The 144,179-nt window shown below is 34.9% G+C and overlaps 3 protein-coding genes across 4 annotated transcripts in view; 2 read left to right on the plus strand and 1 right to left on the minus strand.

Moving 5' to 3' along the window:
• The first annotated feature begins 32,597 nt into the window (after positions 1-32,597).
• Positions 32,598-78,149, plus strand: LOC148284819 (uncharacterized). The gene is made up of 4 exons (XM_088234374.1): positions 32,598-32,968; positions 33,785-33,842; positions 60,990-61,079; positions 77,870-78,149. Exons 1-4 carry the CDS (start codon positions 32,698-32,700, stop codon positions 78,147-78,149), a joined length of 699 nt encoding a protein of 232 aa, XP_088090500.1. The 5' UTR covers positions 32,598-32,697.
• A 6,443-nt stretch (positions 78,150-84,592) lies between these two features.
• Positions 84,593-107,466, plus strand: Imp (IGF-II mRNA-binding protein). 2 transcript variants are annotated; one of them, XM_088234752.1, is made up of 7 exons: positions 84,593-84,959; positions 95,312-95,482; positions 95,575-95,934; positions 96,019-96,262; positions 96,340-96,687; positions 96,831-97,076; positions 104,613-107,466. In XM_088234752.1, exons 1-7 carry the CDS (start codon positions 84,868-84,870, stop codon positions 104,712-104,714), a joined length of 1,563 nt encoding a protein of 520 aa, XP_088090878.1. In that variant the 5' UTR covers positions 84,593-84,867; the 3' UTR covers positions 104,715-107,466. The 2 variants fall into 2 exon arrangements, with proteins under 2 accessions (XP_088090878.1, XP_088090887.1); XM_088234761.1 differs by lacking the exon at positions 95,312-95,482.
• Positions 107,467-123,699: 16,233 nt separating this feature from the next.
• LOC148284821 (protein AF-10-like) overlaps positions 123,700-144,179 on the minus strand; it is a 20,757-nt gene continuing 277 nt past the window's right edge. The window contains exons 2-5 of the mRNA XM_088234771.1: positions 143,582-143,716; positions 141,258-141,315; positions 139,268-139,325; positions 123,700-124,993 (exon numbers count right to left, since the gene is read on the minus strand). Of these exons, the coding sequence (XP_088090897.1) occupies positions 124,958-124,993; positions 139,268-139,325; positions 141,258-141,315; positions 143,582-143,716 (287 nt within the window). The 3' untranslated portion in view covers positions 123,700-124,957. The remainder of the gene's footprint in view (positions 124,994-139,267; positions 139,326-141,257; positions 141,316-143,581; positions 143,717-144,179) is intronic.

The following is a 144,179-nucleotide window of genomic DNA, read 5'->3' on the forward strand; positions in this document are numbered from 1 at the left end:
ACCTAAGGAGAATTAACCTGGATCACTGTGTTGTCCAGATGTTGTCTGTACATGGCGAGTTTAGGGCTAAACTATATGACCTCGCACTAGCGAGAGACCCTAGATGTACTTGCGGGAAGCCCCGTCAGACGGCTGAACATATCCTATGGCATTGCCAGAATTTAGAAACTGAGGGGAAAACATGCTGAACGGCTTGACGGAGGTGTTGAGGCCGATATGGGATCCAAGCTTATCGGCTAATCCAACAAAAACGTTAAAGCGTTTTTCCATTTTGTGGGTGAATGGGTGGAAAAGTTGAAGGAACTGGGTAAAGGCCTACCGTAATAACTAAATCTGTTTTAGATAAATAAATACATACTCGGGCACTTGCATCGGTTGTTTGAACTGAACTCTTGTCCGTCTGTGTAGTTTTTGTCCCATAGAAGGGAAGTGGTCATTTACAAATCTTAGTGGTAGACTAACTCAAGAGAACCGCGCGCTGAACATTCTCTAGGATCCGTTTCGTCTGCTTCAAGATCTGAGAGGTTGTTAGGACGTTCAGGATCTTCGCACGGGATTGTTCCTACTGTTAGTATTAGGACAATTAGGGTTTTTGCAAGGGATCAGTGTTATGACGAGAGGTAATTTCGCCTGAGTTCGATAGGGATCATGTTAGATTCTGTGTTAGGACTTTGCCAGTAGATTCTTGATAATTTGATGTTATTATGTGCTTTGGTATGCGTATTGTTTTTCTTCTGTAGCTTCAGTGCATGTTGTATAGGACAAATTTTCTTAATGTTTTCTGTATGTATTTGGGTTTTGTGTCGTTTGTTTGGTTTGTATTACTACGCTCTTCTTCCTTTCCGAAGCGGGATCTGGAGCATGCGGCCGCGGTCTCAATTTGGAACTAACACTGTATTCCTTCACTGCCGTACTAGGAAATTAGAAAAAGATTATTGTACTGAGCATGTGTATTTGAATGATCCCAAATTGACAATACTGCAGTACTGCAGTGGTAAAATGAAATCTTTTAAAGTTTCTATGTTTTGTTATTTTCGCGGTTTGATTGTAAAGAAATATTAAATTTTCGCTTAGTTAGTTTTGTTTAAATTGATAGTGAATATGCGAAACTGAAAAAAGACGCAAGTCTCTATAAACAGTTTCGGGGTGCTTTCATTGTGTAAAAAGAAAGTCAACACAGAAACTGCTACACTAATGCCAAAAAGATTCGAAATGTTAGAAATGTTATTTTCACTGAACTTAAACTTTAAGATACTAATAAATTAGCTTTAATAGATCACGAATTAAAAAAAAAAAATCTTCATATTTGTATGGCACGGCCATTTTGAAAATTTAATTCTCAAGCCTGTCGTTGGACGAATAAAATGGCTGATGGATGTTTGTTAAACACTATTTTTAAACATCAGAAGTATGATTTTAAACTACATTTGCAACTCAACTCACGATTTCTGTAAAAATAAATATTGATAAACTACAGAATGACATCACAACTAAAAAAAATTTTTTTTTGGAGATTGCTATCTTTGCTTCCAATGCCCTCAATTCTATGCATACGGTATTCAAAAGTTTTTTTAAAATGGCTTGCTAAGCAATGAGGAATTCCACTGTTTTCTATTTTTTTTCTTTCTATTAACGTACTATTTAACTAAGCAAAAATATATTTAAAAAAATTGTGTGTTATTTACAAAGATATGATTTTTTAAAGTCACATTTATCAAATACCGCGTCAAATGACTGTAATCAGTGTGTCACTTTTCAGTAGTGACGTCATGAAACAGTTGGCGTTTTTACTTCACTGACCGCGGTAAGTTGTATTTCTCCAGCCAATAACAAAACTGACAAGAATCTATGGAATATTGCTTTGATTACTTCATTTAGTTGATCGTAATTTGCTAATTTCTATGTTATGGTTGTTTTTACGAACGTTTCGATTTAGAAAAACCTAGAAAGTTGACATAATCTCTGGTTGAAATGTCAAAACTTTTCAATCACAAATTACACAATTTTTTTTCTATGGTCAAACCTTTCCTTACAAGGTGCGGGGGCTTTAAAGCGGAAACCGGAAATACTACAGGTAGATATAAGGAGTGACGTCATTTTTTACGATTTTAAAATGAATACTATATTTAACATGTTTTATTATTTTTTGCGTGCGTTTTTGAGATATTTCATCCTACTCGAAAATTTTTAAATATTCACGTGTACAAGAAAACATTTTTAAAATTTAATTCCGGGTTGGGCTGGAATTCCTCATTGCCAACTTGGTGTTACTATAAAAATGTTCTGATTTAAATTTCATAAAACATTTTAAAAGCGATTATCTCAGTTCGAGCTTTTTTAAGATGCATCGCTTTACCATCAGAAAGCGCACGGTTGGTAGGTACCTAACCAATTTTATGTTTAATCATTTTGCAGGCAATTAAATTTTTTTATATTATTTATGCATTATTTTATAATTATTGGGTTCATTTTTTTTTAATTAAAAATAAAGTTCCCTCGCTTAAGAAAATCTTGTTTTGTTTAATTATGAAACATATTTTCATGTTATTTCAAGATAATAATTTTAATTGTATCGAAATATTTAATTATTTTTATATTATTTAGTCATCTCTTGTTTTAAAGAAAAAAAGGCTCCGTTGACGCAAAGGTTTTTTTAAGACCTAGTTAACAATAAAATACTTTTTCTTTTCATTTTGTTATTTCAATACTGTTGTAGTTTTTTTTCTTCTTTTTACAGGTGGAGAGATACGAAGTAACCATAAAAAAGTATATATTTTTTTACTATAGAAATCTATTGTAATATATAGAAAACTATAATTGGCCTATAATTTTGGTTTATTTGTAAAGGTTGTATTTTTATTGTGATGGCTGTTGTTTCTTAAAATAAATAAATAAATAATGATGATGACCCTCGATGGAAGCAAATTGATCGTTTGTTCATATTTCAGTACCCCTATATGGTATAGGTATGGACCACCCCTTGAAAGCATCCCTATTGGACGTCGCTATATGCACAATTACCGCTGTATGTGTATTGCGCGATATTCGATGCACTTTGCATCCCGCCTATACTATGCACATTTCTACCTATATTTCATTCGGTGCATTCAAATTAAGCCATATTTGGTGATTGCCGTTGCTTGTGCCACCCATTTATACGCAATGCATTTTTGGACCGAATCTTCGATTTTAAATTGTAATTTTTCCGTTTCGAGATTTAATAAAATAACACCAACGAGAATAAACTGTCGAGATCCGTGCATTATGTAAGACTGAGATAAATAGTTCGAGTTTTGCGTTAGTTTGGACATGGAAAGCGAAATAACGTCTAAAAGGATTTACGATGCAAATGTTTTTGGATGCAGAATACGAGTAAGACCGAGAAAGACGTGGCGTAACCAAATTCAATAAATACTTGAAGATGGACACGTCAAAGTAGAGGAAGTGAGGTATGTATGCAGAGACAGGGTGACATGGCGTTCTCTCCTCTTGCCTAACGGCGCGATAGTTTGTTTGACACCGAATGCCACGATTTGTACGAGATGTAACAATTTATTTCTTGCGATAGACCCGGTACAGTAATTTATGTATATTCCACAATGTATTAATATGTGAATGCCTGCATATATTTTATAATAACTACCAATTATTTATTCTATCCGCAGATTTAACGACTAGATAAACTTGGAATAAACTTCGCCACGTTGACCTTTTTTGCTGTTCAAAATATAAATTCTATTTTTTTGTATTATCGCAAAGCCTATTTAATAAACAAGTTTTTGAAATTGTAAGAAGTCTTTTACCCGTGCTCTGAAAATAATTATTAGGAAAGTAATCTCCGACGCGCTTGTCAAGAAACACTATTTTCATGCAAAAATAATTCATTGAAAATAAATCAAATGTTAGATTTTATAACATAGTTATAGTAATAAAAATACGTATTAAGTTTTATTCCACTACCGACACTGGCCGACATCGTCAGACTGGTGTCGGTCACGACAAAACCCGGTCACCGGTAAAAATTATAAATAAAAGTGGAATAAAATTATATATGTATTTTTATTATTATAATTAAAATGCAGTTCCACCAAGAAATGTCAGTAGAAAAACTCAATCTATTTATAACATAGATTAAAATGAAAAAAATTCACATCGTTAATATTTATTTTATTATAGACGACTTTTTAAAATACTGTGCCTCGTTTATGAACGCTGTCTTCATCTGTATATATCGAGACGGTATACTTAACTTCTGTACTATCTGTATCTTACCTCGGTATGTTCTACCTGCTTGTCATATCGACATCATATGATCGAAACAAGCCAATGGAATGACGCGTTCCTTACGTCATTAATATTTAAAATAGTTCTCATTTATATTTTAAATAGGCTTCTGTAATAAAAAGTGCTCACTTCAAAGCGATTATAAACTCCAATAAATCCCAATTCAAGCAAAAAATGCTCACTTGAACATGAATATTGCATGACTTTTGGAAATCACCGAGACGGTACGCTTAACGATCGTCTGTATGTATCTACCGATCGACTACAAAGCCGGCTCCTTTAACGTCTCGATACATACACTCGGAGAGATAGTAAAACAGATGGTTATTTTTTTTAGAGTGGTAACTTTCTAACGCATATAATTTGTGTCTGACGCCTAGATACTCTTATTTGTTAATATGACAGAACCTAGCGACATTATTTTCACATCTAGGCGTTCGCTTTGTTAAAGTGAAATTGATTTCGACTTCAAAACTTAATTATTTCTGTCTCATATTTTTAATAGGCTTTTAAGAAAAAAAGTCCCAACCTCAAAACGATGAAAAATTTTAATAAATCAAAATTAAAGAAAGAAAAAATTGACACTTTTGTTGTGACACTGTTGTTATCGTTTTGTCATTTGTAAGACGCAAACGTAAAGGTGCTTTGTGCGGCCTCAAGTTGAGGATATTGCTGATATATTTTATTGTGACAGTGAAATCTTTGCCTGAAGCTGTTATCTTTCGTCAAGGTATTCATAAATTCAATGTAAACCCTAAAAACTGCAAGATTGTGTCATTTTTGTGAGTAAATTAAAAATGGTTATACCAAAACCAATTTTTAGTTTTTCCTTTTAAAAGCAATTTAAACTATTTTTAAAAATGTAAGAATATCCGACCACATTAAAGAAAGTTTTACTTAACATTTGCCAGCTTTTTTGTAAAATTAAGAACACCTATTTTTTTTATTTGAAATATTTTTGAATGAATATTTTTTATATAAAAAATAATAAAATAAAACATAGAAAATATTATGAATTCTGTACATAAAATACAATTTCAAAGTATAGGTAATCTAGTAAATAATTTCACTACTGTACTCAATTCAAAATAAAAATGGTTTTTTATTTTCTACATATGTATTTAAAGAAAAATCGTTTTGAAAGCTTGCTCCCTTAATTACGAAAATCGCATCAGAACTGAAATGGTTTGAAAAAAATTTCAAAAGCTATTTTTAATTTATTGGCTTATGCATAGTCAAACACGAACAAATTAAAAGTATTAGAGATAAACTCGTTTGGTTTTGTTAAAAATCCAATTATGTGCCAACCCTAGTCCACAAATCCGCATTGTATAGAAAAATTGAGGAAATAGTTGACAATTTTGCCCACCGGTTTTTTGCATTGATTTTATACTGGTGATGCCTCAATGATGCTATTGTTTAAACATAAACAGTTTTTTTCGCCCAAAAAGTAGTAATAAACCGTATGATAAGGATGATAAAACCAAAAATAACAGTTAATTACCAAGTGGGCAAAATTTTCAACAAGTGGAGATAATTTTGCCCAGCATGTTTTGTCTTCTAAAATTGCACAAATAAAAGAAAAGCTAACGTTGTGTACTTGTATAAATGCTCAGAATAATTAGTATCACCATTCAACAAAATTAATAGGAGTAATCATTATATTTTTTTTGGCATTATTATTTTAAGTAGGAATCGGAGCGGACGGTGGCAGGCACGTAGCGGTGCTCAGTGCAATATTATTGGGAATATATTTAAAGAATGTCATGGTTTTATTTTTGAAACATTTGTATTTTTTTTTGCATTGTAAAAATGTTGTATTTTATTGTAAGATTTATGTGTATTATAATTTTTTTGTGTATTGAACATTTAGTGTATTATAATTTTTTTTTTTTTTTTTAATTCGTAATTTTTTTTTGTGTTGTATTAAAATAATGAATATTACCTTCATACATCGCGAAGTTATTAATTATTGTTTAAGTTAAATTGACGGATTATTGGTAGTATTTTTTTATTTTTTTTAATAATTAAGTATTCCGTCTTCTGTTGTCAGCAGCTGAAGCGGAGATATGATGTATTCACACAAAACCACAGAACACCAAGCCGTGTATATACTTTATTACTTGTATATACAGGGTGTTCTTTAAACCCTGTCACATCCGAAACCACGATGATCAGTATGGGCAAGAAGATATATTGGCACATTAAAATGAATTTTTACAATGAATCAAATTTAAAAAAAATATACATAAAAAACAAATGGTTGCTTGTTAGCAGTGTATCTGACTTCCCCCTTTCCGTTTTTTTTAAACTAAAAAAAACAGTATATGTATTCGTTCTAAAAATGTATTTTAATGAGGCGATATGTCTTCTTGCTCGTACTGATCATTGTGGTTTCGGATGGGACAAGGTTTAAAGAACATCCTGTATGTACATGCACATACAAATTGTTACAAAAATATAGCTTACCTTTAAAAAAACCGTTCGCCACTGGTATATCGTACATAGGTTGATAACAAACTCCAAACTCATTATCTGATCCCATATTTCCTCATCATTTAATACGTATAACATAATGTACTTTAAAAAAAAAAAAATATATATATATATTACCTGTTGCCGACGTAAAAGTACATGCACCAACTTGGCGGCCCTTCCTGGGGTTTTAATGTAGCATAGGAGGCTTCAGTATGTGTAAGCGATCTACCACCTCCTCAATAAAGACTAGTATTTGTCACTTTCGGGGGTGGTGATCGCCATACTGAAGCCCACATATAGATTAGAATTCATGAAAATATTTGTATGCCCATAATGTGTTTTTATGTTGTTCTGTATAAGTGTTGATCGCCGCGCGGTCGGCGGGGAACTGCGGCCGGTAGCGGGAGGGTGGGGACCTTATACGTGGCGCGAGAGAGACCGATAGAGCCGGCAAATGTGCTCGCTATCTCTCTCGCCGCGTGATTGGTCAACCTAGCACCGCCCGCTATTGGCCTAGCCCACCGCCGCACGGCAAAATGTTGTATATATAGCCCCGCCGGGGAAAAATAAAGTCAGTCATCTCACCACACTACTAAGGCTTTCTACTCTCCACTTCACCTCCCTACCTCGCTTCAAACCGGACCTCATCGCCACCTGGATTCGAACACCGCTACCCCCCTGGACTTGGAACTCGGATACTCTTTGGATTGGATTTTGGACCCCGGATAATTTGGACCCTTGGATACTTCCCCGGAACACACCCCGCCGTTCCCACCGACGGAGAGATACCGGCCTTACAACCCGGTTGCCTGACTCAGGATTGCGGCCGCCAGCGCTACTCGCTAGCGACCCCGCAAGGGATCTCTAGGCGACGATACCTCCCCCGGAGCTTATCGTTCGTCGGCCGAGGCCCGCCTACGCCCGGCCACTCTGCGTTTGACACCAGCACCTATAGAAATACAGTTCTTGTGACGGGCGCGATTGCTACGGACGAAGCAGTGATCCGCCGCGTCTGTTACAAGTTGGTCCTTCGAGAAGAACCGGATATTCATCGCAGAGCGCCTAGAGATGACTTCGAGAACCCCTTCACTCCGCTCGGGTCGAGGAGGCACGGAACCGAGAGAAGACCCTGCTACAGATCAGGACTCAGCCGAGTCGGACACATCCGAAGATACAGTCCAGCGGCTGAGGACGCAGGTTCGAACGCTCCGTGCTTCACTACACGATCAAGACCGACGCGTGCCCTTGGAGACGAATCCCGAGCCCGCGCCGCGTACTACGGATATGGACGGCATCATGACGGTGCTGTCAAAAATGGCGATTCTACTAGAGGCTTCGCAAGGAAGAAGCCCGACTTCAGCCCCAGAGGACGTTAGCAGAGTCGGCGCCATGATAGCGCGCCAATCTACTGCCAAGGACCTACCCGCCTTCGCCGGAGAGCCGCAGGAATGGGCTACTTTCAAATCGCAGTACACTCAGTCGACGGAGATGTGCTGCCTTTCGGATCCAGAAAACCTCCTGCGTCTACAGCGTGCGTTAAAAGGACGGGCAAGAGAATCTGTGTCGTCATTACTAGTGGATCCAAGCCAAGTGAGGGTGATAATGAAGACGTTGGAGCTACACTACGGCCAGCCGGACATTGTAGCGTCTTCCTTGTTGGAAAAAGTGAGAAGGCTCCGCTGCATACAGAACGACGGATCTACGCAAGCATTAGTAGATCTGTCTAGCGCAGTTCGGAACGCGATAGCGACCTTAGAAGGCTTCGGTGGCGATTACATGTCTACGCCACAACTACTAAGTGAACTAGTGAGCAAGTTACCGCTGTGCATGAAGTCTCTCTGGTGGTACAGCAGAAGAGGAAACCGGGTGAGGCCCTCCGCGAAGGATTTCGCGCTCTTCTTGGAAGATTTAACGGAATCTTCGATGATAGGCGGCGGAATAGAGCCGCAAGTGTACAGCGGAAAACAACGCGAGAAGCCACAGAAGCGAGAACAAGTGCATACAGTGATTTCAACAGAGGGAAACGGGAAAAGTGTAGCGTCATGTGTTTTGTGCGGACGAGGACATTTACTACAAACGTGCCAGGAATACATAGAGTGTAGTATTCCGGAAAGATGGGACATAGTGAAGCGAAAGAATTTGTGTTTTTCGTGTTTATCGAACACTCATCGGGCGATAAAGTGTAGAAATGTAAAAAAGTGCGGCCTCGATGGATGTCGCCGAACACATCACAAGACATTACACGACAGAAATAGTGCCGATATCAGTGAAGCTCGGTCTAGCGCCGATATACGAGCGCCAGATAATAATGCCCGCCGCAACACGCCTGCAGCGGCGGGCACCGGGGGAAACAGACCGACCGCGAACGAAACCCGCGCCGCGAGTTCAAATGAAAGAAACTACGATTACGGCCACAGTTCGCGGACGAATAATATAGTGACGAGCACCTACGCTCGGGAGGAACCGGTCCTCCTAAAAGTGATTCCCGTCATGTTAAGTGGTCCGCGAGGACGAGTGAACGCGTACGCGTTACTAGATGAGGGATCAACCGTGACATTGATTGACGCAAAAATAGCAAACGACATCGGCGCGCCGGGAGAGACTCGAGGATTAAAAATCCACGGTGCCGGCGGAATGTGCGTAACAGATAGTGCATCAAGAAAAGTCACAATTAAAGTGCGCGGAGTTACGGAAGATTTATTCACTCTCCGCGCAAACACAATACAGAAGCTGAGTCTGCCGCTACAGCCCGTGATTGAAGGGGAAGGCAGGATGCGACAAGTGTGCCCGCAGTTACTCATCGGCCAAGATAACGCCTCTCTCATAGTGACGAGAGAGGCACGGAGATGCGGGGAATACATCGCCTCAGTGACAGCCTTAGGAAAGGTGATACACGGTGGGCGGACACGCCAGACTAACGCCAGCATACTAATGGCGCTTAGTACAGAACAGAGACTAGAAAATCTAGTTAAACAAAATTACGCCGTCGACGCGTTAGGTATAAGTTCGACAGCCAAGATATCGCGTCAGGAGGCGCGAGCCACAGAAACCATGAGAGCCACGACACGTTTCCTACCGCAAGGACAGTACGAGACAGGGCTACTGTGGAAAGACAATCGAATATGTTTACCGGATAATCGCCGTACAGCGCTGAATCGATTTTTAAGCATAGAGAAAAAGTTCAGTAAAAACAGTGAATTCGCCGCGGCTTACAAGTTAAAGATTAAAGAATATCTAGACAAGGGGTATGCCCGGGAACTGACGCTGGCTGAAAGACAAGACACTGCGAGTGGGCTTTGGTTTTTGCCGCATTTCGCAGTGACGAACGTGAATAAACCGGATAAAATACGGATAGTATTTGACGCCGCCAGCCGCTGCAACGGGAAGTCATTGAACGACATGTTGGCCAACGGCCCGGACCTTCTCTCATCGCTTATGGGAAATATAATGCGATTTCGCGAGGGAAAGATCGCGCTGGCAGCAGATATAAGGGAGATGTTTCTCCAAATTAAAATAAGAAAAGAAGACCAGAGGGCGCAGCTGTTCCTCTGGCGCGATAGTCCCGAAGAAGAAATTCGGGAAATGATTATGACGTCGATGACGTTCGGCGCGGCGTGTTCACCGAGCAGCGCACAGTACGTGAGAAATCAAGTCGCAGAAGATCACGGGCAAGAGATGGCCGCCGCCAGGGATGCTGTGCGAAATAAATTCTACATGGACGACTATATGGATGCCGTAGACAGTGCAACAGAGGCGATACAACTGCGCCACGATGTCAGCGAACTACTACGGCGGGGCGGATTCATCCTCGCGAATTGGGCGAGTAATGATCCCTCCGTAATGGAAGCGATTCCTTCAAGTCTGAGAGGGAAAAGCGCACGCGAAATAATTAGCGGAACCTCCGTGACAGAGAGGGTCCTCGGCATCAAATGGGACCCGGTGACAGACGAGTTTCAATTTAAATTTAAAGTGTCACGGGAGGTTCCAACAGAGAGGCCTACAAAACGGCAGATGCTAAGTGAAGTTATGAGCATTTTCGATCCACTCGGTTTCGTAGGGTGTTTGACAATACGCCCGCGAATACTGCTACAAGATGTGTGGCGCTCCCACATAGAGTGGGACGAACAAGTGAATGAAGAACACGCAGAGAAATGGCGCACTTGGGTGGACATATTACGCAATACCGAGTGCGCTATACCGCGGCGCGTATCGAGCGCCAATGGCCAGCCAGTAGAGCTGCACGTATTTTCCGATGCCTCGGAGCAAGCGAGCTGCGCCGTAGCCTACATCGTGGAGGAGAACGCCGCCGGAAGGAATGCGACGTTCATGGCTAGCAAGTGCCGAGTTAGCCCGCTACGAGCGCTATCAATTCCACGCCTGGAATTACAAGCCGCGCTCATGGCCGCACGACTGGCGGCCACAATCAAGAAAGAATGCGGAAGTAATATACGCGATACCTACTACTGGACAGATTCTACTACGGTGCTGTGCTGGGTCCAGAGTGATTCGCGCATCTTCACGCCATTTGTAGCCCACCGCCTAGGGGAAATAGATGAGCTAACGAACGCTCAAGAGTGGCGGTGGGTACCAGGAAAGAAGAACCCCGCTGATCTCGGGACGCGGGACGGCGAGATACCAGACATCTCCCCGGCCGGCATGTGGTTCAGTGGGCCGAGTTTCATAAAGAAAAATAAAAGTCAATGGCCGCCGCTCAAGGTAATAACGGCGACCCCGGATACAAGCAGTGAAATAAAGTGTGCGAACAGTGCCATCGTGATGACAGCCCTCCCGGACGAAAGAAGATTTTCCTCCTGGCGGAGACTGATCAGGACTACAGCGTGGGTGTTGCGCTTCATAAACCGCTGCAGGAAAAAGAATACAGGAAGCGCGACACTCATCGCCCCGGAACTCAAGGCATCAGAGAGGGCGTGGATACTCATAAGCCAGACAGACAGTTACCACGCCGAGATAGCCGCAATTAGACGTGGGGGAGTGCCTCCCGCGGAACAGCCGCCTGCTGGGCCTCACTCCCTACCTCGATAAAGATAGCGTCCTCAGAATGGGGACGCGAATTATGGAAGCCCCCGCGGTGAGCGAGCAACTAAAGGCGCCCGTCATACTGGACGGAGCGCACGCCTATACGCGTCTATTGATAAGGCATTATCACGAGTCGCGGCAACACGCAAGTACAGAGCGGACACTCAGCGAACTCAGACAACAGTTCTTTATAACACGATTACGGACAAATATAAGGAAAATTATATACGAGTGCCGCTACTGTCGAATACAGAAGGCCCGCCCGCAGCCTCCGCTCATGGGACAGCTGCCTGCCGGCCGACTCGATCATCACGTAAGGCCTTTTACCCACTGTGGGGTGGACATGTTCGGGCCCGTATACGTAACTATCGGAAGACGCCGGGAGAAACGATACGGGGCCCTGTTTACGTGCATGGTTACGAGGGCCGTGCATATTGAAATTACACCGTCGTTGAGTACTGACTCGACGGTGCAGGCCCTCAGAAGGATGGCGGCCCGCAGAGGACATCCGACAACGCTCTACTCGGACAACGGGACGAACTTCAGAGGCGCAGACAAAGAGATGGCGGCCGCCATGAAGGAACTAGCCCACGATCCCGAACTACAGAACGAGGCGACAAGGAGAGGGATCAAATGGGTGTTCAACCCGCCATCGGCGCCACACATGGGGGGAGCCTGGGAACGGCTCGTCCGGTCGATAAAGGGGGCGCTTATGGTGATTCTAAAGGAACAAGCCCCCCGAGAGGAAACGCTAATGACAGCGATAGCGGAGGCCGAGTACACAGTAAACACTCGGCCCCTAACCCACGTCTCGCTTGATAGCCGAGACGACGCTCCGCTGACTCCGATGCACTTTCTCATCGGGTCGAGCGGGGCCCAGCCGCATCTGGCCGATTACAGAGACGCGCCGCCCGAACTGTGCCTCAGAAAACAATGGCGGGTGGCGCAGAAACTAGCCGACGCATTTTGGAAAAGATGGATGAGGGAATATCTCCCGACGTTGGCACAGCGACGGAAGTGGCAACAGGCCGCCACACCGATCATGGTCGATGACCTGGTCATAATAACGGACGCCGCCCTCCCGCGGAATGAATGGCCGCGGGGACGCGTCATAGCAGTCACACCAGGGAAGGATGGACAAGTCAGGAGCGCCCGGGTCCAGACAGCCACCGGAACCTACACACGACCCGCCGTCAAGCTCGCCGTGTTGCAAATCAAGGACGACGTCGGCGCAGAGATGCCTCCTCGGCAGGGGGAGTGTTGCCGACGTAAAAGTACATGCACCAACTTGGCGGCCCTTCCTGGGGTTTTAATGTAGCATAGGAGGCTTCAGTATGTGTAAGCGATCTACCACCTCCTCAATAAAGACTAGTATTTGTCACTTTCGGGGGTGGTGATCGCCATACTGAAGCCCACATATAGATTAGAATTCATGAAAATATTTGTATGCCCATAATGTGTTTTTATGTTGTTCTGTATAAGTGTTGATCGCCGCGCGGTCGGCGGGGAACTGCGGCCGGTAGCGGGAGGGTGGGGACCTTATACGTGGCGCGAGAGAGACCGATAGAGCCGGCAAATGTGCTCGCTATCTCTCTCGCCGCGTGATTGGTCAACCTAGCACCGCCCGCTATTGGCCTAGCCCACCGCCGCACGGCAAAATGTTGTATATATAGCCCCGCCGGGGAAAAATAAAGTCAGTCATCTCACCACACTACTAAGGCTTTCTACTCTCCACTTCACCTCCCTACCTCGCTTCAAACCGGACCTCATCGCCACCTGGATTCGAACACCGCTACCCCCCTGGACTTGGAACTCGGATACTCTTTGGATTGGATTTTGGACCCCGGATAATTTGGACCCTTGGATACTTCCCCGGAACACACCCCGCCGTTCCCACCGACGGAGAGATACCGGCCTTACAACCCGGTTGCCTGACTCAGGATTGCGGCCGCCAGCGCTACTCGCTAGCGACCCCGCAAGGGATCTCTAGGCGACGATACCTCCCCCGGAGCTTATCGTTCGTCGGCCGAGGCCCGCCTACGCCCGGCCACTCTGCGTTTGACACCAGCACCTATAGAAATACAGTTCTTGTGACGGGCGCGATTGCTACGGACGAAGCAGTGATCCGCCGCGTCTGTTACATTACCTAATGTTAATATATGCAAGCCTTATCTCCCAAACAAAAAACAGCTGTTATTTTTAATTAATTAGTTTTTTTTTAAATATTTTATTTTAACTTATGTATGTTTCTTTTGATATATATTTATGTTTTTTTAGAACAAAATTTTGACCGATCTCTTCTTTTGACCAGTCTGTTTTTTGGTTGTGTATTAGATATTGCTTTTAGCAATAAGTCCGCCGAAGTACTTATTTTTTGTACTTAAAGTTTTAAATAAATAATAAACACACACACGGGCTAAATTATTTATCCTGAAGTGTGCCGTACCGGGCGTCGACCGTATAAAGCAACTTTGCATTTTTTGTTCACGTAACATTATATTGAGCAAGCCCAACTAATTATACACAGGACATTCACTATTCTCTACCAATTAGCGGACAAGAACCAGCCCTATAATTTACTGGAAGAGGGCAATCTTACCCAGATGAAACTCCTCAAGATGTCCCTCACCTTTTCCCTCACCCTAAAAATTTTCCCGCTTTTTTACAATTATGTTGATTTTATCAAAAAAATGTGTGTTATGCTTTACTTTACTTTTTAATTACTAAGAATGACCTCGGTAATCATTGAATTGGGTTACAATTGTAAATTCAGTCATATTTAAATGGAATTCCAAGCAATTAAAAAAGTGGATTTTTCTGCAATCAAATTTCTTTAAATTGATCTAAACTGTTGGGATCAGGAGGGATATACTAATGTGGGCCAATCAGGAACTTCTCAGCATTTGCTGACGTGGAGAGGAAACCACTTAAAACTCTTCAGGAGAAGCCAGCCTGTTGGCAGTAGTCAACAGGCCTTCCGTTCCACTAGAGGAGTGTTCGGCATTTTCTTCCCTACTTTGGTTTATTTTACCAATTGCCTGCACTATATTGACCATGTATGATACTACCTCTCGTGTGAGTTCTTTATTACCTATGACCGATTGGATGTCACATAGATCTTCACCCAGGCCTCTGCATCGCGCCTCCATCTGTTGTCTTTGAAAGTGAATTCTTAGATATTACACCACTCACAAATTATCGACATTAGCATCGCCATTGGTCATAAAAACAATAAATTACATACTTATATATGCCATTGATTAAAATGTTTAGACAATACGGCAAAACAAAACAAGGACAATAGGGTATTATCACTCGGGAGGAATATCGGATTTAACCTACCCTACAAAAAAAAGATTTTTTTAAAGATTCTACTAGTGTTTATACAAAACCTTATAATGAATATTTTCATTAATTATTTTCGTTTCGAAAATAAGGTCTTTCGAAAACGATCGTTTCTCAAGTTGGTATTAAATTTAGTCTCATAAGTTCACAAGTAATGCATTCATTTTAATGTTGGTAATGACACAGGCCACAGATAGAAATATAAGGAGAGTTGTCGTCCATGCATATTATCTTAAGCCCCCCCCCCCACTTACCCACTCCACACTCCAGTTCCAGGCACTGACAGATGAAAGTGAAAACGGATAACATCGTACATCTCAAATTTATTTTATTATTTTATGGTTTTTAACCTCTTCGCGTTTGATAAGTGACAGGACGCCGAAAGGGAAGCTATCTACAATACTCTATAAAATCCATAGACATTGATGAAAACAATCCGATGACGTCACAAAACATCCGAAGACGTCATACTTGATGACGTCACGAATTGTTTGTTTTTGGCACCATTCAAATGACTAGAATTGAATCATTTATATCTCCCTTATTTCTTAACAGATTTTAATAAGAATAGTACCGATCGGCTTGTGATTTTTTAGATTAATTTATTAGCTTATAAAAAAATCCATGATAATTGCCTATTGTTAAAATATCTGCCAAATAAAATTTCTCTGAATGAAATGAAATGAAAATTTGATGATCATTTTTACACTCATAAAAGATTTTCTACTTTAAAATCTCCGGAAAAATAGCATGTTTTATAAATTGTTCAAATTTGAGATAAACACAATTCATTTTACAAATGAAAAATTTGACAGATGACGGATCGCGGGTTTATTCCAGCACTTAATCATTTTTGACCCAGATATAAGCGTGGAATAAGTAACTATGGTTGCTATTACAGCTTTATACCGAGTATAACTTTATGCGAGGTTTAAGAATTTTTACTATACCATCCTTATTCTTCCACTGTGCCTAGGCATAATTTTATACCTGATTTATAAATAAGGCCCTACATGTCTTTTATCAATATTATTATTATGGACAACGTATAAAGCGTCATTTTTGTAATGTAATTTTGTAGTGCTTTACAAAATGAATAAAAAAATGTATTTTTTGTAATATGGATAAATTATACAGTGCATCCGAGATCCTGATTAGCCAAGACCTTTGGAACAAATTCATTAAGGCCCGCTAGGCTCATTAAATGAGGCCCGGTTAGCCGAATTCACTAGCATGTAATAATCAGCGGTAGATGACTTTTTATTATATTTTTTATATATTCGGACCCCTGTATTTAGTAGCCTTACGTGTCATATACAAGGCTAAGGTACTCGGAAATAATCGTTTTTGTTTGTCTTGGAAATGGGATGTTTAATCACTGATTTTGGCTTATTACCTTTATGAGTCCAATCACCATTGTTGCAAAGTCCAAGAACAATGGCGCGTGATAACTGCTTTAAACGACAGTGTGGATATCTGTTAAGGATATTCCATCTTTCCTGCATTCTGCTTCAAGACTATGGCGTTGACTGAAAAATGGGCACTGAAATAACAGATCTTCGATACTCTGTGAAGAAATATCATCGCATGGACAATAGTCATCAGTCCTAAATTTAAACCTATATAGGTAACTTCTCATAGCTCCGTGTCCGGTGAAAATTTGGGTCGTTTTGAAAGTACTTTGGTACACTAAAATATTTTCCCAACGCTGGCTGATGCAGCAAACTTCTGTCGTCGTCACCAATGAACTTTCGAAGCGATAGCTAGCTGCTATTATTTAAATTGCAGATTCTTCGCTGTTCAATGTTAATCGCTAACTATCAGAACTTTTTGTGTAGATATTGAATATCTGTAAATTTTGTGCGGTTTTGGCTGCATTATTCTGAGTGATAAATTCTTCTAAAGCGCATTTAGATTGCTCTGTACAAAAAAAAATGAGTCCCAAATGGGCGATATTACAAGGTGCTCAAGATCCTAATCAACCGAGGCCCGAGGCCGATCAACTGCGGCCCGTAGGGCCATAAAACGAGGCCTGGTGAGCCGATCACATGGGGCCCGAAGGGTCAAATTCCTTAACATGGAACAGTTGGCGATAGCCGAATGTTGCCTGCTACTACAATTAATTTTACTGAATCCATTTCATATAATTTTATCGGTATTCGTAGTACATATGTGATAGTTCCCTTTTAAGAGCTTTTCTTATTGCTTTTGTTAGAAATAAAGGACTACTGATACAACGTCCATATTTATGTTTTTATTTTAAAAATTGATGTTTTTGGATATATTAAATAATTTTATTTTAAATCTAGTTTTTTTTGTAATTATTACGTTTGTTATTATGTTGTTTTTAATCGTTTTAAATAGCTTTTTTTTATTTACAATGTCGAAAAGGGGGACATATGAATCGTTTTCTATGAACATAATTTATTGCATTAAAAACGCATTTTCTGTACATTTTTGCGACCCAACGATCGAGGACCTCCTTGGAGTATTAGAAAAGGTCTCTGAGATGGTTTAATCATGAACGAATGGATAGTTCAGATAAACCAAAAACTTAAGTCTGGTCATGTCAAAAGCAGACAGAACTGAAGGGCATGTATGACAAGATACACGAATGTGGAAGAAGCTAGAAATGTGTGCCAGGATAGACATCTGGCGGTCATCCTTTCTGCCTACCCCTACGGCGGAATGGCGTGATGGTAGTTGTAGTAGTAGCATTGACAATTTTAAAACGAGTAAATCAAAATTGAAATTTAAATAAAATAATATTTTTAAGATCTTGTTTTATCCCATTTAGTGTAATAATTACTTATAATTCGATTTACAAAACCATTTTACTCAATAGTGTATTATAATCATAAAAATACGTAAGTATAATATAGTTTTGTTCCACTTTTATTTATAAAATTTTACCATAATACATTATTTATTTTGATTGTTTTACACTTGCTGTTTTTATTATAATTTTTATTTATTTATTCACATACATTACTTTATTGCACATTATTTGAGACATTAGTCCCAACTCCATGAGTGAGAGTCCTGTGTTGAGATGGGACGTGCAATTAGTTGACACAGACACATGAGTATATCACTACAAATACAGGATCAGAAACACAAAAAATAATTTTAAAAAGTATATATATGGCACATCAATATAGTAAACAGTAAACTTAAACACTTAACAATGTAAAAACTGTATACTACGCAATCATACAGTATATTCTGCAGTATGGAATCATAGGATGGGGAGGAGCTTACAAGACAAATTTACGTCCACTTTTGACTGTCTACTACGTAATCATACAGTCTATTCTGCAGTATGGAATTATAGGATGGGAAGGAGCTTACAAGACAAATTTACGTCCACTATTGACTGTCTACTACGTAATCATACAGTCTATTCTGCAGTATAGAATCATAGGATGGGGAGGAGCTTACAAGACAAATCTACGTCCACTTTTGATTGCTCAAAAAACCATCGCTAAAATTACATTTAAAAAGCCCAGAACTTACCCTTCGAATTTAACTTTAAAGATCTAGATATACCCTCAATTGATAAAATCTTTAAAAGAGCATAAATTTTACAAACTTTTAAATAAAAAACCCACTAATTTACAAAATTCTCGAAACTCTAGATGTCCAAATAATTTAATTTTACATAGATGCAACACAACTGCAGCTTTAAATCATTATTTATGAGTTGAGAAAAAAAAACTTTGATAATTTCCAGAAATCCTCAAATAAATAAAAAATATTTCAATCTAAATTAAAAAAAACAACATGTTATCCACCCTATCCTGAACCCCATACAGTAGAAGTTTGTGTGTCTTTTAGAATATAATATCTAATTTAAAGGAACCTGTTTTAGATAATAAAAATGAAATGTATATAAAATATAATATGCATATAACTACATATATACGAGTATTTATAAATAAAAATGAATGTAAAACGAACTCCTCTTTTTTCACTCTACTCACTAAGAGGGGCAGATACGTTATTATTATGTATGCACAAAACATTTGTAATTTTATACTGTTTTTATTGTTAACATTTTTTTCAAAAAATAAAAGACGTTGATCAGCCACAATTAGACCAGTAAAACGATGTAAACAATGTAAACGATAACCCGTTCAATGTAACCCGGCTGTTACATATTTTGCATTTTGAAATGCACAAACGACTTTTTTTAAACAACGCTTTGAGTGTGTCCAAATATTTGTAGGCAGGCTGGATTTCCTCCCTAGGGAGTTATTTAGATCTAAATTTATTGCAACACAGGGAAAAAACTTTTGAGAGGGGAATATGGAAGTCCAGGCGTTTACAGGGCTTATGACCTGTCACCGGCTAGTTTAAGTGGCCACTTTACACACTGTGTAACATTCACCATCGCCAAAGTGGCCACTTAAACCAGCCAATAGCCTAGACTTCCAGATTTCCCTCTCAAAAGTATGTATTTTCCTTCTGTTGCAATAAATTAACATTCTTTTCTGTGAAGCATGTCTTAAGCCAGCATCGTATTACTATAATATCATATTCACCCAAATGTATTATATCTTGCTTAAATCCCGTCTTTGTGCGTATGCGTCTATTTAAAAAAAAAAATATGTTAAGTCGCGCATATAATATAATACGCCCTTTGAAAGAAATTAACGGTTATCCATCTTTATCCTTCCATAATAGGGATTTTATCTACCCTATTTTTATTCCATTTCGCATGATAAACAAACAAAAATAATATCAAAAAATGCTCTATGCAAAATACTCGAGAATCTTATTTCAATGAATTGAAATAAGTTTACATAAATGGAAAAAAAACCTGGTAATACTACTGAATGCAGGTCATCTTAAGATTGAAGGGTGCTCTAATGTGAAATCAAAACCGGTTACATTTCCCCTTTCCATACTACCCTAAATAAATGGTTTTATTTCCAAAACCTACACATTAAAACCATGAATTATGTTTTATTAATATACCTACGTGTAGGTAGAGATAGTTTGCATCTGTAGCTAAGCACAGAACATAATATGCAACTTAAAGTCCGTTGGTAACTGAAAAACGATGTACATAATATTACGATGTTTGCATGTATGTATACGAGTATTTTATTTGATGCATCAACTTTGTGGTTTGCATTTCAATACACGAATTTGTTTATAATAAACATTTTCGTCAAAATGATTATATTGTCGTTAGTATTCTTTGGGTTATTATGGTCCGAAAATTATTGCATTTTTGGGGGTAAAAAAAGGGGACACCCGTTTTTTTAAATGAGTGTATATTTATCGTCCTGTGCGCCAGATGACCGGCAGGCGGGGCTAGTTGTTACAAAAAATATAAAGATTTATATCTGAAATTTTAAGACTAAGAAGATATTATAAAACAGTTAATGTGTGTTCACATCTAGCCCACAGTACGAAATCCTTTTTTTATTATTGAAATTGTAACAATATACCCCGCTTCAATATGTAAAATTGATTATATATCAAAATAGAATGTCAAATGAACGTAAGTGAGCATTTTCGACACCCTTTCTGTTGCTCGCAATATTTGCGCAGTATACGGTGAAGATGCTATAAATTATTGACTTATTGATTGTAAAATAATGAAAACATCATAGACTAATTAAAAAAATATATATAATACGATAAAAGTCAATCCAACCTATGTTATTTTATTGGGTCGGGTGGATTATTATCGTGTGTTAAACGGCCATTGGGCCATTCCAGACGAGTGTCTACATCCACGCGGATCGATAAAATAACAGGTGGGCTGATTTTTATTAAATTATTTATATAATTATTGCTGAGGCCATGATTATTTCTGTATTATTTCATTAAAGACAGGCGAACGCAATAACCAGTATACCACGAGGTCGACTAATCTCTAATCGATTTCCTTTTGCAGAAGTGCGAACTGAGAGTAGCCACTAAATAAATACAAATAATAATAAGGCCACTGTGGTGTAGTGGTTAAGACGCTTGACTCATACATGGAATGTTCCGGTTTCGATTCCCGATGAGAACACAAAAATTAAACATGATTTTTCTCAAGCCTGGGAGTTCTGTGATAAAATGCACTACTGTCATTGGGCCTCCTTGCCTATTGTGATACAAAAAAATAAAAATAAAGTAATATTCTTAATAAAAATCAATCCTCCTAAATTTACTGTCATGTAAATTTGTACGACCTGTGTGAAATGAGACATTCTTTTCATAAGATACTACTATTTAGTACGTAAATACGCGCTAACTAAGCACTCTCTACGCTCGCAAAAGCGTTCAGAAGATCACATCAGGTGTGCGATTCTGAACGCTCTCGCGGGTTTAGAGAACGCTTTGTTAGCGCGTAATAAATCAGTATGCAAATTACGTGAAAGCGATGCGCTCACTACTCTCGCGAGAGCGTTGAGAATACCTGTAGCTTAATCACAAATAACTATCGACGTACTAATAAGTGACGTGATAACAATGTCTCACCATGGTTGTTTATCGTATTCGCGATCACGATGGAACATCCGTGAACACCTAATATTTAAATGTCAAAATATTTACGTTTCGCTACGTATAATCCTGCTGCGCAATCACATTATATTTGAATTTCACCGGTGTAAATATGGAAAATATTCCAAAAGTGCTATTTTTATTCATTTATATATTGTTTATCGTGTTATTTATTGCATTTAGCCGGCGGTTAACAAGTCAAATGTCAAGAAAAGCTGTCGCCATAGTAATTGTAATTTAATTTTCTCTTTTTTGCATTAGATACTCCTTACTATTTCGCAAATGCAATATATTGTATTATTTTTTATAGTAAACGCCGATTTTTCGCCAGTGAACTGTATTTATTTACGAGGAAAACAAAAAACAAACCGACACAAGCGTTGACTTAGAGATTACACACGTGGTGACTAATGACTGTAATAACTTAAGCATGTTCATTATTTTTCATTGTGATCGCTCAAATGCCTAGCATGTTTTTAAGCACGTCGATAGTTATTTGTGATTGAGTTACAGGGCTGGTATTCCTAACGCAATTATAGCGCGTTTTCGTAATAAATACGCGTTAAAGCGCGCTGTAAATGCGTTCTGAATACCAGCCTAGGCTAGGTCTCCAACGGAATTTTAGAATGCATTTATCGTGTTATCCCGCGCCTAGGGTTACCATTTCAAAATGAAAAGGTGCCCTAAAATGCATGATTTTTCATAAAAATGCCTATCTTAGGTAAAAAGTAGTAAAAAAATAACAAATACATATCTTTTTTTTTTTTTTTTTTTTATTTAAATTTTATTGTTAAACCCTTACGGGTTACATACATTTAACAAAATGTTTTCACTTTTAAAATTCACATTCTACTGTTAATAATAATATTTTTAACATCTTTTGTAAAGGTTGCCTGAGTCTTTTGTTTAGTTTTGTCTGGTAGTTTATTGTATAATTTCAGTCCATGGTTTATAAGTCTCGATTGTCCTTTTCTCGTTTTAAAAGATTGTATATGATATTTTTCCGATATTCTCGTATTGTGTTCATGTTTACTACAATTTTTTTCAAGTTTTAATTCTTCGTCTACAATTACATCAGTGGCTAATTTATGAATAAATTTTAAAGATTCTAGTTTAAAGAGTTCAGTTACGTTTAATTGTTTAGTTTGTTCAAAAAGTTCTTTAGTTGCTGTTAGATAGGGAAGGTCATATACTAACTTTAATATTTTATTTTGCTGTCTTTGTAGTCTGTTTATGTCATTTTGATATCCTGTTCCCCATAGTAGTTGCATATAACATATTTTAGTTTTAACATATGCTTCATACATTAAATTTTTTTCCTTTATTGGAACAAAGTTTTTGATTTTAAAAAATAGACTCGATAAAGTTGCCACTTTGCTAATTAAATTGTTGATATGAATTGTCCATGTCAATTGTCTGTCTATTGTTAGTCCTAAGTATTTAACATGTTCAATTTCAGTTAGTCGTTCATTATTTATGTAAGCATCTACTTTGTGACATTTTTTCTAGATTCAAAATGGATAATATTGAAACTGAAAAAAAATAATCTGAACTGAAATTTAATTTTAGAATACAGTACATGTGAACAAAATAATGCGAATAAATTAAACTTATTTTTCGGATGACGTTATTTTTTAACATAAGTATAATTTTTTATTAACATAAAAAAATATAAATTTTCACATGACATTTTGAAATGTCTTGCGTCACCAATATCGCATTTGCTGACTGAATGTTTAATATATTCCTTTTTATACTTCACTTGGTATTGATGATCAGGGGCGGTATTTCAAACGCTCTCGCGGCCGTATCGCCTCGTGTATTTACATACAGAATACACGAGAAAAACTGTTTTCTCGTGCCGCGAGAGCGGTTCAGAACAGCACCCGAGATGACAGATCCTTGGTAATTCAGTCATGTCACTATTGATTCCCTCACACCATTGCAATCTGTTAATTATAACCGTTTAGAGACAAGCTTCATAAACTTGGACTTGCCCCTGTCTCGAGCTGTGCTTGCTTGCGGAGATAACCATCAATCGGCCGAACACATCCTGTGGCACTGTGTGCTGTGTATTAGATGACGCCAGAGATGAGATGCTGAATGGTCTGACAGGGGTCATGCGACCAGCGCGGAATGTGGATCTGATGGCCAACAGTACGAATTTTGCACTCTCCCGTCAGTTTGTCCGGACTTGGGTATCGCGTTGGGAGCTCCTCAGATGCGCGGACGCCTAGGTGGGTAAAATATGGTGGGACAGGCAACTGTTCCTGTAGGATGCTCATTCAGTTGGGTCTGTGCTTCCTTCCGAGCGGAACGCACACGTTCTTTTGTTTTGTCCTCCCGTTACGGGGGTGGTATTCGGATCCTCTGCCTTTGACCACCCAGGGAGTCCTTCTTTATCCAACGTCGTTCTCTTAATGTAAATATCCGTGTTTTTACTTATGTTTTGCGTAAGTTATGTTTGTTATGTTACTATAGTTTTAAGAAAATGTTTTTGTATATTTGGATACGTTTATTTATGTAAATTATTTGTTAACATGTTTTTTTTAAATAAAAAAACAGAGGCATTGAGGGGATCCTGAGGGGTGGGGACGACGTGTTGGCCTCTGTCCATGCGTCCTCCTCCCCCCTCCTTAATCTGCATAGAGTTTGTATTCCTTAGGAATATTTATAATAACTTTCCTCTATGCGCAGCTGACAGAGAGTCCCTCGGGACTCTATAACAGCTGCGGGTGGATGGTGGGCTTAAGGGTCTCCCCTCAATGTTAATTATAACCGCTATATCAGCTTTACTTTAATATTTTCTTTGGTACTTATTTTGATTTTATTTTTAAAAAATTAAAACATCTGTAACCGGTACATACTTTTACATACTCGTATTTTTTTAGAAACAAATGTAAATATATATATTTATACAGGGTGTTCTTTAAACCCTGCCACATCCGAAACCAAGAGCAAGAAAACATATTGAGCAAGAAAACATATTGGCACCTTAAAATACATTTTTAAACATAATACAATTTTAAGATTCTGTATTTTTTTCAATGGCAGCCTTTTCTATCCTTATTTTTAGCAATATATTTACGAAAATTTTTACTAAGTATCTTATTAATAAAGTATTTGGATTTTTTTTTTAATTTATCCAAGATCTGACCTGAGTTGCGGATTAACGCTCGGATTGATTAGATGTGTGGTAAAAGTTTGTTATTTATGTTTTTTTTTTTTTTTAATATTCGATATTAGTATGTAAATTTGCCCAATTTACAAGGGTGTATTAAAAACGGATAAAAATATCAAAATTTAAAATATAATCCTCATTCCCTTCCACACCTTATGGTGCACAGGGCACTGCATTGGTACACCAATCGCAGAGTATCTTGATCAATTTTGTTCGTGAAAGTAAGTCTTATCAGTCTTACGCTTCAGGTACCAGTCCAGCCTTTTAAATAAATATTTCATATTGACCGTGTCGGTAATCGAACCCGAGACTCTTGCATGGTAGTCAAACGCGCTGACCTTTACACCACGAGGCCGACAAAACATAATTTACGTATGTACGTTTCTGTCATGCAAACACGCAGTACCGTCGCGACCGAATTAGTATTTATTTATTGGCAAAAAAGGAATTGGAAATTCTATGTAAATTATTTAAAGTTCATACAGTAGACACCATTCATAAAATAAATTCCATTGTGCAAATTTATAAAGAAGAAAAAATAAAAGAATTTGAGATAAATAAGTCACTAAGATACAAAAATAATATTAAAATCCGTAAATTCCTCACAAGTCATGTCATAATAGCTTTGTCTATAAAAATTACAATAATCTCCCCAATGAACTAAAGACTATTAAAACTAATATATTAATAAATAAATTCAAAGTAAACTTAAAGAAAACTTTTGAACCCGTGTAAAAACTGCATTCTGTTTTAATTAGTAGTAATGTAATAATATTTTATGTTTTTCTTTTTATATCATATAAGTTTTTTTTTTCTCATGTACTCGTATATTCTAAATGGTATAAATTATAATAAATAAATAACTATAACAGTGTAAGTCACTCTTCAAGCACAAGAGTTAGTCTCTTTTTTTTAAGAGTTACAGTCATAACATTTACTAGATGTATAAAATTAGATTTGAATAAAAAACATGTACCATTTATGAAAATATATTGATTAATAAAAAAAAGAAAAAAAGTCATGGTATCTAAGTGAAAAGTGATAATAACACGATAATATTGGTATTGTAAAAAAAGTTTTAAACAATATAATATATATATCACTTTGAATAAATATCACTTTTTTACATTTTTAAAGTAACAAAGGCCTATTTTCTTATTATTTTTTTCCCTTAAGTGTGCATGGTGCTACGTATGTATGTACATACAAAATGCGTTGGAACAACATTGGATAATTTTTTTAAATATCCAAAATATATCGAGCCAATCGGAAGTGTAAGGATTGCAGGAAGGAGGACCCACGTTCCAGTATGGAAAATGAAGTCATACCTAAAAAACTTTTACCAGACTTCCACAGTGAGAAGCTTGATATTAGTTATATTACGTCCCTTAATCTATTTAAAAATAAATTAAGACTTATTCCTTCTGGCTGCGATACGATTCCACTTGCTATTTAATGATGCTCACACTTACACACACCTGAACACTTACTCCCACACAAATACACACAAACACACCTCTACACTTACTCTCATACAAATACACATAAACACACCCTTTTGTTGTACCACAATTTAATATGTCGGATTTTTATTTAGAAACTTCACTGGTCTGTCTTTAAACCGTATTTTTTTTATGTTATTATATCATTGTCGACTGATTCTGTAAAATAAATAAGTATTGATGATAAACAAGAGCAGATTCTTAATCAGAACAAAAAAAAATGGAGTCAATCGGTTTTCTGTCATCCAAATATGATGGTTAGCAAGTAAACGTATCAGATTTGGAAAATAAAAATGCTCCTCTAAACATATGAACAGTGATTGATTATAACTTATAACTGAATGTAGTTCGGCTGAAAGCAGCAAGTCCACAATTTTTAAAAAATTCGATATTGGTGTTATCGGGTGCAGTAAGGTCAATTCCAGGTCGCTTTTGTACAGAACACTGTAATAAATAATCGCCTTCTGAAAATAGTATCGATAACAAAAACGGCATTTTTCAATTTGCAGAAAATACCTACCGCCCTAGAAAAATCTTACGGTACTTTAACAATCGTTGAAACTGGTCAAACACATTTTTAGATTCTTGTTTGTAATATTAAAAACGATTGTTTGTCATTTGTTGAATCCAAAACATTCCAACTGTTGTGTATACGAGGTGTGGCAGAAAAGTAATGAGACAGATTTTTTATTTACAAAAGTTTTTATTTTTTTAAAAATCAATGTTATCCCCTTCAAAGTAGTTTCCTCGAGCAACTACACACCGATGGAGACGTTGTTCTCACTGTTGGTAGCAGCGCTGGAAGTCTTCAACCGGTATGGTCTTTAGCATGTCTGTTACACTCTTTTGAATATTTTCTAAAGTCCCGAAATGACGTCCTTTGGGGACATTTTTCAGTTTAAGGAAAAGGAAGAAGTCACAAGGACTGAGATTAGGTGAATAGGGGGGCTGGGGAACCACAGGAATAACTTGAGAGGTCAAAAGTTCTGTTATGGAGAGGGCAGTGTTTTTCGGCACCATCTTGGCACAGATCTTTCTCATGTGCAAATGTTCAGTCAAAATTTGATGAACGGTAAAACGGTTTAAATTTGATTGTTCACTCAATATTCTTAATGTTAACCGACGGTCTAATCTCACAAGAGTGTTCTCACTTCGATGTTTTCGTCGGTATTAGAAGTTGAAGGCCTCCCTGAACGACGTTCGTCTTCAACGTGTTCTCTGCCTTCCAAAAATGATTTGTGCCACCAAAAATCCTGTGCTTGGGATAAAGAATGTTCCCCATAGGCCTGTTTTAACTTTTCAAACGTCACACTTGCCGATTCTCCAAGCTTAACACCAAAATTTAATGGCACAACGTTGCTCCAAATTCCGCTGTTCCATTTTGCGTGACACACAACCAAAACACAACTTCACCAATAGCAGCCACAAAAATCACGTGGTTAACGTAAGGAGTTGAAACTCGCACTGGGCTATGGGAGGTTACTGATACACGTGCTCTATAAAGGGCAACAACGTAGTGTTGCCAGTCTCATTACTTTTCTGCCACACCTCGTATTTGGTTATTGACTCTTTTCACAAATATGCTATTATCTCAGTTTCACTTTTTTATGGCTGCCTGCTTTCTGCATAACTACGTTCAACTGTCAGTGAGCTTAACTTTCGTGTTTCTCGATGGAGCAGCAGTGACGTGACGACGTGACTGCAACGTTGAAATTCAGTGTATATCTGAAAAGAGCACAGAAAATTAATTTATTCAAAACAGTTATGCAGCTAGGGAAGACAATTAAAACAAATTTAAATGATTCAGACATAACTCCCATGCTACAGGGTAGCAAAATTAAATAAAAATAACGAAAGACCTCGTTCGACTATGTTCCTGAAGTAAAACGGGTATTAGATAATTCATTCAATAGCAAAATGAGGAACTTCAGCCCTACGGGAAATTGGATACAAACAATTATTTCTTGCACGGGGTAAAAATTAGAGCATTCAATTGTAAAGCCAAGTTTCTTGAAAATGTACGGAAAAGATAATAAAAAATATTTTAATAAAAACGCACTACTTTGAATGACGTCACTGGTTCATATGAATCAACCTATGATCCGAGAGCTATGGAAGATTTCCGGTCTGCTTGTCGTTTCTGGACCAATGGGAAGAACTGAATGAGAATAAGCGGAAATGAACCTCTGACGTCACACGGGAGTTATTTCAGAAATACAAAACTTTAAAAAATCGTGGCGCCGATAATACGATTTACAAAAATTGAAAAACAAATTTTTGGCTTAGTTTAACAGTCTATCAACAAATAAAAAAAACCACTGAACTTCCTCATTCTCTCTCCTACAAATAATCATAGTCCAAAAGCCTTAAATTTAATTGATTTTGCGTGTATTTGTAACTTGTATCAATTTAATAATCTATGTAATCGCAATGACGTAATAACGTAATAACATACAAGTTTATCCTGCCAATGGTATTTCTGTAACTGGTCAACATCATCCTCCGTTTGAAATATCCTATGGTATTGATAATGTAAAATTACTAATTGAAAATTGTGATATACTAAAATACAACTTTCAAAAATGTAATTATGATCTTTGCGTTGATTGGCCTCGTATTTTTTTGTGATTTTGGCAGTAACGAAATGTTATAAGTATTCTATAATACCCTGTGGCAAGTCATTAATGATCATGTTCCCATTTAGAGCAACAAAACTAGTCAATACCCAGAATAGTTTAGTATGCGTCTAATTAAGGTTTTGAAAGAAAAAAATAAAATAAGAATAAGGGCAAAAAAATTCAATGGCCCGTTAGATTATGAGTCATTCTTCGTAATGGACGGTTTTATGGCCGGATACGGTCATATTTTTAAAAAGTATTCTTAACAGAGTACTCCTTTAACTAAGAAAAGCTGCGCAATTGCGCCGCTAAGCGTAGTTTGACGTTTGCAAAAAAAAATATTTGTATGTAGGGTCTATAGTCCATAATCGATGACACACACGTGTTAAATTAGTTCACCTTAATTGACCGACGATGCAATGTCATCATTTTCAATCGAATCCAATACATTCGTAAAATGCAACTCTATGAGTATTGCACGTGAAATCGGAGGGCATCGTTCTGCAGTACATTCACATCGTCCCTACCGTGAAGAAATGAACTACAAAGGAACGTCGTCTATAAAGAGACCATAGGACGCAACGCCAGTCAGTCAGCCCAACAAGTTCAGTTCACGTCAGACCAGCTTGACGACGTCACACAGTTCCAGCATGTAGTTCAAGTGCAGTCTCTTCAACTCATCATCGACGTAACACTTATCCGACATAATTCATTATTTATTCACCATGTAATAAATATGCATCAAACAGCAACCTCGTGTGTTCTCTGAATCTCTAACTGGGGTAGGAACTCCAATCAAACCCTCAACTACCTATTGACTATGTTTTTACGAGAATTAAAAATTTAAGAGGAATCCGACAAGGAGACACGATATCCCCAACACTATTTACAATGACCCTAGAATATATTTTCAAAGAACTCGACTGGGACAATAAAGGTATATCAGAGGATGGAACGCACCTCAATCACCTACGATTTGCTGATGACATTGTCTTGATAAGTGAGGGTGCTGAGCAACTCTCTCTTATGCTATAAGAGCTGAATATAGCATCCAAAAAGTGGGACCAAGCATGAACTTCAATAAAACTAAAGCAATTGCTCCTACTCCTGTAAGGATATGTATAGATAATATACTCGTATACCTATAGAAGCAGTAAATGGAAATGTATATCTCGGCCATAAAATTGTACTTGGCCGGGGAAATCAAACAACAGATCAAACGAAGGCTTGGGTTGAGATGGGCAGCTTTCGAAAAACTTAGTCATATTTTGAAAAACGCTCGAACCCCATCAATTTTTCCGGGCTGTCTTACAGATACCATAGCACTCTGTTGGAACATTGATATATTTTTTTTAAATTTCTAAGGCGGCAAGCGTGGAATCGGCCTCCGTCTGGGTGTGCCCCTTTTCCAAATATTTCTGCTCGGTTATTATTTTGGAGATCATGGCCACATTGAGTAGAGCATTAGACATCATGTACTTTCCATTTTGGAACGTAGGTACAATCATCACTACAAAATAATCTTATTGTTTTTAAGGGGCATATTTTGAAATATTTTATTGATAAAAAAAAAAGCTCAACTGATGCCAACTTTTCGGCATTTAGGCCACCTGATCGTTCTATAAATCATCATCAATCCCTTTCCGTACCTGCTGGTGCACAGGGCACTGCAGTGGTACACCAATCGCAGCGTATCTTCATCATTTTTTGTTACATGAATGTAAGATGATCAGTCTTCAGATATATTCTAGTGTGAAAACACCCTTTCAAATCCATATCAACCATATCGATAATCGAACCCGAGACCTCTCGCGTGGTAGGCAAACCGCGCTGACCATTTCACCACGAGGTCGAAAAATTCAGGCGTTCCATAAATAACAATTGCTGTCTTTTGTATTTGAATTAAAAATACAAAAATTATCTACGATTAACTTTGTTTTATGATATAAATTTGGGACATTCAATTTAGGACTCAACAATACCGCCTGCAGGGCCATGGTGAAAATATTTTTTTCGTTACTTTTATAATTTTATTTTTTACTTTGAACTCCTGTTTTTTTTTGTCGTTGGGTAATTAATTCTAGATCAGATAAATTTCCCGTTTTACGTGCAACACAAATATAGCATTCATCTTTATTGAGACGCAAAAGAGATGTATCATTATTTGGGGTGCATTTGAGAATGTTGATGGAGATAATTGATTTGCACCAATCCCTTACATAATAATTATACAAATCTGCTTAAGATGTCTATTCTTATAAAATATTTTTTTTATTTGTAAAAATAATTTGATACCTCGACACTATTTTTTTAAAATACATGTAAATGATATTATATTGAATTATGCTCATATAACATTGTGTTTCAAAAACATTTATGTACATACAGATATTATAATAAATAATATGACCTTCTTTAACGCCCATCACTTTTTATCTGTGCAGGGCCGCGATTATGAACGGCTATCTTCATCGGTATATACTGAGAAGGGATAAAATAATATCGATATACAGGGTGTTCTTTAAACCCTGTCACATCCGAAACCACGATGATCAGTATGGGCAAGAAGACATATTAGCATAGTAAAAAAAATATTAAGGACAAAAAAATTTTTTAAAAATAAAATTTAAAAAAAAACAAATAGTTGCTTACTTCTGCAGGGGAGAAGTGAGGGGAGCGCGGCGCAGTATCAGATCCCCCCTTCCCCTCGTCGTTTCTCCCCTGCAGAAGTAAGCAACCATTGGCTTTTTGAAATTTTATTTTTAAAAATTTTATTTGTTCTCAAAAAATATTTGTAGTTGCCAATATGTCTTCTTGCTCATACTGATCATCGTGATTTCGGATGTGACAGGGTTTAATGAACACCCTGTATATGTACGAAAATGTGTATATTTGTATGAAAATTCAAAAGATCTTCGTCGGTCGCCGGTAATTTTTTAATTTTTTTTTTTATTATTCATATTTTTCTTTTACCAACTATAATTAATAATAAAAAATAATGTGCCCTCACTGGGGTGGGGTTACCCGTGCCGAGGACACTTGACAATATACTTTTTTTAAATGTTTTTAAATTCGAGAATAAACAAAGAAGACTAACTTAATAAACAGAGATAATTAACAAAATATTAACAGTTTTAAAAACTAGGTATATTTGTACATCTATATTATTTATATTACAAAACGCACAATGAAAATAACAAAAACCTAACATAAGCCTAACAAAAACCTAAAAATTACAAAAACCTAAATTGTGAAGCGGTCGATTCAATATTGGTTTAGGCTAATGAGACAATCCATTTTACTTCTACCTAGCTCCACTATCCATTTTTTATAACCATTTGAACATGTTTAGAAAAATAAATTGTGAGCATTTTCTATTTTTTATACAGAAAACTTTATTTTACTTTGTGGATAAAATTGAAGATAAATTTTAACTTCCTATCAGAAAACGTATCCAGGCAATTAGTATGTTAATTTATTATTGGTATCTATTTGATAAACCGCGCTTTATCTTTGACACTGAAATACCTTATAAAATATCTTGGGTAGATACTTAAAAAAATATTTCGAAGACAGAATCGAATTTTTTCAAAGTTGACACGAAAACACTAGAACGCCGAAGAAATGTGAGCAAAGAAAGTATTTTCTAGTTGTTTTCGCTTGTTCTACATAATATCTGGTTCTCGTGAGAATTGTAAGCAGTCCATATAGTTTTATAATCTTAGTAAATAATATTGTTTTTTCAATGCGGGATACGGCTAAACGCAACGACTCTAGACTATGCTTCTCAACGCATCAGAAAGATTCCAAGATCATGATGGATCCAAAGCTTTTGGCCGCCATGAATAAGCTGTACATAGGGAAACTTCCCGCTGAAGTCAGCGTTGAAGAGTTGAAGCAGCTATTTGCAGACCAGAACCTTCCCGTGTCCAATATATCCATCAAGCAAGGAGGCTACGCCTTTGTGGATTTCCATGATCAGTCTTCCGCAGATAAAGCTGTGGACAAACTGAAAGGTAACTTTATAGTTTAAATATTATAGACTGACATTCTAAACGTCCTTAGTTGTAAGTAATTCAGTTCAGTGTGGAAAAAATTGCGTTTTGTTGCGTTGGATAATAGAATTCACCGGAACATCTTTTTACGCGGTTTCGGAACAATACTACAAAAATGAAATAAAAAAATACTAAACATTAATTTAATAAAGCATAATAGTAATATATGCATTGACATATTAATATACATAGACGTGCCCTGACGCTCAGTCATGCCCAACGCGTATTATTTAGTCGTTTTTCGACCACTAGCCTGGTGTGACGTTTAGAATCGAAACAAATATGCCTGCTTGTATCATTGAGGTATAATATAACTAGAGTAAGCATCCGTAGTGTAGTGGTCAAGACGTTTGACTCACACATGAAGGGTTCCGGGTTCGATTCCCGGTGCACCAAAAAAAAGGTGATTTTTCTCAAACCTGGGTGTTCTGTGATGTAATTCATCATTGTAATTGGGCCCCTTCTGGCCTGTTGTGGTGCAAAAAAATATTTCAAAAAATAAGACAATAAAAAGAAAGCATTCGAAATATGATCCCTCAACCTTTACTAAAATGGCGCTATATAAATCAGCCAAATATTATAATTATGTGTTAAATATGCTATTCTCCGTCGGATATCACGCGGCTGGTTTGTTTATTTGGAAATTCTTGTAAAAGTGAACAGACTTTAGTAAAATGAAGTTAGCAACTTGTGCCAGAAACCCAACGATGCATATTATTATAATATGTGTCGCCCATCTTTCCTTTCTTTAAAGGTAATTTTATTTTTATGTTACAGGATTTCACTACTACGGCGTGTCTTTGATTGTAGAACCATCTTTATTCAATGGCAAAAAGTGAGTTTACCCAAACTATTTAGTATTTATTTTTCAGATAATGCGATTTCCCTTACAAAACACTAAATTTGGAAAATGAACTTATATAAATAAAACGACTTGGTTTTAATTAAACATTGGGGAAGTTCTTGCTACGAAAATTGGATATAATAAATGTTTTCTTACGCGCGGTAAAAATAAGAGCATTGCATCTACGGCGAACATTGACATATTATTACACAATATACGCATAGATGCCCTGAGCCCTTAAAACTGATGACACTTAACTCGTGCCCAAACGCTCAGTCACGCCCAAAGCGTATTTAGCCGTTTATTCATAGATAGCGCTTTTATCATTTTTTATTGAAAAATGCTATTTTTACGTTTATTTTCAATTAAAATTTTACAAAACTTGGTTTGCGGAAACTTTACACTATTTTGATTGTAACAAATACCATAACAATATAATTTAGGTCTTTTTCACAAAATGGTGTACAAAACAAAAAATAAGATAAATAAATTTAGTGAAAAGGGCCGAAATTATATTACTACGGTATTTGTTACAATCAATATAGTGTTAAGTTTTCAAAAACTAAGTTTTGTAAAATTTCTATTGAAAATAAATGTAAAATTAGCATTTTTCAATAAAAAATGATAAAAAAGCCCTCTACGAATAATTATTTTAATATTTTCGTTTAGAATTACCTAATCGACCTCCAGCCAGGCGTGACGTTTAGAATTGAAACCAAAATGCCTGCTTGTGTCGTGAAAGTGTGTAAAAATCTTCGGATAAACATTGAAAAAGGATTGTGTAACTTTTCATTAGTAAATGTTTGTTCATGAATGGTTAACAAAGCTTAAAGCGATTTATATTCAAATACAAATATTATTTTTTGTAAACGTCAAACGGCGGCGCAATTGCTTCTTACTTACAGGGGTGCACTGATAGAAATACGTTTTAAAAATATAATAAACGCGAGATTATTTTTGCATTCGTCAAAATCCAGTGAATAGAAATAAATGGGTCGAAATTATAAGGAATTTATTTATTTATTTTACATAAACGGCCTTAATTGCCTTTAACATATATTGAACATAAATATGAAGAAAAAAAAAATATTTATATATAAAAACATAACACAAAATTATAAAATTGCATAACTATAACAATAGTAACAAGTAGGTAAATACACATAAGCAACCAAAAATATTAACGAAATAAATAGATAAATATGAAAAAACAAAAAAGGGAAAAACATTTTTAAATATAAAGAAAAGTTTAAGAATAATATTGCGAGAGAAAAAAAGAAATCAGACTCGTTTTATAACTATCAAGTCCAGAACCAAATATATCAGCCATGTCCTCATACTGATTGCCATATCTATGGAGCCTAGGGATAGGCGAGTGCATGTGATAGTTGGTTCTAGAACTTGCAGAACAAAAAGGAGATCTTTGGCGGGTATGTCGACCAGGTACACGGAAACACACAATCTGGACAATCAATTAATGAATTGATCACCTTGAAAAGTAATATTAGGTCAGTTAGGATTATTCTATCAGAAAGTCTTGAAAGATTTGCTGAAGACAACAATTGATTATAATTAAATAAAGCAGCTGGAATATGAAGTTTAAAATTAATATATTTTAGAAATTTCTTCTGGACGCGCTCGAGTGAATCAGAATGTTCACGATAATGGGGCGACCAGACTGGAGAAATATATTCTAAACGACTTCTAACCAGAGAGCAATAAAGTGACTTGATTGGTGCGATACTTTCAAATTTATTAGTAACCCTACAAATAAATCCCAACATACTTAGCGCCTCATTTAAATTTTTGTCAATATGTTTGATAAATGTAAGTTTATCATCAAAAATTACGCCAAGATCCCTAATGAAATCAACTCTTTCAATTTATGTGAAGAATCTGTTTAGGATCCACGAATGCTAATTGTTAACGTTAAAATACAAACTTTTTTTGTACCAAAAATGAGTATCTTCCAATTTTTGGTAGCATATGCATAATCGTCGAATGCAGCCCTGGTATAAATAAACTAACTTAGTAACTATATGTTCCGTTTAGTGTAACTACTTGAAAAATATTTTACTCTAAAGGGTATGTATAGGTAAGGTATGTATTAATATTTTAACCTAGCTAGACCGAAGGGGGGGATTCGAATCCCCCATAGACCGATTTTAATTCTAAAACTCAAGTATAATTAAAGCTATTTGCCATATATTTTTTGTAATCGTGAAATAAATAGAAGAAGGAAGCATTTTTCTGTTTATGTTTTTAAATTTTGAAAAAGTCTTTTTTTTTAAATATTAAAACAAAAAAAAGTAAATAATAAAAGATTCCATTTCACTTTATGTACATAAGCATTCGGCAAACTAACGAAAATGAATAAAATACACGAATGAGTAAAATAAGTGTAAGGAAAAAACATGAATAAATTATTGCACAGTCATAAACACTTCCAACGTTTTATTCTCCTGATGCCATATACAAGTAGGCGATTGGGTCGTTTGGTCCCCCCGTTCGGATCATGTGTAATTTTTGGATGCTTGGTGAGGGAAAGGTTAATGACGGCGAAGTTTCTTGTAATAAAGTCCCTGGAACCTCCGGATCAACCACATGCTTGTCATAGATATCCGGTTTCGGGGAAGCTAATTCGCCATTTAGCAGAACTCACCGAAGAGAACTTGTGACGTCATACGCGGAATAATATCAAAATTACACAATTAAAAAAAAATCATATCGCTGATAATACGACACATAAACATATTTATGAAATAATTTTGGCTTAGTTTGATAGTTGATTAACAAATATATTTTTTTAAATACACCTAACTTCCTCATTATGCTAATTTATTACGTGTTAAGTACAGTACATGCAATTTTAGCCCTCGCGTAACTAAGGACACGTAATTGAATGGACACATTAGTTGACATAAAATATTTATTTAAAAAAGTATTTTTACGCTGTAATATTTCATGGTCACTTGTCTGGCACATGAAGTGTAAGACTGATCATCATGCCTGCATGTAAATTTATACGAAAATTGTATTGTTTAATTACCCAATTATATTATTATGATGAACTGAACATATCGCCAGAACTTCTGAGATAATATGATAAACATTTTTTCTTTATCATAATAAGCCTCGTGGTACAGAGCACACAGCACACAGCAGTCTGCGCGATATGAAAATAATCTTTGAACCCTTTCTCCGATAACTTATCAATAGTTATCACAACCGGAAATAATGTAAGACTTTTGATACCGTTTTATTTTCTAAACTTTTTTTACGTGTTCCAGTACCTACCTAAATGGGTTTAGTGAATGTCGCAGAAGGCCACACAAAAACGCCAAAATGGAGTCTTTGCCTATTATTTGCCAATAGAGAGGAAGAAAAGATGAAAATATTCTGAGTTTTACTGAAGTAATAGCGAGGGGGTATTGGCAGTAGCACTAATTAGGTCTAAATTACTTTCTGTACAGTGAAAGTGACACTAATAATGTGCATCAACGTCAGTAATACAATAACATTAATTATAGGGTATTTTCACAGGGGAGGATTAACGGATTTAACATACTGGACGTATAAAGGATTTTTCAAAGACTCTTTTAGTACAATATTTTGAGTTTGTCTAAATGTCCGCAGACAAAAGACTGGATTCCACCCCCTAGGGAGTCAGTATGATTAACAAATTACAACAGAGGGAAAACATTTTTGACAAGCTGGTTTAAGTGGCCACTTTACACACTGTAACATTCACCATTTTGCCTATGTTTAAACATCCATATTTCTTCGATTCGTCCATTTGTTTAGCTTCGTGAAGTTAAAGAGCTGAAACCTTCATTTCGAGAATTATTTCACATACTAGGCAACGCCTGAAAACAATTTTCCAATTTTTAGGACCGGTTGATTTTATTGCAATATTTTGAATTGGTCCAATTGTTTGTAGACTTCACCCCCTGGGGAGTCATTATGATTAACAAATAACAACAGAGACGGAGAACATTTAAGAGAAGGAAATAAACCACTCGTACCAGCCAATGACAGGTCATAAGCCCTGTAAATGTCTAGACTTCCATATTCCCTTCTCTAAAATGGTCTCCATTTTTGCTGTAATTTACGACTCTTTCGGTATTTGTAAATGATAGCATTTTAAAATCTAACACCCTTATCTCTTATAGAATCTCTCTCGCTACCTGACCTCAACCATTTTTATTCATCCGTGTCATGGAAACATAAATAAACAAAGTTCTTTTCTTTATAAAGTCATATTCTTATGGACATGGTGGTATTAGTATTTCTATGATTACCTTGATCCTTGACTTAAGCCTACCCATTATTACTCAGATCATCAATTACTGCTTGGCTTCACAATCTTGCCCGTCAATATGGAAAATAGCCAATATCATCCCAATACCAAAAATTCATTTACTCACAGAAGTGAAAGACTTTCTTCCGACCCCCATTCTTCCTATCCTTCAATCAAATTAATATGTTTTTAACAAACAACAACTTATTTGCCATCCCAATCTGGTTTCCGTTCAGGTCACAACACTACGACTGAATGGCAAGCCATGAATGATAAGAAAGTTAGATTCTAACTTTCCTGGATTTCAGCTGCGTTTTTAATTCTGTTGACTTCGATATTATTCTTGCAAGTCTCGGCTCTCTAAATTTTTAACTTCCAGTCTTAAAATAGTTTTTCTTTTTCTTAAATGGGTCAGCAGCGCGTCAGAGCGTCATACAGGCTAGCAGGCATCAAAAGGTAATAATCTTAGCACTGGAGTTCCTCGGGGTAGTGTACTGTCTCCACTTCTATTTTATATCTTCATAAATCCAATATCTTATCATTTAGACAGTTTGTTTCATCTCTCTGCCGATGATCTTCAGATTTACTTGCATACTGATATAGAAAATATCAGTAATACTATTAAACCACTAAACTCTGATCTAAATTCGATTTCTTGTTGGTCCGAAGATAACGGCTTATTGATCAATCCAAAGAAATCCCAGGCGATTATAATTGGTGGTCATAGACAAATCTCCTTTCTAAATTTTTCAACCTATTCTACCTTAGTAATCGAACAAAATGGGATTTATTTCACAAAAACAGCTTGCCCACTACAGGAGCATACCGCATCTGAGGACATAAGTCTCCTTGGCGGTGCCCACAGAGGCTGCCCGAAGGAGCTCTCTGTAATCTGAGCATCCGCTTTATTTTTAATCTTGAAAAGTATGACTGCATCAGCCTTTCGCTCCGAACTCAAGTGGCTTCGTTTTTATCAGCGCATAAACTTTCAATCTCTCTCACTTGTAATATTCTTCACAGCCCTTGAGGTCCAAAATGTTTTGCTGAGAATTTCAGTTACCTATCTGACCATGGTCTTTTGCTTCGCTCTTATCAGTCTAAGTCTAATAACTAACTTCAAAATGGACGCCTTACACCTTTAACGGACTTCATTTTTGTATAAAAATGTTCGTCTCCACACGAAATTATTCGACAAATGGCCGAAGCATGTCGTCTAGCTTATAAATGCCGCGCCGGCAGTAACATTGCCATATGTGGAAAAAATGCCTGTTTAACTGATTCACAGTTCGCGATTGGTTTAACCTTCATTTTATTGGTTTTAAAATGTATATTTTCATTCCTTTCCTTTCCTTGGTTCCTCTTTCTCTCTCCTTCCAAACTCATTACCTGATTCCGCATTCCTAACCCTTTAATATGGTCAATATAATGTACTTTCACTTAAGTTAATATATGCAAGCCTTATGTTTCCATTAAAAAACAGCTGTTATTTTTACTCAGTTTTTTCATGAACTCGTATGTTCTTTTGATATATATATATTTTTTTTAATACAAATTTTTTGATCAACCTTTTTTTCGATTAGCTGGAAGTTATTGCTTTTAGCAATAAGTCCGCCACAGGACTCATTTAATGTACGGGAAGATTGAAATAAATAAAAGCCCTAATAACACTAGGCAAGAGAAAAAAACCTTTTATTTGTTCCAGAAAGAAAAATATGTGATTCTGATAAAATTATATATTTTATTTTTTGTTTTGTACACCATTTTTTGAGAAGTACCTAAATTATATTGTTGTGGTATTTGTTACCGATCAATATAGTATAAAGTTTTCGCAAACCAAGTTTTGTAAAATTTCCATTGAAAATAAACTTAAAAATGCAATTTTTCAATAAAAAAATATAAAAGCGCCATCTATGAATAATTAGTTTCATATTTTCGTTTAGATCACCTTAACAATTTTTCTGTTCTTTACGGAGGGTAATCAAGCCCCCCTGAATCGGCTTCTGTTTCTAAAGAAAAAAATCAATATAAATAAAGGAGGGGTTCGCAATTTGGTAAAAAATTAATATACAGACCTATTGGCCCATGTCAGACGAGTGTGAAAATCCACACGGCAAGATTAAATTTGGGTTGGGTGGATGGATTTTTATGATGTTACAATTATTTTCTAATTATTCAAATTTATGTAAGCAAACGCATTTGTCAATACACATGAGATATACTAATCTCCACTTGATTTCGGGATTCTTATTTTACTTGAGAACTGCAGCTGAGTGTGTTTTTTAAATACATGTGGCGGGATTGCCAGGCTGAGGAAGGTGTTGACTGCATTTTAAATCCATATTGGTCGGAGGGAGTCAGAGACATTGTTGTCCGATGTAGAAGGACGTAAGCTGACTTCTTGTTTTACTAGTAATGACTTGGGACTTAGGATATAAAGATTTTGGTATTATTTATGTTTTCACTCTATATTTAGTATTTACTTTTAAGACTGAAAAAGCACACATAATAATAAAAGTGTAATTAATTTTTAATATTATTATAAAATACATAATTTACTGCCTTAGAAGGGGGAAGCTATTCCTAGTTAGGCAGTTTAGATGGACCACCAGCAAAAATAAAAAATATATTTGTTTACTTTTACTACTTAATTAATTTGTTGTATAAATAATTCATTGTAAATTCCCGTAATAAATATGTAAAAAATAATTACATTTTTAAAAAATAAAAAATAATACATATTAAATTAATATATTATTATTCTTTGAATGTATTAAGCATCATTTAATGAAATTTAAAAAAAAAACACATGAAAAAAATAAGGTCCTTCCTAAACACAGGAATTTCCTAGCTAGTCGGGACCTGAAACAAATAAACTCTATACATTTTAAAACTGTGAAATACAAAAAAGAAAAATTAAAAAATATTACAATAGAGATGGAGAACATTTTGGCGAAGGGAATATAGAAGTCAAGTCTAGGCATCTACAGGGCTTTTGACCTGTTATTGGCTGGTTTATGTGGCCACTTTACACACTGTGTAACATTCACCATTTTGAACATGTGTATTTCTTCAATGCTTCCGTCTGTTGATGTTTGTGAAGTTAAAGAACTGAAACCTTTGCGGGTGAGATTCGTCTCATTGGATTATTTTACCTATATACTACAAAAATTTGGACAAACCCAAAACATTGTTGATAAATCTACCTGGTCCAAGAAGTATATATATATATTTATATTTATTCAAGCGTTGCCTAGTATGTGGGCGAAATAATCCAATCAAATTAATCTCACCCACATCAATAAAGGTTTCAGCTTTTTAACTTCACAAACATCAAGAGATTTAAGGAATATAGAAGTTCAAATTTAATTTTGATCGGGTTGTGGTCCTGTGGCTAGTGTCTCGGACTCACGGACCAAAGGTCTGTGGTTCGAATCCCACTCTACCCCAACTTGATTCCCATTTTCTAATAGTGAGTTATTTACAACTCGTTGAAAATGGACCTCCAAATTAAATATTTGGGAAAATCATAAGAACGCAAATATTTCTTTTTTTTTAAAATAAATAAATATAGAAAGTATGGTAAATGTAGCGCAATGTGTAAAGTGGGCACTTAAACCAGCCAATGACAGGGCAAAACCTTGTAGATGCCTAGACTTCTATATATCATTATCTAAAATATTCTCCATCTCTGTTTAAATATATCAATATTAACAGCTCCCAGGGGGTTGAATCCAGTTCTTGTCTACAAAAATTTGAACAAACTCAAAACATGTTTAGTATATTAACCCTTTCCTCATTAAGCACCCAAAAATTACACATGATCTGAACGGGGGGACCAAACGACCCCAGCGGCTACTTGTATATGGCATCAGGAGAATAAAACGTTGGAAGTGTAAACACTTATAATATGCCATAAATGACCGTGCAATAATTTATTCATGTTTTCGCGTTACGCATATTTTACTCATTCGAGTATTTCATTCATTTTTGTTAATTTGCCGAATGCTTATGTACATAAAGTGTAACTGACCAAATCGATCTATGGTGGATCTTAATTTTACCGTGCCCGGTGGATTTGTACGATACGTGTAAAATGTGCCATTCTGTGTTAAGAGGGGAATATCCATAGGGATTAAAATGGAACATTCCCTTTATTTTCCTCCCCTAGGTTTCTATCACAGATCACAGGTAATAATTTACTATAGGTGCTTACCTACATTACGTGTACATTATTGTTATGGAAAAATATAAAAAATACGAACCACTCTCACACACGCTAAGTTGAGATTCTCAACTCACGATATTAGAAATATTGATAGAACAAGATCGAATGAAGTTAACTACGTTTAGTCAAAAAATATATGTTTCAACTAAATTTTTAACGTGTTCTCCTTTTCGGTTGTGGATGCCATATGCTCCACCTAGGAAGTGGAAATGGAAAATAAATAATGTTGGATTTTGCACATTTGCAGCTTTGCATGAACCTGACGATATTAGTTACCCATGTGTTTGTTTTTTTTTTGTTTCTTATGTGCCTATAATAACTCCTGGAACAATCACCATTTGAAGCCAGGCATTTTGAAAATATTTAGGGATAAACGTCACATCATGGAGGCACCTATTTATTTTTACAAGGCACAAGTGCCTTTCAGAACAAAATAGACGCCAGCATAACAGTAATGAACATCATGTATAAATATTTTATGAAAGGGGAAAAGGGAAAAAATATGAAGGAAACATAAAAACACAAATATTATGTACATGAGAATGATATATACAATATACATGTGGCGCAAAAGTTGTCACTCGATGTTCTATGGCTTTTTTTTTTATAAATGAAAAATTTTGGTTCCGCTTTTGGAATGTGTTTATTTGATGTCTTCATTTTTTTTCTATGAAGTCGAGAAAATGATATCGGCCAAGTGGCCGCCGCCAGAATTGATGACCATGCGGGCCCGATTTATGTCATTTTCCATAACTTCCGGCGATAGGTTATCGCATTCTTGACGGATATTCTCTTTGATGGCTTCAAGAGTCTGAAGCTTGTTGATATAGACTCGTGACTTCGTGAAACCCCACAAAAAGAAGTCTGGAACGGTTAAATCGGGCGATCTTGGTGGCCAGTGCAAATCACCAAAACGAGAGATTATGCGACCCGAAAATGCAGCCTTCAGAATATGGTTTGTCGCTCGTGCAGAATGCGCCGTACTCCATCCTGTTGGAACCACATATTCTCCAATCTCATTCATCAAATTGAGGAAAGAGAAAGTCGTTGAGCGTGGCTCTGTACCGCTCGCCGTCCACAGTAATCGTTTGCCCGCAGCGTTTTAGAAAAAATATGGCCCGATGACGCCTCCAGCGTAAACACCACATCATCCAGTAACTTTGAGCGGGTGTAATGGCTATTCGTGGGCTATACGCAGATTTTCTGTGCCCCAGAAGCGATAATTCTACTTAATCATATTTCCACAAAGATGGAAATGGGCCTCGTCGCTCATGATGATTTTCGATAAAATTTGTATTCCTCGTGGTCGATTGGCGGTCAACGGCTAGCAGCTGATGCACTGTCTGCATTTTGTAAGGGAACATCTTTAAGTCTTTCACCGAAATTCTCTGTAAAGACCGCCGTTTGATGTCCAATTGCGTGGCACGTCGTCAAGTCGATACTCCGGGGTCCTGTGCGACATCTTCAACCACAGCCACGATATTCTGAGCAGAACGGCTGCTCCGGGGCCGGCCAGACCTGGCGGCATCTGATGTTGTCCCATACTCTTCTAGGCGAGCGGCTAAACGCCATAGCGTTTGCCCAGTTGGTGTCGGACGACCTGGAAATCTGCGCCTAAATTTACGCTGCGGCAACACCACCGACAAATTATTCTGTAAAAAAATTGAAACATTTTTTCCGCGTTCTTGAGGAGTACAGAGATTCGTGTCTTATTGACGTGTATTTTGTATCTGTTTACTTCACAAATGTCAAAGCAGAACTGACATTAACCGCCATTTACAAAAATTATGGCATCTTTCAATAGGGTGATGACTCTTGCGCCATCTTGTATATGTAGGTATCGTAGAATTAAGAATAGTCCAGAAGGAGCGTAGAATCATATTTGAATACATCGAACCGTGTCCAAAAATCTCCCTACTTTGCTCCACTTTCGCAGCGCGCATGCGTGAAGGCGCCTCGTAATGTTGCCAGAATGCGAAAAATAAAATCAAAACACAAATGTAAGATAATTATAAGTTCTCTAAAATTATAATGTACACGCGGAAACATTGATTGGCTCAAAAGAGTAGATAAGTAAAGGGTCATTTAATAAGAGTAATTGAATTAATGAACTTTGAATTTTAAAAACGTGAAAAAAATATTTTAGCTAAAGCAAATATTTTTATGTCATATTAAGTAATATTTGATGAGCAAAGTAACGTAAACAAATTTACTGCCCTGGCAACACTGACAAAATGTCAATTTTGTTTTCTTTGACAATCTGACAGACGGAAAAATAATTACATTTTTAAGTAATAAATTTGCTAATTACACATGCATTTGCCACTTCCACCTGAAATATGATCCCATCCTGTTTCTTTTTTATCCCAGCAGTACTCCCTTAAGAGTAGTTTAGTCGCCTTCTGATTAATGCGCGTAGGTATGCGGTTTCTGGACTATTTTTATTTCTATGGTAGGTATATAAGAAAACTCCGTTTATGCAATACTAGGTTATAATAATAATAATAAGATATATCTTTTACGGTTATTTTATTCGTAGGGGCCTTCCGTCTGTCATTTGAACTGAACTGCTTGATATTTATTTTTTTACTTATTTTCAATAATTTGTAAGATTGCAGATCCATTTTTTTGGATTTCTATTCAAATAGGTATTAAATTTTCCAGTTAATTTTTTTTATTTTATTATACCTACTTAGATTATAAATTATACTGTCGCTTAAAAATAAAACCAAACTAGATATTCTGTAACTATATTTGTAATATTTACACATTTGCTATTAATGATTATTTCGGGGAGTGATAAATGTATTTTACGCTTAGAGTAATAATGCGTAACCTAGAGAGAAGCCCTATCACAATGTTTCATGGAACGCAAGCGATGTTGGTTTGTTGGTTAGAGTGGCCAATTGGTGGCCATTTTGTTTTATTTGACAACATAAACATAACGGTTCGATCAGATGCTTTTGTAGCCGTGCTTGGCTTCGTTTATAAATAACTTGGATATTTACGTTATAATAAATAAAAAACGACTATGGTGAATTGCAGTATGTTTGGTTGCAGCAGTAGGAGCGTCAAAGGTGTTAAAGGAGTCAGTTTTCACAGGTAATTGATTCCAAATATTTTCCCATGATTTACATTGATTTTTGGCATTTATTGTCCCGACACGTGTATTATGTTGCTTAAAAACTTTCCTTATATCAACATATTTACTTCAGATACTATTTCTCAAATTAGGGGATAAATTTGTGAATTAAAGTATGTTTACTGTTGATAATGACAGGGCAATATGTCAGGGCCGCACTGGGCATCCATAAAAGTTTGAGTTTTTATCGAGTAGAGGTCGATTAAAATTTTACTCGAAAATAGCAACGTTAACCTTGAAATTGCATCTAAAATGACGTGTCCAAATTTCAGGCCGCTACGGCTCGCCATTTCTGAGATGTGACGGACTTGACTTTGGTTCAATGGAGTTGGGATTTATGTATCAATAAAAATAACATAAATATATTGTGAATAAAATGAATAAATAAATTAAAAAATAAACACAAACATGTATTTTCAGTTTTATAAAATAAATATAGGTGAATGATATACCCTGCAACGATAAATACACAGGTACATATTCAAAAGTAATTACAATGCAAATCCATTTGGCAATTCTCGATCTGAGTACGGCTCATTGTTTTGCTGCGAACTGTAGCTAATTTAATACCCAATAGTCATAGAATGGTTTTCCTACGTTTGGGCTCCTCTCTAGGTTACGCATTATTACTCTGAGATTTTACATCTACGGTCAGTCCATTTACTTTCCGGTAAGTGACAATCCGGTCAATGTGTCTTGGCAATTTCGACTCGAATCTCTGGTTGTATTTAGAAACAAATGATTTCTTCCTGGCTTTCCAAAAAAACTCATTTGTGCCAGGACGACGCGACGCATGATAATCCTGCCAGATAATCCTTATGATGTATTGTCAGAGTTGCTTTATCTCCAACATCGCTGTTAGTGGATCTTAAAAAATGTCCAGTTTTTTGATCGACGAAAAGAGTAACGTTTCTTGCTTTTAGCTTCCTTACTACAAGTACAGTGGTATTTTGTGTTTTTACATACAGTACTTTGCTGACTTTAATACTTTCGTTTCTAAAAATACTATATAGTCCGCAACCTTTCGATGAAAGGTTTGTTTCTTTTCACACCACAAACATATTTTTCACCCATTTTTATATAGACTTTCAGATCAATATCACGTTTAGACGAACAATAGTAAGAACAAGGGTCCAATGTTTCTTTGAAAGAAGACGCGGTAATTTGGTTTTATTCAACATTATTTAAGAATTTATATATGTACTCGGAGGTATGCCCTGGGATTTTTATTACGCGATCACTTTGCAATAGAAATACCCCAACAAAAGAACGAGGGGTGTTTCTGAAATGTGACAGAAGTAATTATTGTCACATCAAAATGACAATTACAGATGTTACAATTTAAGATCTGTTTTGCTAATTACAAATTACTGTTGTAATATAATATTTATCTGGCTAGAAATACAAATACTTACATTGTAACAATTCTTACATAATTATGTAGCAATTGCTGTTTATGCACGTGTGTTGCATCGTTGCATGTAGCCTAGGGTTGCCATCCGTCCCGATATATCGGGACTGTCACCGTTATTGAGCCCTCTGTCCCGACGAAACCTATAATGTCCCGATTTAAACTTACTCAGTGCAACGCTGTTAATCAACAAAAATCACAGCCGTACTGACAATGCGTGTTAAAATAAGGTGGCAAATGGTTTCAGCAATTGGTATATCTTAAGAGCTTTATAAAAGCTGAACTTGCCTCGATATAGTGAAAGTTGATAGGTTCTGTGAAAGAAAAATGTTCTTTTTGTATTTTTTTTAAATTGAGCGATAATTTTATTTCCATTCCTGCTCATAAAACCATAGTGGAAAAATTTATATTATTGATGTTGGCCCAGCGAAAAAGACCGATAAAAAATATCGTCTGCTGCCAGGGACTGACTCTATGATCAATATTGCAGTAATATGTTGATTTGGAATCATAGACAAAATACGGACTGCCGTCTTTCTTCCGCAAGAAGCAAGACATAAAATGTACGAAAATTATTTCTACTATATTTCCGATAATTCGTTATAAAATTGCCCCTTTTGTTACAACATATCCGTATTCCAGAACGTCCCGATCAGACCCAAGCAAAACATGGCAACCCTAATGTAGCCACAAGTTTATGTTGTGTGTTGCGTCGCGGGCACTAAAAATAACGTTATTCTACATATCGGCATATTTTTAGATAACAATGGATTTTTAATGACAGTTCTACAATCTTTATACATGTATGAACTTCCTCAGCATATGGCGCGAAGAATACTGCGTTTAAATATTTAACTCCCGTTCAAATTTTATTTAAAACGGAAAAGCATAAAAGATAACTAAAAGAGGATAAGAATGTTTTTAGAGTGTGGGCAATTTATATATTTCTTTACCCGGTAGTTATGGTTTGAGTATGTCCAAACGCTCGCAGACTTAACTGGATTTCCTCCATAGGGAGTTATTAATGCTTGAGTTTGTTGCAACCAGAGGGAACACATTTTCGAGAAAGAAATATGGAAGTCTAGGCATTTACAGGGCTTATGACTTGTCGTTGGCTGGTTTAAGTTGCCACTTTACACAAATTTAGATCTAATTAACTCCCTGGAGAGGAAATCCAGCCAGTCTGCAAACATTTGGACTTACTAAAAACATTATTGAATTAACTACCTGGTAAAAAAAGAAGTATGAAAAGTTACATGTATTTTTTTTTATTATTTTTTTTTATTTAAAATTTATTTATTAACCCTTACGGATTACGGATTACATTCACTTTACAAAAATAATAAATATTTTTTATTTATACTCGGTTGTTGATAATTATATTTTTTACGCCTTTTGAAAAGTTTGTCCGAGTCTTTTGTTTAGTTTTGTCTGGTAGTTTATTGTATAATTTCAGTCCCTGATTTATTAGTCTCGATTGTCCTTGTCTTGTTTTGGAATGTTGTATGCGGTATTGTTCTGATATTCTTGTATCTTGTCCATGTTTATTACATTTTTTTTCAAGTTTTAGTTCTTTGTCTGCAATAATATCAGTGACTAACTTATGAATAAATTTTAAAGATTCCAGTTGAAAAAGTTCATTCACATTCAATTGCTTGGTTTTTTCAAAGATTTCTTTACTTGGTGTTAGATAAGGGAGGTCATACGTCATACGTCAAAGCTTCAACATTCTATTTTGCTGTCGTTGTAGTCTGTTCATGTCATTTAGGTTCCCTGTTCCCCAAAGTTGTGGCATAAAACATATTTTAGATTTAACAAAGGCTACATGCATAAAAAAAATCCGTTTTTCGAACAAAATTTTAGATTTTGAAAAAGGTCTCAATAATGTTGCTATTTTGCTAATTAAATTATTGATGTGAGCTGTCCATGTCAATAGTTTGTCTATTGTTAGTCCTAAATATATTTCGTTTATGTAAGCATCTATTTTATATAATTTTTTTCTAGATTCAAAACTTATAATATTGCTTTTTTTTCATTAAGTGTAAGTAAGTTTGTATTGGTCCATTTAGTCAGCATAGTTAAGTCAGCGTTTATGTCTTTGTTAGTAAATGCGTCAGTTTGATTTTTGTAAAAGAGTAGTATGTCGTCGGCATACATAATGATTTTCCCTTTAAAATTAATTATTGATAAGTCATTAATATATAAAATATGTAATAGTAGACCTAAAATAGATCCTCGTGAAACATAGAAACGAACTAAAAAGCGTTAAAAATAAACTAATTTACTTATTAAATTTATCCCCTTTGTTTAATTGTGTGAAAGGTTTAACAAAAACACAACTAATTTTGGGCGTTTTGAAGTGACCTTTAACTTATTCAAATATGTTTCGATTTTAGTTTCGGCCGAAACTAGGACCGAAGCGAAATTCGGTTTCGGCGAAAAATCTTGTTTCGAAATATGCAGATACGTTCATAAATTGAAATGTGAAATGTTTTTACATAATAAAATATTGAAGTTAGATAGATAACATATAAATGTAACTTACTATGCGAAAATGTAGTATTCCCTCCTTCCAATTGTTCCAAGAAGCTAAACTTTTGGAAATAAGACAAATATATTGTTTTCAATAGATCAAGTCAAAAAGGAATCGTGTGCTAGAAATACCACATTGTAAAACGAGGCTAGCACAGAGACATGCATATTTTATAGGCCTAAATTTTGAAAAATATTTTTTTACTCATAATATATCGTTAATCACAAACTTTCAAAATTTTCCTTCTTTTAAAAAACACGCTCTCTCCTGGATTCAAACTAAAGATATTTACTTTATTTTTCTATGATATATTTTGTTGCCCTTTAATGATAAGGAATATTTTTATGTTTTTGTATATTTTTTTATTTCCTTTTTAATTACTATAAAATAAATCTTCTTCAAATAAACCTTCTTAAAATAAACCTTCTAATCTTTTACAGTATATTTTATTTTCTCTTTCTGTATTACACAAAAATATTATACCTGTCTATTTATTATTGGAGTAAAAATTCATATACATTTCTTTTATACCCACGAACAGGCCATGCCTTTGTGGGATTTTTGTTTACTATTTTTACTGTTAATATGTATTTTATTGCTTTGTAATTATCCTTTTTTTGGATATTCTGTTTTACATTGTAAAAAAAAGTCTGCTTTAAGTAATATAACAGGCGCAGTTGGTTAGACGGCCAACTGTGAAACTGGCGTCGCGGGTTCGATTCCCGCCAGTTGCAAGAAAAAAATCAAGAAAGATTTTTTCTCAATTGGTCTGGGTGTTGTGGTGTATTTTTCATTACCTCCCTCCATATCCCCTCTATCCCACCTGCTGACAAGCCTCAAGGGGGGGTTATTCCTTTTTTTTTAAAACATTGGGCTGAACCATATTTCAGCTCTGTACATAAAATCTGTGTTGAGCTGAAATGTATTGTATAATGATATAATACTAAAAAACTCGTTTATCAGATATTCTAAATAACAATGACAAATAAAAATGGTGTAAATATGCACACATATGTGTATTTTTAATTATATAAAAAAATATTGATACAAAAATAAAAACGTTATTTAAATGAATTGTTAGTAAATATACAATCAATAGAAGAAAAATATTATACAAACAAATTTTCATGTTAAATAAAAAAAAATATTTAGGATTTTGATTGTAGAGGGTTGTGGAGCTCCTACCCCCTGGGCCCTTTTGCTTTGGGCTGGCGATTTAAAATACAAAATAAATAAAAAGCACATCGCATACCGTATTAATTAGTTATTAAAAGCACGGTTGTTATTTGCGACTAGTTCCCCAAAATCTAAATATTTAAGAAAATCATTTGAAATACCTTAACAGCAGGTAATGACGGTATAAACATTTATTATATTGTGTCGGACACCATTTAAGGTTTATTTTTGTCTATTTTTTAAAATCAATTTAAGGATAATTTTATAAGATAATATTTGTGGAATTTCATCCAATTAGAATGTAGTTGATAGTAAATTGGTAATTTTAGGAAATTTATTAAAGCCTATTTGATATTTGAACTTAGTTTCGATATTTGAAGGTCCGACGCACTCCTTTTAATTAATTAGGTTAATTTAGAATCATTATCTGTTGCATATGTTATTTATTTCAGAATTTTAGGACTAGCTTTCAATTTTCATCTGTTAATTTGAATTTAAGATCAGGTAAAGAACTCGAATCCATGAGGATTGGTGGTTTCCACGACAGGAGCGGGCCCTAGGGGGGGGTCTGCAATCGTTCTCGGAAACTCGGTCGGCCGGCTTCAGAAGCGCGAAATGTTGAATCTGGCCAGCGCTGGATCGAACAGACGATGCCAGGCGCACCCGGGAGCCGATCTCGCTGCGGTTTTCACCAATCATAATATTTTTTGACTATGTACAATTCGGCATCAAATTTCGCTTTTGAGATATGTACCTGGAATTTGCTTTAGAATTTTTACCTATCCGATTTCACCCGAATTAATTCCGAGATTTTTACGCTCGTAAAATACGGGTAAATCCAGTCCCCCGGGCCAGCCCTTAAATAAAAGGAAAGTTTTTTTTCACCCTAATAGTTGGCCGGGGACTGAACTTTGTTAAACCGATCTAAATATTTGTATATTTTCAAATATTTCAACCTTTTAACTTAAGTGAACATACATCAATGACTCAAAAGGAGATTGCAAATGAATGTTTTGTGAGTCAGAGAGCAGTCAACGAGATTATTTAGCAGAAAAGAGAAACAGGGTCAGTTGAAGCAAAGAGAATTGGGAAATGTGGAAGAAACCGGAAAACAGTGTAATATTATTTATTTATTTTAAAGAAACAAACAGTCGACAATGGCATGGTAATTTTTTTTTTAATACCGTTTAATAACAGACCAGCAAAGTTTCTAAATAAAAATCATACATATTATTAAATTGTGTTACAACAAAAGGATGTGTTTATGTGTATTTGTATGAAAGTAAGTGTAGATGTGTGTTTATGTGTATAGTGTGGGAGTAAGTGTTCAGGTGTAAGTGTGAGCATCATTAAATAGCAAGTGGGATCGTATCGCAGCCAGAAATAATAAGTCTTAATTTATTTTTAAATAAATTAAGGTGCGTGAAAAATATATAAATAGATGAAAAAAAACATTATATTTAGAGCAAAAACGATAGAGGAAAGAGTGTTGTGTATAGTTAGTGCTACAGACTGGCAGATGGAATAAATACTTATTTCTTGTCACGCGAAAGGGGACATTCAGATTTATTTTGGAGAGTAGGTTAAAAAAGTCCACTTTATTATTTAATAATTTATGTAAAAAGTATAATTCAGATACAGTGCGTCTATATAATATATTATGTGACAAAAAGCAAAAAACTTTTGAAATGTACACTTTTTCGTGACCGTGGCACGGTACAAATTGTGCAATTGAGGGCATTGGAAGCAAAGACAGCAACCTCAAAATGTTTATTTTATTTGTTATGATGGCATTCTGTAGTTCAACAATTTTATTTTTATATAAATCATGAGTTGAGTTGCAAATGTAGTTTAAAATCATACTTCTGATGTTTTGAAAAAAGTGTTGGGAAACATACCAATATCCATTAGCCATTTTATTCGACCTTATCCCAGTTTCGTGGAAATGGGGTGGGATTGCCAGGCTGAGGAAGGTGTTGACTGCATTCTTAATCCATATTGGTCGGAGGGAGTCAGAGTGTTTGTTGTCCGATGTAGAAGGACGTAAGCTGGTTGCTTGTTTTAAAAGTAATGACTTAGGACTTAGGATATAGAGATTTTGGTATTATTTATGTTTTCTCTGGATATTCATTATTTACCTTTAAGACTAAAAAAGCACACATTATGATAAAACTGTAAATATTTTTAAATATCATTATAAAATACATAATTTACTGCCTTAGAACGGGGAAGCTATCCCTAGTTAGGCAGTTTAGATGTTCCAATAGCAAAAATAAAAAATATGTATGTTTACTTTTACTACTGAATTAATTTGTTGTATAAATAATTACTTGTATATTGCTGTAATAAATATGTAAAAAAAATAAAATACTAAATAATAAATGACCGGCTTGAGATTTAAATGAAAGTTTTTAAAATTAGTTTTTCTATTAAAGCTAATTTGTTTGTATCTTAAAGTTTAAGTTCAGTGAAAATAACATTTCTAACATGAAGACTCTCTTTGGCATTAGTGTAGCAGTTTTGTTACTTTTCTCGAAAACACCAAAACGGGAGTTTGCTATCTTTGCTTCCAATGCCCTCAATTGTAAAGAATACATATTCCGTTTTTTTCTACCCTGCGTTTTATTTTGACATAGTCAAATCGCCATCCTTCGCCCCGCTCCGCTCCGATTCCTAAGATCGTTGGGCGCTCCGCCCTGCAGTCGTGGCGTCTGGAGCCCGGCCGAAGGTTCCTCCTGCTTGCAGACCGCTGCGTAAGCCAGGCTCGGACTAAGCAACGAGGCTCTGCGCTACAGGCCTCCGAGCTGAAGCAGGGTGCGGGCGATCGACCTTCACTAGGGACGGCGGCGTCTGCGCAGCGGCCCCTCTCTCGGCAACGCTAGTGCCCCCCCCCCCGCCCCACAACCCCCGGGGGGGCGAACGCTGCGCAGGGTGAGGCCGTAGCCAGGTGCATGGTCCCCGTATTCGTTTCACGACGAATTACAGGATCCTGCCGCTGCCAGCGACGTGCCGTCTCAGTTCCGGATTTACAACCAGGAACTGAAGCAGTGGTCGGATCGGCGAATTTTTCGTTAGCCTAGTGGCCGCCCGCGACATTTCAGGTCCGGGCGCGCGCGCGTGTCGGCAACATTCATATTACCTTTGGCGTGAAACTCTCTACCTTAAATCTTTCTAATTTTAAATGAATATAGGTCTATAAAATGCTGTCGAGTGAAAATATTATTTTTCTCCTTTTTGTTTTAGTAGGATCGGGTGGGGAGAAAAGTGCCATTTTTTTTACATAGGATTCAATAACTCGAGCGCTCGTGCGTTCAGAGAAATTTTAAAATAACGAACATTTAATTACTATATTGCGGCAAAGTTTTTATTTGTAAGAATGAAGTTACTAGCCGAGATAAAAAAAATAATGACATTTTCTTTAGGAAATCGATTGACACTTTTCACCCCGTTGACGGGGTGAAAAGTGGTTAAAGTTATTCCATCTGCGAGTCTGTAGCACTAACTATGCGCAACACTGTTTCCTCTATCGTTCTTGCTCTAAATATAATGTTTTTTTTCATCTATTTATATATTTTACACGCACCTTAATTTATTTAAAAATAAATTAAGACTTATTATTTCTGGCTGCGATACGATCCCACTTACTATTTAATGATGCACCCTCCTGAACACTTACTCCCACACTAATACACATAAACACATATCTACACTTACAAATACACATAAACACATCCTTTTGTTGTAACACAATTTAATAATATGTATGATTTTTATTTAGAAACTTTGCTAGTCTGTCTTTGTATTTAAAAAAAAAATGTTATTATTTCATTGTCGACTGTTTGTTTCTTTAAAATAAATCAATAAAACGGGGCTATAAAAATCGTCGAAATTTATTATTATTATTATTCAATATAGTAATATAACACGTCATGTTCGGGTAAACCGGAAGTCTAGCTTCCCTAAAAAGGGCCTCCACATGAGATAATATGCTTCCATTAATGTTATGAGGAAACCGTAGACTCGCCATGACGGCGAGTGTTGTTGTTCGGCGGGTTTACGCTTTCAGTGTCAAGGTCAGCCGACACAGTAGCAGTTTAGTGGCAGCCACAATATGGCAGCTGTCTGCTGGTTGTTGTCGTCGTTGTTGTTTATATAAACCAGCGTTCTTCAACCTTTAACAAAAATTCTTTATTCATTTTTAAATTTTCACAAGTACCTGTTTGTACTTCTTCACCTTCTGTGAAGAATACAGTTAAGTGTGTGAAATAGAAACAGAAGCCTGGACGAGTGTTTTCGACTCGATGGCTGCTCTCGAGTAAAAAGTAAATCGATGCGTCGCACATTGGTTCCGTCCCACGCAAGGCTAGGCCGTAAATGTAACTGGCGAAATATTTCATTTGCACTTTTTCCTTTGAGTTTTATTTTAATAAATGTTTGTTGCTTTATTTCCTGCTGAGAAAAAAAAAGAAAAAATATCTAGAGATCTCAAACAAACAAACCATCACGCCGTTTCCTCGTAGGGGTAGGCAGAGGATAGAACGCCTTATCACTCTATCTTTGCATACAGGCCTCGCTACCTCTACATTCATAAAGCTTCTCATGCACACGCGTCGATTATACCTACTTTTGACATGTCCATCTTCAAGTATTTGATGGAAATGATCGTGCCATGTCTTTCTCGGCCTTCCTCGTTTTCTGCATCCATCAACATTCGCATCGTAGATCCTCTTAGCTGTTCTTTCGTTGTTCATTCGCTCTACATGTCCAAACCAACGCAGCACCCCTTTCTTGATTCTGTCGATAATGCTCAATTCCAATGATCTCAAAGGGGACGCTTTACGTTTTCGATGTGACGCACACACAGTATATTTTGTAAAACGTCTAATATATCGTTTTAAACGGAATTTAATTGACTTTAATGATCTAGATTTTATTTTTGATAATCTCGACTCTGATTTTTATTAAATAATGAAATACGCGTTGTTCAATATTTTACAAGTTTTCAGATAAACTTTTAACTTGTATCGTGGTTTATCCCGATGAATATTATATAAATTAAATTGATTATAAATTAGTTTATAATGATACATAAAATCGAACAGCGCAAATGCTCGCAACAGGGGCCATAAGTGGATTTTTTTTCGATTATTTTACTCATTAATTGCTTATATGGAAGAAAACTTTTTTTCGATCCATATTTGTTGAATCATAATATTTTGTATATATGACTATAATTATAATTAAACGACAATAAATAATTACAAATAATATATTATTTTTTTTAAATACCACACTTAATATCAGGAAATTTTGTAGTTTTATCTTAACACTTTGTATCCCGGAGCCGTGTAAACACGTGATTATATAACCACGCGTTGCGTCCTGGTCCCGTGTTTTCACGTGGTTTACCAGCTGTCCAAAAAAGTGTATTTTATTGACATCTTGTGACTTTTATAAGTACTTTTTTGCTGCTGGTAAATTACGTGAAAACATGGGACCGGGACATAAAGCGTGATTATAATAATCACGTGTTTACACAGCTCCAACAATATATATACAAAGATACAAAGCACAAAAAAAGAAGAGAGACCCTGTATACGTGCGAACATTGCAATGTGGCTCTTCATAACGGCCAATGTTGGCAAAACTATCATACAAAAACAACTAATTAAATTGTTTCAAAAATAAATGAGAAATTTTAATTGATTTAACCCAGTATTTTCAAAATTATAACACTTTTAAGATAACCTTCACAAATAATGAAATTTCACAAAAATGGGCCGGGCACAGGGTAAATTCTATGTGTATTCGACCGGTACTCAAAGTGTTAAAACCGCAATAATAAAAAACTGTATTGATACATGATGCTCGGATAAAATTACAAGCGCTTTTAGATCACACAGCAAACAGAATAGTAATGGTAGAATCTATCGGTGATTTTGATAGTAATAAATAAATTTTACATCGTAAGTAGGGATGTGATGGATCTTCCAGACGGAGTGAGTACGAACAAATATTTACTGGAGAAAGTTCACTGATATCAGATGCTAATTTATTTACTTCATCACTAATCCCACTAAAGCTAGTAAATGAAAACAGCAGAGCGTAATTCGGCACAGTCAAAGATCTTCTTCTACGAGGTTTTGCAGGCTAATTTCAATTGAGTTTTCAAAAGAAACACCGGAAAAAACGAGAAATGTCGTAAACGATATAGAACTCTAAATTCAAAACCTTAGGGAATCCATTATTGAAGTTCACGGTAAATTGATCAAGCATGACCTGTTTCTTACTATGATAGCCAACGAACACGCCTTCTTCAACATGCATTGTTTTTTTTGCAAAACCAAAAGAAATTAATAATCTTGAACTTGTTAAGCAAAAAGATCTCAGAGAGGAGACATAGATTTGGTATTTCTATATTACAGCCATGGATTCGCTTTATAGAACTAATCTTCACATTTTATATAATTTATCATTTGTGAAGTGGTCTGTGACTACAGATGAAAATAAAAGCGAAAAAAATGCCAAAATGCAATACGTACGATAACGTTTTAGAAATGAACTAGATTTAATTTTTGATCAGCCTCGACAAGGCACTGGTAACAGCAATGATGGAAACACTGCTAGAAGATTTTTGCGAACCCTTCATGTACCGCTGATATTACAAAAGCTGACGAGGAGTTAATACACAGGTTTGTGATTATTTTACGTATTATGTCTTATGGAAGGGCCGCCATCAACCCAAAGAACTTTGGAGAATATGCCATAAAAGCCGCTGAATTGTATGTTCCTAAATATAATCGGTACGATATGCCAGCCTCGGTGCATAGTTTTAATTCAGGGAGAAAATATTATAAAATATAATGCTACACTGCCACTTGGACAGCCGTCCGAAGATGCTCAGGAATCAAGAAATAAATATTATAAGAGTTATTGGCTACACTATGCGAGGAAGTGCTCTAGATCGGCAACAAATGAAGATGTTTTACATTCATTACTTTACACATCTGATCCATATAAGTATATCCAGTATTAGAGTGTCTGTGGCACAAAAGTTGACGGAGCTTGATGATGGAACTAAGGAATTGTTAAAGTGACATACTGTTATATAAATACATTTAAATGATATATTTTATAAGTAGACACGGAACACAGCAAACGGCTGAAGATCGAGAAAAGTGGAGGAGAAGATGCGGGCATTGGCTGCTGCAAAACTGCAAACAGTTCAAAGCAATACCAAGGTATGAAACTATGGAAGAAGTAGGCTTTTTACTCGGATATGTCGACTTTTAAACTTTAGTGAAATTGAAATATATATTTAATTACAATTATTACATGGGTATTTTGTCAATTTTTCTACAATTATGCCAAATTTAGATCACATTAGTTCTTAAGGTATGTTCCAACCCTGTTGTAATTTGTTAATCTTAATGACTCCCGAGGGGGTGAAATCCAGTCTTTTGTATGCGGGCATTGGCTGCTGCAAAACTGCAAACAGTTCAAAGCAATACCAAGGTATGAAACTATGGAAGAAGTAGGCTTTTTACTCGGATATGTCGACTTTTAAACTTTAGTGAAATTGAAAAATATATTTAATTACAATTATTACATGGGTATTTTGTCAATTTTTCTACAACTATGCCAAATTTAGATCACATTAGTTCTTAAGGTATGTTCCAACCCTGTTGTAATTTGTTAATCTTAATGACTCCCGAGGGGGTGAAATCCAGTCTTTTGTATGCGGGCATTGGCTGCTGCAAAACTGCAAACAGTTCAAAGCAATACCAAGGTATGAAACTATGGAAGAAGTAGGCTTTTTACTCGGATATGTCGACTTTTAAACTTTAGTGAAATTGAAAAATATATTTAATTACAATTATTATATGGGTATTTTGTCAATTTTTCTACAATTATGCCAAATTTAGATCACATTAGTTCTTAAGGTATGTTCCAACCCTGTTGTAATTTGTTAATCTTAATGACTCCCGAGGGGGTGAAATCCAGTCTTTTGTATGCGGGCATTGGCTGCTGCAAAACTGCAAACAGTTCAAAGCAATACCAAGGTATGAAACTATGGAAGAAGTAGGCTTTTTACTCGGATATGTCGACTTTTAAACTTTAGTGAAATTGAAAAATATATTTAATTACAATTATTACATGGGTATTTTGTCAATTTTTCTACAACTATGCCAAATTTAGATCACATTAGTTCTTAAGGTATGTTCCAACCCTGTTGTAATTTGTTAATCTTAATGACTCCCGAGGGGGTGAAATCCAGTCTTTTGTATGCGGGCATTGGCTGCTGCAAAACTGCAAACAGTTCAAAGCAATACCAAGGTATGAAACTATGGAAGAAGTAGGCTTTTTACTCGGATATGTCGACTTTTAAACTTTAGTGAAATTGAAAAATATATTTAATTACAATTATTACATGGGTATTTTGTCAATTTTTCTACAATTATGCCAAATTTAGATCACATTAGTTCTTAAGGTATGTTCCAACCCTGTTGTAATTTGTTAATCTTAATGACTCCCGAGGGGGTGAAATCCAGTCTTTTGTATGCAAACATTTGGACAAACTCAAATATTGTAAACACACTTATATTTAAAATTATGTATATTTATGAATAGGTATTCTGTTCTCATAAAATATAGATGCAAATCTTTTTTTTTTAAATTGTTTTATTAATGAAATATTGAGTTTATTTTTCTACATTTGTGCAAAATTTTAAGTAATTAGGTTAAAAAACGAGGGAATTACAGATTTATGGTTCAAAAACGGTTTTCTGGGACCATCGTGCGTCGGCCTCCCAGTGCAGTAGTTGGTGCATTCATCATTCTTAAGGATGGTCGACGTGGAATATATGTTTTAATGGCGGTTTCAACACTGCAATATGTCATTATCTCTGCATTGGTACCCGAAGCGTAAGGCTGATCACCTTACCCTCCACGTAACAAAAATGATCTACATGCGCTGCGATTGGAGTGCCATATGCACCACTGCCGACTGATATGGAAATTATGAATGTCTAGCTAAAACTTGTGTTGAGACTTCGGACTTCCATAATAAACCATTTTTCGTAATTTTTAAAGATCCAACAACAGTTTTCACCTTATACTGATAAACATAGACACATAATATATAGACATGCCCTATAGGGTAAAATATTTCAAAACGTAGTGACACGAAAACCTACCCAGTACTCAGTACTGTTTATTTAATCCAGGGCTGCATGCAACGAGCATGCATACGCTACCAAATTGAAGAATACTCATTTTTGGTACATAAACAAATGTATTAAATAATAGACGAGGCTGGATTTCACTCCCAGTAATGAAGATTGAAATTTATGAAACTATTTAACTATGTCCGCTCCCTAGCTGTAGCTACGCAATATTGCGTCCGCGGGGCTATTTTTTGGCTGCCAACTGCCAACTTCTGTGGATCCTGCCGCAGCAGCTCGTCCCGCGGCTCATGAACTGTCAGCAATGGACGTTCGGAAGTAAAGAACCTAACCCCCCGTAAATAGTTATCCATAGTCGAAATAGTGAGTCATTCTTAATCTGACCTTTCTCTTGACGCTCAAATTAGTAGAACGATAAGTTCATGCTTTTACCAGTTAAGACAGATTTAATGCATACGCAAAAATTTGCCAGCTGATGCCGCCCGTCAATTAATAAATGCGTTTGTAGTGTCTAGAGTCGATTATTGTAATAGTATCTACGCAGGTCTACCAATGAATAAAATGATTCGCTTACAGTCTGTATTGAATGCCGCAGCGAGACTTATTTTTGGAATCTCAAGTTCAGTCATATTACTCCTCTACTTCTGGAATTACACTGGCTACGTTTACCACAGAGGGTGGAATACAAACTCTGTTGGCTTATGTATAAGTCACTGCACAACTCTGCTCCAGAATATCTAAGGGAACTCTGCATTCCAGATGAACTAGCTGACAGACGTCTTACGCTTAGATCAGCTACATCAACGTCGAAAGAAACAGTTATTATACCTCTACGCAAACAGCGCACTAAATTCGGCGAACGTGCATTTGCGGTCGCAGGCCCTACGGCATGGAATGCTCTCCCAGCAGAGGTCCGAAGCTGTGAGAGTGAAGTGATGTTTCGGAAGAAACTTAAAACCCACTTGTTCTCTAAATCATTTGAATAAATTCTGAGCATGTGGTGACAAAGTACATTATTTTTCTTAAATTAATAAGTTAAAATTAAATGTGTATCGTTATATAATCGTATAAGTGTATCGTATAATCGTAAAAAGAAAATGGCGCTGTATAAGTTATCCATAATTATTATTATTATAATATTACGTATTTCTAACTTTGCATTTCAGAACAAGCACGCCTGTTTTGCCATCCATACTCAACATGGACACGAAACAACTCCATACATTTTATGAAGGGCATCATAATATGAAACAAGGGTAAGTACTAAGTATTTCTTAACTAGTGAATATTTTGTTTCTCGTTTTAAGTCCTCGCTTAGTTTCTAGTTTTTAAAAATGATATTTTATTAAATTTCACTGGATTCTATTCTTTTTCAATCAGTTTATACCTTTTTGGAGTTTTTTTGTGCAAATGTGCAAACACACACTCACCCTGTCCATAAACCACCCCCCTCACACCTAACAAAACCACACTCCACTCACTTACCCACGCATCCTCACACAAAAACTCGCACACATGCACTTCTACACGTATTAATATATAACTGAACTGGATATTTACAATTGTATTTATGTGAAAAACTGATTTGGCATTATTTTTTTAATAATATTGTATATATTTTTTTGTATTGCTGTTTTTTTTTTCTAAATCAACCAATTAAATCAAAGTATTTAAATATTTTTTTCAGTTTCATCAATTTTGTTTGATTTTCATATTTTAAAGCGTAATTTCATTTTCTATAAGATTTCCACATTCAAATCATCTTTAGACATTACTAAGACTAAATATGCTGTATTTTATAATAAGTCAATACAACATATGAGTGGCAAAGAGCCAAAGGAGCCTATTCAACAAATATGTTGAAGTGAGATAATGGGACTAACAGCTCATGGCTAATCATAAATTAAATGTTGTGTTTTTTAGGTTTTTAATATTTTTATTAATTGAACAGATACATACTTAAACAAATACAATTAAAATAAAAAAATTAGGTATGTTACCATGGCAAGATAATGCATGATGAAAATCATAGGCATGTTTGGCTTTAAAGAAATGACAAAACAATCCAATATTTGTGGCATAGGCACAAGTATAGGCACATTTGGCTTACTCCAAAGTAGAAATCCAGTCATGAAAATAAAATAAAACATTTTTCAATAACAATTGTTACTAAATTTTAAATCAAACTAGTTAATCTTCGACATCTTGATCATATATGTCAAGTCCATCGTCAATAACATCATTATTAGTTTTTAAACCTGTGTAGAAGGCATGACAACTTTGAGGGATGAATTCAAATAATGATATCAAATCTTTTTTCTTTTCAACAGTTATGGTTTTTCCATCTGGATATAGTGGGTCTTGGTTGACGAAAGAACTAGAGGGACGCCCTCGTATTTTTTTATTCAAATCAACTTCGAAAACTGAATCTTCTGAATATTTTTGTTTGTAAAACATTTTTTTCGGTTCACTTTTCAATAATTTGATCCAAGTTATTTTTAGCCAATCCACCTTGTCACCTTTCACTGATTTCTTTCTTCAGCAGCAGATCATGCAGAATCTTTATATTTAGGCATGGAGACAAATACTTTTTTGAAGAATGCGATCTAGAGTAGTGTGATTCGTATGCTGGAATTTTCTTAATAAAGTTCATTACAAATGATTCATCTGTGGAACTAGTTTTATTGTGAGGTTCGTGTCTGCCTCTTTTGTCCGGTAAAGCTACATTTTCTTCAATATTTGGTTTTAGAGTGAGTGTTATTTTACCATCGCTGATGTCAATAGTGTTTTTAAAAAATGTTTTGCAAACGATCTCATCATCTCCGTTTTCATCAGGGAGGGGGTAGACTCTAGTTTTGTTTCTGCGAGATAAAGCTTGATTGGTATATTTTCTTTTTGACGGTTTTGTACTAACTTTACCCACTGTAAACGAATTTTTAATGACCAATCCAAAGAGTAATAATTATCAAATATTTTTCTTTGTTGCTCGATTGAGATTGTTGTGCTGCATTTTAATTTGCAATCGCTATTGCAGGCTCCTGTTGCAATACTCTAATTATGTTCCCTCCTTTAGAAAAATGTTGCAGTCCTCGTAATTTTTTTTGCTTACGAATTTCTTTTTTCCATATCTTCATATTGGGTTATTTATTTCTTCCTCTGGGGTTTTCTGTTACCTCTTCAGATTGTTCGTAGAAAAAAGTTGTCATGGCTGCCGCATTCACAGTAGAATTATGCAAGTTTTCAATATCTAAACAAATAAAAATGCATTTAGATTCATACTAAAACTGTTAAAGCCAAATATGTCTAAGCAACATTCAAATAAAATCGATTTTTTAGACATAAAAAAATAATTTTTGGAGAAAATAGTTATTGTGATCAATAAACACTTACGTTCCGATTCAAAATCAACTGCATCTGGCACATAATCCTAGTCTTCAACACTGCCATCACCAAAATCCGAGAGGAGCGATTCATCTGATATTTCAGCGGATGCCATTTTATTGTTTGATAGGCATGTGGCATAGATTTTTTTTATGAAAATGCTACGCCAAAAAAACGATAGATAGCAGTAGTAATACGGTTTAGAATTTTGAAGTGTAGGCACTTCTGGCTTATAAAAGAACACAATTTGACTCAAATTAAATATAGCAATGTAAAAAAAATGAGAGATGAACTAAAATGGTTATCTGTAAGAAGGAGACATAAATTTAATATGTTGATATTTATACATAAATTTTTTCACGATAAATTACCAAAATATTTTAAGGATAAAGTTGACTTAAACAAAAATTGTCATGAATATGCTACTAGACAAAAGGATAAAATAAGACTACCATTATTGAAAAGAGCTGAGTCGCAAAATTGTTTGATGTATAAGGGTTTAAAAATGTACGATGAGATGCCTGAATGTATGAAGAATGAAAAGTGTCTGAAAGAATTTAAAAATAAATGTATAAGTTGCTGTAAGGAAATGTAAATATATATAGATGATGTAAATGTACATAATAGTTTATATTAGTTTTAATATAAGCTAACTTAAGAAATAAATAAAATAAAAAAATATATAAAAAATTTTACCACTAACTCATTTTTTTAAATTTTGTTGTATAGGCTGGTTTGGCTCTTTGCCACTCATATAATCTATTTGAAATCTTGCCCTTGCAAGGTGATAAACTAAAGCAGAAAATGTGTTTTTACCAATAAAGATAAACAGAAAACATTCCACCGATTGAGGCAGTTTCGGGATGCCCATATATAGTTATATAATTTATATGGCGCCATTTTTGTGAAAATCACCTCAAGGGCGCTGTACAATAAATAAGTATCCTTGCACGTCTAGCAGCTACAGAGCGTATGTACGATTGGGATTTTTGTTCTTCCTTTCCAATTATGATATATTTGAAATTCAACATATAGGAGCTATAGTCCTTAAACCGCAACATGATTAGAATGACAGTTGTCAGAAAAAGTGACGACATAACTTTGTAGTAACGTCAAAGGCGTTATTTTTATTGACACACGAAAAATCATTTGTATCTGGCGTGTTAATTATTTTTTTTATTACAATGCTTGAAACATAAATCAACATTAATATATATAATCAGCTTTATAACTAAAAAAAACTACACTAAACCTAATTATTAAAGACGTTCATACAAGGTTACATCATTTTGCAAAAACGTTAGAGATGGTACAAATTGATCGAATAAAAAAATAATTCATTTGATGTTGTTCATGAAAAAAGTATAAATGTCTCATTTTTTGGTGAATTATTGTGTTAAACACACTATAATAGGCTTGTTTTTGCGTTTTTTATATCAATTTTCGGAAATAAGAGTTTCATGATTGCATGAAATAACTGATAAAATTGATTTGATCAGTGATCAGTAATTTCCCATCACTAATGAACTTAGTTTGACAGCTGTCTCTAATCAAGCTATATTTTAAGGACCATAGGTTACAGCACATCCTGCAGTGACAAAGCGCATGGACGGTAAGTAATTTATCTCCCATTTACATTTTGTTTTAATTTGACAATGAAGTAAAGTGTTATTGAATGATATTAAAATAAAAACATTTAAAAAAAATAAATTAAAAATAGGAGTTAGATTATAACAAGTCTTGCAGCTACTGAGTTGAAATGGACTGTTGAAATTCTAGACCCCATTTACAAAATTTATGGTTGATTACATTTACATATTGAAGCAATCGTCCTGCAGCTACAAAGTGCATGGACGAGTGAAATTCTAGCAACCGTGAATAATATCAATAAATTTATTTTTAAAAAACATTAAAAATAGTAGATAATTCGTCAAGTGCTCATGCAAAAAAGTAAACACTAAATAAATAAAGCACTGCTCTAACATTATGGTAAACGAAATAAAGAAAGATATCCGAAGGGTAGCTATGGAGACTGTAGGTATCATAGCCGGACATGTGGCCGACAGGCTGCTCGCTTATTCCTGGAACTGCTGTAACCGAGGGATGGTGCGTATTGTTCCGATGACTCGGTGTCCATTTTGGCCTGGGTCCAATTATTTCGTTATATGTTAGGTACGCACATTAACGGTATTAAGAAAGTGCCTTGAGAATTAGAACGAAGAGGTAAACCACGAACTGATAAGCGCTAAAATTTTTCACGCAGGTATATAGGAGCGTTAGGACTATGAAGTACATTTAACAGAAATGAGAGGGAGTGATAGTCTCTCCGCTGTCTAATTTTGAGCCATTTCAGTTGCCTACGATAATCAGAAATATGGACATATTTTCTAAGACCAAAAATGTACCTTATGCGTGTATTCTGAAGTCGTTTAAGTTTATCGAGTTGCCCACAGTCAGTCAGTCAATGAAGTGTCAGTCAATCAGTCATGGAAACATCAACGTTGTCAACATCAACATCATCAACAATGACAAGGTCACAATCATTTTTACAATGTTTAATCCAAGGGTTTTTACACGTTTTCATGATACAAATAGGCATTTTTATTTCGATTCTAAACGTCACGATAGCTAGCGGTCGAAGATCGACTAAATACGCGCTGGGCATGACTGAGCGTTTGAGCATGAGTTGAGTGTTATCATTTGTGACGGCTCAGGTATTAATATGTCAATGTCCTAGAACCCATGTCCCATTACGCACCAATATGGGCCTGCCACACCCTCGAAGAGTGGCATGGGAAGTAGCGAGGAAAGGAGGCAGAGACGTAGTGTGGAGACATTACTCGTCATGCCACACGTCATGCTCCTCTTCGTGCCTACCGCTCCCTATTTTGTCGGTTTTTGAGCACGAGTCGAAGGACCGGCAATATGAGCGCGAGTGGGTGGCCACATAATCGCGCGGTTGCAGTACGCATCGAGCGCTCACACAAGACGCACGCGTCATTTTTGAATGATGTTTATTTTATTTTATTTATTTTTTACAATATACATAAGAGGTAAAACAGAGTATTAAAAAATATAGGTTAATTACATGGCAATGAAATACATATTAATGAAAAACATATTAACAGTTAAAATAGTAAACAAAAAATTCCACAAATGCATGGCCTGTTCGTGGGGGTATATATAATATAAGAAAGAGAAAAGAAAATATTATGTTAAAGATTATAAGGTGCTTTTTTATTTTATAGTAATTAAAAAAGGAAATAAAAATAATAAATAAAATATCCCATTATTCCATATTAATATACATTAATATAATTAGCTGTACTAACAATGCATAGCGCGCACGCTCTCACAGTTTCATCGTCCATTGTATAGAAAGACAAATGACAAGTGCGGAGGGTCGCGATTAATTGCGCGAGTAAAGCAGCGTGCGGGCGGAGAGGGCATCATCAGGCGAGAGGGCGGCAGCGCGAGAATTATCTCCAAAAACCAGTCCTCCAGTCCAAAAACCGCATACGCGCATCAAACTGAACCCGACTAAACTACTCATAAATTAGTAGTTTTACGTTTTGACCATCAGTTACTCTGTAGATTTCGCTCAGAACACAACTCCTGATTAAATTCAACTATGCCGTGTTGTGTCGTTTTAAAATGTCAAAATACTACTGTGATCAAAAAGAAACGGGATGGGATCGAATTTCACGTGTAAGTACTGATGGATTTATGTAAGCTGGCGCGTGCGCTATACTTACACATACGCATTGTGTAGTATCCGTGAATAAGCCCATAGTATAACATCGCACGGTTTACGCATTATTTTTTTTTATTTTTTTTATTATTTTTTTTTTTTTTTTATTTTCTTTTATTCAGGAAACATACAGTACAGTTACAAAGTTTAATATTTTACACAATTGGACTTAATTCTAATGGACCAGTGAAGTTTCCATATTAAATTCCATATTAATTATGAAAATAATCCCTGTCTCTCTCGCGCTCAGATGCGCTTATGAGCGTGACATAAACAACTATTGCTTTATTAGTTGCTAATGATATGGTAATACAATATATACAGGATGCTTCTGCGTTCGTCTGAATTTCGCTGCGATTCTTAATAGTAAAAATATAATAATATGTACGAGTATTAAGTTATGGATTAAAAACACTGGTTTATAAATATTTGGGTATTTTCATTTAATCGAATCATGAATAGGTCGGTTATGCAGTGATGGCGCTTTCACAAAACTAACACAAAAACATTTTTAATGTACAGAATACTGATTTTAAAAATCTTGATGTTGTATATAGTTCTGTTAAATGTTTTTTTTAAATCTCTTTTGGATTAGAGCGGAAAAAAACAATTACTTAAGAAAATATCATATATTTACAAATATTTATTTTAAAAAAAGCATGTTTTTTACTTAATATTTTGTGTTCATCATAATAATTAATATAATGTAATTAAAATGCACAGTACAAAATATATCGGAAAAAATATGTATACACACTTATTGATAAACAATAAATCTTGTTATTTTATATACTTAAAACAATCTTCAGAACTTCGCATTCTGGTCCTAGAGTAATTGACGATAAAAAAAATACATTTTGTCAAATTAAAATTGCCCCTTGTTCTTTGAAGGACTATAATTAGTAAAATGCAACATTTTAAAGAATAATTTGAAAAAATAAAAATAATGAAACAAAGTATTTTAGTTAATTAATATTACATTTTTTTAACCCATTATATATTTTTTATATACGCAACCCTCTAATTCAACACCGAATTTAAAAGAAAGGTAGCACATTTGGGTAAAATTGAATACAACGTTTTTTTAAATCAACATCCTGTAGATTTTCAATGCGTTAGTGTGAGTTTTCTGAACGCGCCAGCTTAAATTAAACCACCAGTAGCGAATTCACAAATCACGTTACTTAAGATTTTCATTATTTTGCCGTCTGTCAGACTGTCGAAGAAAATACGGTGGACAAGTGTTACCAGGATAGTCGAATTTTTCCACACTGCTTTTTATTGATTCATTAACATTCGTTTTAATTAATTTTGTGGAATTTTAGCTTTTCTGCTGGTGAAACAACACAAGTGATGTTTGTAATGAAAATGAGAAAATGATAATAATTACAGCTATTCACTTTAAAAAAGAAGCTATTTAAATTTGCCTTTTTTATCCATAATTTCAACAAAATTTGAAAACTAAACAAATTCAAATAACTATTCTTTATCATATATATTATTATCCTTATGAAATTCATTTAACAGTTTTGAAGCTATAAAACATGGGTGTAAAGACAAAGCAAAGGCGCGAGTCTGGATTTACAATAAGAGTTTTCTAGTTCACTAAGGTCACTATAGTTCTTAAAATATAGCTTGATTAAAATGACAGCTGTCAAACTAATTTCATTAGTGATGGGAAATTACTGATCTCCGATCAAATCGATTTTATCAGTTATTTCATGCAATCATGAAACTCTGTTTCCGAAAGTTGATATAAAAAACGCAAAAAACAAGTGTGTTTAACACAATCACCAAAAATAAGATATTTATGCTTTTTTCATGCACAACATCAAATTAATTATTTTTTAATTCGATCAGTTTACATTGATCAATTTATCAATGTTTTTGCAAAATGATGTAACCTTGTAAGAACGTCGTTAATAATTAGGTTTCGTATAGTTTTTTTTTTAGTTTTAAAGCTGATTTTATATATTAATTTTGATTTATGTTTCAAGCATTGTATTAAAAAAATAAATTGACACGTCAGATACAAATGATTTTTCGTGTGTCAATATAAATAACTCCTTTGACTTTACTACATAGTTATGTCGTCACTTTTTCTTACAACTGTCATTCTAATCATGTTACATTTTAAGGACTATAGGTATTCAATCTTTGACTTGATCTATTAAACATTTTAGGAAATAAATGTTAGCGCCATTAAATTATAATAATCCAGAAACCGCGTACGCACATCAAACTGAAGCCGACAAAACTACTCATAAATGAGTGGTTTTTATGAAATAATGAAGTCATACCAAGCAGATCGGAAACATAAACTAATATAAACGAAGAAAAAAGACATTTGAAAGCTTATAACTCTGACGTTTCAAGAGATTGTTTTATTTTTTTGACAATTTATTATTATTGTCTTTTGTCATAGTTGCCAATTTTCTTTTAGGGTAGTAACGTCAAATCGGTGTCTATATCAATAAACCAAAAACAAATAATAATAAAAATAAAAAACATTCGCGCTGGATTACGACTATTAATCAAAGCCATGGTGGACATTCGACCGACGTTATCTTTAAAACATAATGGCATCGAGTATAATTTAACTCAACATAAAAATATCCGCCTTACGTGAAATAAAATTTGTTTTATTTTCAAAGTTCAAAGAAATCATTTCAATAAATCCGTAGCATTTGACAAAAAAATAAATTATTTTAATTAAATTACAAATTTAAAAGAATCACTATGTAAAGCGCCCTTGAGGTGTTTTTTTTACGAAAATTGTGCTATATAAGTTATCCGTAATATTATTATTATTATTATATTACTATTACTCTTATTTAATTATCTACTCTGTTATGTTCATAAATGTTTCCGTATTTACAATAAAATTTAATAGAAATAATCTAATTCAAAATATATATATATATATATCGTACATGTGTTTTGATAATATCGCTCGCTGTCTAGCAACATTACGCGTCGACTTTACGCATGCGCGTGCACTCGGCAGAGGGCGAGTATTCAAATGTGATATTACGCTCCTGTATATTAAAATTCTATGCTATTTTATTTTTAAAATCTGATAAATGCATTGATATACGTATACACTAGATGCAGCACTAACCGTCTTGTGTTCCATACAACCTAAGTTCCGGAACTTGTAGTCGGTAAACGTGAAGCATCGTAAAAAGGCGCGATATGCAGCTTTGAGTCCAAAGTAAACTGGCATAGTATTTTTTACTCTATTTAGCATTTTGCACGGCAATGTTCACGCGACAATGCTCATTTTTCGAAGCGTAATTTCAAATAAAAAAAAATATTAACCGTTACGGATTATTTCATTCATTTTACAAAAAAAATATATCATTCTTGATTCATACTTTGTTGTTAACAATAATTCGATTGAATGATAGTATTTTTAACATCTTTTGTTTAGTTTTGTCTGGTAGTTTATTGTATAATTTCAGTACCCGGTGTATTAGTTTCGATTGTCCTTGTCTCGTTTTGGAATGCTGTATGTGATATTGTTCCGACATTCTTGTATTATGTCCATGTTTATTTTAAAAAAAAAACAAGTTTTAGTTATTTGTCTACAATGATTTCAGTTGCGCTAACTAATGAATAATTTTTAAGATTTTAGTTTAAAAAGTTCATTAACATTTAATTGTTTAGTTTTTGTAAAAGAGTTCTTCAGTTGGTGTTACATAATGGAGGTCATATGCTAGCTTCCATATTTTATTTTGCTGTCGTAGTAGTCTGTTTATGGCATTTTTGTTTCATATTCCCCATAGTTTTCGCATATAACATATTTTAGATTTGACATAAGTTTCATACATAAGATTTTTTTCTGTTTTTAATGTTGCTAATTTGCTAATTGAATTATTGATGTGAGTTATCCATGTCAATTATCCGTCTACTATTAGTCCTAAATATTTAACATGCTCAATTTAAATTAGTCGTTTTTCGTTTATGTAAGCATGTTTTTTATATATTTTTTTTAGATTCAAAATGTATAACATTACTTTTTTTTCATTATGTGTAAGTAAATTTGTGTTTGTCAATTTAGTCAACAAAGTACGGTCATTGTTTATGCCTTTGTTGGTAAATACGTCAGTTTGATGTCTATGAATTTGTCCGATGTCGTCGGCATACATATTTATTTTTCCTTTAAAATTATACATAGGTCATTTATATACAACATACTCGTATATAACAGTAGACCCAAGATCGATCCTTGTGGCACACCAAAATCCACTTTTTGTGTTTGAATTTTTTCTTTATTTATATAGGTATATTGTTTCCGATCTCTTAGATACGATTTCATCAATTCATATTCTTGTCATTTTACTCCAATGTTATTTAACCTTTAAACCATGGTCTCTACTTGAACAGTATCAAAAGCTTTTTGAAAAATGTTCTACGAATCATCATCTCTATTTAATTATACCCCAGTGGATAAATGTTATTATTATATACTTAACAATAATGGAACAAGGGACTTATTGCTATTTTTTTATTTTGTAAATATCTCTAAAATGTGTAATGTTATATAGTTTTTGAGTTATGCGCGTACAGGTGGATAAGCGAAAACAATTATTGTTTTTCTATGTTGTATTATAACAGGTTGAAAAATTGGTTACAAAAATAAATTCCTCGTATTTAGTTTATACGAGGTCAGATACAAAACGTTAAAATCGGTGTACCACAAGGATCGAATAAAAAAAAATATTGGAGTAAAATTTCAAGGACATGAAATAATGAAGTCATACCCAACAGATCGGAAACATAAACTCATATAAACGAAGGAAAAAGTCAGATACAAAATGTAAATTTGGGTGTACCGCAAGGATCGAATTAAAACAATTAAATAACACGAGTAAAATTTTAAGGACATGAAATAATGAAGTCATACCCAACAGATCGGAAATATAAACTCAAAACGAAGAAAAAAGTCAGATCCAATATGTTAATTTCGGTGTACCACAAGGATCGAATTGAAACAATTAAATGAAATTGGAGTAAATTATCAAGAATATGAAATAATTATGTCATACCTAACAGATCGGAAACATTAACTCATTTGAACGAATAAAAAAGTAAGGTACAAAATGTTAATTTCGGTGTACCACAAGGATCGAATTGAAACAATGAAATGAAATTGGAGTAAATTATCAAGAATATGAAATAATTATGTCATACCAACAGATCAGAAACTATAAACTCATATAAACGAAGATAAAAGTCAGATGCAAAAAGTTAATTTCGGTGTACCACAAGGATCGAATTAAAACAATCAAATAACATTGGAGTAAATTATCAAGAATATGAAATAATTATGTCATACCTAACATATCGGAAACATTAACTCATATGAACGAAGAAAAAAGTCGTATACAAAAAGTTAAATTCGGTGTACCACAAGGATCGATTTTTGGTCCACTGTTATTTTATATTTTAATGATTTATCATTATTTGTACAATTTACATAAAAAATAATTGTGTATGCCGATGACATAGAACTATTTTATAAAAATCAAACTAACGCATTAAATAACAAAGGCATAAACAACGATCTAACTATGCTGACTAAATGGACAAACATAATCTTACGTTCACTTAACGAAAAGATATGTGATATTACACATTTTAAATCTAGAAAAAATCGATAAAAATACATGCCTACATAAACGATGAACGACTAATTGAACATGTTTAATACTTAAGACTAACAATAGACAGATAATTCACATGGACAATTCACATTAATAATTTTATTTGAAAAGTAGCAACATAAACATAGCAGTACACGAGATATAGGCGCATCAGGAAAGGCTGCCTGCATATAAAGAATAAATATCATTATTATTATAATAACTAGGGGGAGACGGGGCAATTTGGTGCAATAAAATCTTATCTACCTACGAAGCCTATGTAAAAATCTAAAATATGTTATATGCAACTATGGGGAACAGGTAACCAAAATGGCGTAAGCAGACTACGATTACAGCAAAATAAAGTTTAAAAGTTAGTAGGTATATGAATCCCCTTATTTAATATCAACCAAAGGACTGTTTGAAAAAACTAAACAATTAAATGTAATATTATTTATCTTCAAAGCATTAACTTTGAGGTCAAACATTTTCAATCAATGTTAGTAAATATTTGTATTTAACCGACTTTTTACGTCTGTCGAAACCGGTACCGCGAAACCGTCCAATTTTGCCCGCTTTTTTGCAATTATGTTGATTTTCTCCAAAAAAATGTATGTTGTGCTTTGTTTTTTAATTACGAAGAATGACCTAGGTAATCGTTGAATTGGGTTACATTTGTAAATTCAGTCGTATTTAAATGCGATTTCAAGCAATTAAAAAAATTTATGGCGGGCAAAATTACCTGAATGTTCCTCCATGTTTGCCCGCAACCATTATTTGTTGAACTGTAGCTCATATGACGTTCTTGTCTAAGAACTACTCTATTGAATTATTAATTCAAGGGCAAAATTGTCGTTTGAGCATATTTTCAATGGCTAACTAATAAAATATTCGTCTAAAAACGATTGGGCAATTTTACATGCCAAACTTTATTTTTTTTCATACAAGCAATTTATAGGCCTTAGGGTTGTCAAAATCTGGTTGATAGCTTAAGAAAAATTAATAAGTCTTGTTTATTTAAAGAAATATTTTATTTAAGTACACATACCAATAATCCTAGTCTTGATTACCTAAATGACAATTTTTAATATCAGGTAGGTACTAGGGTGGAGTGAAAAAATCTTTTTTTGAATTTAGGATTTCCTGTATTATTAATCGATGTCTTGGAAGTACTCCACTAATTCGGGAATTGCACTGGCTACGTTTTCTACAGAGGGTGGAATACAAACTCTGTTGGCTTATGTATAAGTCACTGCTCAACTCTGCTCCAGTATATCTTAGGGAACTCTACATTCCAGATGAACTAGCTGACAGTCGTCTTACGCTTAGATCAGCTACATCTACGTCGAAAGAAAATGTTATTATACTTCTACGCAAACAGCGCACTAAATTCGGCGAACGTGCATTTGCGGTCGCAGGCCCTACGGCATGGAATGCTCTCCCAGCAGAAATCCGAAACTGTGAGAGTGAAGTGATGTTTCGGAAGAAACTTAAAACCCACTTGTTCTCTAAATCATTTGAATAAATTCTTAGCATGTGGTGGAAAAGTAGTATGAAAAAGTATATTGTTTTTCTTAAATTAAAAAGTTAAAGTTAAAATTAAATTTAAATCTTTATATAATCACTTTGTAAAGCGCCCTCGAGGTATTACGAAAATGGCGCTATATAAGTTATCCATAATTATTATTATTAAGTACATATGAAAGAATACAAAATATCATAAAATTCCAACATTATCTTCAGGTGGCGCACTGACACCAAAGATTTGAAAAAAAGTTATTTTTTGTCAGATATTGTCTGTGAGCAAGCGCCTCAAGTTGTCTAGTTTGACGTTGCAAAAGACATCTGGCAACCCCCCCCCCCTCCCTCCTCGTAACATTCTCAGACTGTCTTGCCGTGCGCTTTCACTCCACTCTACCGCACCACAAGTTTTATTGCGAGTAAGAAATGACTTACTGTGGCTATCTAATGGAAAAGATCCTTCTGCGAAAGACAAATGGGAAATAATTGCAAGTGATGTGATTAAACTGTGGAATAAAGCCATTATTCCTGTCATATCACTACTCACAAACGAAAATACACCTATTACTATGACTAATACAAACAAATGAAGAAATCACAGAATAAAAATACAGAAGAACATATTTTTTTGCTCTCCGAGCCAGATTCTTTGTACATTTGCCACTGCAAGCCTTTTTCTGGAACCGCTAATTCCATTTAAAAAAAGCATAGTGGAGTTTTTTAATTTGCACATCGGAGATATTATATCAACTATTGTCGCTATTGGATGTGACGGAACAGTAGTCAACACGGGTTGGATTCCAAGAATGGAGCAATGGAGAAAGACAGTTAAATCGACCCTTATATTGGTTTATATGTAAGTTGCATGCTAACGAATTACTACTGCGTCATCTATTCAACACTTTGGACGGCTGTACGTTAGGTCCCAATATGTTTGCAGGAGTCTTAGGTAAGATGTTACAGTACTGTGAAGACTCACCTGTGGGAGAATTAGAGAAGATTGAGGCAATGTTACCTGAGATTAACTCGAACATTTTAAGCAATGATAAAAATACATCCTTCAGATTTGCCAAGCTGTTACACAAGGTAGCGTGACAACTGACTTGGCTAATAAGCAACCAGGAAATCTGGCACACTCTCGTTGGCTAACCTGTGCAAACAGAATATTGAGGCTATATGTGGCTAAAACATCCCCATCCGAAAGTATGATCGAGCTTGCTACGTTCGTAATAAAGGTGTACGCGCCAACAAGGTTCAGAATAAAAACTAAGCCTTCTTGCAAGTACGATCCAGATCATACCTTAAGCATGATAAAAAGATGCTCTTATTTAAAGAATGACCTGAAAACAATTGCATTTCGAATAATACAGCGGAACTCTTTCTTCGCACATTCCGAGAATATTTTGTTAGCAATGCTGCAAGACAAAAGGCAACATATTAAAGAATTAGCACTTAGACAAATACTTAAAGCGCGAATACTGCAAAGAGAAAGAAAGCAAGAGAGTTTTTGACCCCCAAATTAAACTTCGAAGCAAACTACTATTTTGATTTGATGAACTGGACAACAGAAAAAATATTCTAGCTGCCATTTACTTTAGTGAAATAAGGGACAAAATTATGAATGAAAATATAAATATCTGTAGGAGAAAGGCGTAAAACTGGTCACTGATGCAAGTTTGGCTATTTGTGGAACTGCAGCAAGTGATGAATTCATCCGAGCAAGAATAAAATCGAGAAAATAAATGCCAACATTCGACACAAAATCTCAGTTTTTCTCAGATGTTCAACGAGCTACCCCGCATATAGGTGATATGACTGAAGGTTGAAATAATAAAAACGAGTTAAAATCTTGAATTTTTTTAAAATTGTAAATTGAGATAATGAAGTTAAAGTGGATAAAAATACTAGTTTTATTTATTGAAATATTTCGAAAAATTCCGTCTTTTTCTTAATTTCAAGTCTTCTGCGCCACCTGAAGATAAGTAAAAAAATAAATTTTATACCTATTTCAACAGCTACTTATCCATAACATCGTTTAGTAATACAGGGTCAATGATATATAAAAAAAAAACAATTGCCACATTTCACTCCAGCCTAAGGTACACACATTTTTCGAAATGGCAAATACTTATACCTATGTAGTGAGAAATAATAACTGTTTTAGGAATATAGTTAATGAACAACTAAGAAGGTTAAAACTAGACGACATCAATTTTAAAAATGAATATAAATTATTTCGGAATTAAAGTCGATAGCTACAAAAGTGAAAAAATATCGTTTGAGGATGGATAATAATGGAGGCTGGTTAACTCCAGATATAATGAAAATGATCTAATATGGAAACAAATTGTATACCATGCAAAAAATGAGAAATGCTTCAGAATCTATTAAAAAGGAATATAAAAACACATTATCAAATGAATAAGGAAGACAAAGAATAATTAAATTAAATTATCTACATTAATGATAATATTTTTGGAAATCTAAAATACCTAATGTGTGCCAAACTTGTAATATAGTTTTAATTTAATTTAAACTAATTATTAAAATAAGAAAGTGACAACCCTAACACATTTTTCCGTTTGGGCAAAATTGACAACCCAGAGGCTCAACTTCTGCCTTTTAATTTGCCCATCGTCTTAATTCTCGATTTAAGCTATTGAGAGCACATAATATAAACAGGAAATGATCGAAAAACCTTTGTCTATATTATGCAACAAGAAAAACTAACCTTTATTTTTGCTATCGAGCAGTATATTAAAAAACACAGAGTCGTAAATGGCCCGCATCAAATTACACGCGCACTTTGACAGGTTCTGACAAGCCACTGAGTAAAGTTAGTGACTAAAGCTTCCGAGGGAAGTTAGTGAAATAAATCTACTTTCGTCCTTAATGTACCAAATTTACCGAAATCAAATGGAAATATATTTTTTTAAAGGTTGATCATAGATTAGACTTTTTGGGCAAAATATCCGTTCAGGGCAAAATTGGACGGTTTCGCGGTAATATTATTTATGTTCAAAGCATTCACTTTGAGGTCAAACATTTTTGATTAATGTTAGTAAATATTTGTATTTAACTGACTTTTTACGTCTGTCGAAACCGGTACATAAACATAAAAAGTGGGTAGGTACTCGGTCTTAAAAATCTTTTCGCCGGCAGATCCATACGGAGTAACCCCAGATCAGCCTTCATCTATGCTTCTTTCAAACAAGAGAAAATAATTACAATATGAAAGTATTCAAGAGAAAAATAAATTATTTATATATATGTATACCCATACAGTTAGATTAAATTATGATAATAATTTTCAATTAAAGTTCTAGCATTTTCTTTTATAGTTGTTTAAAGTGAGGAAATATATATCGATTTCAGAAGAAAATATGAACATTAATACCTACTTACATATTATATTTACAATATGATATATATGACTTATTTTATTATTTAAATTAATATATTTTAGTCGGTAGATCGTAGACAAAAAATAACATTTGTGGAATTACGTAGAAACAAGACCTAATTCTTGCAGAAAACATACAAAATACAGACATTATGTTACCCGTGTTTCGTGTTATTGTACCTATATTATAATATGGATTACGTTAGGTATACGCATAGCCGCGTATAATGGGTAATAGGTACCTCCGTACCGCACGGAGTGCTGGGTAGATAGATGGTGAGTTTATCTGTGTTGGTGCAAGTCCATGCTGCTTGTGTAGAGTAAATAGTGGTCCTTGCTCAGCAAGAGGCGCGCGGCAACGTCGGGCCCCGAGTCGACGGGCCGGCGCGGCCGCGGGGCGGCGAGAAGGCGGCGCGCGCGCCCGCGCGCCGGGCCGCGCGCCCCGCGGCGCGGGGCTGCCCGCGCGGGGCCTTCAGCAGGAGACGGAAGGCGTGCCGGCGCGGGCCGCGCTGCCATACTCTTGGGGCGGCTGTACCGGCGCGCGGCCCCCCGCGCCCTACCTCGCCGGGCGATACCCCCCGCGCGGCCGCCGCGCCACTCCCGCCCCGCTACGCTCAATTAGCATTAGCACTGCGAATTCGCATAGTATTTCATATTAGCATGTGTAATGCTAACTGTACTTGCTAGTTTTAATTATTTGAACAGTAATTACGTGCAGGTTCTTATATTATCATATGTGTCTAGTATACGGGATTTAGGTATTATACTTGACACTAAACTTTTTTTACAATTCATTTTCAACATGTTATCAATAAATCCTTAAAACTCCTTGGATTTATTAACAAAAGCGCAACTGACTTTAAAAATATAAATACCCTTAAAACTCTGTTCTGTTCCCTAGTTCACCCGCACCTAGAGTATTCCTCTGTTATCTGGTCTCCATATTATGATGTTCACATCAAGAATATTGAATCAATTCAACATAGATTTTTGAGAAAGATAGGTTGGAGGTTGGGCTTATCCAGAGACCAATATACGTATAATGAGTTAGAAACTAGCTTAAATATATTTTTTCTTTAAGACCGTCGAAATAAATCCGACCTAGTCATATTTAAAATTCTCAACTCGCTCATTGATGCGCCTGAACTACTAAGCTCGATAAAATTAAATATTCCAACTAGAAACCTCAAACAAAACATACTCTTTCATACCGATAACCATAGAACTAACTATGGTTTTCATTCCCCTATGCCCAGAATCCTTAGGTCTGCCAACAAACATACCAGTCTTGATTTCTTTAATAATAAGTTGTCTTCATTCAAACGACCACTAAATCAAATTAAATTATAAACACCTCTCTCCCGCTTCCATTCCCACAAAGTCTACTATATACCATTGTGTCTTTCTACTTTTCTTAATAATAATTTTCTATGCATAAATATGTTATTAAAAATGCCCATTGGGCGTATTTATTAATTAGACTTCTATATTACCTTCTCTTAAATATTCTTCATCTCTGTTGTAATATGTTAATAAATAAATAGTTATAATTTGATAATTTATAAATCACAATTTTTGTGAAAATCACCTCAAAGGCGCTTTACAATAAGGAAATATTCAAACACGACTTGCAGCTACAGAGCGCATGGAGTGTTTGGATTCTAGTTATTTTTTTCTCAATACTCACGATAGGGAATTAATTTCTTTATTTATTCAACGTCTTTTGCTTTCAACAAAATATAAAAAATAATCATAAAAACAAAACACTGTGTATAAACAAAATGAACAAAAAAATTAATATATCAAATTGATGGCAAATATTCTTAAAAATATGCAGAATTTTTAGCATGATTTTCTAAAGAGGCGCTCTGTATTAACCAATATGACTGATTTTAACAAATGCGTCACATCCAATATGCATAACTTTTGTTACTTTTTTGTATTATATGTTCACTAATTTTTTTAGTTTTAATTGATCTATTTTCGTACTATGTACTAAATGATTATTGTGCACTGCTGTGATTATTTCTGAAAATTGTTTTTTTTTTAAAGGTTCTTTAAACCGTTGATGTATAAATAAATAAATAACCGAATGCAAGTTGACGTCGTATACACACTAAACTGTTGTCGCATGGCTAGTGTCTTGGACTCACGGATCAGGGGTCCGTGGTTCAAACCTCACTTTACTACAACTTGGTTCCAATTTGTTAATAGTGAGTTATTTAGAACTCGATGAAAATGGCCGTAAAAAAATAATATTTGGGGAAATCTTGAACGCAAATATTTATTATTAAAAACGACAATATTCTAAAGCGTTTGATAAGGTGGATCATCGATTTCTTATGCGTAAATTAGAATATTTGGAAATGCACGGTGACTGATAGAGATGGTCCATCTATTTCTTAGATTATAGACGTTTTTTTTTATTTTTATATGGGAGTTGCTTTATTATTTACCTTGCTTATAATATACAAGGTTTATATATAAAAAGGTGGATTTTTCTGCAATTAAATTTCTTTAAATTGATCTAAACTGTTAGGATCAGGAGGGATATACTTATGTGAACCAATCGGGAACTTCTCAGCATTTGCTCATGTAGAGAGGAAACCACTTAAAACTCTCCAGGAGAAACCAGCCTGTTGGCAGTAGTCAACAGGCCTTCCGTTTCACTAGAGGAGTGTTCGGCATTTTCTTCCTACTTTGGTTTATTTTACCAATTGCCTGCACTATATTGACCATGTATGATACTACCTCTCGTGTGAGTTCTTTATTACCTATCACCGATAGGATGTTGCGTAGATCCTCACCCAGGCTTCTGCATCGTGCCTCCAGCTGTTGCCTTTGAAAGCTGAAAAAGGGGCAATGCATCAGATTATAGACGTTAGTCAATTATGGTTGAAGAATAAAAGTCCGATTTCATCATCTTCATAGAACTGTTCTGTATATCCCACTTTCTATCCTTAGTAACTTTTCTTACTCTCTCAATCAGTATTCTTCCAATACATTTTGCCAACAGCGTTCAAAAGGCTGATTGCTCTATAATTTCCGTATTCCAACCTTTTCCCTTGTGTAGAGGCATAACAACAGCCCTTCTCCAGTCTGAAGGAATGTATTCATTTTCTAAACATCGGTTAAAAAGCTTGTGCAGCCATAAAAAAAAAAATCACCACCCGCTTTTATAAACTCTGTTACAACATTATCAAAACTTTGCGTTTTTCCATTCTTCATATATTCGGCAGCACTTCTTATTTCATCCATTCTTATCTCTATCGTACCATCATCTGCATTTAAACTTACTTGAGAAGGTGCTGCAGTGCTTATATTTCCTGTATGTGTTTCGTACACCTCGAAGTATTCCTTCCATCTTGTTTTTATTTTACTATCGTTCGTCACCATTTTTGCATCTTTTCCTTTTATAGCTGTCATACGCCTACTTTTATTACTTTTTCGGTAATTTTTTACCGCTATCCAAAATATCTTTATATTTTCTTGAAAGTCTAAGACTTATCAATAGAAATCCGGGTGAAAAATTCAACTACCCTGACAATACTCCAGATAATAATTTACCATACTTTTCTCGGGAAGAATGTCTAGACACAACGAATTGTAATATTTATTTTTCAAATAAAATTAGTGAAATAAAATCATAAGATATTCGTAAAACAGCTGGTCCGGATAATATTCCTCCTAATTTTTAACATAATTATGTACATGAATTGAGTTTTCCATTAAATTATTTGTTTAATTTGTTATTGTCTGAAGGCCTGTTTCCGAATCTATGGAAAATGAGTTATTTGACGCCAATATTTAAAAAGGGTAACAAAAATGACATAAAAAAATTTAGACCTATTTGCATTCAATCAACTATTCCAAAACTATTCGAAAGCCTTGTACTTGACAAAATAATTTCACAAATAATACATGCGATATCACCAGTTCAACATGGTTTTACTCTCGGCAAATCAACTCTGACAAATTTGATTATTTACCAAAATGATATAATTAATGCTTTAAATGAAAAATGTCAAGTAAATTCGATTTACACTGATTTTAGTTAAGCTTTTGACACGGTTTGTCATACAATTTTGGTAAAAAAGTTATATTTGTTAGGATTTAGAGGGAATATGCTGAATTGGTTTTAATTAACTGGTAGATATATGATGCTGAAAACGAATGATTTTATGTTACAGCCGTTTTTGGCAACAAGTGGGGCTCCTCAAGGATCCCACTTAGGACTGATTCTGTTGATGTTAATATTCTACTGTTTGCCGACGACTTGAAAATATATAAGATTGTAAAAAATGAAACTGATTATTATATTCTTCAGGAGAATATAAATAGATTGTAAAATTGGTGTAGTTTAAATTAAATTCAGTTAAATATAGGTAAATATCAAAGTATAACCTTTTGCAGATGTAAAAACCCGATTTAATTGACTTATTTGTTAAATTGTATCGATTTGATAAGAGTGTCTCAAATTAAAAAAAATTAGGTGTTTTGCTCGATAGGAAACTAAAGTTTACCTTTTATATTAATCAGATCGCTAATGATGGAATGAAGATGCTTGGATTTGTTTTGAGAGTAGCATCAGATTTTAAAAATGTATTTACTGTGAAACGATTATACTGCACATTAGTAAGGTGTAGACTTGAATACAATTCTTCGGTTTGGTCACCCTATTATGAAATTAATTCTCATGTTATTGAAAGGGTACAAAAAAAATATTGCGCTTTATGAACTATAAATTAAAAATACCTATAGAAGCCTTAAATCATGATTCTCTTAGAAGTGAAATGAGATTACTTGAATTGTCAGACCGAAGAGTTATAGCTGATTTGTTATTCTTATTTAAAATAATGAAATCAATAATTGACAGCTCTGCCTCTACTTGAACTAATTCGAATACCTGGTAGGTGCACTAGAAGTAATGAATTTCTTTTTTGTAACAATTCTCGTACAAACTTCGAAATGCATTCACCTATGTCCAGGATACATAGGTTTGGAAATAAGTTCGAAGAAATGTTTGATATTTTCAATACAAACTCTGTTAATGCATTAAAATGTAATCTCACTCGTTATTTTTTAGAAAAGTAATGAATTTATTAAAAAAAAATACTGTTAAATTTTACTTTGTTTTCTTGGAAACGCATTTTTGTTTATTTCTTTGTATCCATAAATAATACTTTTGTAGATTTATTGCCAAATTCCAACTTCTTCCAACCAACTGATAAAATAAAGGTGTTATTAAGATTATCTAAGTTTTCATATTGCTGCAAAAACCTTATTACTTATTAAGTATTATTGTAGCACTATTTTTCTTTTTCATTATTACCTAGTTAAATGTCAGAGATTGCATCGTCAGAGATTAAAATGAAAGAACTAATTGACCGAATAGATGCTGCTTTTTCAGATCTGGGACTCTCAATGAATATGAGCAAAACTAAGCTTATGATCATTGATCGAGCTAATAAAGTAGCGCCATTATCCTTACCGCGCAACTTAGAAAGAGTCAACAATTTCATGTTCTCTCATTAGCGAGTGTGTGAAGGTGAAATACGGTGACGTGTTGGTATTGCTAAAAGTGCTATGAGTCGGGTGGTGAAAATCCGGAAGAATCGCAGTATAACCATTAACACCAAAAAGAGACTGGTGAAGGCCTTGGTTTTCTCAGTGTTCATGTATGGTGTGGAGTGTTGGACACTGAGGGAATCTGAAAAGAAAAAAATCGAAGCATTCAAGATGTGGTGTTGACGGCGAGTGCTGCAAATTCCGTGGACAGCCAGAAGTACAAATGTATCTATTCTCCAGGAACTGGACATAGGAGAAAGACTTATATCCTTGTGCGAGAAAAGAATCCTGCAGTTCTTTGGGCATATTTCCAGGGGAGATTCTAATAGTTTGGAGAATAATATTCTCCTGGGAAGTGTCGAAGAAACAAGATTGCGTGGACGTCAACCGACAAGATGGAGCGGTACAGTCACTGAGTTATCAGAATCATCACTGACGAATGCCTATAGAAGAGCACAAGACAGTTCCAGATGGAGGGAGACTGTCCACAGACGAGCCATGCCTGGAGTCAGGCGTAATCACCATCCTCAGACATGAGGCACGGATTGAAGAGTTAAATACTAGCCACTTTATGTATATGCCGAATTATTCTCAACTTTACTTTGTCATATTTATATTTAGAACATAAAATTTTCTCACGTTAATTGTCATCTTTTATTTGTTATCTTGGATATGTTTCTTTTTTACTTTTTCGCTGTTTTTTTTTATATATTTTACTTTTACTAAGTTGATTAGTTTTAATTATTCAACTATATTTTACAAAATATATATCACAATGAATTGTCCACGGCTGTGATTATTTCTGTAAAACTTTTTATTGCAAAAGATTCTTTGAACCGTTGATAAATAAATGAATGGTAAAAAAATGACAACCTTGCGTTAATTAACAATATCACAGACGGTAAAATAATATAATTCTTAAATAATCTTTGAATTCGCTACTTGCACATGAAATGTGATCCCGTATTCCCCTTTAATCCCAGCAGTATTTTGACACTTAAAGACGACACAACACGGTGTTATTGAATTCAAATCGGCAGTTGCGTACTAAGCGATATGTACAGATAAACTAATGGCTAAAACGTATAGTTTTATCGCCTTCAGTTTGATGCGCGTACGCGGTTTCAGGACTGTTATAATTCTATGAATTAGGTAATACATGTTATAGATTTTTGATTTGTCATTATCACATGTTAACAAATGAATAACAAATCTTTTTACATTTTTAGGCAATTGTAGTAAAATGAGAAATTAAAATTTAAGAAAGTCGCCTTTTTATATTTGTTTATGTTGTTATTGCATATTTTAAAATTAATTGTAAATAACCTTATCTTATGCTCCTTGGATAAAGCATCGGAGACTCCAGAGATAGCGACTGGTAGTAAAATAGCAATAGCATTTCACAGTACGCGTAGAATTATTATCGCATGGCAATGAAGTGAAATAAAAATAGCATTAATTGTCGCGGATGGTCCCGTTGTCAGACCTCGAAGCCGTCGCGCGCGCTCTTGATTCCCCGACGGCCGCCTGTACGGACGCTCCGCGCGCTAAACTCGAGCAGCACCGCCTTCGGTAATACCATCCCCCAGCCCGTGTGTCGCGAGTTCCTCCCCGTGGTACCACTCGCCCGACCACGTGTTCCTACCTCCGTATTTTGGCGGCAACCTGTGAACCGAAGTGATCTGTATGTGATATTTGCGCTTAAGGATAAAAGTATTTCATTATAGACTGTTTATCGCTGTTAAGTTTTGTAAGTTACTCGAAGATATCGGATGTCCAATAACATGGAACAGGATTTCGACCTCGGCTTGTCCCCGGAAGGACATGATCCCATATTCGGTGCCGAAGATCAGGAGCAGCAGAGGTATGTTTCGTACTAATCGCCCATCGGTACATTTATAAAATGTATTTCCCACGAACGTGCGGGAGCGGCCATTACGCCCGCGCGCATTCGCTGTTATCACGACCTCGTGACTACGAAAATGAATATGTTTTTGGCAAGTAAAGTAATTTAACACACCCGTAGTTAAATAATGTACACATAACGTGTCGTACGACGCGTATCATTAAATATTCCCGCCCCGGTGTCCCGATTGACTGAACAATCTCGTTCGAAGCAGCTTTTTCGGGCCGGGCGTGCGGATTTATAACTAGACGCCGTGAACATAGACGGGTGAGCTACAGGCTATAGTCGATTGAGCGACATCAATGCTCGGTGGGACATTTCTCTACGAATACATCTAACCAGACTTATGTAACCATCATAAATTATTGTTAAAGTGCCGGCATCATTTCAATTTATTTCTATTCAATAGGCGGAAGAATGCCGGCCGGCGAATTTCGCGCGCGGCTCAAAAAGTTCTATTAATATTGTACGATCGGGAACTGTTGAATAGTCATGCGCGGGACTTTTCTACTCGGCACATATATCTAGATAAACACGATGACGTTTGCCCTCGCTACATAGCTACGTGGATTGAACCCGCGGCCGCTATTGGCCGCCGGCACGGGGCACGCCTCTCGCCACCCTCGGCCTATTGGCCGCGCCGGGCTTCAGGAAAACTATTCTGCCGAGCCCGCGTTTTGCCGGAAAATATCGACACGCGCTTCTCCGCCTAATTCATCGCGGCGGGCACCGTCGTCTCCCAACAGACGCCGATGCCCACCGCATGTCGGGTTCCCAGTTAGCTTATTGAGATTATCGATGACCCCGCCGGGCCGGTTCCCGCGCGCACCTGTGGGCTGTGCGCGGCGCGCCGCCCCCGCCCGGGACGCGTCGCCAGGGCGACGGCCGCCGCCACGTGTCGCCTAGTAACGGCCCCCAGACCGTCCCGCCCGCCGCCTGGTTTCCGGAATCTGCACCCCGTCAGCGGCGTTCCGGGCCCGTCAGCCGCGAACCAGTTCAATGGGTCAAAGTTGGGCCGATCCGAGCGTACATACATAATGCATACTGGGTGCTGAAGGGTGAAGGGTACACGTATCGGAAATTAACCCCTCTGAATTTACCTCTGTCGAGGGGTGTTAAACTAAATTCGGTTATGCACATAATATATCGGTCGAATTTAAATTCGCGATTTCGCGTAACATATCAACATTTTTGAAAAGGGAAGAAATATGGAGGTCCGTCCTGTCGATGACCGACCCGTCATGATGTGCTAACACGCGTAGTCACGAATTTTACAATCAGTCGATGACAGTTATCATATGGCTCATGAATTACTGGAGTTCAATTCTTTTCATCTCAATATTGATGGTGTAAAACATCTTTCATCTGACAAAATCTACAAATTAGAAAATCCTAAGTAATATAACAACAAACTTGTTGTCAAAATACGACTATGCGCATGACAGGTTCGAGATATTGAATGAAGTTAAAAGCTAAGCATATGCAAACCTGTTTAATGTCATAATGCCGATATGTGTTTTGGCGAATATAACTGGTAACATTCAGCAATAAGTATTCATAAATACTCGAGGTACCCACCCACAGAACAAATATGAAGTTGCATGTTTAGTATGACTTATGTTACGAGTGCCTCATGAGAAAACAAGAAAAAACCGTTACGTTGTATTATAATACATTCGACGATTGACCTATCGAGAGCTGACAGAATGCATTACGTTACGCCCGTGGCACACCTCCGCTGCGAAATACGAGTAGCGAAACCGCTGGATGAATTCCGCTGCGGTCGAGTGGCGAAACTGGGCGACGGAACGTCACGCCTTCACGCGAGTCGGTTGAGTTAAGGCAATCGGAGCGAAATGTCGTTATCAGTCAGAGGAGGAAGCAATATTATTGTGGACTTTAACTTTGAAAAGGCGTAAAACTCGTAAAATTTGGGGGTTCACGAGATTAATGAAAAAATGAAGAAATTAGGAGAAAACTGATTATATAAAGAACTAGAGAACTGAAGATCGTTCCTATACATATTTACTAATGAGCCCAAAGAGTTTAGTAAGAGTAATAGTAATAGTAGCAGTGCCACCATTATGACGATAATGTTTCTTTTATCTATGTACAAATAAATAATTAAACATAATTCATGTACTTAATACATAATGTTATCTTATGTACAAATAAATAAATATACAAATACATGTAATACAGTATATTATTATTATAAAAATACTATATACCATCCTTATATAATTTCATCTGAATTCCTCTCTATGACTGCAATTTAATATATTATTTTATAGTCTGGATGTTATTTAATAAATAGAGAATAGGTCTATTTCTGACAGCAGATCGACAAAACCGCGCGGGGAAAGAGATAGAATTATAGTCAAATCTATGCGTTAGAACGGGCAGTTTCGCTAGTGTTCCGCCTTTCCTACACACGGACAAGACAAGGCGAAATTACCGCGGTTCCGCTGTTATGATTTCGCAGCTGAGGTGTGCTAGGGCGTAAGTCATCAAAACAAGTTGCGGGATAATCGCATTTAAAGGTTTTTTCTTTTGACGCATTATTTCTGTCACAATTTTATTTTTTATTTTAAAGCTTTTAAAGAGCGATCTTTATTCTAGGCATATCCTAAAATTTGAAATCAACATCTTGCACCTATATTTAAAAATGTTTTCAATATATCGAGGCTATACCGACGGCCCCGTGGTGAAACGGCTAGCGCGAATGCCTACCATGCAAGAGGTCTTCGGTTCGATTCCCGACACGGTTGATATTAAATATTTATTTAAAAGGGTGTCATCACACCGGAGTATTTCATAGTCCCTGGGCTGGTACCTGAAGCGTCAAACTGATCATCTTAGCGTCAAACTGATCGTCTGGAATAAAGATTACTCTTAAAGCTTTAAATGCGATTATCCCGTAGCTTGTTATAATGACTTAATGCATTCTGTCAGTAAATCCTCGCTTTGTAGTAATAAAATATCTTGGTTTGTGATTTTAACGATTTCGGGTGATTTGATGCACTATTGACAACTCAATATTATATATATATATAAATCTCCACATATGATAGGCTAAGAGGCCACATCGCGCTCAAATCAAAATCGTGTAAAAATCACTACCTATGGAGAAAATACGTGAATGCGTGTTAAAGAAAAGTCAGACAGAGTTTTACCCTGACCCTTCTAAAATTATGACACTCAACTCATGCCCAACGCGAATTTAGTCATTATTTAACCGCCAGCCGTGTTTTGACGTGGGCTTGACATTTGATACCAAAGTAAATGAAAAGAAAAATGTCCGTGTCATGAAAACGTGCAAAAACTAATGAGATAAAAGGATAAAAACTTCATTGATAATTATGTACCTAGGTACTTCCTTATTGTTGAATTCTAACACTAAAAATATTTACATTTCCGAACATTGGCTTACCTGTTATAAACTGGTTCAGCAAACGTTATTTCGTAAATAAGAACACACGTTATTTATTATACCCTTTTTTGAGATATTTATTTATTTGTAATGAGGGTTAGTTTTTTGTTTTATCTCTTCATGTGATTGGCTTAGAGACTTCATCGTGCTCAAATCAAAATCGTGCGAAAATCACTACTGAAAAGAAAAATGCCCGATTGTGTAGTAAAAGCGTGCAAAATCTGTCCGGATAAAAGGAAAATGACTTTTCATTGATAAGTAGTTACTTAAATGCTTGTGTATGATTGAATTCCAAAACTAAAAATTATTAATATTCAAATAATGAATTAAAGTAGGCACCTATGTACTTGTTTATGGTTGAATTCCAAAACATCAGTTAATTGTTTTGAAATATAAAAGAAACTGTCTAAAAACTCTGGTCTACTTTCTAACAGTGGTGCATTTCGTGTAAGAATCCGTTTTTCAAAAGTCAGATAAAATTATTCAGGCATTACTAAAAATCCATTAAAAATAACTCGATATGTAAAAATTAAGAAATCGTTAGGAAATTATTCAATTTGTTGATTGTTAACGTTAAAATACAAAAAAAACATATTTCCATTTTTTTTGATCTGAAAAATCGATGAAAACACATATATGCTTCTAATTTATTTTTTTACTCGATATATTGAAGATGTTATTGTTTGTAAAAACCTTAAGGACGTAAATTAGAAAACTTTGCTAAAAACCTTACGTAAATCTGTCAAGCCATTTTCGAGTTTTATTTTTATATATACTCGTAGTACAGAAGAATAGAATATGGTAAAACTGATAAATAACAAAATAATTGCTATTCACATATTAGGAATAAAACATGAATATACTGAATGGTTTTTTGCCATTTGATAATATATTTAAATACATTCAATATACACCCATGGACAAAAAGCAGTTATAAAATTCTTAATTTTAAATGTACCTTATCTGCTTATTTATATTTTTAATACATGTTTTGGTCGATCTGATGACTAATTTCAAATGCAGAAAATAACTCGAAGGTGAAGACAATAGAATGTACTCTCCTCACCTTAAGGTTTGTCTCCGCATACGGGTATAAGTAATGCTTAGGACATATTACGAAATAGGTTTTTTTTTCTTCTTGGTTATAGCTCAGCTACCATTGTTCTCGTACCCGAAATATTGAATTTTCCAAAACTGTTTTATATTGTGTAGCATTCGTGGTGTCTTGGACAACGGATGAACCCAAACCATTAGCTGTCGTTTACCCCCATATCCTGATATAGGGTGAATGCTTTACGGTTCGGGTAATACATTTAAGGTGAAATCTTTCGCCAAGTTTTCGCTGGACTGTCGTCTTCTATCTGGAGCAAAAACATTAAATTTAGTAGCATCAGTGAATATTACTTGTTTACAGGCGTCCGTCTTCCGTCTTTCAAAAAGGCGTGTCTCATTTTTTGCCAAAATTCAGTTACGAACATTTCAGTTTTATTTACGGAATAAAAAGGCATAATACTTCTTCTTCTTGAGGTGCTTTGTCAGGTCCCTCCGACGTTGGCGATCACCACAGCGAAAGCATCTCGGTCCTGCGCTACTCTTGTATTCAGCAGCCAGGACAACTGCTTATTGAATGTATTCGCCATAGTGATTCCTGGGAAAAGATGACCAGAGTGGTTTTCCTTGGCCTTCTCTGGTGGATTTTTCTTTCGGGGTTACCTTCCCTTAGCTGGTCGGTTCTGGTTTGGATGCGCCAGAAACTCGCCTTTCACCCTCTCCTTATCTGCTGCTATACTTACTGTCTTCAAATTATTTTTAGAAACCCAGCTAAATACAGTAAGATTATTATTTTTTATCATATTTAAAGTCGAAAATTTTCTAAGAAAATTCTTAAAAAGTCATCTTAAAAATTAACAAATTCGAGATACGCCATTTTGAAAGATGGACGACGAATTTCGTTGCATTTTCGCTCAATCTAGGCGAACCTTCTTCATTATTTTTTCCGCTAGAAGGGGTTTTTTTGCGGGGGGCTTCTTGCTTGGAATCGCTGTTCCGACAATCTCCTGGAAATCGCCCTCACCGAGAACTCTGTTCTATAGAGATATTATTTTCATAATGCGTATGCCGTGCGATGTCATACCATGAGCTTTAGTCACAGATACTACACGATGCGTTTGTGTAAGTATTGCGAACGCACCAGCTTTAAAAATTCCACCAGTATGGTTCACCGAATCACCGCTAACGCGCTGACTCAGCTGACCTGATATTTAACGTTCTGTAAAGTGTCGCGTACAGAACCAGGTACGATTCGAACAAAACTCGCTTTGTACCGCGGTGAGCCGCCTATTAGAAATTGGCACTGCAGCAAACGGCTCGGAGCGTCCGAACCATATTTTTGAACTGGTTCAAAATTGAGTTACCCGTGCGGCTCGCTGGATCCGTCTCGGCCGGTTGCAGGCCGGTTGCAGGCCGGTTGCGGGCAGGTAGCAGGCAGGTAAGCGAGGCGTTCGGGCGGCGCGGATCGCTACCCCGTCTCGACCGCGCCCGCTTAACCCACGGCCGGAAAACAACGATGGAATTAAATAAAGAAGCCTAGCAAAAACGGGCTCGGGAGGTCTAAAAGCCTAACATTGGACAGGTAGTAACGCTACTCGCAATGGTCTCAGTCATGGTAGGCGAACGCGTCAACCTCTACACCGCGAGGTGGACTTTTGTGTAGTCGATTTTCTTCTAAAAGATTAACAACTAAACCCATAAGGATTTATCAAATCCTCGTTTTGGTTTGATATATTTGATTATATATATATATACATATATATACAGTAGTCTCGATTATCCGACCTAAACCGGCCGAGGCAAGGTAGGATAAGCGAAAAGGTCGGATATTACGGAAAATGATAAAAACGACATTGAAAATGTGTTATATAATTTTATTTGCACATCGAAAACTTTTCAAGTATGTACATAACTGAATGTAACGAACTAAAAAAAATGCACTTACGGCAAAGTAATGAAACATGTTTTACAGTGGGTAGTGGGTTCCAAGATTTAGAAATAGTGTTCGCTCCAACACTCTCCCATGATTGGGCCACGTATTAAGCCACGTTTTTTAAATTAAGATGACGCAATTTGTTCACCACGTCTTCTCCCTGGTCCATAGGACTCGCCTGGCGCGCGAATATAACGCGTGCAGTCGGGTGAAGGAAAGGAGCATTGCCCCACTAGGTCGGATAACTCAGAAGGTCGGTAAGGGCCAGACCGCGAAACTTCCGAGGAACATTATTAATGGTATGCTTTTGAAAAAATCCTATTTTTTTTTTCCCAAAACTTATTAAATTTATTTTTTATTTACACTCAAAATGGAGTAATTTTTTAATTTCTTGGACTAGCTTTCCTTCCGCAAGCCCCCCTATCCCCTCCCCTACAAAAAAAATGTAAAAGGGCTGCCAGTCCGAGAAATTAAAGATTTTACTCAATTTTAAGATTATGAAAAAAAAAAAATGGTTTTTGGAAAAAAATATTAGGATTAGGAAAAGCCGTGTATTCAGGTGTTCTTTAAACCCTGTCATATCCGAAACCACGATGATAAGTATGAGCAAGAAGACGTATTGGCACAATAAAATACATTTTAGAACGACTAATATCTTGAAAAATTAAAGATAAATACAAAACAAATGGTTGCATAGTTCTGCAGGGGAGAAACGAGGAGGGGGGAGTCTGATACACCGTCAACCGCACGGCCGCGCCCCCTCGCTTCTAACCCTGCAGAAGTAAGCTGCCATTTGTTTTTTAATATTTAATTTTTTTAAATTTTTATCTTTCTAAATATTTTTTTTAATGTCTTCTTTCCCATACTTATCGTGGTTTCGAATGTGACAGGGTATAAAGAACATCCTATATTTTATATAACCTTACGCATTGCACGGTGTACCCAGTAACTTAAATCAATAAGGAATCTAATTCGTGCTTTTACATTATGCTTATTGGAAAACATTCGATGTATATATTGTTCAAATATTAGAAGAGACATTCACAATTTAGATTGAAAAAAAAAAACTAGGCCCTATTCGATCACGTGATTGTCATGCATTTGGTTTGTTTACATGGAAGCTCTTGTAAAAAAAGACAGACTTAAGGATATGTTCACTTACTTCTGACGTGTATTTAGTTTAGGACCCGGGTTGGAGTGGAGACAGGGCGACAGCCGGACCGGCGTTCTTTCGCTATTGTACGCTCGGACTACGTCCGAAAGCGCGCGTCGGCAACTAAAGCTAGGGTTTCCTAGGACAGCGGTGCCCGTATTTTAACGGCCGTAGTGAACGGTGATGCGGTGGATAACCGTCGTAACGGTGACTAGTGTGGTTTTCTAGGAAAACGGTGTTATCAACACCATTTCCCTAGGAAACCACTCTTTAGTCGACGTTACGACGGCTGTCTACCGCACCACCGTTTACTACGGCCGTTAAAATACGGGCACCGCTGTCCTAGGAAACCCTAGCTTAACACAATATTCATTTACGAAATTTAATTTTCATTACCAAGTCTCTCTGAGAGATAGCTTTTGTCTTCCGATCTATTTATTTTATATCTTAACTAGGCAATAGTCCGTATTTTTAATTAGACCAGATTATCCTAATTTAAGTTGATTTAATCTCATAATGCATCAAGGTGGTTTCCACAAAAATAGCGCTATATAAATTATCCAACTACAATAATAATGCATATGGTTACAATCCAACAAATGCACGAGATGTATTGATGTACGGGAAGCAAGGTCTGTAGTGATGTAGCGTTCTATCCTCTATGTTCCGACGAATCTTATGTTTGTAAGTTCTTTCTGTGATTACCTAAATAACTTAAGTACATAAAAATCTGATATGCTTTTTTCTGTTTAGCCACACTCATTGACAGAATCAAAAGAAATATATTTTTTCTATAAAATATGTACATTTTACTGGTAATCTCAAGGAAATTGTGGATACTCCGGGAAAAATAACTGTATTGTAAAATCAACTAAGTCGAATGAAGTCGGTTGCGTATTTTTAAAATGTGCCACGCATCTCATTCTAAAATGAACAACTAATGCAACTGATTTTTTTTTCTCTCCAATATGTTCTTAATGAAAGGTTACCCATCACCATTGCTAAGTTTATACAATTTATTTTACGCTTTTTTTTATTTTTCACTTATTTATATTTCACCATTTATTTTTCACTTTTTTTATATATCTTTTTAAAATTATTATTATATTTTTATTTTTAATTAATAATTTTTCAATAATTTTTCACTAAAAATTTTTCATTTAAAATTTTTCACTTGATAATTTTCCACTCATTTATTTATTACATGTGCATTTAAAAATAAGCAAATAGTTAAGAAGTAAAGTGCACCACGAGGGTTGATCGATATGCCTTCCACACCTGATCTCCTGCGAGTCGACTATGTATAGTTGTCATCATGTAGTCCAATATGCCAACTTTGTAAAGTACAGAGTGATGACCTCAGCAAAAGCTGACTGCAAGGTGCTATTACTATTACTCCAGCACACAAGGCAATCAGTATCAGTGGCTGCTATTTTGGAAGCCAAGTTTGAATAGGTAAAACGGCTCCCACATTTCACCCGACCTCGAGTGAGGGGCTGTTTCCAAAATATGCAGAACTCATAGAAATAAATTTTTGGACAACAATGAGGTCCATGTGCGGTTACCCGGTCAGACAATAAAACCCATTCCAAGGAGTCTGAAAATAAAGTACAAAAACTTTTCTCACTCACTTCAAAATAGGTCAGGGTGGAGCATCTTAATCAACTCTCGCATTTCATTTTATTCTAACTATCTAACTGCTATACATAATTCAATATTTGTTATTTTTCTGCATCAAAGCTGAATGCTTATTTGAAATCAGTATGTCTTGTGTTTCCCCCCTTTCCCCAATTTCATATTATTTATTATGGAAAGTGTTGACATTTTTTTTAAAGAATTTTTAAATATATTTTTTAATTACATAATCTGTTCAGCATATACAATAATATCTTGTTATTATTTATTCATTATTAATCATTGCAAATGAATGGAATGCCCCCAATGACAATATGGCATCCTTCCCAAAATTCCTTTTAGTATTCAGAGCTTGAAAATGATGTATATTATCCTTAGAGTAATAACACGCCACTGGTTAATAGTCGCCCATAGGGACAGAAACCGTTCTATGAATATTAACCACAAAGTTAGCTACATCTTATAGCAATACAACAGGCCGTAGGCACTCGGGTCGAGAATTGCGAGCCCAAACCGAAACCGTCAGTTGCAGGTTTTTTGTTCAAACTAAAACCAAGTTAAAAATTTGGAACGCTTTTGTTCTATGCTATAGAGCTGAGGGGCTTCTCTAGCGAATTATTACTCTGAGATATTATCCATTTCTCTTCCAATGGAAACATTTGATGTAAAATGTAAGCTCTGAAAACATCCTTAAATATAATTTTGGAATAACTACAGCTGGGTAAAATCGGTTTGTTGACAAACATGCATCGATTGAATAAATGCACCGCGCTTGTTTGTCATTTTTGGCTCCCATAGAAAATGTCCTGACTGAAGTTGACCAGCTTTGACCAGTTAAGTTTAGTGTTGTGATGTGTTTCAGCTTAACTCGAGTGTTTCAGTTTGTAGACTTGTAGTTTTCAGGGCTGTTTCTACTGCTGTAACCGTAATTCTTGTCGAGTGGATGTTTTCAGATTTCCATTTTACAACGTATTGTGTCATAGCTGTTAGGGAGGCGTTACGCCACTGGGGAGGGTTAGGGAGCTTAGTACCATCCGGGGGGTACCAGAATTGGGGGTGTTTTGTGTCTCGGTCCAGCTGATTAATGTGTTGGGGTTTCCATACAGCCAATTCTCCAAGATACTGATCAGCGGGGTGCCACTCCACGCGGTGTTCGAAGACATAGAGCCGTTGCTAGCGCCCTATGGCACTGTGCAGAGGTGCGACAAAGGCAGCAGCAGAGATGCCAATACCCAATCCGTGTACATCACCTACCAGACGCAGGAGCAAGCCCAGCAGTGAGTACCTTGTAGTCTGGTTCCCCCCAATCCCCTCCCGGTAGCGTGCGCTATGGCCCGCTGGACAAACACCCACGTGCGCTCTGTTGCAGGGCCGTGAACGGGCTCAACGGCATGGAGATGGACGGCAGCCGCCTCAAGGTCGAGGCCATGGAGCGCCGGGGCGCGCGCGCCCGCGGCGGCGCGCGGCAGGGCGCCGCGGCGCGCCCCACCGACTTCCCCCTGCGGCTGCTCGTGCAGTCCGACATGGTGGGCGCCATCATCGGCCGCCAGGGTAGCACCATCCGCCTCATCACGCAGCAGAGCCGCGCGCGCGTGGACGTGCATCGCAAAGACAACGTGGGCTCCTTGGAGAAGGCCATCACCATCTACGGCAATCCCGAGAATTGCACTGGCGCCTGCAAACGCATCCTCGAAGTCATGCAACAGGAGGCCAATAACACCAACAAAGGGTGAGTGTCCCGTCCATCTGATTATTTCCTTTCTCCCCCGCTCTTTGATGCAAAGTGATCTCTAACTGAGTGTCCCTTCCGCAGAGAAATCTCCCTGAAGATCCTGGCCCACAACAATCTCATAGGCCGAATAATAGGCAAGGGAGGAAACACCATCAAGCGTATCATGCAGGACACTGACACCAAGATCACCGTTTCGTCCATCAATGACATCAACAGCTTCAACCTGGAAAGGATCATCACCGTAAAGGGAGGCATCGACAACATGGCTCGGGCAGAGGCACAGATCTCCGCCAAACTGCGGCAGAGCTACGAGAACGATCTTCAGGTATGTGACTAGTGTAAATAGCGCTGGTGGAGTGTTGGCAGATGTGAGCAGTTGAGACTAAGAGTGGTTTGTTTCAGGCCCTGGCGCCCCAGAGCATCATGTTCCCCGGGCTGCACCCCATGGCCATGATGGCCACCAGCGGGCGCGGGCCGTACTGCGGCGCGCCTCCGCCCTTCGCTTCCTCGCTGTACTCACCCGCGCCGGGACCCCAGGCGGGCGCCAACGACGCCCAGGAGACCACCTACCTGTACATCCCCAATAATGCGGTCGGCGCCATCATCGGGACCAAAGGACTGCATATCCGCAACATCATCCGCTACAGTAGTGCTTCCGTGAAGATCGCCCCGTTGGAACAAGACAAGCCTGACCAGCAGGCTCAGGAACGCAAGGTCACAATTGTGGGTACGCCTGAAGCTCAATGGAAGGTAAAATATCCTCGATTCGAGGGTTTGGAAGTTCATTGATATTGATACCGTTGATTCTTCTTACCAATGTTTCTCGTATCTCCCTAATGTCAACTATCATAATTTAGTTTAGTAATCAAACTAATAAGCATTCAATTTTACAGGCTCAGTACTTGATCTTTGAAAAAATGAGAGAAGAGGGCTTTGTATCCGGTACTGACGACGTCAGGCTGACTGTGGAGATCTCGGTGGCGAGTTCACAAGTGGGACGCATTATCGGCAAAGGGGGGCAGAACGTCCGGGAGTTGCAGAGGGTCACTGGCTCCCTCATCAAGTTGCCAGAGCAGGGGACGGCGCAGATGCACCAGGACACGACTGTTCATATTATCGGCCCATTCTACAGTGTTCAGGTACATTGACTCACTGATTCATAAACGGGTTGCTCTTGCCGCACCGAGGATTCTTGAAACGCAGTTATTCAGGTAAGGAGCTTCATACCAATCTCATCATGTACGAGCACAGATATGGGAGTAATGAGTAAGCCAAGTTTTAATTATCATTTCCACGTATTTTGCAATACTTTTTATTTGCTGTGTATTATGTTAACCTCACACGGCCTGATCTGCCAAGTACTGGTAATTAGAGTATGAAGGTGATTTCAAACATTGTGTCACCCCGTGACTAGTGTATTATATTGTATCCACCCTAGCCTTTATTTATAATGTATTTAAAAAATCGCCACCATGGTAAAATTGTTTGGTAAAATTTGAAGGAAAATGTCATTTGCACTTCTTCTGTTAAGTATAATTTAGCTTAAGTTCAAATGTACCATGTTGTTCGTTTTTAAATAAGCAAAAAATTACAATGATAATGGTATTAATATTTTTTTCATGCGACCTCAGATAAATTTTCTAGAAAGCTTAAAAATACGCATATTTCAAATTACACAAAAATGAGAAGTTTCACACTGTAGGACAAACTTCACTTATGACGTTTTGGCGCCAAATTTCTACGCAATGTTAGAAGCGCAGTTGGCAGTCATTACGCGTGACATCAAAATGACGCGATTTCGACTGTGAGACATTTTGTATGTGCTTATTTTTAAGCCTGGAAATTATAAGTGAAAAAATTTTGTGTACTTTTGATAGTCACATCATTAGAATTTAAAAATTCGCTCTAAATACACAGTCGAACTTGGTTATTACAAGGAAGACAGGACCGACTGAATTTGCTGCTATAAGCATTACTCGTTCTACCAGAGAAAGGTTTTTTTAAAATCCAATCGCCATTGCATATAGTCACAATTGAAAATTATAACAAACGCTTACAAACATACCACTTTCTAAATTTCAAATTCAGATAAATAAACAATTGTATTTTTTCACAACACTTCAACATATTCCACGCCACTTTCCATTTTACAAATATAATTGACAGTTTTTCGCAAATTGAAACACTTCCGCCAGTTAGTAGTAATGTTTACAATTCAAGGGTTAGGTTTTAACTTGTCTGACATCACCCACCAACCATAGAACATAAAATATAAAAAAACATTGTTAAAACCCCGGAAACAAGGATATAATTCATTAACTACAAAAGAAGTTATACATTAGCCTGTGATACTTTGTCAATGTTGTCAGCGAAAACACTAATTAGACACATAAACGCAAACCAATCCCAACGCCTAGCGGCACCAGTAATAAGTTAGTCCCCCCATTTGGATTTTATTACTTAGGTTCTTATTTCTAAAATGATTTTTTTAACAATTGAAGAGTTTATGCTTAACTGTTGACAATATTTTTGTTCGGTATGTCCAAGAAGAAGCTTGTTATAAAATTGAATGAATGTATGGAGAAAACCACCAACTAATGTTTCCTCATTATATCCAAGATCTCAATATTACTGTGATCGCTATAACCAAGTTTGATGCATACTATATTTTTATCATTATATCTGACTTGTGGAAATACCCTGTTTACCCTGTATTATTGTATTCTCTTTAACGCCTGATGTGGCATATTGTCAGCTTACCTAAAATAAAATATGAAAATAAAACAAGTATCTGTATTGAAAAAAAGCATAAACAAATATATATATGTTTTTAATTAGAATTAGAAAACTTGAGCAGTAAAGGTGTTCAGTTTGAAATTGTCTTTTAAACCCTGTTTTCTTGCAATGCGAATTATATGCGATTACATGCGATTATATGCGATTATTTATGTACAGATTTGTGAATTGATGATTTTATTGTTTTGATGGCGCTTGATTTATCGCGATCTTATTTCTGTATTCTCATTTCTGCGACAACTTAAGATAAGTACATTGATATTTATTTTTGTGAATTATATGATCAAATATTATTTGTTATTTTCAACTTGCAAACAATCGATTATGAAATGTGTTTAAAACAAAAGGTGCAAAATAATTTCCGCCAACCATTACGGCGCCTGATTTCGTTGCGACACTTACCATCCACGCTTATCGCATAGTATCCTCGGTCATTGGATGGCAATAGGAAAAAGAAAAATCTGCATATTGGTTCTCCAAATTTTATTAACATACTTGACGCAATGCAACCATTTAAATCACTGAATCCAAAATTAAAAACTAAACAAGCATTTAGCCTATATTATGTTAAACACAGTTCACATTTGATGTTGCAATCTTAGTTTAAAATAATTTTACAGAATAAAATTATTTGTCAGAAAATTATGTTTGTAAATTTTTCATTTTAGAATGCTCCCGAAGCGGGTTGAGCTGATGACATGAAAATTGGTACCCGGAAACCATCTATCGGTGAAGAGTTTCGCCCCCCAATGCATTAGCAAGAACGCAGGTAAACAAGCCTACTTTATTGACGTGATAACTTGCTGGGTGATCTATGCGACATGTGCGAGCGACATGTGCTAGCGACATGTGCCAGCGACATGTGCGAGTGACCTGATTACATTTTTAATTGGCGTTTTAGACAGACATTGCGTTGCAAATAATTTTGTTTTCTGTTTATATCTAATATGAAACTATGCAATAAAGATTTAATTTGAAATGAGTTATTTTTAATACATCTTTTTACCTGGGTAATAAGAAATAGGTTATCAGCTAATTGGACCAATTTCAGCATAGGTAAGACAAAACCTCTTTAAACAATAAAATATATGTTTTCATTGTATTGTTCCTCAAGTAAACTGTCATATAGAAATATGATAATCACGAACAACTTATAAATAGCAATTAATGGTTGTGGTTATTTAAGTTATAGCAGGGTTGAGATGATTGAATCGTTGCTAAATTCTATATGAAGAATGTATAAAGTATTTATTCATTTATTTATTAAGGAAATCATACAGTCTTTATATAAAACAAGGTACAAAAGAACAATTAAAAAAAGTAAGACCAATTACAGATTTCACTCTAATTTATTATGAATGCAGGAGGAGAGGGGAAAAATAATTGAATTCTTAAAAAGTAAAAATATTAAATAAAAAGTACATAAAAGGGAGAAGACATTGTATAGCTCCCACTCTTTGTATAGCTACTTTTCTCCCTCTCTGGTTCCATGAACATTTAAATTTCTTTGTAAAAATTCACAACCAACAATAATTTATTAGATGCAGGTAGTAGATGTACATATGAATAAGTATAAATTAAGAGTTAAAATCAAAAGTATGCAAGGAGAAAACCATTCAATGGCATTATGAAGGATGCCAGCAGATATTCATTATAAGGCGGTAATAACTGGAGCATTTACTTTTAAATATTACTAGTATCAAATAAAGCCAACATTTTTTCATGTATGATTTTTTTTTTTTAATCTATGTAGTTTTGAAATTACATAATTATGCAGTCCACAATTTTGAAAAAATGAGATATTGATTTTATAGTGCAGTAAGGTCAATGAGGATCTTCAGCCCTACGGGAAATTGGATACAACAAATGTTTTCTCGTGCGGCGTAAAAATTGGAGCATTCAATTGTACGGAAAAGTTTCTTGAATATGTGTGAAAAAAATAATAAAAAATATTTTTATAAAAACGCACTACTTTGACATCACTGGTTCATATGACCTATCCAATGATGTGAAAGCTGTGAAGGATATCCGGTTGGCTTACCGTAAATGAACCAATTGGAAGAACTAATAGAGAACAACCTCCGACGTCACACGCGGAGTTATCTCAGAAATACAAAGCTTTAAAAAATCATAACGCTGAAAATACGACATATAAAAATAAATTTTGGCTTAGTTCAATAGTCTATTAACAAATATATATTTTTTTTTAACAGGCACTGAACTTCATTCTATGTTCTGATTAAAACAGCCAGACAGCTTTCATACAAAAACTGTATTAATCGCATTCTGAAAATCATGTTGATCATAAAAATGGCATTTCTCAATTTGCAAAAAACACCCCAGCACTAGAAAAATCTTATGGTGCTAAAAAAAATCGTTAAAACTGGTCAAATACATAATTAGTTTCTTGTTTGTAATGTAAAATAAACTTATGTATTCATTGTTTATCATTTGTTAAAGTCAAAAACATTCCAACTGTTGTGTAGATTTGATAATTCACTCTTCACAAAAGTGCTAATATCTCAGTTTCACTTTTCTATGTCTGGCTGCTTTCTGCATAACTACATTCAATTTATCCTCGTGTGAGTTGTGCTGAAATTTAAAATTGGGACCTGTAGCTGTCAAAATTAAAAAATGTCTGCCTGGAAACAATGCTACAATTCAGTATTATTCATAAGGAACCGTGAAGTCTCGAAGTACTTAATTTTGCGTTTTTTTTTTTTCATAATTTTTTGAGAAACTTTGCTGCACAATTAAATGCTCTTATTTTGTCAGCGTGTAAGAAAAAAAAATTGTGTCCTATTTCCTGTAACATTTTCGAGACATGATCCTAGATGTTTAGAAATTGAAATAATTTGATTAACGTCATGTTAAGGTAATGTTTTAAAAGAAAACACCAAATTTACTCTCAAAATCACTTGTTGTGGCACTAATAAAGCAAATTGGAATCACATAAGAGCGTAAATCTGCAGTGAGTAGGGAAAGGTTTCAGCGTTTTTTAGTGCCTTAAGTCCTACCCGTTCAAGAATATAAATCCCACCTGTTAAAGAATATAAATCCCACCCGTTAAAGAATATAAATACTTTTTAATCCCCCTTTTTGAGTCTGGTTCCAAAAATACGAAAATTAGATTCAATCATTGGACATTAATTCAAGCCGTAGAGAGAAATAAAAATGAAAAGGGCTTAATCCCTAATAAATAAATATATTTTGTAAAAAAAATAATATTGAAAAACAAAATGAGTTTTTGCTACATTAGTAAACTATGAAATTTCATAAGGCGAAAATGGCCTGAGAAATGAAAATAAAATAATGCATTCAATTATCGTTAAAACAAATCAGAAATCGATATAATTTTCAATGCATGACCCACAAATAGTGTCTCTGGGAACCATGCTGAAGCACCAGCCCTGATCCGGTGATGCCCCATACGGGAAGCCTTTTACTTAATAAAGTAATCACTTATAATTTCTGTAGTTACTAACTACTGCAGCATGTGCAAATTTTAGAATTTTGGCCGGTATTTTTAAGAATTTTTCTGGGCCAAGAATTACCTGAAGATTTAAGTATTTATTTCTGGCAGATATTACAATTTATTCCGCCCCATTTCGTTGGTCAAACATATTTGTCACATTTTTCATATCGAATCTCTATATACACATCCGGAGTCTAGTGGCTTGTGAAACGCGAAAACTTGCGCGGTTCTTTGTAATATCTTAATGAGACTGAAAATAGTTTATTCCTTAAGAGTAATAACTCTCTACAGGAGCCAAGCCCTTAAGCAGCTCTATTGCATAGAACAAAAGTGTTCCCAATTTATGGTTTGGTTTTTAGATTAACAGCAAACGTGTAATGGACAGTTTCGGCCAGCGCTCGCAGTTCTCTGCCCGAGTATCTACGGCCCTTTGTATCGCTGTAATATAGTCACATCGAGAAAACGAGGTTCTATCTAGCAAAATATCTATCAGGTTCTATCTAGATTTAAATATCCGTTCTATCTGCATAAGAATTTTACCAAAAAATGAAATCGATACTTAATTATTATCAAGTTCTTTAAGACAATATTAATTGAAAATAGACGATGAAATAATATCTTCATTTCAAACTTTTATGTATCAAAAAAATTATGAATCTACATAGAACCTTGTTTCCCTGATGCGACGATATGTAGGTAGCTGGATGGTCAATAATCATAAAATGGCTTTTCTCCGCATGGGCGACTATTAGGTTATTACTCTAAGCTTAGTCCTTATATTTTTGAATACTCTCTTTCCCTTCGATCAGGCTTGTATATTTTTGGCTCTTAAATTTAAAAAAATATTTTTTTTGTTACAAACAAAACAACCCCTTATCAAATTCATTTTAATGGCAGAATTAGAAGAAAAAAAAATAGGTTTACAGCTTAAGTTGTAATATGGCAATATTTGAGACATTAAAAAATTTCTCCCCTTTAAATCAATCAAAACATAACTATGTCTTCTATATCTAAATTTGCTGCAACAGAGAGGGAAAACCCTTTTGAGAAGGGAATATGGAAGTCTATGGATTTACAGGGCTTACGATCTGTCATTGGCGAGTTTAAGTGGCCACTTAACACTGCAGCATTAACCATTCTGCCTCTGCCAGCCCGAAGGAGATATCTTATTTTAAAACAAAACATATGTCAACTTCAAACTTTTTTTGATGATCATCCCTATTAACTCTAAATTATCAGTAACACAATACCGAATTCATTACATTATCATTTCTTTCTTGACCAACCCTCTCAGAACCTTCATGTTTTATATATATAGAGAGAGAGAGATAGAGTATGTAAGAACATTTAACAGAACAGGCTACATTTATCCTCATTCATGTCCTGAAATTCAGAATTCTATTGACAGTAAAAAGATTTAATGACTGGCGCGCCATAAGCGTCTCGCAGAGATCGATAAAAGATTTAATAAAAAAAATAATAGAAAACAATAATTTCCAGTCCATGGACGGGTGTAAAATTATTGAGGGTGTGTGATAGATAAATACACGCATGCATACGTGCATACATGCATACATACATACCTAAAACAGATATTAAAAAAGGGTCCCGAGAAAAGAGGTATACCATGCGTCGTCCTGGGCTCATTGAAAATATACCTGAAAAGTCTGTCTATAAGCAAAAAAATTTAGAACGGGTAAATCATTTTAGTGGTATATATAATACATAGCTTTTACCTTTCAGATCTGTTTTTGTTGCACATTGTATGCGATTTGTCAAATGTGGTTTTCATTCTATATCTAGCGGTGAACAACTAATATGTTTTCAAAACGATGCCTTGCTCATGTGGCAAGAGCCAGTGTATTCCTTACCTCTATTTCTATGAATTTCGCATATTTTTCAATTTTTGTATATTATAATATAATTATACTAATTAATTAATTGCAATATTCTTTAAATTGACTAAGTTTAAAAAAAAAAACTTAAGTGCATGCAAGGTTCAAACCTTGGATCACCTAATCAGAGCCTGCAACACTACCAAAGGGCCACAGCCCAGCCCAATAAAGGTTATAAATGAGAAGGGTCATAACAAAACAATCTAATTCCATAGTAATGCTTTGGTGCCGCCGCACCGTTCGAGGAAAATATAGTAACAGGTATTTTGTATTTTCAATGAAATCTATTCACCTCCAAGAAAAGTTTGTAACCATGGGAAATGAGACTCTGTCGATGGCGTATTTTCAGTGTCAGGATGAGATGACCCGCGCGAAGGGTTGATCGGAGCATTGGAGGAGTAGTGTGAGGTAAGTGGCTCTCTCTGTTCACGGTCCGGGAGGCTAGTGTGAGTGTGCTGGTGTGGGCGGGCAGTAGCGGCAGTAGTAATGGTGCGTGTGTGTTGTTGCAGTCGGCGCAGAGGCGCATCCGCTCGACGGTGCAGCAGGACAGTGTGCCGGTTCGAGCGCGTCGCGGGGCCTCGTCCAGCGGCTCTCCCCAGCAGCAGCAGTAATGCGGTTACCACCTATCGAACATTTTGTACAGCAGCATTGTGTATCTTCGTGGAATCTATGTAAAAGTGTCTTGATGTAAATTATTTACCTTTGTGTGTTTCTCTTGCGGGAAGAGAGACCATTATTCCGTGTGGACCCGCCGTGGTTATGAGGTGGAATGACCCGCATATTGTGTATGGTGCTTTGAAAATCGGGAACATCTGAAATTTGTGTATATGGTTATTAGTTTTAATTATTTAATTATAATTGTTCGGTTTGGAAACACAGTTAACATTTTAAAATTGAATGGCCATGCTCAGGCCGTCCTCTGATTTACTAGCCCGTTTCTACCTCCAGTAATTTTGGTCGCACACTCGCGGAGTACCTAGTTTGTTGGCCACGTACGACCGCCGGTGTGCGCTGCAATATTGTACAGTGATGTGCAGTTAATGCCTCTCGAGTGCAGCTACCACTTGCTCATTACGAGTATGCGGTTCTCCAGGAGGTACAAAGATACAATTTATTTACACTGATTGTTTTTATACCTACTACTACCTCCTCTATGAATTATGATAATGATAGCAGAATTATAACTACAGTGTTTTCAAATGATTGAAAGGGTTTATTAAAATAGTTGATTTACATAATAATTAATAGATACAGTTGTATTTTCCTTTTACAATTTCGAAATCAAATTTTACCCGTGTTGCATGTTCTCATATTTATTTACAATACAAACAATTTTTATATTTATTTTTCATTTATAGAGACAATAATATGTTGCATTTATCATGTGATGCGCTAAAAGCCAGAGGAATTTGAGTGACATACTGTTTTTGGCAAAATGACTTCCGAACATTTACAACTTGTGTTGATTATTTAAAACAATATATTTAGATGAAATGACAGTGACTGTGGATAGTGTTACGACTTTTTCTTTACATAAATAAAAATAAAGTAAATTGACAGACAACCAACTCGTACGAGTTTGGGGGCTAGGTTTCTATCGCATATTTTTTTTCCATGAAATCAGGATTTTTTTTTGTTTAGTTTACAGCTATAATATTTGCACCCGGGTTAGTGTGGTTTTAAACATACGATTTTTTACACCAAGCCACATACTCAAATTAAATTGATGTTGCTTAAGCTCCTATGGCTCTCAGTGCCTAATATGGTTATATCAAAGACCGCAACCATTTAAAGGTTAAAGGTTCTGGGAAAAATGCCCATTACTCTCCTTAAAAAGTGTGTGGATTTTATGAATTTTTATTTTTTAGGGTTAATAATTAGTCTTACAAAAAACATCAAAAGTTGTTAATTATACATCTTCCTGTGAGGCAGGCGAATGAATCAATTAATCAAATCGCATCAATCGATTAAAAGTATATCTGGAGGCTGTTGGTGCTTTCTATTTATTTATTTATGTACATAAATATACATCACATATTGAAATTATGAGCTTAAAATATGTGTATTTTACAAACAATTGATTTTAATGAAATGTTTCCATGTTTTGACTATCACACTTAGATTGGAACATGCCTTACCACGGCTGCTTCTAGGAATTTCTGTCTGATATACGGCCTTAGTTTTTCCAAAAACTGCCTAAATATCGAGAGATTTTCTTCGCTAAAAAGAGACAGCAACTGTGCTGCAAAATACCGTCGCCGACGAGTGGAAATTTCACAGAATGTTCCTATCTACGTGTTGACATATTTACCAATCCCCCCCCCCCGTTTTCCAAATGAATTACAAAATGAGTACTTGATTATTTTATCTTAATAGTTTGAGAATTTATAAATTTCAAAATGTGTTTTTATTTATTGAATTAATGATAATCTTATTACCTACGTAAAAAATACAGGGTTATTCAGGAGTATTGGCAAGTTTAATGCAAATTATTTGTAGGTTGCTGAACAGAAATTATAATTTTTATCTAATGCTCTGGCTCTAGGCACATCAGCTGAGTCAAAATTTAAACAAAAGACAACATCATACAAATGAAATGTCGATAAATAAAAAAAATATATTACTGTTCTTGGAAGTTCCGGCAACTGGGAGAGTTAGAAGATTGTCCTCTGTTGACTCTGTATTCATTTGATATAATCCCCATTATGTAGGTAGTTGACAATTGTAAATATATATATGTCTGGAACTGTGTTGCATAAAATTTCAGTTACATTGTACTTGATTAAGCTCTAGTACATAATTTGTGGCCGGATATGCCATCCCTTTCTTCTGGCACATTGGTGACTCTGGCAGCCGAGCAGGTGTTCTTGCAAATGTCTAGATTAGTGTTGTGATAGCACGCTTTCCCTTTATTTTGTATTTAGTAACTTTATAAGGAAGGGTTATTTGAAGTGATACCGTAGCAAATAGTGATATTTTGTCATTGTTTTCTATCATAGGATTTATGGAATATTTGTACATTTTTACATGTGCCAAGTGAGATATTTTTAAATGAGATTTTTATCCAAGCGTAAAATATTTCAAAGTGTCCCCTTTGAGTATTTTTATATGAATTTATTTCCCAGAAATCAATTTGCCTTTTACATCTTCAGGACTAGGGCTCTCCATAAATAGGTACTTCTCATTTCAATATCTCATTTCCGAATTACAATTATGCCGAACAAGCCAATAATATTGCACATGCTACGGACCTCGGCTCACGGCTCACAACAGCGCCCCCCGAGAGAGGGAGGTTATGGTACTATTTAGTTTCGGTCGTGTTTGTAATGACCCCGTTGGAATGGTTTATCCCACTTTGATAATATAGACAATTGCAAAGCACAAAACAGCATATCCCAAGTCAGTGTTGCGCGTTTATTGAATAGTAAAGTGCTCAGCATTTTATTGTGGCTTTCATTAGTGCATTCAATGTCTCAATAAAGAATAAGCTGCGCTATGTATATTTGTGTCTGGATTTATAGTTGGAAGCATGCAGAGGAATATAAGAATGTTGAAGTAATTATAATTGTGAAATACTTTCCTAATTTTACATAATATAGTGACTTGTGTGTTGTGCATTACCGAGGTAATGCGTTTACTCGAGATTCTGTTACCTAGGATTTAACAATGTTTGCTGTTATCTTTCACCTTAATGTTTCATTTTGTATGGCTATTTGTTGTCCTCTAAAGTTGATTAGAGCAGTCGTGATGTAATGAATTCAAGTTATATATTATTTTTACATTAGATTCTATGGATTATTGTGATTGTGAATTATTATTAGAGGATTTCCTATTTTGTATAAGTTTTGTAGTAGAATTTTTATTTGTCAAGGGTCTTGGGAAGGGAATATTGGTTGACCAAGATCGGAGTTAAATTGCAGCCGCCCCCTGTACTGCTACAGGGTGGTTGCTATGGACAGGGCATTATGATTCCATTTTGTATGATTTGCTTGAATTTTCTCTGGAGATATTTTTCTTGTACGCTGTAATGTAAAGGACCTCATTGTTTTTCGGAATGAACTACCTCAATAAGATTTTAAAAACATATTAAAGGTTTTTAAATATTTCTTTGAAATAACATTACATAGAGTTAAGGAGCTAAATTGAAAAAAAATAGTTATTTGTCAACATTTCTTCATGTAATAAACGAATTAAAAAAAGTTATGTGTTTTTAATTAACGCTGTCGACGGGAGGAGGTCCCTATCAACAAACATCTGAAAATGTCCTCTGTCAAATGAATGTAGAAAATACAAAAATACTAGAAAAGAGTAGTTTCTCATAGATAAAGTATATCGAGCATTCAACAATGTTTTGTGCATGTCCAAATGTTTGCTGGAATTCCTCATTGCCTGGTAGGTGATTGGTTCAGCTGGATGAATTTCGCCCACATGATAAAAGGTTTAAGCTCCTTTGCTTCACATAAGTCAACAGATGGAAGAGTTAAGGAGATGTGGATGTTGAATCATTATTGTGGATATATATTGGATATAAACCGCAACATATTGACTACTTTTCTGTCTTGAAGAACTTGTTGGTAAGGAGTGACTTCGATGTCCGATGTTAAAAAAAGTTTTAATGAATCTAAAATTTCACCATCATCATTTTCACAATTTGCTCCAATGGAGCGAGTATGAGATAAGTTTGATATGAGAAGCGACTTGAAAGCATCTATAAAATTTGAACTAGAGGGGTTAATGTTACGTGCACCCTGACTTCTTACCATGCCAAAAAAGTATTCAATGGGGTCTTGGTTAAGGTTACATGGAAGCACAAAAGTAAATTTATAACATGTAAGTAATTTATTACTCAAATATGATATTGCTTCCAGAGTTGTAATTCAGTTACGCACTGTAGGTGGTATTGATATTTTTTGGTTTTAGGAATCTACAAATTTTACTGATTTTAAGATGGAAATAGCTTCCTGCCAAAATTTCCAGTGGGGAGATGTTAATCTGACTCCACAACGGTATTTACAAATAATACTATTAGCATTGAGAGAACTGCCATTTAAACTGTCGAAAAGTTTATTTATAAAAAAGACAAGATCAGCAGTCTGTGATGCCCCATCGTCAATATCATACACAGTATCTGCCAAAGATTTCATGGTAGTTCCTACTGTCCTGCTGAGCAGCAACCTTGACCTTCATTTTTCTAAGTTTATCGGGGAAAATATGACAATCTGTTAATTTGTGCATTTGGAAAAAGTCTTCCCCTCTTGCTTGATCGTATGTGTATGATTGTACAATATGGGACCACTTTGCTATTTTTGATACAGAATTTTGAACAAAATGTACATCTTTTACTAGCATATTATTTCTAAATCCCTTCAAAAGATGTGGCACATCAAACATTTGTACGATTTCATGGCCTTCAATTTCAAACCCGTGAACTCTACATTCAGTACCACCCCGAAGGTACAAATCACGGGTTTCCCGTTTCAGGATATTTATTGCACTAACATTTGAGCTACCTTGGTCACAAATTATTGAAACTAATTCCGAATTGCTACGAAAGATATTTGAGATTATTGATTTTAAGATAACAACCAAATCTGAAGATTTCATGGGTCCTCCTGTAAAAACAAATGCTAATGGTTGTTTCCATTTATTATATAAACCCTGTAGCATAAAAACACAAACGTGATCAGCTAAAGCTGGAGTACGTTTTCCTTCACCCAAGTCTTGGAATCCCTCAATAAAATCTTTTTGTTTTTTGTACATTAAATTCTGACTAATTGACATCTCGTCAAACATCAAAGAGCATATTCGAGCTTTAGCAGAAATTATTATTATTATGGATAACTTATATAGCGCCATTTTCGTAACAAAATACCTCAAGGGCGCTTTACATAGTGATTCTTTTAAATTAGTAATTTAATTAAAATAATTTATTTTGTTGTCACATGCTACGGATTTATTCAAATGATTTAGAGAACAAGTGGGTTTTAAGTTTTTTCCGAAACATCACTTCACTTTCACAGCCTCGCACCTCTGCTGGGAGAGCATTCCATGCCATAGGGCCTGCGACCGCAAATGCCCGTTCACTAAATTTAGTGCGCTGTTTGCGTAGAGGTATAATAACTTTTTCTCTCGCCGTAGACGTAGCTGATCTAAGCGTGAGACGCCTGTCAGCTAGTTCATCTGGAATGCATAGTTCCCTTAGATATTCCGGAGCAGAGTTGTGCAGTGACATATACATAAGCCAACAGAGTTTGTATTCGACCCTCTGTGGAAAACGTAGCCAGTGTAGTTCCCGAAGTAGTGGAGTGATATGACTGAACTTAGAGATTCCGAAAATAAGTCTCGCTGCGGCATTCAATACAGATTGTAGGCGAGTCATTTTGTTCATTGGTAGACCTGCATAGATACTATTACAATAATCGACTCTAAACACTACAAACGCATTTTTTAATTGACGGGTGGCATCAACCGGCAATTTTTTGCGTATGCATTTAATTTGTATCAGCTGGTAGAAGCATTAACTTATCATTCTACTAATTTGAGCGTCAAGAGAAAGGTCAGAATTGAGTAAAACTCCCAGTAGTTTAACGGTGGGTAAAGCGGTACTTCCTACAGTGGGTAGGGCCGTATCCTGGATCAAATTCTGTCGTCTGGCTGAAGCGACCCATAGTTGTTCAGTTTTTGATGGGTTTGATGTTAGTCTGTTTTCAGCCATCCAGTTTCCTATTTTCTCGATGCATCTATCAATTAAATTGACAAGCACACTTCTCTCACCTGGTTTGCAATAAAAATAAATCTGAGTATCATCTGCGTAGCAGTGAGACCACAATCCACATTCTTTGATTATGTTCTCTATATCTTTAGTGTAAAGGAGATAGAGGAGTGGTCCGAGTACTGACACTTGAGGCACTCCTGTAGACGTCCGAAAGTTGGTTGAGCTTTTACCCTGGAACACAACTGCATATTCTCTCTCATTAAGATATGAACTGAACCACATATGTGCCTGATCACGGATACCATAAGTTTTCTCCAGACTTTCAAGCAAAATATTATGGTCTACAGTATCGAATGCAGCACTCATGTCCAGAAGAGCCATCAACACCAGATTACCAGAGTCTACCGCCGTTATAATGTCAGATAGTACTCTTATCACTCCCGTCTCCGTGGAATGAAAACGTCAGTATGCCAATTGCCTTACCGAAAATAAAGAATTCTGCTCGATATATTTAACGAGCCTATGAGAAACTATTTTTTCCGGTATTTTTGATACGATGGGAAGATTTGAAATAGGGCGAAAACTGGAAAGATCTTCCACTTCCAACAAAATTATTAAATTATTGAATCCGTTTTATTTGCATTGAAATTTTGTTCTGTGGAAAAAACAAGGAAATGTATAAAAATCGGTAGAATTTCAATCGAATTCGGTAGATTGCTCCCAAAATTGGTAGATCTACCGAAAAATCGGTAGATCTGGCAACGCTGGTTATGATAAATCATGACCATATAATTTCATGACATTATTGAAAAATTCATATATATCTTTGTTTATCTTATGAAGAGAAAAGATCACCTTTTATATAAAAATGATAGAAATGGTTTTTCTTCAGTTAATTATATTTTTAAATTTAGTTGAATCATTCTTTTAAGCAATCTTTTCAGTACTTCAGCAGTTTACAGTTTTTACATTTAAAGAACTTTAAAATACTAATTATTTCTTTGTTTGGCAATTTTGTTTGACAGCAAAGATTGACTGATGATTGTAAAAATGACCAGGACATAGAGAGATAGAGAATACCCATCAATGTCAGGGCCTCTATGCTGCAAGACGCTTCTACCTGCAAAAAAAACTTTTCAGACTAGGCTTACAAAACACAATACTTGAATTTCCACAGAACGGGTATTATCATACATCATAGAATATATTTTATGGAAAAACATTCAACCGATGTATCTTTGTGCATAAAAAATTGCACTCATAGGTGACTTAGTGTGATTTCATTAATATGTATGCCTTTGAACCTTGAAAAGTTTGTATGGTTACACAAAATACAGTATTGTTGAAATAGAAATGTCAACATAACCTCAAAGTAATAAAAGAAAATCCGGAGTCAATATATTTTGGTAATTTACATAGTGAAGTCCTTTTGGTTTTCAATTGTTCATTTATCAAGCGTTTTCGACTTTTTAAAGTAACGGCCTTAGGCGAAACGGCGCTTTAATTTTGAACAACTGTCAAATTTACTTTCCTTCCTCCCCTCCCGATTTATTTTTCTGAATCTACCTCTTTTCACTTGATCCAGTCTGGCAACCCTAAGATAACTATATAATCTGTGGGTAGATACATACACACGATCGCTAAGCGTACCGTCTAAGCGATTTCCAAAAGTCATGCAAAATTCTTGTTCAAGCGAGCATTTTTTGCTTGAATTGGGATTTATTGGACTTTATAATCGCTTTGAAGTGAGCACTTTTTATTAAAGAAGCCTATTTAAAATATAAATAAGAACTATATAAAATGTTAATGACGTAAGGAAAGCGGACTAATTGTTTGCGGTCATTCCATTGGCTTGTTTCGATCATATGATGTCGATATCAGAGATAATGTAGAACTATTACTAGTTGTCGATATGACAAGTAGGTAGAACATACCGAGGTAAGATTCAGATAGTAAAGAAGTTAAGTATACCGCCTAGATTTTGTACAGGTGAAGACATCTGAAGACATCTGAAGATATCTGTAGTCTGTGGGTGAAGATAGCGTTCATAATCGAGGAACTGTTGTAATGAAAACAAAGAAAACTGGCAAAGATGAAATAACAATGAAGAGGGCATTCAATACATATGCCAACCAATATTGTGAAAAAGTAATACGAATAAATGCAAATTTATGCAGTTGAAATGTATTTTAAACCATTTTTAGGTTATTTATATTAGTTATTTAATTTTGACCTTTTGACGTCGAGTCCATCTGGGTTGACAGATATTTTTTTCTTTGATATGTGGCTGTCGAGTTTACGTTTTTTTTAGTTTTTGGACGGGTCCTACTTGAAAATGCATTTCTGTTTCGGTATTCAAATGTTATACTCGAATATTTTCTGCTGCTGGCTCCTATTTTATCAATTTTAGGAGTTATTAAAGATAAATGAGTTTTGAAGGCGGAGGAAACAAATTATTTCGTTCCAAGACAGACCGTAGCAGTAACGGCAACAGGGTTGCCAGCTGTACAAAATTAAAATTTAGCGTTAATATTATTTTAAAAAATCATAAGAATTTGATCATAATCAGTATGGTAAATAGTAATAGCATAGAATTAAGAATAGTCTAGAAACCGCATACGCACATAAAACAGAAGGCGACTAAACTACCCATAAATGAGTAGGTTTACGTTTTGACCCATTAGTTTCTTTGTTTATACAAATAGGGGGTGGCTAGTGTTATGGACTCACGGATTAGAGGTCTGAGGTTCGAACCCCACTCTACCCCAACTTAATTCCAATTTTCTAATAGTGAGTTATTTGCAACTCGTTGAAAATGGCCTCAAAATTGAAATATTTGGGTAAATCATAAGAACGCAAATATTTCTTTAAAAAAGTCAACCTCACTAGTCTTTACTCTCCATTTCGTCTCTCCGCTCCCGCCTCTGTTTTCAACCCGGACCTCTCCGCCTTAGAACATTTGACTGCCGCTACCCCCCTGGACTTAGAATATTCATTGGACTGGATTTTGGACCCCCTTGAAACACAACGCTGTTTCTGCTGACGGAGCGATACCGGCCTTACAACCCGGTTACTTGCTTCAGGTTGCACCAGTGCTACTGAGCCTGCAAGAGGTCTCTAGGCAGCGTTAATCTCCTTAAGAGTTTATCGTTCGCTGGCTGCGGTCACATAACGCCCGGTCATTCTGCGGTAACACTGCACCCACAGTATAGAGTTCCTAGTGACGGGCGCGATTGCTAGGAGGGAGAAAGTGACCCACTGTGTCTGTTACATCCCGTATTTGGGTATTTGAGTTATACTCTATATTTAAAAGAAAATGGCCGACAGTCACTCGTTGGTAGATAAATATGACAGATCCAAAAGCATTAGAATCAAAGTTTGAAAAATTCACATTTTATTTTTAATAACCTTCAAAAACAAAAAATATAATGAAAATTAAAATTTAACATTGTAGCACAAAATATTGAATCAACTAAAATATTAAAACCAAAACACAAGATCGTCGGTTCCATTATTCAATAAACATTTTCTGGATTTTTCAAAACTATGAAGTGAGAATACTTTGGTAACAAATACTTATTTAAAACAAAATATCATTTTGAAATTATTTTTATTATATCTGAATACACATTTTATCTTTAACATTATATGTATTTTTAATACCTAAAATAATTTTGTTTCAACATAAAGTGATTTTTTTTTAAAATCAAATATAAACTAAACAGTTTTTGATAAATTATGATAAATGACAGAAGAATCTAATGACAAAATAGTTTTTATACTAAAACTTTTCAGTCTTAAAACTTAAGAGTAACACGTTAAATAATATAGTTTTTGTTGATTAGTTTATAAAAAACGCTAGTTACAAAATTGCATTATGTATAATGCAAATTTCCACATCGGCTAACACAACCCATATCAATACATATAAGAAAACCAACCTGTTCAAAGAGTAGATACTGGATGCGATCTGGGCCAAACTTACATTTGAGAATCACTTACTGACCATAGAAATACTGACCCCGTGCACATAGAAATCATGGTTTTGTTTTTCGTACATGTCAGGTATTTAAAGATATCACATGTATTAAAATGGTGGACTTTGCATATTTTCGCAGTTTGCTCGAGTATGGCTCTTCTGTTTGGTCTCCACAGCATGTCACCCATAAAGAAAGGTTTGAGAAAATTAAATGGAAATTTGAATGAAAATCCAGATTTTTCATATTTTATAACTTTTTGATACTTGTGCAATAATATACACACACATATGTCCATCCTTGTTCGCAGGGCAAGTATTGTGGGCACCTGTACTAAAACCTAAGTTGTGGGGTCCTACCTTTATAACTGACTTAGAGGAGTGTAAAATTCATAGGCAAAATAGTCCTATCTCTTTCTTGACAGAGATAGAGGGGTCTAAGTTTTTGACAAAAATAAGTCTTGTGCGGACCAAAAATTTTATGAGGACTGTCCGCACTCTCGAGGAATTACATGTCAAATTTACAAACAGTCCGTAATTTACTAAAAATTTGTATGTATTTACACAACGTCTCCATTTTATCTATAATTTTTGCTTTAATATTTACACTCTCGATAATAAATTGCAACGCCGGATTTTTATCATAGAGTAATAATTTTAGAAGTCACTTAGTGTTGATCCTTAATCGTGATGGGACGTTTTTGCGTCTTTTGTACAAGTTTTACATTGTTCATGACGGTTATGTTTTCATACATTAAAATATTGTACGTGAGTCTAAAATGAGTTTTAAGGAAAAAAAAATATAAAGTACATTTTTATAAGTACATACATAGGTGTCATGAAAAATGACTCTGCCAGTAGCAGACGACGCTTGCAAAGGTTTACAGGAAGTTCTGTCCAAAATGAGGCAGGATGATCTGTACCACATTCTACGTAAGGATGGACTGATTTTGAGATTTGGATCGGAATTATATAACAGATTAGGCAACCTTAATTATTTACATGTTTATATTGCTCAAAGAATGCGGCAATTAGCAAGATATTTGAGGGAAATGAAGAAGATAAATAAGGAAATTTCTAGTTTGTCGGATACAATACATCCGAAATTTTAAAACGATTTCTTAAAAGCAATAAAGTTATGGGAAAATACAATGAAAAAGAAGGAACATATGGAATTCCTTCTTTGCCTTTAAAGCTACGTACATCCATTCAACAATGTGCTGGTATATATAAATCAGATTTAATTATTAAAGGACAAACAAGTAAAAGAGAACAGCTGGATGACTTCGTTACTCTAATAGAAATTAATTACAGAAACAAAGTTTCGAGCCAAGCATTGACTACAACTTACAAAAATAAACGGAACAAGCCCGATATTATACCATTAACATCGGATATATTCATACTTATTATATAAAGGAAAAAGCAATTATATATCAATCTCAGCTTGAACAGCAAATCAACCTTTTTTTAAGTCTGCATTTTAGCATATTTATTAACTAATTTGTACACACTTGTAAACTAGTGGCGCCATGTGGTGGTGACACACATGAACTATATTTCGGCGGGTGTTATTTTAAAAAAAAAAAAATACTCAAAATGCGTGCCACAAATGAAATTTGCCCAGATTTTACCAGTCGACCAATCAGAACGAGAGAATTCTATGCGTAAATTTGACGTGCTGCCAAAATATTATGCGGACGTCCCCACAATCAGGTGCGACCGCACAAAAAGGATATTCATCGAGTTTAAGTCCTCACATTATATGGCCTGCAAACACACCCTCATTCCATTATAACACCCACTCACCCGCCCTCTCACACACTTGCACTCACTCAAACACACTAGCATGTATTGTACGAGTATTTCATATATTTCTGTGGATATCTGTCATTGGTTTTATGGTCTGTATATTTTGTTTGTTATATTTTTCCCGTGTATTACTGTTGATATCCCCAATAAACAAAATAAAAATCTGAAAATTTGATTAAAAAATAACTCACTTATACAGTTACTTTCAATTCATAGAATGTCTAAAATAAATAACTGCTGTAATTTTTTATGCCGCAGGTCGTTACTTTGTTTGCATGGTAATACAATTAATAAATCAAACTTGAGAAATATACTTAAATAACACAATAAAATAAGCATATTCATAATAAGCGCTGACCATTACATTTTTATTATGGTCTTCTATAAGATGACAGATTCCATATTTAGTTACAATTTAATTTAGGGTTATAAATAAATACATTTTTGCTAGCCGAAGGTCTTCATTTAGTTATTTGTCAAGAAAATAATATGATACAGAGCGTTATAAAAAAAAAAACAAAAAAAACATTTCAAAGAATTATTATATTGTGAAACTTCTTGCAGCAAACCAACAAAGATAAAAACTTTTCGAACCTTTGATTTATACTGTCTGATCTTTGGAACCTCAAACTTATTGAACCAATACTGAGGTAAATTAAACCAACACCGACTAATCCCTCCAAGATCTGGATAGTGTTTTGCGGATTATATAGTTTTCAACAATGTATGTACATATTTATCAAACACAACTTATTTCATAAAATATTCTAAATAGTATATGATTAATTGTATACTAGGCATGTTCAGAAAGTAGATGTACTAGATTTTTTCAAAAAAGTGTTTTGAAAAATAAGTTACAGGGTGATACATTTGTTGACTGGCATAAAGAAGCTTGTGCTACGGTTCACTGCATCCATTGAATGGGATGGCGATTATGTGAAAAAATAAAAATCTAGTACACTTACTTTCTGAACATAACTCGTAGTATGGTGCAGTCAATAATTTGTGACGCCGAGAGCCATAGAAGGTTAAAGGACATTTGACATCAATTTAATCCGAGTAAATAGTTAGATGAAAAAGTTGGAAACTAAATAAACAAAAAAATCTGTATGGCTAAATTTATGTTTTGCAAAAAAATTATGCCAGAGAAACATAACCGGCAAAATGATACAAGCTGTCAGTTTACCTAATTTATTTCCTTTTCATTTATGTAAAGAAAATACAGTAACATTAATCTCAGTCTTGCTCATTCTACATAAAAAACCAAAGATATAAGTATTTGGAAGCCATTTTGCCAAAAACTGTTTAAATGTCGCTTAAGTTCCCTGGTTCTCAGCGCCTCAGAAGCCTGTTTCTGGGTGTGCGTTTAAACAAAATTTCAAAATGCTTTAGAGTTGCGAACACCAGACCAGGTCTGAGATTCAAACCCCACTGTACCACATCTTGTTTCCCAATTCCTAATACAATACAGTTATTCACTATCAACAGAAAGTGGTCCCTTAAATGAAATGTTTGAGTAAAACATAAGAGCGCTAATATTATATATTTATTTTTGAATCACAACAGGCCAGAAGGCCCAATCACAGTGGTAAATTACAGCACAGAACACCCAGAAAAAAAATATAATGAATTTTTGCAGTCTCACTGGGAATTGAATCATGAACATTCTGTGCGTGAGTCAAGCATCTTAGCCATTACACCACAGAGGCCGTCCTATATATATGGCGTCAGTAAAGTTAGGGTTTCCTAAGACAGCGGTGCCCGTATCTTAACGGCCGTAGTGAACGGTGATGCGGTGGACAGCCGTCGTAATGGTGACTAGAGAGTGGTTTCCTAGGAAAACGTTATTGATAACGTTTATTAACACCGTTTTCCTAGAAAACCACTCTCTAGTCACCGTTACGACGGCTGTCCACCGCATCACCGCTCACTACGGCTGTCCACCGCATCACCGCTCACTACGGCCGTTAAAATACGGACACTGCTGTCCTAGGAAACCCTAGCTTAATTCAAATCTAGTCAGTAAAATAATTAATTTTAAATTGAATTATACAAAAATAGATTATTTAAGAATAAGAAGCTAAAACTTTGACATTTTCCACTAAAAAATAATAAATGAACTTGTCTTCCGTTTTCAGAGATTTCTATTAGGGATTTGTGAAAGTTGGTGTCCGAACTCTGTTTGAAATTTTGTCAAAATCAAAATATTTAGATTGCAAAAGGGCATAATAAGTACACTATGCTAAAAAAAGGCTGAGAAAATTATATTAAGGGATTTGGAAAAAAATCTTAAACATGTAAGAAGATTAAATTGATGAAATATGACCGTATTAATAATATAATGCATTATTATTTTTTTGTCTTTACGTTCTTTTTAAAAATAGAATCTACAGAAAACATAAATTTGTATTTTTGTAGTCTGGAATCGCACCTTTTCACAGATGATTTGTGAATTAAGACATTTTCAATCTTAAGATGACACACTTGAGTTAAATTTTTAAGCATTTTCACAATATTTTTAAGCTTCGGCAAAAATACATGTCTTTAGACAGCCATTTTAGTAAAAAATTATAACTATGTTTAATTTTGTTTGAATTGAATTTGAATAAAAATAGAGAAAGGTGTCAGACAAGGGGACACAATATTGCCAAAGTTCTATACGCTTGCCTTAAAGGATGTATTTAAAAACCCTAAATTGTGAAAATAAGGGTGTAAAAATCGATGGCATGTACTTCAGTCACCTCAGTTCGCAGGTGACATAGTGGTCATAAGTAGACATGGATTAACTAGGCGACATGATTATGGAACTTCATAAGGCTTCAAAAAGGATTGGTTTGGAAATGAATATTCATAAAACAAAGACTATTACCCGTATGCAGAGACAAAACTTATGAGTCCAAAAGAGTGTGACAAAATACGGACTAGAAACCATGTCTGTAACACAAAAAAGTAGCTAGAAATTAAAATGCACGCAACGATCCATGGAAAGACAGAGCTCGGTGTATGTCTAAGAGACAGAATAAGGAATGAAGAAATAAGGCATCAAACCGGAGTCGTGGATATCATGGATCGTGCAGCAAAATTGATATGACAGTGGGCAGGACACTCGGTGAGACAAAATGATGGCAGGTGACCTACAATAATAAAGTGGAGACCATGGGCAAACAAAAGAAGTGTTGGAAGGCCATAGAAAAGATGGATCGATGGGATCGATGACATCGCCTCTATTGCCGGTAAAACGTGGAAGTTGAAAGCGGGTGATAGGAAGGAATGGAGACTTTGGAAGAGGCCACCATCCAGCAGTGGAGAGAATAAGGCTGAAGAAGAAGAAGTGTATAATTTTGTTTGAATGGACATAAAACAATTTCTGTATTAGTTTTTTAAGCGTGGAATGCAATATTATATTTTACGTTGATTGCTATTGGGACGCTTAACAAGTGTTTCACATTAAGAGCAAAATTCTAGAATGAATTATGTTCACTAAGTGAGGTTCCACTGTACTCGTACTTTGTAAGAAAAATGTTTTTTTTATTGGCATGGAGGAAAATGAGACACTTCTTCACGGTAAGTGACCTAATGTCAGTTTATGCTCCATGGTTGTTGAATGGATACATTTTATTATATTTGTCTGATAATTTATTATAGTACACATAGTTTATAAGAATTGGAATAAAATAGAGAGTAAATTAAGTTACTACTAATATTATAGATGATTCCTAGTCTATTCTCAGTATCAAGAAACATTATGAAATTATTTGTGAGTAAAATAAATTTCAATAATACTGCCGAGATTATACTTAAAAGCAATAATGAGCATTGAATACAAATAGACACACAATTTGTATTGGATTTAGTATTTCTGCAATTGAACATCTAGTAATCAAATATTTATGCATTTTAATTTTAATGTGGAAAACTTATGTATGAAAAATGAAACACTCGAGTTGATTCAGCGGATATCGAGAAACATTTAGTTGCACTTTTAATAGTGCTGTGGATAATACAAATATATTATCAATGGATATACTATAATAGACACAAAATACAAGTAAGTATTCCCACCGACTAAATTGACATTTAACATTGAGTGTAACATGTGTTGGATATTTATATATATATAACTAATTATAATTAACCCACTAAACGGTTAGATTTTAATTATATGTATTGTTACGTCAGTACATATTTGTGTTGCGTATGTAACATTGATGTGTTGCATTTACGACAATATAAGTGCTTAAATATTAAAGGCTCCATGGCAGTAAAAGCTATTTTTTAACTAGACAATGAACGTTATTCGCAAATCTATAGTTTCCCTACAAACATTTCTTTACAGGAAAACCATTTAAGTTTTTCAAAAATAAAATAAAATCCATACTTGAGGTTATCAAAAAATAACAGGAACGCGAGTGTCTCAGGAGACTAACTAAACCTCGGTGTGAAAAGAAGGCTGGTTATTGGTAAAACCTAATGAACAATTTAAAAAATTGTGAGATCAAAAAAAGAAAATGAATGCCACCCGATGTGACTTCAGGTTATAGAAAAATAACAGGAACGCGAGTGTCTCTGGAGACTAACTAAACCGCGGTGTGAAAAGAAGGCTGGTTATTGGTAAAACCTAATGAACAATTTAAAAAATTGTGAGATCAAAAAAAGAAAATGAATGCCACCCGATGAGACTTCGGGTTATAGAAAAATAACAGGAACGCGAGTGTCTCTGGAGACTAACTAAACCGCGGTGTGAAAAGAAGGCTGGTTATTGGTAAAACCTAATGAACAATTTAAAAAATTGTGAGATCAAAAAAAGAAAATGAATGCCACCCGATGTGACTTCGGGTTATAGAAAAATAACAGGAACGCGAGTGTCTCAGGAGACTAACTAAACCTCGGTGTGAAAAGAAGGCTGGTTATTGGTAAAACCTAATAAACAATTTAAATAATTGTGAGATTAAAAAAAGAAAATGAATGCCACCCGATGTGACTTCGGGTTATAGAAAAATAACAGGAACGCGAGTGTCTCTGGAGACTAACTAAACCGCGGTGTGAAAAGAAGGCTGGTTATTGGTAAAACCTAATAAACAATTTAAATAATTGTGAGATTAAAAAAAGAAAATGAATGCCACCCTATGTGACTTCGGGTTATAGAAAAATAACAGGAACGCGAGTGTCTCTGGAGACTAACTAAACCGCGGTGTGAAAAGAAGGCTGGTTATTGGTAAAACCTAATAAACAATTTAAATAATTGTGAGATTAAAAAAAGAAAATGAATGCCACCCGATGTGACTTCGGGTTATAGAAAAATGACAAGAACGCGAGTGTCTCTGGAGACTAACTAAACCGCGGTGTGAAAAGAAGGCTGGTTATTGGTAAAACCTAATAAACAATTTAAATAATTGTGAGATTAAAAAAAGAAAATGAATGCCACCCGATGTGACTTCGGGTTATAGAAAAATGACAAGAACGCGAGTGTCTCTGGAGACTAACTAAACCGCGGTGTGAAAAGAAGGCTGGTTATTGGTAAAACCTAATAAACAATTTAAATAATTGTGAGATTAAAAAAAGAAAATGAATGCCACCCGATGTGACTTCGGGTTATAGAAAAATAACAGGAACGCGAGTGTCTCTGGAGACTAACTAAACCGCGGTGTGAAAAGAAGGCTGGTTATTGGTAAAACCTAATAAACAATTTAAATAATTGTGAGATTAAAAAAAGAAAATGAATGCCACCCGATGTGACTTCGGGTTATAGAAAAATAACAGGAACGCGAGTGTCTCTGGAGACTAACTAAACCGCGGTGTGAAAAGAAGGCTGGTTATTGGTAAAACCTAATAAACAATTTAAATAATTGTGAGATTAAAAAAAGAAAATGAATGCCACCCGATGTGACTTCGGGTTATAGAAAAATAACAGGAACGCGAGTGTCTCTGGAGACTAACTAAACCGCGGTGTGAAAAGAAGGCTGGTTATTGGTAAAACCTAATAAACAATTTAAATAATTGTGAGATTAAAAAAAGAAAATGAATGCCACCCGATGTGACTTCGGGTTATAGAAAAATGACAAGAACGCGAGTGTCTCTGGAGACTTACTAAACCGCGGTGTGAAAAGAAGGCTGGTTATTGGTAAAACCTAATAAACAATTTAAATAATTGTGAGATTAAAAAAAGAAAATGAATGCCACCCGATGTGACTTCGGGTTATAGAAAAATAACAGGAACGCGAGTGTCTCAGGAGACTAACTAAACCTCGGTGTGAAAAGAAGGCTGGTTATTGGTAAAACCTAATGAACAATTTAAATAATTGTGAGATTAAAAAAAGAAAATGAATGCCACCCGATGTGACTTCGGGTTATAGAAAAATAACAGGAACGCGAGTGTCTCAGGAGACTAACTAAACCTCGGTGTGAAAAGAAGGCTGGTTATTGGTAAAACCTAATGAACAATTTAAATAATTGTGAGATTAAAAAAAGAAAATGAATGCCACCCGATGTGACTTCAAGTTATAGAAAAATAACAGGAACGCGACTGTCTCAGGAGACTAACTAAACCGCGGTGTGAAAAGAAGGCTGGTTATTGGTAAAACCTAATAAACAATTTAAATAATTGTGAGATTAAAAAAAGAAAATGAGTGTGTTCAATGTGTTCTGATAAAGAAAATATAAACATTAATAATTGATTATTTGTTACAATTTAATTTAGTACATCAATTATTATAAATTCGAAAGAAAAAGAAACAGTGAGGATGGATCCTGGAATTTAATTTAATATTAATTATTTGTATATTATTTCAGACCCCAATATAGGTTCCTAAGAATATAATACGTATACATATAGATCGGGTGTTTCTCACAGAATGCATTCTATTAACAAATGTGGCTGAGGAGAAGTGGGGAAGTTTACCTTTTTATAAAAAAAATATTTAATTTTGTATTAATACACTATTTAAAAAAAGCTTAAACTATTTTGTAATCTTTACGCCAGAATGATTATTTAAGTGCTTTAAATACTTCCAGATTACGCGAGAGGATATAGTCTACTAAGCTTAACTGAGTTGCACAGATTAAATTTATAACATCATGACGTCTTTCATTTTCCTTTTATAGTTGTTCTACAGAATCTGCCAATTTTTTTTCGACTACATATTATATAATTATAATGACATAGTTAATTGTGTTTAATTTTTACAATTATATACTCATATTGTTATGTCCAAGAAACCACTTATATAATCACAAAATTACACACACGTGACATGAATGTAATTTTGCAATTCCCGCTCAGCTCATAATGATACTATTCATGCTCGTGACTCACAATTGTGATCGTTGTGGGAATGTGAGCACACGAATACAGAACACAGAAATAATCAGCTAATTGTATAAATTTTGCAGCATATTTGTCATTTATGATCTCTTCAACTCCCCTTATAAATACAATGTAATCAAAAAGAAACACCCTGTATATGTTACATATTAAATAATAAAAATTCAAGTCTTTGACCAATGTTGGTGAAGTCACTCAACATTGTATTTATGTATCTTAAAATAAGAAGGCTTAAATCACTAAAGTGTTCAACAAATCACAATTCGAGGGCGTACGCAGTGTAATTAAAATATGTTGAAGAAACACAGCAATAATTACTATTTTTTTTATACCCTTTCGACATTTCAAATAATGTCTTTTACAGTCTGGCTCAGTATACTGAAAACGAGTTGAGTATACACAAGTTTCTAGGATTTAGGGTAGATACCCTGTATGAGGCAATAGCCAATGCTTAAATAAATATTTCTTATGTTTTCTATCTAGCTAGTAACCGATAAAAAAAATAAAATAAGAAAAACTTTCCACCGTACGTTTAAAGCGTACCCTTCAGTTGTTAAGACACTACTCAGGGTGGAGAGGCTTGCGCAGCAGTGATCAGGACTGCGACAGGCCCTTCGGTGACTGAGGCCATCCGCTCAGCCGCGTCCATTCTAGGTACAACCAGAGGAGAGTGGCTGAACTTAGGTGTTTTGGCCAAGTATGTACTCGATGGAGAAATCTTGGTACTTGGGGGGTGCAGCGGGGGCGGTGGCGACAGGGGGGGCGCGGGCGGCGGCGGCGAGGGCGGCGGCGGCTGCGCAGGCAGCACGGGCGGCGGTGGCGGGGCGGCGGCCTCCAGTTGCCACAGTAGCGACTCGGCGGCGGCCTGCGCGGTGGTGGGGTGAGGCTCGCCCCCCTCGGGGTACACGTACGCGCTCCAGTGCTGCGGAGTTCTGCTTGTAGTGTGTAATGTTCTGTTCTCACTTGGCGATGGGAGGGCGACGGGAGGAGCCATTTTTGATCTCTTCCCGCCGCCGTCTTTTGTCCGTTTTCAGCTGGTCCTCGGTTGTATATCACGAGTTGCCATCTGGAAATATTACAAAGATATCAGAAAATGTATGTTCACCCAAACCTAAAGCATATCGGGTGAAATAAATTACTTTAATTCCTCACTTTATAGGCAATCAATTAAAAGAAAGATGAATTTACTAATTGTTTTTTACCATTTAAAAATTTAAATTTTCTTCCTATGTGTCTTCATTCGAAATCCAGTTGCCAATTTTCCTTTCTATTTTTATATTTAAATCTAGACTTATTGCAAACTTATAATTTCAAAAATAATTATTCTGTATTTCTATATTTCCTTCTGTCTTTTTTGATGAGGTTGATTGTGACCTGTAACCTGAACAGTACCATTGTTAAAATCACCCAGAGCAAATTACCAGCGAGAAATGTACCATGAACAATTTTAAAAATTTAAAAAGGCATTACTGGTGTGCACAAAAATAAGTTTACTGACTTTTGTGAAACAAAGCACAAGAAGGCCATCTCCTATTGAACATGATTTATTGAGGAGAGATTCAAGTTTGAGAAATAAACTATTATGTATATTTGCTATTTATTTCTTGCCATATTAGTTTGAAGGTTTTTCAAATTGAATAACTACAAATATTATATATTATAATTATAGCCTCATTTATTGCATAAAGATTAAAAGTACCTAAAAAGATTTTTATCACAGTACATCGCATTTTTCCATTTGAAATATTTTTTGAGAATTCTAACTTCAGTTTCTATTTTTTATTTGCTTGTCTTTGCTTTGTATGTTGTTCATTTAATTATAATCATATTTTTTTTCTATATGACCACCTCACTGGACACAACCTGTTTCTGAGGCATTTATTTTCAATATTGAGAATATTATTTATCTAGTTATATAATTAGTACATGATACAACAATAAAGCAATTAAAAAATATTTTTAATTTAAAATTAAAAAATTTCAGTATCAAGTACAAAAAAGTACAGTACAGTACTTATTTCAAAACACGCTTTTGTCAATAATGCTTTTTTACATTTCAATTATATTTTAAAAATTTTTAGGCAAATAAACCTAATGAGGATGATTTTTACATACAATAATGATTAAAAACTAAATACATTAAAAGTAAAATAATTTATGAATTAACACTACAGTGGCGGCAAGGGATTTTTGACGTTTACACCCAACTCCGCGCTCACGAAGTATTGTAAATATTGACAACTACCGGTCGATTAACGAATGCGGTACTTCATTGTGGAGTCGCTTCAATAGTGACGTACCACCGCAAAACTTCAGTATCAATTTACAATATCGACATTGTGCTAGTTTTTTTTTTGAAAATCGCAATACTAGATTTAAATTTAAACGACGACAATATTAACGTTAATCTTTCCGCACAGCCGTCAAAAAGTCTTGACTAGCCGCTATTAATGTTTAAAATCATATTTATTAGTATTGGGCAGTGCAGTATTGTTGAATTTATTTTTATTACTTTTTTGGGGAATTCGCTTTCATTAATGACTTTTTTGGCATTACCAAAATTTATTGAAAATCAATATATTCCTTTAAATTGTGAAGCGTTCTCGGTAGGTCTCTCCGGTAGGCTTTAATTATGTTTTCGTGACTTGGTTTCAAACATAATTTCTATTAATTTAAAAATGCAATTCTTTTTCGCTTTTTTATTTTAACAACCTTTTATATATATTTCCTCATGAAATTTTATTATTATTTTATTTTAATAAGATTTTTATTAAAATTTTGAAAATTTTGTGCTTTTTATCAACTCTACATAAATTTGGCGAAACTATAAATTAAAAAAAATTTGAAATGCTATTGCACTTTTCTGTTATTAGATACCTTATCATGGATCATTAATTTTTCAACATTTATAAAATAAATATTATTTCTTTCATTGGTCTAGGTGGTGTGAAGTGTTTTCATAAACTCCTTACATTGCCCACCATAAATATAAAAAAAATGTTTTGTGTCATATTTTTCTAACCGAATAAATTAATAAAGAAATTTCCAATATAATAATAAAAGTAATGGGATTTTCTGAAACGCATTATTAGAATGCACTTAGGGAATTTACTATTATGTATTAATTTAATGTCGAAAAATTCCAAGAAATTTTAACCAGCTAATATTATGTTTATGAGCTTTCAGTTCAGATAAGGGTAATTAGTGGATAATTTAACAAATAAAGGATTAAAAAGGTAAACATTGCAATATATATTATTTTATAAGCTAACGTGTATTTATTTAAATAAACAAACATTCCGTTATTGCTTTGCAAAATTATGTATAATTAGCGATAAGAATTAAAAACTAATCGAACGACCGATTCACGGAATCATATTACGGATTTTTTAAATGGGCATCAATAATAATAGAAGTACAGTGATTATGCATTTTTCATTAAAATCAACTAAAATTAAACAATTTAAAGTTAATTTAAATCCGTCCCCGAGTTCTATAAAACATGCACGATTGTAATTAATAAATCAGTTTGCCTCGTGCCTTCACCATATTTTGATCATTTTACTTCTTTCACTCGCGATTATTTATATGTGATACATACTACAATTCAAAATGTTAAAAGAAAAAAATCGAAATAAACCAATTATTGTTTATATAATTATATACGTTTTGTTATTTTTGTTACTATGTTTATCGTCTGTCGAATGTAATCCTGTTGTAATAACTAAATAAAACTACGTGGAAATTAAGTCCTACGATTTTTTTTTATTAAAAAATGTTTTCTTATGCGCGGTAAAAACTAAAGCATTAAATATGGCGAAATTTCTTAAAAATACAAGAAAAAAAGATTTTAATGAAAACAAAATATTTCGAAATTCCTCGTCTTTTGTATACAGCTGTTTAGTCGTATATATGAAAACCTGGTTCTATTCACTCTATTTGACAAATTATTTGAAAATAAAAAATCCATATCGTAATAAAGACTGCCACAACACTATTTTCAACTGTCAAAAATACCTCCCAGGATCAATTCTACTATAATAAAGCAACATGCATGGTTAATAGTGCAAAATTAATTAAGCATATTTTAAGTACACACATTTATTGGTTATTAAAAGTAATATCTACAGCACCAAAAAAGTTGAAAACAAATATTAAAATATACATTACGGTAAATTATCTGACAGTAGAGCAGTACTACCCAAAAAATAATTTATTTAGAATCCATACCTGTATTGTAAAAAACCTTTCAAACACATATGTTTTAAGACGACATCTCGCGCAACCTATTTTGGAAAATACTTATAAAAAATAGATTTGAGATTTAGAATGGTGATATGACATGTTTAAAGATTAGAATGAAATGATTGTTAATGAAGACATATTAAAAAATGTAAGTTAATAATATTGTTTAAAAAAATAAATAAAAATAGGCATAAATAGATAGATAGTAGAGTAGATAGTTTTATAGAGAGTAATAACTACTTTTTAATAATCATTTTTCCCATTTTATCCTACATACAGTAAAACCTCGTTTTTACGTTTTCCCGCCTTTTTACACCAAAATATTTAGGTGCCATTTTTTCCATACATTCTCATTCAATATTCTCCCCAATTAACGTTTTTTATGTTTTTCATAACCCCGGTTTTACGTCAAAATTTACCCATAACTCATTCGATCTGTCAAAAGACGAGCCGCGCGCCACCGCGTGAATGGAAAATAAAATCGAGGTAAATAAAAAAATGTGTAAATTATTGTCTCCAACTAAATTCAAAGTAGGTGCAGTGTAATTGACCGTTTTGTTTAAGTGTCTAATTTTGACATTTTACTAAACAGTGACATGCAGTTCACACATTTTTAGGAAGATTAGCCTTTACATCAATAAATTACGATGCAGAATGTATAAAACATTGATAATAGAAATATTATTTGATGTTTAAACATAATGTGAAAAGGAGATAGTTTAAACAGTAATTATAAAAGTGTGAAATTGCCGTGATGTAAATGACCATTGTAATTTAGTGGTGCCATACTAAAAAATGTGATACTATTTAAATAAATTTTCCCAATATTTAGGGAAAAAGGTTGTATGCATTTTATGCAAATTCAATTTTTTATTTTCGTGTTTTAAAGGTTAAGTACCCAGATAAAATTATTTAAAAATGTTATTTTGATATTCAATAAAAAATAACATATTGTAAGTGTTGCTTGAAAAAATACAAATATTTTTTATTAAATCATTGGTAAATATGAATAATCCCCAATCATGACAGTTCTTACAGTTTTTCTGCAGTATATTTAGTATAGTTTTGTACAATAATTATATTTTAATGAAATTTATTTTTTCCCATACATTTTTAATTTCCACACTTGAAAGTTTTCCTCAGTTTTACACTTTTTTTGTTGCTCCCTTGAAAAACGTAAAACAGGGGTTTTACTGTACTTATTTATTTCTGAGGACTACTTTGTTATTTTATACTTTTTTTTTTTTCATAACTGTTATATTTCTTTATTTATTTACAGACTTGTTATATATAATGTAATTTTTGCGAAAACAGTAGACAAGAACTGGATATCTCCCCCTAGGGAGTTTTTAAGATTAACAATTTACAGCAGAGTTGGAAAAAAACAATATTATTGATAAAACAAACGGGTCCAAGAAGTACAAAAATAGGAAAATATTTTTGGGTGTTACCTAGTACGTAGGTGAAATAATTCAAACAAACTAGAGTTACAGTGGAACTTGGTTATAACGATCACGGAAATAGCGAGATCTCGGATGTAACGAGGAAACTTTTATCCACATTTTAGTTTATGGTTTTCTCCATACATTTATTCGTTTCTATAACGAGCTGCTTCTCGGACATACCGAACAAAAATATTGCCAACAGTTGAGCAAAAACTCTTCAATCGTTTAAAAACACTATTTTAAAATTAAGAACCTGAGTAATAAAATCTAAACGGGCGGCTAGCTCAGGACTGATGCCGCTGGGCATCGGGATCCGATAACATTTATGACACTATCTATTTAAGTGTCTAATTGACGTTTTCGTTGACAACATTGAAAAAATATCACACACAATGTTGAAATTTCGTGTAAAAAATCCAAGCTAAGTACTGGCTCGGCACCACATTACAAATTACAACTTCTTTTGTAGTTTATGAATGGCATCCTTATTTCGGGGGTTTTTACAACGCTTCTCAGTTTTTAAAATGTTTTATGGTCAGTAGATAATAAACAATACGAGTGGGTGATGTCAGATCAGTTAAAAACTAACCCTTGAATTATAAACATGTCTACTAACAGGAGGAAGTGCCTCTCAATTCGTGAAAGAGTGGCAATTATTTGTGAAATAGAATGTGGCGCGAAAAATCTTGAGGTGGGTAAAAAAATCTTCTTATTTACACTGTAAATATTAAGGGAAAAATAATAATGTCTACTTATCTGCATTTTAAATTTAGAAAATAGTTAGTATGTTTGTAAGCATTGATTATAATAAATTGTATTTAATAGTTTTATGTTTTTAATTATCTGTAAAAACTATGTGTATATTTATTTGTTTACTTAGTGACGATACGTAATAGCGATTAGATTGAAAAAAAAAACTTTCTCTGGTATAACGAGTAACGCTTATCATGAGCAAATTCAGTCGGTCCCGTCTTCCTCCTAATAACCAAGTTCGACTGTATTTGTAGCTAGTTTAACATGGCTTCCAAATAGAAATATTAGCTTAAATCGTAAGAATGCAAATATTTATTTACAAAAATTAAGTTATTACACAGTTCTTGCAATATGTTGGACATGGCTAAATGTTTACGAGTAATCATATTCTTATTTTTTGTAAAACTATTAGTCATTCATTCTAAGCTAGTGTTACATTTTTCATATTCAAATAACTGTGGAATGTACTAAATATTAAATATAATACGAAAATTATAATTAAAAAGTATAATTCGTCGGCCTAGTGCTGTAATGGTCAGCGCGTTTGCCCACCATGCAAGAGGTCTCAGCTTCGATTCCCGACATGGTTGATATGAAATATTTATTTAAAAGGGTGTTTTTACACTAAACATATTTTATAGTCCCTGGACTGGTACCTGATCATCTTACCTTCATGTAACAAAAATGATCAAGATATGCTGCGATTGGTGTGCCAATCTAGTGCCCTATGCACCACTAGGTTCGGAAAGGGAATGATGATGATGATGATGAATATTACAGTAATTTTGATAAATCAGCTAAATAACTTAAACATTTTACTTTATTCTGTTTAACTTTGGCAACTAATAATATTAGTTTTCAAAGTTCCCATATTAAGCTGCAATATTTACAATGTTCTCATTGAAGATGTCTTCCTATCTGAATTTAATGTTTTTTTTGACAGCTGCATATATCCGGCAGCTTCCTCGGGTCTCTAGACCTGGCTTGTATTGCCACTGGATCATTATTATTTTGTTCTGTATTTTCCTACAATAATAACAGACAATATAATTTATACGAAATTACAGGGATCTGGCATTGGATAGTTATCAGAATGGTCGGTAACATTAAGCTCCGATGGGGAATCCAATAAATAGATCATATTAATTATTTTCATTAATTTAATTTCGTAAGAGTATATCCAAATTTATTAATTTTAGCAACATAGAGGGAAAACACTTTTGAGAAGGTAATACAGAAGTCTAGGCATTTACAGGGCTTATGATTGTGATTGGCTGATTTAAGTGGCCACTTTACACACTGTAACATTCACCATTCTGCCTATGTTTAAGCTTCAAAATTGATTTCAGGCGTTGCCTGGTAGGTGAACTGGTTCAGCCGGATGAATCTCACCTGCATGATAAAGGTTTCAGCTCTGGTGCTTCACAAAAGTCAACAGATGGAAGAGTAGAGGAAATGAGGATGCTTAAACATAGGTAGAATGGTTAATGTTATACAGTGGTAACAAATTTAGATTGTAATGTGTTATATTATCATAATTTTTATACCTTTCATGTACATAGGCTGCCTTTCAAGTTTTTACAAAAACAATGAAATGATATATTTGACGTTACAAATCATTTCATTGCTTTTAAAAATATTTATCAAGTTTTCGTAAATAAAACAAAGGTATACACTGTTAAATGTGGGACTTTTTGCCACTAGCAATTTCTTACAGTCTGACTAAAAACAAACAATAAATACAATAGTAAAATTAACAATAAAAAAAAAAAAAAAAAGTAAAAGTAAGAACACTACATTAGTTATGGTGTCTATTGCTTACGTTATTTACATTTGATACGTCATATTTGTCAATTCTAGAAACAATTTATCCACCCTGTAGGTAGTGTCTCCAAAACATGGTTTTGAAGAGCTTCAACAGCATCTTCAGGGGATGGAAATGGCTGTCCATGCATTTTTTGTTAGACATTCGGTAACACCGAGAAGATGTCAGATGAAAAATCGGGTGAATTCAGGGCAATGGTATGTGAATGCAATACTTTTTTCCTTCAAATAATCAATTGTTAGATGTGGTGAAGAATGAAGAAACATTTTTGGGTGTTTTTCTTGATTTCACCAATGACTTCTGGCAAATAAATGGTTATATACCATTCAGCATTAGGTCCAGCAACAAGAATCCAACTTCGTAATGCCCCTCTCGTAGAAGCCCTTGCCCCTATTGAGGCCAAATTTGTACCCCCGAGCGCGTTGGCCATAGACAGGAACAGGTAGTAGTCACTCGGTGCCAGGTCCGGACTATAGGGTAGATGTATAAGAACTTCCAGTTCGAGCTTCCGGAGCTTCTGGCGAGTCATCAAAGATGTGTGCGGCCTGGCGATGTCCTGATGAAACACGATTCCTCTTTTATTCACAAATGCTGGCTGCTTCTGTTTGATCGCCAGCTTCAAATGGTCGAGTTGTTCACAGTAGAGGGCAGAATTGAGCGTTTGGCAATAGGGGAGCAGCTCATAGTAGAGTATTCCCTGCCAATCCCACCAAAAACACAGCAACACCTTTCTGGCTATCAGTCCTGGCTTGACCATGGTCGGGGCCGCTCTCTGTTGCTCGACATTGTCGTAAGTGACCCACTTTTCATCACCAGTCATCACCCGCTTCAGAAATGGGTCGATTTTGTTGTGATTCAGCAGCGATTCGCAGATGGAAATTCGGTCCATGAGATTTTTTGTGTCAGCTCGTGTGGCACCCAAACATTGAACTTTTTTAAAAAATCCAGCCTTCTGTAAATGGTTCAAAACGGTTCAAATCGATATTCAGCTCCTGGGCGATGCTACAACTGCTAACATGACGGTCTATCTCTATATTTTCCATGATTTCATCGACATTTTCGGGGACAGGCCTGCCAGAGTGTGGGGCTTCATTCACCTCCACTACGCCGGAGCGAAATCGCTCGAATTACTGTTGTGCAGCACGAACCGAAAGAGTATCGGCCCCGTATACATCGCAAATTTTTTGGTTGCTTTCGACGCATTTTTCTCTTTCAGGTAGTAAAAATGTAAAATATGGCAAATTTCTTCCTTTGAGACCTCCATACTCGACGCACGATAGGTCAGGACTGAACCGACCAAGCGCGATACTGTCAAAGAAGCGTTTGTAGTATACACTCACACCTTTACAATGCCGTATCATATGATTTGATGAGACTGATAATGAACGAGATATACTTAGTCGAAAAAAAAGGGCGCGAAATACGAAATGACTTTTTCCCTAACCTGATATATACAATTACTTACGCTGCTTGATGATATTATTATACGACAAAAATGAAATAGCGTGTCACTGTCATTTATCGGGTTTCAATATGTTTCTTTTTATATTATTTTGGGTTGGTTTGTGGTTGAATTATCATTACCTTACTTGGAAATCTCGATTTATAATAAGCGCAGGCGAACAACTGATCGCCGATTGTGGTCGTAAAGTCGAACAGTTGTAAATCGCATAGGTCGTAAATCGACAAATATCTGTATAGGGATTTTACGATTCCTCAGCTGAATTTTTTAATCATTTCCTTACTTAGCTTCGGTCAAGTTATGAGGAATCCATCGGGATCAGATATTTTTTACAGCTTAGCTTCAGCTTACAGTTCATTCAAAATTGAATGTATTGCAGTCTTGGATATCTTTCAAAATCATCCACGAAAACCTTTGCATAATTTATTTTTTTTCAATCAGTTTTACAAAACGGCTTTTTCAAAAATTTTACTTTAATCAACTACTCGGACAATTTTTGAGCTGTTACTGTTGTAACAATTACAGATGTAAAATTTTACAAAAGTATTTATGATATCTAAATAGTGTCATCTAGTGGTCGTTTGTAAAAACCTCAAAGGCAGCCCTTGTAATTTAATCTAAGAACAGTCGTTAATTTTGAAATTTACTTTACTATGAAGATGACTTACCATTAGCGGGTTTTATTTTATACCAAAGCCTGAAAAAAATTTGGCTTAAAAATAAAAGAATTGTTGTAGAAATGGCATCTCAAGTGTTGTGTGTTGTGACTATATTTAACATAATGCATCGTTAAGTTTTTTTTTTTTACCAAATAAGGATTAAAAAGTTAAGCTGTAGTCTGGTAAAATGAACGCAAAATTAGAAAATCATACGATTTTGCCATTTTAAAACAAATGTTTGTTTAGGATCGCGCAACAATAAAAAAATTAAAAAACATAAATTAGATAAAAACAATATTTTTTAAAGGTATTTCTGTTAAAAAAATACACTTAAAAGTTTTATGTAACTAAAATATAATTACTTTTAGACCGGCAGATTATGCCATTTCAAATTTAGACAAAACTTAGGTATCTGGGATCTCAAAATATAAGGATTACCGAAAACGATTAGGGCTGGTCTGAAGGTCATAAAAAAGTCAAAAAGATATTGAAGTTTGGATTTCTTATTAAAAAAATAAAATTTGCAAAACACTTTATTGTTTGATTTATTATCTTCAAATTGTTACAACAAATTTTAGTTCAATACTTAGTCTTCATTGAGATCCCAGATACCTAAGTTTTGTCTAAATTTGAAATGGCGTAATCTGCCGGCCTAAAAGTCATTATAGTTTAGTTACATAAAACTTTTAATTATAATTTTTAGTAAAAATACCTTTAAAAATTACTGTTTTTATCTAATTGCGCGATTGAAAACAAACATTCGTTTTAAAATGGCAAAATTGTGTGATTTTCTTATTTTGCCTTCGTATTACCAAACTACAGCCTTAAAAGGCGATTAAATTTGGCTTGAAAAAGAATGCCTGTTCTAGAAATGGCATTTTAAATGTTTTGTCCGAATTTCAAGTCTCAATGACTTTCCTCCAATGAGTTTATTATTTTTACCGAAAGCTGACTTGAAAATAGCACAGTTGATCTAGAAATCACACTTAATTTACAATTGCTACAACTTACCACTGAGAAGATTGTCAAATTTATCAGGAAAAACTGGGTAAATTTAGGTTAAAAAAATAAATAAATTTGAAATAGTATCCAAAATTAATCCATAATAAATAAAAATGTTAATCCCAATGCCTATCACGCACAAACGGGTAATTATTGTGTTTCAACATACCTATCTGAATATTTTAATTAAAAAAATGTATAAACGACTTTAACTTATAGTTATATGTCGACCGGTTTTGAGATTTAAGTCCTGATGATGAGGAAGTAGCCTCGAAACCGGTCGACGTATATAACTCAAGAGTTAAAGTGGTTTATAAAAATTTATAAATAAACAAATTAAAAATGTCATACCACAAAGTAAAAAATGTTTTTGAAAAAAAAAAGTAAAATATTTTACTAATGCATAAACAAACATCATCATAGCAATTTAGTAAGAAAAAAAAGGTATTTTCCACTCTTCATCCTTGGCAGAGCGGGAGTCAACCTGTAAAATGTTCATTAGTGTAATAGTGATGTAAATAATATTAAGGAACTTCCAGAGATGGCGGCGATGCATGAAAGGGGGAGTTACCTTACGAAGTGGGGGAAACCGTAGGGCATCAGCGAGTGCATGGCGCCAAGCGGCTCTCCTACTTCTACCCTCAATCAAATAGCATTTGGAAACATACATATTAAATATACTTCTATGTACAAATTAAGTAATATCTTTTATTTACTCAATTACTCAAGTCATTACAATAAGGATCCAAAATATATACAAAAACAGAAAAAGTACGATAATGTTACGTCACCACGTCACCACCAACACCAAAATTTATTTTACACACAAAAACACTAGAAATCTAGACATTAATAATTCTATCTATTCATTGCCAGTACAAAGTTTTTTTTAAAATCTGTGCAATCAATTAATCAATAGTTTTAAAAATCTACGCACACTTCTCTCAAGTCTGTTGGGCTAATGTCAATAATTAGCCACACCAACAATGTCTTATACGTAAAACAAAGAGGATAAAAAATATCAAAAAGCTGTGACCAAATTACCAAAGTATATGTTATAGTGATGTTAAAAAAATGAACAAAAAAAGGTAGAAATTAAGAAGGAAAAAAAGTGAATAGATGAAAAGTGTTATAAACAAATGTTTTTTAACATTATTAAATACTGTTTAGAAAACATTAATTATGTTACAGAACATTTGGGACAGAGGGGTAGGAAACAATGAAGGAGGACAGTGGACTTGAAATAATGTGCGGTATAGCACATAAAATTGTCAAACTTTCTGGCAAAACTTAGTATATAACATTTCATTATTTGTGGAATATTGCAATTTGAATATTCATTTAAGAGATAATCTTTTGACATCAAACATCTTTATCTGTTTAAAATTGTAAAAAAAAAGGTCAATTACTTATAAAAACAGATATCACCACTTTAAAACTATGTACAGGTAGAGCCCGCCACTTAACCTTTCCAACACTAAAATGCAGCTATGTAAATGTGTCAGTAAAATTATGTCGTTTGATTGGCTAATGTCCATTCCAAGGGCTCACAAAATACCTGGCAGTACGTTTCTAACTCTTGAGGTGATCGCATGTCTCTTTGTTTCAATAAAAATACAGTGACCATGTCTGAAGCTACCGAATTCCAAAATTGAATCGAATACTATCGCGATAATTTTTGTGACTTTCATATTATTTAAAACATCAGATAATATATTTTTTATATTCCAGAAAGGGCACGTAGTCCTTTGTTTACTTTAGTTATGGAAAGATTACTATATTTATATAATGTCCTACAATAAAAATTGCCTACTAATTACCCTGCCAAAATCCACGAATTAGGTCATTAACTCAGCGTCCATCATCTGGGCTGATGTGAACGCTGTAATGCTGTCCAATACGTCTGCAAGAAGGAGTAATAATACACGGCACAATAACCCAGAAAAACATTACGAGAATCCAAATGGCCGTGAAAACCTACGAACTTTAACGAGATTTATTCCTAATTTAGAAATACAATGTATGAAGTTTCTGCAGCTACGGGTATTTCCTCTGATAAGATCATTATTATCAACTTTAAAATGTAATGGCAAAGATAATGCTATCTTGTAGCCAAAAAAGAAAAGGAATCGGTAGAGTACATATACTCCAGATTCATTCGACGTTCGTATTTATGATTTTCACCAAAAGGAAAAAATATTACCAACGATCGGAAGGTTGCCTGTTCTATAAGAAGTCACCAGTTTTAATGGTTCCGAGATGACATTACGGAGAATAGTAAACAAGATGGGATTTAAATAGTGCAAAACAACGGACAACTCGTCATCATTGAGTTCTGTCAAAAAATTGGTGAAAGAAAAGCTGTCATCAATCACCAGCATTGAGTGAGATAACGTCTGCTGCAGGCATGTACGCCAAATAGAAAATAAATTTTGGGAACGGGACGTTGCATTTGATGATTTCACTATGATTTGATTTTAAACGTGTCTGATGACGAGAGTAACGACACATCGGATTGTGACGAGTAGTCAATATTTTACAGAATAGTTTTAGTTATTATATACGTTTTAAAAATAAATACATTTTTTTTATTCCATTATTTTTGTTACATTTACTGTATATACGATTTATACTTTTTTTTCACATTGTGTCATTTTATTACTTTTTCATATTGTATTATTTTTATTTGTTTTATTTTCACTACATTTACTACATATGTATATTTTTGTCATTGTGATGTTTTCTTACTATGTTAGTTTTAGTTCATTATTACTATTTTATATTTTCCCTAAATTTACTATACAATGTGTTTGGTATTTTTTGAATTTTTATGATATGTATATAATTGAATATTGAAATCTTATTTAGTTACACATATTAAATTGTATGCAACAAATTAGCCTAATTTAAAAAATATGTTTTTATAAGTACTAAACTGTTTAATAGCTTCCCTGTTTTAAGACAGTTAATATATTTTTATTTTAAATAATCATAATATAAAAAATAAACAGTATTTTATTATTATTATTACTAGAGTACACATAAGAATATGCTCATTATCCTAGTACCTATGTTCAAATTAAAATTTCAAGTAAATAGTGTGAAAAATAAATTCTAATATATTTATATTTTTACACCGTGGTCATCCTACGAGCGTTGGAAAGGTTATATGCCGATAGCTCTAACCCTCTTACAACATGGTAGATAGGTTCCTATAAAATGCCGATCAAAATATAAAAATTCTAAACAAGAAATTTTGAATATCACTGTATTTTTTTATATTTTAATTAGTCTGCGGGCATTCAAAATATGCACAAAAAAACAATTTATATGCGTTTTGTGCACAATACTAGAGACACAGTGAGCAGAATTAGAAATTTTTTGTATTTTTTGATCAGAAAATGGATGGATGTCTGTTGATTGTGGGTGTTGATTGTGGGTGTTGATTGTGAGGATGGGTTTCAAATTTAGCGCAGAACATTTCAAGCAATTTATGTATTACACAACACAGAAGAGTATGCCAGTTATGCTGAAGCTCTAATCACGAATATAGTGCATCATATTTTTCAATATAATGTGATTGTTATTTCATTTTGTTTTATGAATACTATAATATTCTTGTACCATCAATTTGAGAACTGGTATTGGATACAGATTTTAATTTTAAATGTGATGCGTTTATAATATTGTCAAGCCATATGTCCTCGTGAAAGAAATAAACAATATTTTCTGACTAAAAATTTGATCAGTTTTCCGATTCATATAATATGGCCATTAAATAGTAACAACTTCATGAAAATGTGATGTACAAACATCTGCCAGAAACTCGAACCAGAAACGAAAGAATGTATTGTTATTTAGTGTGCAGTTTTACATGCGAGTGCATCATTCTTGGCATCTTCCGTGAATTTGAACAACAACAAAAAAACAATCGAACCTGAAAAATTACCTGTTGACGTTCTACTGAGTTAGCTCTGTTACCATCTGACCGCACCTGGCTTGGAGCCCTGAAATAGGAAAATGGACATTTGTTATTTAGAAAAAACTATTTTTAATAATGTTGAAATAAATTAATTTGAATACGTTGCTTTGAGTGCTATGCTTTTGAAAGATAATTGAATTTTTTATTTGCCTCAGTTAATTCAGTTTTTGACTAACTTAATATGCAAGTACTCAATAAAGCATTTCAGAGAATCTTTATTTTTATGCAGAATCATAGATGGTCATCAAATGGAAACCAGTTGTACATGAAATGTATTTTTGATGTTTAATTAAGTTGAATATGTACAGCAAAAAAAAAAACACCCTTCTTTAGTTAACTCTGTTTTTCAGAAATGTATATGTGATAAAACAAGGTATTTAAAAAATACAAAAAAGAAACACATTAGATCAATAAATAAAAGATAAAACAAACAAGAATTGACAAATACCACAAATATGAAAACAAAATATAAGCATAATACCGCTTATAGAGATGCCAAATCGCTGGATTGTATGAAATAAAAATGTCAAAATTTTTATTGGCAACAATCAACAACATCATTTTTCATTTCATTTTTTTTTTTTTCCTTTATTTTTTGCACCACAACAGGCCAGGAGGCCCAATTACAGTGGTGAATTGCATCACAGAACACCCAGACTTGAGAAAAATCACATTTTTAATTTGTGTTCTCACCGGGAATCGAACCCGGAACCTTCAAGTGTGTGAGTCAAGCATCTTGACCACTACACCACGGAGGCCGCCAATTTTGCTGGCAGTCATCTCGACAGAAAAAGCATGACAGATGTTTTTCTCAATTTACTTGGCTCTGATTATAAATAACCACGCAAATTGCTTTGTTAAAATAATAAAACCGACATTTGCACATTGCAGCCTACCCTGGTAAAAAAGTGGCGAAATACGTATATTTTCACGGGTAATTTAATTCATTAGTTATGTTTCTTTAAATATACATTTTATGTACATTTTTCCTGCATCGGTATTTGGTTGTATGAAATCTTTTCTTATCCCGACATGTTTATTAAGTAATTATTAAGGTGATAAATATTGAATAACCAATTGTTTATTGTCAGTTGTTTCCAGAAATATGGAGTAAAGATGTCAGGGCCGCACTCATTGTAAAACGGCTTCAATGATTTTTATAATTTGAAAAAAAAAAGCTTGATTTTAGCTTACCAAAAGATCAGTATTTGTGGCAACTATGGATTTAATCAACCGGGAGGGGGAAATAATTGCTTTGAATCTGATACATAAATATTTGCTTCTAGAATTTCAATCCAAAAGACGGATAAAAACCAGGGTTTTGATGCAGATACATACATATACTTTGGATATAATGTATCTTTATTATTCAGATGTTCTTACTGATTTATGTTTCTTTATACTTGGTCATTATTTTCGCCGGAGACAGAACAGGTTGTGTTGCCTACCACGATGCGAAACCAATCTGCGAATGGTCATACTGGTGGGTAGAGCAATGTCTTTGCTACAGAGTCACAAGTTTAAGTTGGCAGTGGCATAAACATGAACTAATTTTTTAATGAGATTTATCTTTATAATTATTGTATTTCTGTAAATTTATCTTAACTGTTGGGATCAGGAAGGATATACTAAAGTGGGCCAATCAGGCATCAAAATGATGTTGACGTATTTCATGATAGTGAGACTTCCCTCGGGAGGGCAATATCAAGATATTTTTAATTTATTATATTTTCTTGTTTAGCAAAAGTGATTAACGATTTCGATTATCTGTTCTTTTTTTTAAATATATTTTTTTTTTATTGAAATGAAATGAATCATTCTTCAGCTACCTTGAATTAATTTGGCTTTATAGGAAAAAGTATTAGTGGGTAAGTAAGGGATTTAAAATAAATGTAGGATATTATCATAAACATTCAATAACAGGATTCCATTAGAAAGAAAAAAGTTGAATACTAACCTCAATGGATTACCATTGCTGTCTCTTGGTCCCCTGGGCACTTCTGCAGGAACGTTACCTGAAATCAAACACACTATGAAGTAAGAAGACATTTTAAGGATGGTCATTAGGCTGTGCTTATGGCAAAAAATAAAACTATGTAAAGAAAAAACGAGTAAAAAATTCACAAAAAACTAAAGATAATGTGAATATTGAATCATTCATCATAGTTCTTTGAGCCGTCTTTGCACGACGAGTACCGCTTAATATCATGCCACATTAATGTGGATAATTTATTTAGCGCATTCATATTTTTGTGCAACGACTATGGTGGAGATGTATAGTGGGATTTGCATGTTAGTATTATTGGTCCTGACAAAATTGTTAGACATAAACAAGTCGGTAAGTGGGGTATATACAAATATTATTAATGTTGGACCACAAAGTTAATGCCTCAAATATTTATTCCCATGGTACGGCTGGCTATAATAGTGGCCTAAGAAACTCGAACTCACACTAGGGCTGGCTACACACGAAGTCCAGACGGATTGCCGACTTTTGTTCTTGAATATTATGTAAATTTTCTTATACGAGACTAAAGTAAAAAGGGTTGAATCGGCCTTTATTAAGATAATATTCCGAACAATCTTTTTTTATTTGTAATAAAATAGTTCATATTTTTATATAAAAGTAGTTGTCTAGATCATGTTATTTATTTGGCAAGTGTAATTATTTAGTGTGTTCAATTATAAAATAGTAAATACTGTATTTTTCAAACCATAAGATGCACTTTTTTACTCTGAAAATTCAACCAAAAATTAGGGTGCGTCTTATGGTAAGATGAGTCTTATCGTCTGCAGAATATGGCAAGTGTTTTCAGAAGTAAATAAATTGCAGCCTACCAAGGAAACAATACCTGCAAATTCTTTCAGTACAGTGGGGGTAAATAATATTATCTTACGAAATTTTTCATTCGCTGCACGCTTCCCTAAATGGACGAATTTTACAAATTATAAAAAATAAAGGATGAGTACTAAATACAGTAAACCCCTGTTTTATGTTTTTCAAGGGAGCAGCAAAAAAAAGTGTTAAACTGAGGAAAACGCTAAAGTGAGGAAATGAAAAAGTGCAGAAATTTTTTAAAAAAGGTCATAATTGGGGATTATTAATATTTACCTATGATTTCATTAAAAATATTTTGTATTTTGTCGATCAATACCGCCATAGTGTTTTTTTAAAATTGAAATAAATATATTAAAAAAACATATTTTATAATTATATGTAAGTACTTAACCTTAAAACCATGAAAATAAAAATTAGCATAAAATGCATACAATGAGTTAATGGTGGATTCACATCTTGGTTTGCGATCTCAAAAGGGGTGAAACAGGGATGTGTAATGTCACCATGGTTGTTTAATCTATACGTGGACAACTGTATGAAAGAGATAGAATGTATGTGTATTGGAGCAAAAATTGATAGTTTTTCAGTAAGCTGCTTGTTGTATCTAGAATGTATGATGTATGCCTGGAGAGCGAATTGGTGATGAACATTTTAAGCAAACGCGGCAGCGCGCAGTTCAGCGTCTTTTGACAGATCGAATGAGTTTTGTAAAAAGCGGGAAAACCTAAAATTGAGGAACGTAAAAACGAGGTTTAACTGTACTTAATTATTTAAAATTGTATAAAAGTGTAAAACGTCTTTATTTAAAATAAAGCAAGAACCTACTTCCTGATATGTATTTAAAAATAACATATCTTTTAATTGCTCCATCACAAGCACATGGCCGTGAATTAATTTTTATAGGTGCGAGATTCGGGAAATCAGGATTCTGTCGGCCTCGTGGTGTAATGGTCAGCGCGTTTGCCTACCATGCAAGAGGTCTCGGGTTCGATTCCCGACATGGATGATATGAAATATTTATTTAAAAGGGTGTTTTTACACTAGAATATTTCATAGTCCCTGGACTGGTACCTGAAGCGTAAGACTGATCATCTTACCTTCATGTAACAAAAATGATCAAGATACGCTGCAATTGTTGTACCAAAGCAGTGCCCTATGCACCATTAGGTGCGGAAAGGGAATGGATGGTGGTAGATTCAGGAAATGTGATATCTGATATTATATAATGGCAGTTTCTAAATACAAAACATTAAAAAAACTTTTTATATTAATGGAAAAGTAGCCTTCAATATGTTAACCGATACAAAAATAATGCATCTAGAGAATAATTCATTATTATTTGTAATTAGGATATTTTTCGGCAAGCTTGTAGTTTTTTTGTCCAGTGGGGTAGTTTATTTAAACACTTCTCTTTAGCATAGATAGAGGTTTTGAGTACCTACCTGTATTTAATGGAATGGCCAAACGAGCATTAACAGCTAGAAGATGGTCTCTTCGTTGCGATAATGACCCTATATAGTCCTGAAGCCGAACGTTTTCCGTACGCAATTGATGGAGGCACGACAACAATGATGCAACTGGAAAAAAACTCTTTTTTGTAATTCCATATTAATTAATGAAAAGGCAAAGAAAAATACTTAGATTGAAAAGTGTAACAGAGAGTGAATTAACTGAATACCAAATGTCGAGTCGTCATCGAGTTTAGTATTTATTTTCCATTATTTATGTCAGCTTTACCATTTTTACTATTCTTTTACTATACAAAATATTTTTTAAACATAACTAATTTAGTAGTTCCCTAGAGAAACCTGTTCTAAGGAGGACTGTACAGGTTTCATAAATTTTATTGAATTATTTTTTATATATTTTTAAATACTTAATTTAATATTGAATTATTACAGTGCTTCCAAACTAAGGTATTGCGAGTTAGAGAGAATGCCCCTTGGTGTCCTAGGAACACCACCAGGAAGTGCATGATTAATTACAGGTACATCTAGTGAGATGGAGATGAGATAAAGAAATTCAGCGCAAAAAGTGTCT

This window comes from Micrasema longulum, unplaced genomic scaffold, assembly GCF_059751315.1.
Source record: "Micrasema longulum isolate JH-2025_06_02 unplaced genomic scaffold, ASM5975131v1 h1tg000087l, whole genome shotgun sequence".
Classification (NCBI taxonomy): Eukaryota; Metazoa; Arthropoda; class Insecta; order Trichoptera; family Brachycentridae; genus Micrasema; species Micrasema longulum.

What these genes read in the sequence shown, in the direction of transcription:
- Imp (XM_088234752.1), top strand. Translation starts at nt 84,868, where the DNA reads ATGTCCAATAACATGGAACAGGATTTCGACCTCGGCTTGTCCCCGGAA. An exon ending in ACGCAGGAGCAAGCCCAGCA is followed by an intron (nt 95,483 to 95,574) that starts GTGAGTACCTTG and finishes GCTCTGTTGCAG; the next exon opens with GGCCGTGAACGGGCTCAACG. An exon ending in CGCCTGAAGCTCAATGGAAG is followed by an intron (nt 96,688 to 96,830) that starts GTAAAATATCCT and finishes TCAATTTTACAG; the next exon opens with GCTCAGTACTTGATCTTTGA.
- LOC148284819 (XM_088234374.1), top strand. Translation starts at nt 32,698, where the DNA reads ATGCGGGATACGGCTAAACGCAACGACTCTAGACTATGCTTCTCAACG. An exon ending in AGCTGTGGACAAACTGAAAG is followed by an intron (nt 32,969 to 33,784) that starts GTAACTTTATAG and finishes TTTATGTTACAG; the next exon opens with GATTTCACTACTACGGCGTG. An exon ending in CATCATAATATGAAACAAGG is followed by an intron (nt 61,080 to 77,869) that starts GTAAGTACTAAG and finishes GTCCTTGCTCAG; the next exon opens with CAAGAGGCGCGCGGCAACGT.